Here is a 144,179-nt window from a genome sequence, read left to right on the forward strand (position 1 = left end):
CAACAAATAGTGTAACTTTATAATTCATTCAATGAAATTCATCTATCTTAACATGGTATCACCCACCATTTGTCCACCAACTTGATCCAAATCTCACGCTTTCCCGCTCAAAGCTTCTTTGCTAAGCTTTCATCAAAACCCTAATCTTCTTTCATGGCCACCTCTGCTTCTCCCTCCTCTGAGTCGACGACATAAATTCATCTTTCTCCTCTCTCAAATTCCAGTTCTTCTCTCTCCACACCTTCAATTACGATCCAGAATATTGGATCTATGGTGCCAATCAAGCTGACCACGACCAATTACCTTACCTGGAGTGCACTATTTGCTCCGATCTTCCGTTGCTATAACCTCACCGGAATTCTTGATGGCTCAGCCAGTGTCGGTGTTCCGGTTGAAGATTCTAAACTCATTTATGTTACACTTCATGGTTTACCACCAGAATATGAGTCGTTTGTTGATGCGATTCAATTTTGGCTTGGCTCCACCACTCTTGATGAAATACACGGCCTTCTTCTCAATAAAGAGATTTAGGTGACAAATTGGAAGAAAGTTACTTCATCTGTGCAAATTTAGGCTTCAATTCCACCGTTGGCATTCTTCCTACTCCACCTGTTGGAAATGTGCCCTAAAACCAATCATATGATGATACTTTACGGACATTTCACATGTTAAACTAATCTCGTTTAATATCAAGGGCAAATATTATTGTTTGAGTCGTCTCATATAAATGTTATATGCTTAAACGATAAGTCCAAGGAATATGTGATTGGGAGAATGCAATCTAAAGAAGTTAGATTCATGAGACCATTCTTTCGTAGACACATCCTAAACGTTCCTGATCATAGGATTGCCAATTGGGCATTGACAGTCCGTTAAGATCAGTACGTACTGTGTCTTCTCTCAGGGAGAGTGACTAGTCTCGAGTCATTGGTGTGTGTGACATCAAGACAAGTACGTAGGTGCTCAATAAAGAATGAGTTCACTGAACACGATCAACGAAGAGTTCTCATATTCATGTCACATGAGAACTCATGGTTGGGGTAATGCAAAGTAGTCCTTTGACCTGAGGCATCACAGTTGTCTTGTGGTTAAGTCCTTAATCTTTGATTATGTCAAATTCACCCTATCGGGGTGTCCACGGCATTGTTGGGGTTAAGCCACTTAGTCATGGAGGCAAGTGAATGCGCAACAAGGGATCTCTAACCTTCAAACCGTTTGAGGGAGAATACTCTATGATATGATTAAGAATCTTTGGCCAAAGTATGAATGAGATTTAGGAAAGCGTTCCAAATCACATTCAAGGTAATCATATAAGCACATGAATCACATTGGATAGTAGACATGAATAAATAAACTATCAAACCAAACAATGTGGTCAAGAGTATTGTATTAGAGAAAGACCGTATTGCATTTGTAATCCTAAACTGAATAGGTTCTCCACCTCTTCTGATTAGCTTGGGTAACCATGATATGCTGCTAGGTGTCACTCATGGTTTGTGGAAGCCCTAAACGTGTGTAATCACTAAAGGGAGAATTGAAAGTAAGTTTCAATTCACAATCGATGTGAAATGGTTTTAATCGCCCACTGCCTCGCTAAAAGGAACCTAATGGATCGTACACCGTGTAAGGTGAAGATTGAAGAAACAATGGAGATGAGTAAGAATAATTAAATGGTTTAATTATTTATGGCAAGGATTAATTAATATGTTAATTAATCAAACGAATAAGTTCGTTAAAGACCTCGGGATAGTTTTTTGGACCTTAAGGCCTAATGGGCTTCGAACATCAAGCTCATTGACTTAAGTTGTATGACAACTTAATGTCTAAATATTCACAAAGGCCCAAACAACCCAAATACACCCTAAGGCCGGCCATATTGTTAAGGGTAGTGAACTTGGACTTATTTACAAGTTTGCCACTCAAATGAATAAAGGTATAAATATGACTTTATAGCCAAAATTCATTTGGGGTTTGTTTTGGAGAAAATTGGAGAGAACATGTCTCTCCATTTCTCTCTAAAGAGGCCGGCCCCTTGGAGGGTGCATCTAGCAATCCCACTACTCCAAGGTCACTCATTTCTTCTCCAATCTAACCTTGGTGAAGATACTTAGAGGTTATCAATTTTGGGAACTTGGAGAAACCTTTTCATCCATCCAAATCCATAGATTTTAGATGCAAGGAATGAAGGCCCTCTCTTTGGGTGATTAGCCTTTGCTTATGCAAAGAGGAATCTACAAAGGTATAAATTTCTCAACTCACTTTGATTTGAGTTGAGTCTTGGTTCACCAATCTACTAGGCTTTGAATTTCTTGGTTAATGTTTTGTTTTTGAATACATGCAAGCATGATTCCGCCTTTTAATTGTTAAATGCATGTTATAGATGTTACTCAAATGAACATGTTTTCACAAAATCATCCTTCACCACCGTCAGGCGTTTGTTGTTCAACATACCTCTCAAGGCCATGGTGGTGATCGCAATTTCTCAAACCCTAGAAATTTTCAAGGACAAGGTAATTTCAGATCTAATAACTATTGCTCAAATTCATCTCGTAACAACTATTAGAGGTATAATCGTGGTGGTCGATCTAATTCCAATTTCTCTGGACGAAAGATTCCATGCCAAATTTGTCGTCAATTTGAGCATGATGCAATTGAGTGCCCTCAGCGCATGAATCCACATTATTCCAGTAACTCCAGCAATGTTTCACATTCTGCTATGATTGCAAGCACACAACCTACTCAACCTACCTAGATTGTTGATTCTGGTGCTAGCAATCATATGGCCAACTCCTACAAAATCCAAAGCCTTACTCCGGACCTGAGCAAGTTTACATTGGAGATGGCAAAAGTTTGCCTATTCTTCACTCTGGTTCCTCTACATTACTTACTTCTCATCACAGATTTCAACTTAGTAATGTGTTACGTGTTCGTGATTTGAAACAGAATCTGCTTTTTGCAAATCAGTTTCTTGTTGATAATTGGTGTTCTATGCATCTTTATCCCTTTCACTTTGTTGTGAAGGATATTTCTTCGAGGAAGATGCTTTTTAAAGGTCCTGTAAGAGATGGTTTCTATCACTTTCAACCAAAATCTTCTAGCTCTATGCTCAGTCCTTATAATGCTCTTGTTGCTTCTGTTCATGCTTCCAGGGATCTCTGGCATCAAAGACTTGGCCATCCTTCTCTGAAGATATTAAATAAATTGGCTGCTAAGTATTCTATCTCTTTGTCTAATGGTTCAAACAAGTCTATTTGTCATAGTTGTGCTTTAAGTAAAAGTTCTAGTTTGCCATTTGCTCATGTCTTTTGTCATATAAGTAAGCCATTAGAGCTACTTCACACAGATGTTTGGGGACCAGCATCTGTTACCTCTGTGAATAATTTCAGATACTATGTCATCTTTGTTGATGACTATACAAAATATTGTTGGTTCTATCCCTTGCAATATAAATCCGATGTGTTTCCTACTTTTGTTTAATTCAAATGCCTTGTTGAGATCTGCTCCATACCAAAATTGTTACTCTCAGATCAGACTCTGAAGGTGAATATCTCAATACTCAATTCTCAAACTTTCTTGTTGAGAATGGTATAAGTCATCAACTAAGTTGCCCTCACACTTCTTAACAAAATGGTTGTGTTGAGTGCAAGCACAGACATTTAGTTGAACTGCTTGAACACTGCTAACAGTTTCCAAAGTTCCTCATACATATTGGGATCATGCCTTTTCCACTGCTATTTTTCTTATTAATCGATTACCTATTGCTTCCAAATTATCACCATGGGAACGTTTATTTCACAGATCATCTACCTATACCATTCTAAAATTTTTCCATGGTTACAACCCTATTCCAAATCTAAGCAAGATCCCAAGAGCAAGCTCTATGTGTTTTTAGGCTATAGCCTCAATCACAAAGGTTACAAATGTCTAGATCTTACTACAAATCATTTATATATTTCCAAGCATGTGTTATTTGATGAAAGCAATTTTCCCTTTCATAATATTGCAGTTTCTCAGTGTCCTACTCTCCCAAGTGCATCTTCATCTCCAAATACCATTCGTACTCATATCACTTTCACTCAACCTTATATCAATCATACACCTTCTTTTTCATAGTCCTTACAACCTCATACCCTACCCCATTCATCTTCTCCATCAACTTCATCTATTCCAATCCATGCAGCTACTTCATTATCTTCATATTTCCCCATCCCTCTCAATACCCATCCTATGCAAACCAGGTCCAAATCTGGTATTTACAAACCAAAAGCCTATTCTACAACCAAGCATCCTCTCCATTCTCATCTTTCCCATAAATTTGGCCCCACTACCTGTCTCTAAGCTTCAAAGTATCCACATTGGGTTAAGGCAATGCAGGAGGAGTTTCATGCCCTGCAACAAACTGGTACTTGGTCCTTAGTACCCAAAACTGATCATCAAAACATTGTGGGATGCAAGTGGGTTTTCAGAATTAAAAGAAAACTTGATTGTACCATAGATAGGTACAAGGCTCACCTAGTTGCTAAAGGTTTCGATCAACAAAAAGGGTTGGATTATACTGAAACTTTTAGTCCTGTGGCTATGCTTGTGACCATTCGACTACTACTCACTCTTGTTGCTTAGTTTGATTAGAGTCTCAGTCAACTTGATGTAAGTAATGCATTCTTGCATGGAACTCTCTCTAAATATTTCTTTATGCAACAACCCCTCGGCTTTGAGGATGCAGCTCATTCTACTCATGTGTGTTAGTTACACAAGTCCTTATATGGACTTAAACATGCCCCTCGAGTTTGGTATGAAAAATTGCATGATGCATTGAAACATCTTGGATTTACTGGATTTCAGTCTGACCACTCCTTGTTTGTCTTGGTTTATGTTGATGATATCATGGTCACAGGACCATCCACTGCAGCCTGCACACATGTTATTTCTCAACTCAACTCCATTTTTCCTATCAAAAACCTTGGTTCTCTTCACTATTTCTTGGGTATTGAAGTTAAGAGATCTTCCAAAGGCATCTTTATTTCACAAACCAAGTATATCTTGGATCTTTTGAAAAAGGTTCATATGAATGGATCCAAACCATGTGTCACTCCTCTCAGTACATCTAAGTTGGATCACTCATCTCCATTGCCTGAAAATCCTGCAGAATATCGATCTTTAGTTGTTGCTCTATAGTATTTAACCTGGACTCAGCTAGATTTATCTTTTGCAATCAATCTTGTCTGTTTGTTTATACACAGTTTAAGGCAATCTCATTTTCAAGCTATCAAACGAATTCTCAGATATCTCAAGGGGTCTATTGACATTGATCTTTGGTTTTCCAAATCCTCATCTGTTCCAGGTCTTAAAGCCTTCTCTGATGTTGATTGGGCCAGTTGTACAATTGATCGAAGATCAACTGGGGGTTACTTCATTTTTCTGGGATCTTCTCTCATCATTTGGAGTGCTAAAAAGCAACAAACAGTTGCTCGTTCTTCCACAGAGGTAGAGTATCAGTCTCTAGCAAATACTGCAGCTGAAATCACATGGATATGTTAGTTGATTATTGACATTGGTTTCTCTCTTCTTTCTACTCCTCAACTTTGGTGTGACAATCAAGCTGCAATCTCTCTTGCTAAGAATCCTTTGTTTCATGCTCAAACAAAGCATGTTGAGATTGATTATCATTACATCCGAGAATAAGTGTAGTCAAATGCCATTTCAGTCCATTTTGTCTACACCAAAGATCAGATTACAGATATTTGCACCAAATCACTATCCAAAGACATATTTCATCTCATACGATCCAAACTGTCTCTTCGTACTCCTCAGTTCAGTTTGAGGGGGGATGTAAAGGATAGTATTGTAAAAGACTCAGTTAGTGATAAACTTAGAGTTGGTTAATTTGTTGAGTTTGTTGTAATAGGTGGCAAGTTAGTTAGAAGGTTAGAGTTATGTGAGAGAGTGAAAAGTTGTATATAAACAACAATAGTGTAACTTTATAATTCATTCAATGAAATTCAGCTTTCTTAACACTTCTCCCACACTCTCTCAATTGAATGAATTGAAGAAGATCAATGACAAAAAACAAAAAAAAGGTGTGGAAGTAAAAATGGTTGTGTGAATAGCACTATTATTTATAAAAACACGAGAGAAAATATGTATGTAAATGAATGCAAGATGACACTTTTGGTGTAGTAGTAACACCTTAATGGGTGCAAAATGATATCTTTAGAATGTCAATAGCAACACTATGTATCTTACTAATTTATCCCATGTTCTTTAGTACTTGCAAATTTCACAACCAAACATAAGCTACGTACAAAGTATAACAACATCCCAAGGTTGATATGTACTCGAAATATGAGGTGGTACATTATATGTTATATTATAAGTGGACAACAAGGTTGATATGTTCTACTTTCGGGTATATATTTCTCAATGTTCCTCCACTCAGGCCATCTCCAACCGAAGGGGCTATATTTAGCCCCTGTCCAGATTATAGCCTTGCAAGAAATTATTTTTTTAATGAACAGTGCCAATTCATATTTATAAACCATCTCCAACCGAATGGGACTATTCTTTAGCCCCTTCATTAATTTATTATTTTAATTTTGTTCTTTAATATTATTGGTTAATTGAATAAAACTACCATTTTCAAATAAGGTTTCCGAACATATTTTGAGTGTCACTTGTCCCTAAATGAATAAACCTCCGGACATATTTTGAGTGCCACTTGAAGATGTGGCAATTTGAAAATTATTGAAAAAATTAAAGGAAAGATTATTGGAAGATTTAAGGAAGGGGTGTGTATGAAAGGAGTGTTTGAGGTGGATAGAATGTAAAGAATTGAAATAAAATGAGGTAAGATAGTATGAAATGATGAAAATGATGTGATAAATGGTGAAAATGTCTTGGTTGTTTATAAGAAAAAAAAATTAAAATTTTTAATTTTGGTCTGAAAAAAAAGAAAAAGAAAAAGAAAAAGAAATCCAACTAGGCTCATCTGAAAGGGTTTGCTGGCTAGCTAAAGATGGCCAACCCTCTAGCCATATGACTGGATTTTGGACCGGTGGGTTCGAAGATTATTTTGGCCCAAACCTCCATTAGAGATGAATTTTGTGTCAAGAAGGGCTATACTTTGCCCTATGGCCTTATGGCCGGCCCGGTTGAAGATGGCCTCATATTATTATACGTGTTGTACAGCCTTATGGACGGGTTAACTGAAAATTTTCTCATAAAGTTAAAACTAATAACGAATTTACCAAAATGGACGGGGAATCCACGAGGGCTCATGTCAAGGACAGTGTAAGATAACGTCTTGATATGTTTTACAATTTCAAATTCTTCAGGGACAATTTGCAAGGTGCATGGTAATCCCCAGAGGTTGATGCTTTCCCTAGTTGAGTCGTACGTATAAGATAGTCTGGAGCAGACAAAACTCTGACTTCCCCAAATGAACCAAACACTGCTTTCACAAGATATTTAAGCTGTTCTTCAAACTTTGATACTAATTAAGCCTTGCAATAAGAATGGCATGTTTAGAGTATAGCCATTGTTTCCTTTCATAGAAATTGTTTCGATAAATTACGAGAACGTTCATGTATATATATATGTGGATTATGTCAATTTTTCAAGGAAGTGTATCTGCAATTTTGCACTTAAATTCAATTCTACTTCCCAATGTCTTGTTAATTACGAAAATAGCAACTTAGGGGGACATCCAAAAATTCCCGTCGATTTAGCACTCGGAAAAGTCAACGGTTTTCAGCACTTCAAAAATTCTCAACTTAGGTTTTTCTCGACCTATATCTTTTCTCACATAAGGACTGCGGTGTTCCTTTCTTTCAAAATTAAGTCTGTATAAATCCACCTCTTGTAACTCGCTAACAATTAATAAAATGTAGCATGTCTCTTTTTGGCAATTGTAGTGATCATATTCTATCTTTTAGTCAACGGAATACAAATTAGAGTTTATAATTAGTATTCTCTTCTTCATTGTAATTATTAAAAGGAAGTGGCATATCATGCTTGAAGAAAAGAAATCATTTGCCTTTCAAAAGATTAACAATTCAACCAAAAAAAAATTTATACAGTAAAAGAAAATAAAAATTGTCCTTAAGGGAACAAATAGGAAAAACAATAGAGATAGATGATGCATGAAAAAACCCAGGTAAGTGCTATTAAGTTTCTGGTAAACAAATAACTAAGCCAGATTAAAATATGGACAAGAAAAAGCGGGTGGCATCCCTAATGAATAACAAATCCAAAAGCCACACAGAGGAAAAGAATAAAAGAAAAAATTACAACAAAGCAAGAGCTAGTCGCAATACAAATGCCGTAGCGAAGTATGTAGCCTGGATCCCTAGCTGCAATGATCACTTGCACTGTAAACTTTTTAGAGTCTTTGATGACAGATCAAATGCAATGGTGCAGTCCATGGTGGAAGACTTCTTCTTCTTCATTATAAGCATCAATTCCACCCTTCCATTCAACTTAGCCGCGCTGTTGAGAGTCAATACGCCACTGGTCAGTTCACTCCCAAGATTGGAACCGCCTAATGCACTTGAACTCAAGCTCACTTCGATATTGATCTTTTTGGTGGAAAGCATTCCAGCCTTGCTCTCTTTGGAAAAGAAACTTGCCCGACAGTCGCTCCTTGGTACAAAAACATGACATTGCTAGCATCAAACTTGTAAGGACCCCAATTTGTGTTCTTGACACTGATTTGGGTTGTGAATTTTGTGTCGAATGAAGGTGTTGTTGGGACAGAGTTGAGTTCTTGTACGTTGATGTTCCCTAGCCGGACCTTGAGTGTCTTCACTTTCATCACAGTAATGACGATGATCTGAAACACAATGAAAATAGCAACATAGATGGCCAATTTGATTCTCTTCTTGCGTTTGAGCTCGTCAGTGGATAGCAACCACTCAGCATCACTTCTTTGTAACCATGGTTTGCTGGTGCTGAAGGTTAAGTTGAGTGCATCCAACTATGGTGGAAAACAAGCCGACGACATTGTCCATTATGGATATAAGTAGAAACCTTAGATTTCAAAAACTTCTGCATAGACATAGGAATAGCCAAAGCATCTATAATAGGCTCAGTTAACCAAACTGCATAACCGAGACCTTTTGTTATAAAAATCACACCTAGTAATAGGTGGTTAAGTTTGCGGGACAATGTCTGTAGAAAGCTTATCTTAGTGTTCGAGCATGTTATTAGGGATAGAGAAGGTCCATTGGCGAGTCCTTGCACTGAGAAGTAGTGCTTCTAATGCAGCGTAGGAAATGGAAGTCTCTCTGGCTTGAATAGAGGCAACGGTATTTTCATACAGAGGGCCAACGTTGTTCATAATTGTGGTAATAAGGTCAGCATCAGATATCGGCGAACTAGAAGGGCAAGTTAGTCAGCCAAAGCGTTGATTTTATCTAGAAAATCAGCGATGCAGTGATCACCACGACAAAGATTGAGAAGCACACCTCAAAGTGGAATAACCCTATTGTGGGAGGAAGGACCATATCGCTCTTGAAGAGCATTCCATGCCTCAGCAGCACTGATACATTTCACTATTAAATGTTGAAAAATAAAAAGGAAAGTATTTTAGGATATGATTTAATCAGTGATTTTATATGATTTAATTAGGGCTTTGATATGATTTGATTTGGTTTAAGTTTCCTTGTCTTGTAGAAAAAGGATTGTTTTGATTTATTTCTTAGTATTGCTTTTTTGTAATCTTATAAATACCTCCTTATGGAGAAGAATAAAATATTGAAGTTGTTATTCGAGAATTGTGAGATTGTAAATAATTCTTAAATTTGTCCTAAACCCTTTATTTTCAACTTGGTATCAGAGTAAAGTTTGATTCTTGGTTGAATTTTGCTGTGAGAGCTTCCTTGTGGGTGCACGAAGCTAATTTTCTTCATGCACCCACATGCCATGAATTTGAGGGTGAAGATTGTCTACGATTGTTAGAAGAAAACAAATTTTCGCTACCATGAACAAGAGAAAATGGAAGAAAAAGGTATGGTTTTGTTGCCTTGGAGAAGAGATTAGGAAAAAAAATAAAAATTTAGTCATGTAGGATCTGTTTCCTATCATGGGTGTTTTTTTGTATTTTATTTTATTTTTTCTAGTAAGTTTAGTTTGTTTTTGAGTTTGAAGAAGAGAAAAAATAAAAACGAAAAAAAAAATGAGAAAAAAGATATTAAAAAAAAAATATTTGGTGGTTGGGGCTTATGGAAAGAGGCGTTAGTTTTTATGGGCTTTTGAAAAGATTAGCATTTGTTCCAACTGGACTTTCGAAAAGAGGCGTTAGTTCCAACATATCAAGAGATTTATTTATCTGGCTTTCAAAAAAAGACGTTAGCTCTAATTGGGCTTTCGAAAAGATTAGCATTAGTTTTAGTTGGCTTTCGAAAAAAGGCGTTAGTTCCGAGGATTATGATTTGTTAGTCGGGCATTCGAAAAGAGGCGTTTGTTCTAGTTGGGCTTACGAAAAGATAGGCACTAGTTCTAGTCATACATTCGAAAAGAGGCATTAGTTATGTCGGATTGTGATTTGTTGAGCTTTCGAAAAGATTGAAATTAGTTTTAGCATGTAAATGAAGATTTCACATCATGAGTTTGAGGGGGGGTGTTGGAAAATAAAAAGAAAAGTATTTTAAGATTTGATTTAATTATTGATTTAATTAGATTTAATTAGGGCTTTGATATGATTTGATTTGGTCTAGGTTTCCTTGTCTTGTAGAAAAATGATTTTGTTAAATTTATTTCCAAGTATTGCTCTTTTGTAATCTTATAAATACCTCCTTATGGAGAAAAATAAAATATTGAAGTTGTTATTCGAGAATCGTGAGATTATAGAGAATACTTAAATTTGTCCTAAACCCTTTATTTTCAATTTGGTATCAGAGCAGAGTTCGATTCTTAGTTTGAACTTTGTTGCAGGCGCTTCTCTATGGGTGCACGAAGCTAATTTTCTTCGTGCACTCACCAGCCATGAACATGAGGGTGAAGAATATCTACTATTGTTAGAAGAAGATAAATTTCTGCTGCCATGAGGAAGAAAAGAAGAACAAAAAAAAAGAACAAGAAGAACAAAAAAAGAATTGTAGAAAAAAAAAAGAAAAAAAAAAGAGAGAGATTTAGTGGTTGGAGACAGTATCAGTGTTGTTCGAAATGGGCCCTAGGTTTGTCTCTCTGATAATTCTATATGGTATTAGAGTCAGGGAACATGCCAGTAATGTACTGCCACGTGATGGATGGGTCTGCTTGGCCCCACGCAATGATGATGGGTTCTTTGCCCCGCATGTAGGGTGAGTCCCATTGGTTGTCGATACGCGGATCTTACACGTGTGACCTACTAATTGGGTCCCACGTGATGAGGCGTGTTGAAATTTCCCACATTGACCTAGCTATGAGAAAATAAGAGTTTAAATATTCTAACCTCACTCTAACTAACACTAATGCCTTTTGTAATAAAACCTCTCACATGACGGATTGTGCAGGTGATAATTACCAAGTTGGGAACAATATCGATGTTGTTGAAAGTAGGTCATCGGCCTGTATCTCTGATCTACCACTAAAGAACCCTTTGGTCTGGTTGAATCCAGGGTTCGAAAAGAATTAATCTCATCTATGAGTTGGCCTTCTGTGTCTAAAGGAAAGCCGGATTACATTAAGAGGTTCCATTATCGATGAATCGTAGAAAGCTACGAATGCATTGCAATGATATAAATTGTTCCTCCATAGGGATAGTTATGTCCATCGAGTTTGAGAGGTAAGAAATGTGACACATGTTGTGCTAGGATAACACCAAACCCGTTGGAACCAGCTCAAGCTAACCCACAGGAAATATATCAAATGGAATGCAAAAACAAAATATAAAGGACACCAAGATTTTAACGAGGTTCCTCAACAGTCAGTGTAACTGGAGTACGTCCTCGGAGCAGTATGAGCTCACCCAATAATCCACTATCAACCAAATGGGAGTTTACAAAGTGTTGGCAAGCTCACAACCCAAAACCCCAATACAACCAATAGCTCTCACACACCAAAGAAACAAATAGAGAAAGAAATATTGTGAATAATTTCTTCTCTATACAAAGCTCAAAGCTATTACAACAACAACTACCTTCGTGGGTGATTACTAACCAAAGAGAAGAGCACATTCTTCTTCTCTTCAAAGAGGGGCTGCTGTACTTCTATTTTTTCTTCTCTGTTTTTCTGGTGCACTCTACAACTACCTTCAGAAAATGCTCTCTATTTTCTGCACATTTTACAACTCTCATTCCGTTTCTCTCATTTCCAAAAAGGCAACAAGTAGGGGGACAAAAGCTGAATTTTCTACCTTTGAAAAAGCCAAAGAAAAAGGAAACATAATCATTTGTCTCCTCATAATGATGTTCCCACATCATTATGTCCATCATTTTTATTATATGCTTTTGGCCACTTGGCCACTAATTCAACAATCTCCACCTTGGCCAAGTTTCGAAAATGCCATGATAAGCCAAGTAACACAATCAACACAAAAATTCATTCCCAAATACTAGCAAGAGAACAACTCATGCCGAGCCAAATGCTCCAAAACTCCTACTGCTCAACGCCTTCTTTATATAGACATAATGTGAGCCAAGTTCAAGCAGTGAACAAACTTGGCTACACCAACAACCTTAGTCAACGTATCATCAGGGTTATCTTTAGTTAGAATCTTCTGGAGAATGATCTCTCATTCACCAACGACTTCATGCACAAAATGATAACGCACATCTATGTGCTTGGTCCTCACATGATGAACCTGATCTTAGCCAAATAAATGGCACTCTGACTATCACAATGTACCTCCACCTGCTTCTGATCAACCCTTAAATCTTTAATCAGCCCATGTATCCAAATGGCCTCCTTTATAGCTTCAGCAACTACCATATATTCAGCCTCTGTAGTAGACAAGGTAACAGACGACTGCAAAATGGACCTTTAACAAATTGGCCCTTTAGCCATAGTAAACACATAGCCTGTAGCAAACTTCCTTCCATCTAGATCACCTGCATAATCTGAATTAACATAACCAACTGCAAAATGACCAATATCAGAGTCATATTTCTCAAAGCATAAACCAACGTCTCAAGTACCATGGAGATACCTCAATGTCCACTTAGCTGCTTACCAATGCTCTTTACCTGGATTATGCATATATCGACTCACCATGCCAACTGCATGAGCAATATCCGGTCTAAAGCATACCATTGCATACATCAAACTACCAACCAAATTTGCATATGGTATATTTTTCATTTGCAGCTTCTCTTTATCAGTTTTAGGACATTGTAGAGAACTCAATTTAAAATGACTAACTGGTTTGGTTGAATCATGAACTCCAAACTTCCGAATCAACTTCTAAAGGTATTGTCTTTGATTCAAACTGACCAAACCCTTCTCTCTATCTCTAGTGATTTCCATGCCAAGGATCTTCTTCGCTTCACCAAGATCCTTCATCTCAAACTCATTCTTCATTTGCTTCTTCAATTTCTCAATTTCTTCGACATTCTTTGAGGCAATCAACATATCATCAACATATATTAACAAATAAATGAAAGACCCATCTTGCAACTTCTTGAAGTACACATAATGATCATATTGACTTCTAGAATAATTTTGGCCTCTCATAAATTTATCAAACCTCAAATACTATTGCCTTGGAGATTGTTTCAAGCCATAAAGTGATTTCTTCAATTTGCAAAACAAATTTTCCTTCCCTTTCACTGTATACCTATCCGGTTGACACATATAGATCTCTTCATTCAAATCACCATGTAGGAAAGCCGTCTTCACATCGAGTTGCACAAGCTCAAGATCATATTGTGCAACAAAAGCTAACATAATGCGAATTGAAGAGTGCTTCACAACCGGAGAAAAGATTTCGTTGTAATCAATGCTCTCCTTTTGTGCATACCCTTTAGCAACTAATCTTGCTTTGAATCTCACATTGCTTTTCTCATCAGCACCTTCCTTCTTGGCATACACCCATTTGCAACCGATGGCTTTCTTGCCGTTAGGCAATTTAGCTAACTCCCAAGTCTTGTTCTTCAAGAGAGAATTCATCTCATCATCCATGGCATTGCACCACCTCTCATTTTCTTCACTCCCAATAGTTTCCTCAAAATTGAATAGAATCTCATCAGTGATAATAGGAAGAGTAAAAGAACCATAGTCACTATACCGAGCTGGCTTAATAATTTGTCTCTTTCCTCTATTCTTGGCAATAGACTTTTGAGGTGAAACTTCCTCTTCAACTTGAATAGAATCTTCAAGTTCAACTTCTTCAACATCCTCATGGTTTCCAACTTCTTCACTTGTAGTAGCTTCGACATCAGCAGAAATAGGACTTGAAATACGAGAGGCAACTTTCTCAAGCTCCACCTGTTAGACATCTTTCACATTCTTCTCAGAATCTTTGTACATACTTTCTTTATCAAATGTCACATCTCTGCTAATTACAAGTTTCTTCATCTCTGGGCACCACAATCTATAACCTTTAACACCACTACTAAAACCAAGAAAGATAGCCTTTTTGGCTATTGGATCAAGTTTATTTTCAATCACATGAAAATAAGCAGGTGAACCAAAAATACGGATATAGTCATAATCAGAAGAAGGTTTTCCAGTCCATACCTTCATTGGTGTCTTACCCTGAACAACAACTGAGGGTAACCGGTTGATGATGTGACATGCATAATTAATTGCCTCTGCCCAAAACGACTTGCTCAAACATGACTGAGACAACATGCATCCAACATTCTCAAGCAAGCTTTGATTCAATCTTTCTGCAACTCCATTTTGTTGTGGAGTTCCCCGGACACTAAAATGTCTCACAATCCCTTCCTCTTTGCAAACTTTAAAAAAAAGGTCGGATGTGTATTCTCCACCATTATCCGATCGCAAAATTTTAATCTTTCTCCCAGTTTGGTTCTCAACCATTTTCTTCCAACTCAAGAAAATGCTCAATACCTTACTCTTATGCTTCATAGTGTAGACCCAAGACCTTCTTGAATAATCATCAACAAAGGTCACGAACCAATGTCTACCATTCAAAGAGGGAGTCTTTGTAGGACCCCAAACATCTAATTGCACATAATCAAGAATGCTCTTTGTCTGATGCATTGCAGTACCAAACTTCACTCTAGTTTGCTTTCCCAAGACACAATGGTCGCAGAAATCAAGCTTACAAATCGTGGCACCTTTTAGAAGATCTTTTTTCACAAGCCCTTGTAGAGCTTTCTCACTGGCATGACCTAATCTCATATGCCACAATCTAGTAGTATCTGAATCAGATGTGCCTATATTTTTTTGAGACTACAAACACTTCACTTGTCACGATGCTTCCTTGCAATAGATACAAATGACCACATCAAGGAGCTTTCATCACAACAAGTGCACCATAAGTAACTTTCAATGGCTGCCCATCTAAATGAAACCTGAAGCCCTTGGATTCTAAAGTGCCCAAAGAAATAAGATTTTTCTTCAAATTCTGTACATACTAAACACCTGTCAACTCTTTAACCATGCCATCATGCAACTTCAAATGAACTGTACCAATCCCTTTTGTTGTACAAGGATTGTCATCTCCCTTGAAAACAACACCACCATCAAACTCTTTCAAGCTTGAAAACCAATCCTTGTGATGAGTCATATGATGAGTACAACCCGTATCCAACACCCATTTAGTAGCACAATCAAATGATGAGGAAGTGGTTAAAGCAAAATCAAAAAAATTTGTTTCAACCTCAGCAACATTGGCTTCATCTTTCTTCCAATGACCCTTATTATGACAAAAGGCACATTCATCCATTTCCAAGGTTTTTCTACCTTTAGAGTTTCCTCTAGGTCGATAGTATGATTTTTTCTTACTAGAAGAGGACATCTTCTTCGATGATCTACCTTTAACAAATAAAGCTTCAAAGGTACTATCATGATTTTTATCTCTATACCTCATTTCATAATTCATCAAGGCATTTGACACATCTTCAAATTTCATAGTTTCTTTACCATGCATAATAGTGGTAACAAAATGCTCATAAGAGTCCGGCAAGGAATTCAACAATATTAAGGTCTTATCTTCATCTTTAATATCCTCTTCTAAATTTAACAAGTCAGAAATCAACTTATTAAAAGCATCAAGGTGTCTAATCATTTTTGTACCTTCTTTGTATTGGAAGCGGTAGAGCTTTTTCTTCAAGTGTAGCCGGTTCTCTGCACTCTTCGTCATATACTTGTCTTCCAATTTTTGCCACAACACACTTGCTACTGTCTCCCTCATCACAAAATACTTTTGAGTTTTTGCAAGGCATAACCGAATTGAAGAGCAAACCCACAAATTTAATTTCTCCCATTTCGACTTCGACATAGCTTCCAACTTCTCTCCTAGAGCGGCAAGTAGATCTTGTTAAGCCAACACATCTTTGACCTCAAATTGCCACATCCCGAAGTTGTTTGTGCCATCAAACTTTTCCACTTCGAACTTTGCATTTTGCACCGTAGTTCTTGCAAACCTGGAGCTACTTCCAAAAGGATTCTCATCTTGTCCGTTTGACATCTTTGGCAACTAGACTGTACCCAAGAGTAGCCAGTGTTCTGATATCAATTGTTGTGCTAGGATAGCACCAAACCCGTTGGAACCAACTCAAGCTAACCCATAGGAAATATATCAAATGGAATGCAAAAACAAAATATAAAGGACACCAAGATTTTAACGAGGTTCCTCAACAGTCAGTGTAACTGGATTACGTCCTCAGAGCAGTATGAGCTCACCCAATAATCCACAATCAACCAAATGAGAGTTTACAAAGTGTTGGCAAGCTCACAACCCAAAACCCCAATACAACCACTAGCTCTCACACACCAAAGAAACAAATAGAGAAAGAAATATTGTGAATAATTTCTTCTCTATACAAAGCTCAAAGTTATTACAACAACAACTACCTTCGTGGGTGATTACTAACCAAAGAGAAGAGCTCCTTCTTCTTCTCTTCAAAGAGGGGCTGCTGCACTTCTATTTTTTCTTCTCTGTTTTTCTGGTGCACTCTACAACTACCTTCAGAAAATGCTCTCTATTTTCTGCACCTTTTACAACTATCCTTCCGTTTCTCTCATTTCCAAAAATGCAACAAGTGGGGGGACAAAAGCTGACTTTTCTACCTTTGAAAAAGCCAAAGCAAAAGAAAACATAATCATTTGTCTCCTCATAATGATGTTCCCACATCATTATGTCCATCATTTTTATTATATGCTTTTGGCTACTTGGCCACTAATTCAACAACACATTGGAGAGGGAAGATGCAGCGAGATAAGCCATGGTGAGTGAAGAAATTTTCGTTGCACTGGGAGAGGGTGATACCATGAAAGAATTGTGCTCGATGGGTGAGTAGTCATTGTATTTCACTATATATATAGAACGGGTGACGAACAAACTCTTCAAAACTAAAAAATTATGAACATAATTTTGAGAAAGCTACATTTAAAATCGAACAACATTTGACAGTTTCAGCATCCCAAAGGATTGTACTGTTGATAAAGTTGTGGCAAGTGTTGAGGTGAGGATATCACTTAAGTCATTTGCGGCTGCGTTTGCATAGATGTGGTGGGATATATAATATTCAGATTTGGTTTACCATGGGCAGCCTGTAATGCATTATGTTTTGAGGAATCGTCTCGTCATGTTTCTTTTATTGTTCATGATATTAAGTTGCAGCTGATTGAGATTGATTCTTTGAGCATAGCTACCATGCGAAAACTCCATGTCTGATCTTTGTCTCCTTCGTGCCATGGGAGTTAAGGTCGTCCAGCTAAGGCTCCTCATATTTATGAGGTTCTGTGGTTGCCTCCTCCTGTATCTTGGATTAATTTTACCATAGATGGCACGGCTCTTGGTGCCCTTGGTTTGGTGGGAAGTGGGGGTGTTTTTGGAGACCAATTTGGCAACGGTTTACACTGTTTTGCATCTTCAAAAGACTTGCTTATTCTTTAGAATGAGAGTTTCATGCAGTTATTTAAGCCATGGATTAATCTTGGGCAAAAGGTTGAAATTTTTTTTCAATTGAATGTGATTCTGTTTTTAGTGGTCCTTTATCTTTCTTTGCTTCTGGCAAGATTTCCTGGCATCCGTGTGTTCCTTGGATTATTGCCTTGTTTTTTCTCTCCCAAATGCACGTTTATGTCACTCATATTTTTGGACATGGTTATGCAGTTGTTCACAGTTTTGGCTAATTTCGGTGTTGATCATTCTGGGAATTTATATTTGGATTCTTGCCCCCCTTGTCCAACTTTTGCTTACATTTGTAACTTTTCTTCATGACCTAATTTTAGGTTTTGCTTGTTTGGTCCTTGATATTTTGTTTCCTTTGTGTCGAGTGAAAGAGGTTTGGTTTCCTTTTTCTTTTCTTTCACTGATTTTAGCTTATGCTTGTCAGCTTTTCTCTACATGTACTTTATTGTTATGAACTCTTAGATTGTACTGGCTCAATGAGCTCTATTTTTCTGCCAAAAAAACAAGGAGTGTGATATCCACACACTCCATTTTACTTCTCACACACTTTTTTAATTTTCGGTCGTCGGATCGGATGAATTGAAGAAGATCAACGGATAGAAATTATCAAGGGTATGTGAGAAGTAAAATGGGATGCGTGGATAGCACATCCCAAAAACAATTACTTTTGCTTCTGCTTTGTAATTTAATGAAGGGAAGTGGCATGTCATGCTTGAAGAAAAGAACTCCTCTGCCTTTCAAAAGATAACAATTCAGGAAAAAAAAAAAAAAAAAAGTTAAACAGTAAAAGAAAACAAAAAATCTCCTTATAATGGATCAAAAGAAAAAACAAAAGATATATGATGGATGAAAAATCCCAGGTAAGTGCCTTTAAGTTTCTGGTAAACAAATAGCTAAGCCAGATGAAAATATGGACAAGAAAAAGTGGGTGGTATCCTTAATGGCCACACAGAGGAAACGAATAAAAGAATAAAATACAACAAAGCAAGAGCTAGTCGCAATACAAATGCTCTGCGAATTATGTAGCCTGGATCCCTATCGACTATGATCACTTGCACCGTAAACTTTTGAGGGTCTTTGATGACAGATCAAATGCAATTGTACAATCCATGGTGGAGGACTTCTTCTTCTTCATTATAAGCATCAGTTCCACCTTTCCATTCAACTTAGCCGCGCTGTTGAGAGTCAATACGCCACTGGACAGTTCACTCCCAAGATTGGAACCGCCTAATGCACTTGAACTCAAGCTCACTTCGACAGTGATCTTTTTGGTGGAAAGCATGCCAGCCTTGCTCTTTGGAATAGAAACTTGCCCGACAGTCGCTCCTTTGTACAAAAACGTAACACTGCTAGCATCGAACTTGTAAGGACCCCAATTTGTGTTCTTCACATTGATTTGGGTTGTGAATTTTGTGTCGAATGAAGGTGTTGCTGGGATGGAGTTGAGTTCTTGTACGTTGATGTTCCCCAGCCGGACCTTTGGTGTTTTAACTTTCATGACAGTAAGGCTAATCACGGTTATGACGATGATCTGAAACACAATGAAAATAGCAACATAAATGGCCAATTTGATTCTCTTCTTGCGTTTGAGCTCGTCGGTGGATAACAAAGACTCAGCATCACTTCTTTGGTAACCATGGTTTGCTGGTGCTGCAGGATAAGCCTGTTGGGTCTTCTCAGCCATCTTAATTTCTTTTGCTGCAGTTAGAGCTTCGTAAGAAAAAGTTCTTTGTTTTTCTTCGTAAAATATGAACTGATGAGCGGGTGTGTTTGTTGTTTGATTGTGTGAATGTTGGTTGAGTGTGGGGTGGTATATATAGTGTGTGGAAAATTTGGTTAACGAGTTCACTAGAGGAATGAAAACACGCACATAGTTAGGCTGTAGTTCATTGACTCTACTAGAAGGTTGAACATAAAGATGTGAAAATGCTTGTAGGAAACAAAATATAGAATAATAGAAAGCTTTGAGGGCTTTAAAAACTTGGCCTACGACACAAAGTCATAAAAATATGAAAACGCGCATAGCACATACATAAAGACTTTGCGAGCTATGTCACATACATAACGACTTTGTCCATTGTCCTACACCATCAACATCAACATCATAGTTTGGACCGTCCAGAAGATTTCAAGTAAAAAACTCTAACTGTATGCACGTTTAGCAGCATAATTGTATTTTGAGGAAACCTATTGCTCGTTTGATAAATATTTTGTTTTAAGTTTTTTTTTTTTTAGTGATGGCGGATAAATAAATTGGAGAGTAAGGGATAGAGAAATTTTATTTGAACCCATATAACCTCTTTCTACACTCAACTTACTCTCTTCACCCATATTGTTTTTTATTAAAGAATTAATCTCTCTCCAAACTCAAATTTATTACCTAAACTACCATCTCAAACTCAATTCAAAATGTTAAGTTATCTTTACACTCATTTTCTTTATAAAATAACATATGTAATTGAATTTTTATTTTTTTTAAAGAGGCGTCCTTGCCTCACCCCTCTTCCCACTAGCATTTCCATGGCTACTTTTTTCTTTCTGCTACCAAACCCAAACATTTGTCTTTTTTTCTTTCTACTAATGTGCATAAGCAACAAATCGAACAATTCATCCCCTTATATTTATCAACGGGCAAGGAAGTTTATAATCTAAGAACATTGGTAAGAAGTTTTTCCGTAGAATTTTTCAATTGCAGAAAATATAACAAACAATTCGGGATTGATGAAAAAAATTGAAACCCAAATACTCATCTTCTAAACTTTAAAAAAAATTAAAATCAAACGAACAAAATATTCATAAATTGAGTCATACCTTAGTTGGAGGATTCAAAACTTCAAAATCACCACCCATCAACAAAAAAAAAAAAAAAAAGCTTGTTTTTCTCTACAAGACCTATTAGGGTTTAATGAGTTTATTGATAATTTTGAGTTTTATTATTAATTTCATTTTGTACTTAATAGTAATTATGCAATAGGGTAAAATAGATAATTAACAATTTAAATTTAAGTTGGGTGTAGAAAGAGGTTACATGAGTTCAATAAAATTTCCCTAAAGGATATCTAAGAGGTGCAGGAGAGATGGTGGGAGATATGCAAATAAAATGTATAAAGAAATGTATACAAAAAAAAGTAAAAAAAAAACAAAATAAAAATTATTTTGTTGCAGTCCTAATTTAGTTAAGGATGTGATTGTGTAAATCTTTATGGGATTCTATAGTATTTTGCAGATAGTGTCCTAATTAAGATGTATGACTTGAAAGGCAAGGATAAAGGCACAAAGGGTGAGAAAATACACACCTCAAAATTTACCAATTCTCTTCTCTCTCTTATCGTTGCACCTCTCTCCTTTTATAATTCTTTTGTTAAATAGGCCTACAACATGTTATTAGCACGCTTCCTCTGCGGCTAAGTAACTGAAGGTTCGTGGAGGAGGTTCTTCTACAACTAGCACTCAAGGGCTTTCTTTCGTTTCTATCAAATCATGTTTTTCTAAAACACGAAATCGATATTTTATAAGTCCCTGATAGCATGAAAACATTCACCATTATGCATTCACACGCAATTAATATGTTCATATTTTGAATATGCAAATTGTGTTATATTATGCTACATTGCTATGTTAATTTGGTTGCTATTGCAATTTAATTTTTTTAATTTTTAGTGACAGTGCACAAATAGATTGGAGAATGAGGGATATCTAAGAGTGCAGGAGAAACGGTAGGAGAGTTGTAGATAAAATATCTAAAGAAAAGTATACAAACTAAAAATATATATACTTTAAGTCGTTCCACTTCTAAGATTTTGTTCTATTCGGTCTTATTTAAAACAGTGAAGAAGAGTCACATAACAGCGATTAATGAAAGTCGTGTTTCATAAATACAATGAAGAATGAGGGAAATATAAGGATCTCCTACCACCAATATCATTGTCCAACTTAATCACCTATTATTAAGTGTAGATTTTATAATAAAAGGTCTCAGAGAAATTAGAAGTGACTCTTCCACATATATTGTATATTATTTTGTTATCTCCCTAATTAGACTCTATTCTTCAACACACTCCCTTACGAGTGACCATACAAAAAGGTCACTCAAAAAACCAATTCCCCATCGGTAGTGGTGCAAGTTGGAATGGTGTTTTCAATTCCAATAGTAAATATTTTTAATCCAAACCCAAACATTTCAAATCCGAATAATTTACGAAAAATTGGAATGAAAATTGGAATGCCTTTAAATATTTTGAGAATTCCAAGTTTCCGATTCGAATTATCCAAAGTGTTCCAAACATATTCTAATCAAATAACTTCCTAAATTTTCATAAACATGTCAAACATATGAATTTTCGAATTATGTTCCAAAATTTTCAAGTTACTACGACTATGAAATTTTGGAGAATGTCGAAAATTCTGAATAAAGATCGTGATCTGATTTTGGAATTTGGAACAAAAATTGGAAGGGTTGTTTCTAATCCAACCCTCCCTAAATAAACTTGTACCCGTTGGAAACTAGTGAATTCATTTTGCCGGAACCAACACAGCTTTTCAAATGCCTAGTCATTCAATATTCTTAATATGGAGCTAGCTCAACATTTTGAAAGCCCAACTTAATAAAGCAAATTCAGGAATAGTAAATTGTGTCCAAGATGCGTTAGATAATAACATGCTTCAACATTATGATAAACTTTTTACACCCCAGCATGCATGGTCCACCACTAACACTGTCCTCCAAACTTAGCCACCTATTATTTGGTATGATTTTTATAGCAAAAGGTCTCGATTATACAGTTTGGTTATGTGAGCCCATTATGGATGCTTTTGGCTATCCCTATGTCTATGCGAAAGTTATTGAAATCTAAAGTTTCTGATTTGATCCATAATGGACAATGGCGTCAACTTGTTTTGGATGCACTCAACTTGGAATCAATTGCTCTTACTTTGGGTGGATTATAAATTGGTTTGGAATGATGCTAATGATGGTTATTTAACACTTACTCGGACTTATGATTTAAAAAAAAGTAAACAACCACTAGTTGCTTGGGAGAATTGGGTTTGGCGTTCTTCCTACCATCCTCATAATTCAGTTCTTTTATGAATTGTATGCACGGTAAGCTTGACACAAATATTCTTTTGCAAGTTTGACGATTTTCTTTGGCGTCTATATATATGCTATGTCACTCTGCAATTAAGACACCTTATCACCTCCTTTTTAGTTGCAATTATTCTCGCCAAAGTTTGTCTTCTTGTTTGAGTTGGAAACAACTGGAGATAATTTTTATGACATTTTCAGTTTTTTCTCCTATCCTCTAAATCATGGTTTTGGCTCACAGGTTCAGTTTTTGGTGGGAGATGATTGGCACGGGTTGATAGTCCATTTGGGTGAAAGAATTGTGCTCGACTGTGACTCCACGGTCATTAGGGATAGAGAAGGTCCATTGGCGAGTCCTTGCACTGAGAAGTAGCGCTTCTAATGCAGCGTAGGAAATGGAAGTCTCTCTGGCTTGAATAGAGGCAACGGTATTTTCATACAGAGGGCCAACGTTGTTCATAATTGTGGTAATAAGGTCAGCATCAGATATGGGCGAACTAGAAGGGCAAGTTAGTCAGCCAAAGCGTTGATTTTATCTAAAAAATCAGCGACGCAGTGATCACCACAACAAAGATTGAGAAGCACACCTCAAAGTGGAATTGTAGATAATTCTTAAATTTTTCCTAAACCCTTTATTTTCAACTTGGTATCCGAGTAAAGTTCGATTCTTGGTTGAATTTTGCTGTGAGAGCTTCCTTGTGGTTGCATGAAGCTAATTTTCTTCGTGCACCCACATGCCATGAACTTGAGGGTGAAGATTGTCTACGATTGTTGGTAGAAAACAAATTTTCGCTACCATGAAGAAGAGAAAATGGAAGAAAAAGGTATTGTTTTGTTGCCTTGGAGAAGACATTAGGAAAAAAAATAAAAATTTAGTCATGGTAGGATCTGTTTCCTATCATGGGTGTTTTTTTGTATTTTATTTTATTTTTTCTAGTAAGTTTAGTTTGTTTTTGAGTTTGAAGAAGAGAAAAAAGGAGAACAAAAAAAAAGAAGATTAGGTGGTTGGGGCTTATGGAAAGAGGTGTTAGTTTTTTTGGGCTTTTGAAAAGATTAGCGTTTGTTCCAACTGGACTTTCGAAAAGAGGCGTTAGTTCCAACATATCAAGAGATTTATTTATCCGGCTTTCAAAAAAAGACGTTAGCTCTAATTGGGCTTTCGAAAAGATTAGCGTTAGTTTTAGTTGGGCTTTCAAAAAAAGGCGTTAGTTCTGAGGATTATGATTTATTAGTCGGGTTTTCGAAAAGAGGCATTTGTTCTAGTTGGGCTTACGAAATGATAGGCACTAGTTCTAGTCAGACATTTGAAAAGAGGCATTAGTTATGTCGGATTGTGATTTGTTGAGCTTTCGAAAAGATTGGCATTAGTTTTAGCATGTCAATGAAGATTTCACATCATGAGTTTGATTTAATTTGTGATTTTATATGATTTAATTAGGGCTTTGATATGATTTGATTTGGTCTAGGTTTCCTTGTCTTGTAGAAAAAGGATTTTTTTTTTTAATTTATTTCCTAGTATTGCTCTTTTGTAATCTTATAAATACCTCCTTATGGAGAAAAATAAAATATTGAAGTTGTTATTCGAGAATAGTGAGATTGTAGAGAATACTTAAATTTGTCCTAAACCCTTTATTTTCAACTTGGTATCAGAGCAGAGTTCGATTCTTAGTTTGAACTTTGCTACGAGCGCTTTTCTGTGGGTGCACAAAGCTAATTTTCTTCATGCACCCACCGGCCATGAACCTGAGGGTGAAGAATATCTACTATTGTTAGAAGAAGATAAATTTTCGCTGCCATGAGGAAGAAAATAAAGAAAAGAAGAACAAAAAAGAACAAGAAGAACGAAAAAAGAATTGCAGAAAATAAAATAAAATAAAAAACAAAAAAAGAGATTTGGTGGTTGGAGACAGTATCGGTGTTGTTCGAAGTGGGCCCTAGGTTTGTCTCTCTGATAATTCTACATGGTATTAGAGCCAGGGAACGGGCCAGTAATGTACTGCCACATGATGGGTGGGTCTGCTTGGCCCCGCGCAATGATGATGGGTTCCTTGTCCCGCATGTAGGGTGAGTCCCCTTGGTTGTCGATACGTAGGTCTTCAACGTGTAACCTACTAATTGGGTCCCACTTGAGGAGGCATGTTGAAATTTCCCGCATTGACCTATCTATGAGAAAATAAGAATTTAAATATTCTAATCTCACTCTAACTAACACTAAGGCCTTTTGTAATAAAACATCACACTTGACGGATTGTGCAGGTGGTAATTACCAAGTTGGGAATAATATCGGTGTTGTTGAAAGTGGGGTCATTGGCCAGTCTCTCTGATCAACCACTAGAGAACCCTCTGGTCTGGTTGAATCCAGGGTTCGAAAAAAGAATTAATCTCATCTGTGAGTTGGCCTTCTGTGTCTAAAGGAAAGCCGGAGGACATTAAGAGGTTCCATTATCCATGAATGGTAGAAAGCTACGACTGCATTGCAATGATATAAATTGTTCCTCCATAGGGGATAGTTTTGTCCATGGAGTTTGAGAGGTAGGAAATGTGACACATTGGAGAGGGAAGATGCAGCGAGATAAGCCATGGTGAGTGAAGAAATTTTCGTTGCACTGGGAGAGGGTGATACCATGAAAGAATTGTGCTTGATGGATGAGTAGTCATTGTATTTCACTATATATATAGAACGGGTGACGAACAAACTCTTCAAAACTAAAAAAAATATGAACATAATTCTGAGAAAGCTACATTTAAAATCAAACAATATTTGACAGTTTCAGCATCCCAAAGGATTGTACTGCTGATAAAGTTGTGGCTAGTGCTGAGGTGAGGATATCACTCAAGTCATTTGGGGCTGCGGTTGCATAGATGTGGTGGGAGATATAATATTCAGATTTGGTTTACCATGGGCAGCCTGTAATGCATTATGTTTTGAGGAATCGTCTCGTCATGTTTCCTTTATTGTTCATGATATTAAGCTGCAGCTGATTGAGATTGATTCTTTGAGCATAGCTACCATGCGAAAACTCCGTGTCTGATCCTTGTCTTCTTCGTGCCATGGGAGTTAAGGTCGTCCAGCTAAGGCTCCTCATATTTATGAGGTTCTGCAGTTGCCACCTCCTGTATCTTGGATTAATTTTACCATAGATGGCACGGCTCGTGGTGCCCTTGGTTTGGTGGGAATTGGGGGTGTTTTTCGAGACCAATTTGGCAACTGTTTACACTGTTTTGCATCTTCAAAAGACTTGCTTATTCTTTAGAATGGGAGTTTCATGTAGTTATTTAAGCCATGGATTAATCTTGGGCAAAAGGTTGAAATTTTTTGTGAATGAGATTCTTTTTTAGTGGTCCTTTATCTTTCTTTGCTTATGGCAAGATTTCCTGGCATCCGTGCGTCCCTTGGACTAATTGCCTTGCTTTTCTCTCCCAGATGCACGTTTATGTCACTCATATTTTTGGACATGGTTATGCACGTGTTCACAGTTTTGGCTAATTTCGGTGTGGATCAGAATTTATATTTGGATTCTTGCCCCCCTTGTCCAACTTTTGCTTACATTTGTAACTTTTCTTCATGACCTAATTTTAGGTTTTGCTTGTTTGGTCCTTTATATTTTGTTTCCTTTGTGTCGATTGAAAGAGGTTTGGTTTCCTTTTTCTTTTCTTTCACTGATTCTAGCTTGTGGTTGTCAGCTTTTCTCTACATGTACTTTATTGTTATGAACTCTTAGAATGTACTGGCTCAATGAGCAATATTTTTCTGCCAAAAAAACAAGGGGTGTGATATCCACACACCCCATTTTACTTCTCACACGCTTTTTTAATTTTCGGCCGTCGGATCGGATGAATTGAAGAAGATCAACGGATATAAATTATCAAAAGTGTGTGAGAAGTTAAATGGGATGCGTGGATAGTACATCCCAAAAACAATTACTATTGCTTCTGCTTTGTAATTTATTAAAGGGAAGTGGCATGTCATGCTTGAAGAAAAGAACTCCTCTGCCTTTCAAAAGATAACAATTCAGGAAAAAAAAAAGTTATACAGTAAAAGAAAACAAAATATCTCCTTATAATGGATCAAAAGAAAAAACAAAAGATATATGATGGATGAAAAATCCCAGGTAAGTGCCTTTAAGTTTCTGGTAAACAAATAGCTAAGCCAGATGAAAATATGGACAAGAAAAAGTGGGTGGTATCCTTAATGGCCACACAGAGGAAACGAATAAAAGAATAAAATACAACAAAGCAAGAGCTAGTCGCAATACAAATGCTCTGCGAATTATGTAGCCTGGATCCCTATCGACTATGATCACTTGCACCGTAAACTTTTGAGGGTCTTTGATGACAGATCAAATGCAATTGTACAATCCATGGTGGAGGACTTCTTCTTCTTCATTATAAGCATCAGTTCCACCTTTCCATTCAACTTAGCCGCGCTGTTGAGAGTCAATACGCCACTGGACAGTTCACTCCCAAGATTGGAACCGCCTAATGCACTTGAACTCAAGCTCACTTCGACAGTGATCTTTTTGGTGGAAAGCATGCCAGCCTTGCTCTTTGGAATAGAAACTTGCCCGACAGTCGCTCCTTTGTACAAAAACGTAACACTGCTAGCATCGAACTTGTAAGGACCCCAATTTGTGTTCTTCACATTGATTTGGGTTGTGAATTTTGTGTCGAATGAAGGTGTTGCTGGGATGGAGTTGAGTTCTTGTACGTTGATGTTCCCCAGCCGGACCTTTGGTGTTTTAACTTTCATAACAGTAAGGCTAATCACGGTTATGACGATGATCTGAAACACAATGAAAATAGAAACATAAATGGCCAATTTGATTCTCTTCTTTCGTTTGAGCTCGTCGGCGGATAACAAAGACTCAGCATCACTTCTTTGGTAACCATGGTTTGCTGGTGCTGCAGGATAAGCCTGTTGGGTCTTCTCAGCCATCTTAATTTCTTTTGCTGCAGTTAGAGCTTCGTAAGAAAAAGTTCTCTGTTTTTCTTTGTAAACTATGAACTGATGAGCAGGTGTGTTTGTTGTTTGATTGTGTGAATGTTGGTTGAGTGTGGGGTGGTATATATAGTGTGTGGAAAATTTGGTTAATGAGTTAACTAGAGGAATGAAAACACGGACATAGTTAGGCTGTAGTTCATTGACTCTACTAGAAGGTTGAACATAAAGATGTGAAAATGCTTGTAGGAAACGAAATATAGAATAATAGAAAGCTTCAAGGGCTTTAAAAACTACGCCTACCACACAAAGTCAAAAAAATATGAAAACGCGCATAGCACATACATAAAGACTTTGCAAGCTATGTCACATACGTAAAGACTTTGTCCATTGTCCTACACCATCAACATCAACATCTACATCAACATCATATTTTGGACCGTCTAGAAGATTTTAAGTAAAAAACTATAATTGTATGTGTGTTTAGTCGCATAATTGTATTTTGAGGAAACCTATTGCTCGTTTGATAACTATTTTGTTTTAAGTTTTTATTTTTTTTTAGTGATGGTGGATAAATAAATTGGAGAGTAAGGGATAGAGAAATTTTATTTGAACCCATGTAACATCTTTCTACACCCAACTTACTCTCTTCACCCATATTGTTTTTTTATTAAAGAATTAATCTCTCTTCAAACTCAAATTTATTACCTAAACTACCATCTCAAACTCAATTCAAAATGTTAAGTTATCTTTACACTCATTCTCTTTATAAAATAACATATGTAATTGAATTTTTTTTTTTAAGAGGCGTCCTTGCCTCACCCCCTCTTCCCACTAGCATTTTCATGGCTACTTTTTTTTTCTTTCTGCTACCAAACCCAAACATTTGTCATTTTTTCTTTCTACTGATGTGCATAAGCAACTAATCGAACAATTCATCCCCTTATATTTATCAACGGGCAAGGAAGTTTATAATCTAAGAACATTGGTAAGAAGTTTTTCCGTAGAATTTTTCAATTGCAAAAAGTTTAACAAACCGTTCGGGATTGATGAAAAAAATTGAAACCCAAATACTCATCTTCTAAACTTTAAAAAATTAAAATCAAAATCAAACGAACAAAATATTCATAAATTGAGTCATACCTTAGTTGGAGGATTCAAAACTTCAAAATCACCATCCATCAATAAAAAAAAGGAAAACTAATGAAAATGACTTGAAAACTTTGAGTTTTAACGATAAGGACAAAATAAATGGTAAAGTGAATAGTACCAGGATTGACTTTTTAGTGTAAATATGTGGTTTTTCGTTAAAGTAAACAGTACCGAGAGTTTTTCGTTAAAGTTCCCATAAAAAAAAGCTTGTTTTTCTCTACAAGACCTATTAGGGTTTAATGAGTTTATTGATAAATTTGAGTTTTATTATTAATTTCATTTTGTACTTAATAGTAATTATGCAATAGGCTAAAATAGACAATTAACAATTTAAATTTAAGTTGGGTGTAGAAAGAGGTTACATGGGTTCAAATAAAATTTTCCTAAAGTATATCTAAGAGGTGCAAGAGAGATGGTGGGAGATATGCAAATAAATGGTATAAAGAAATGTATACAAAAATAAATAAATAATATTTTGTTGTAGTCCTAATTTAGTTAAGAATGTGATTGTGTAAATCTTTATGGGATTCTATGGTATTTTGCAGATAGTGTCCTAATTAAGATGTATGACTTGAAAGGCAAGGATAAAGGCACAAAGGGTGAGATAATACACACCTCAAAATTTACCAATTCTCTTCTTTGTCTTATCGCTCCATCTCTCTCCTTTTATAATTCTTCTATTAAATAGGCCTAGAACATTTTATTAGTACGCTCCCTCTGCGGCTAAGTAACTGAAGATTCGTGGAGGAGGTTCTTCTACAACTAGCACTCAAGGGCTTTCTTTCATTTCTATCAAATCATGTTTTTCTAAAACACGAAATCGATATTTTATAAGCCCATGATAGCATGAAAACATTCACCATTATGCATTCACAATACTTAATGCCACGAAGGGTAATCTTATGTTGACGGTAAATCTCACGAAGGGTAATCTTATGTTGTTAGTAAATTCAATGAAACCACACTATACTTAATGCCAAAGCCACGCTATGGTTAGTTGATTTTCTGATTTTGTATAAATGTTTAAGGTCGAAACCAATATTGTTAAATGAAGTTGGTGATAAATCCCACAAAGAGTAATCCCGTGCTATGAGTAGGTAAATCTCATAAAACCACACTATAGTTAAGGCTGAAGCCACATTATAGTATGCTGATTTTTTATTTTGTAAATGTTAAGGCCGAAACTATTGTTCAATGAAGTTGTTGCCAATAAATTCCCACGAAGGGTAATCCTCCACTATAGTTGATATACGGGGACGAGAGTGTGTTACAACTACTATATTGAGGCTATTTTGGTATTTCATTTGGATGCACAATTGATTAGGGTTCAAAAGTCAGTACGGTTAAATAAAGTTGACAAGTTTGAGAACAATAATGGAAGATATGAAATGGGATATAGTATTGTTACTTTGATTCATTCTGAGTCTGGAATTACCCTTGATCCAGATCTTACAGATTGAGAAATGGTGTCTAAAAACTAATGTATATTTGCATTGTGGAGTTCATATAACAGTTGGCATTTGAATGTGTTTCACAGTCCATGCTTATGGTTGCGGTTAGCCAAAACTTAAGGCCACAAAAAAAACCCAATCCCCCTTCAACTATGCAACAACGAAGGGATGACAAGGACTTTTAACCACACATTCCAGCACTCTTCATAGGCCTCTGTCCATGAGTGTTCATAGTTGTTAACCACAGTGTCAATCTCCAGCTTGGTTACCAAGTTGAGATTGAGGAGAGTATTAACAAATGTGTGGTGGAGAATAGCACATACATAAAGACTTTGCAAGCTATGTCACATACGTAAAGACTTTGTCCATTGTCCTACACCATCAACATCAACATCAACATCAACATCTACATCAACATCATATTTTGGACCGTCTAGAAGATTTTAAGTAAAAAACTGTAACTGTATGTGTGTTTAGTCGCATAATTGTATTTTGAGGAAACCTATTGCTCGTTTGATAACTATTTTGTTTTAAGTTTTTATTTTTTTTTAGTGATGGTGGATAAATAAAATGGAGAGTAAGGGATAGAGAAATTTTATTTGAACCCATGTAACATCTTTCTACACTCAACTTACTCTCTTCATCCATATTGTTTTTTTATTAAAGAATTAATCTCTCTTCAAACTCAAATTTATTACCTAAACTACCATCTCAAACTCAATTCAAAATGTTAAGTTATCTTTACACTCATTTTCTTTATAAAATAACATATGTAATTGAATTTTTTTTTTTTAAAGAGGCGTCCTTGCCTCATCCCCTCTTCCCACTAGCATTTCCATGGCTACTTTTTTTTCTTTCTGCTAACAAACCCAAACATTTGTCTTTTTTTCTTTCTACTGATGTGCATAAGCAACAAATCGAACAATTCATCCCCTTATATTTATCAATGGGTAAGGAAGTTTATAATCTAAGAACATTGGTAAGAAGTTTTTCCGTAGAATTTTTCAATTGCAGAAAGTTTAACAAATCATTCGGGATTGATGAAAAAAATTGAAACCCACATACTCATCTTCTAAACTTTAAAAAAATTAAAATCAAATGAAAAAAATATTCATAAATTGAGTCATACCTTAGTTGGAGGATTCAAAACTTCAAAATCACCATCCATCAATAAAAATAAAAAAAGCTTGTTTTTCTCTACAAGACCTATTAGGGTTTAATGAGTTTATGGATAATTTTGAGTTTTATTATTAATTTCATTTTGTACTTAATAGTAATTATGCAATAGGGTAAATAGACAATTAACAATTTAAATTTAAGTTGGGTGTAGAAAGAGGTTACATGGGTTCAAATAAAATTTCCTTTTGGTCATACCGCACTTCATATCGGACATCAACAGGAGAAACCCCATTCTCACTTGCCTTTGGTACAGAGGCAATTGTCCCAGTTGAGCTTGAGCAAGCAACGTTCAGAGTCCAGAACTACGTGCAAAGTGAAAATGGCAAACAACTTACCCTCAACTTATATCTAGTTGAGGAACACAAAAACCAGGCTCACTTGAGGAATGTCGCCTACAAGCAGCGCATCTCCAACTACTATGACTCCAGGGTCAAACCTCGTTCTTTCAAAGTGGGGGACTGGGTATTGAAGAAAAGATTACTATGCGACAGAGTCCTGAGTGAATGAATACTTAGTCCAAACTGGGATGGACCGTTTGAAGTTGTTGGCATCAGTCGCCCTGGCTCCTACAAGCTTAGAAGCTCTGATGGCAAGACCCTTGGCCATCCATAGAACGCTGATCACTTGAAGTACTATTACAAGTAAACTCACATTGTACAAGTGTTAAGCTTCAGCCGTTCGGCATCTTATGTAACGAAGACTATTTGGCATGAATTCAATAAAGAGGTGATTTAGACAACTTGATCCTAATCCTCTTACATTCTTAGCAATGAAACACTTGGGTTCAAAGCTTCAACATGAATGCTTCCAACATGAAACAAAGTCTAAGTATATGTCACCAAGACTATACAAATAAAAGAACAATTTCACAGTATATTCGTTCAATCATACATTCCAACACATTCATACATAAGCCAACTGTGCTTTGAAAGGGTTCAACATATTTTGTGTCATTCGACACTTGCTACAATGTGCCTTGACACCTTGCCCTTATTATCACCAACCAAGTGATGAAATGTGAAGAAGGAACTCATCTTCATGCCACCAACCAGGTGATGAAATATAGAACCCGTACTCTTCTTCATGCCACCAACCAGATGATGAAATGTACAACTCGTATTCTAATATCATTTGGCAACTTGCCACTCATGCCACTAACCAGGTGAAGAAGGAACTCATCTTCATGCCACCAACCAGGTGATGAAATGTACAACCCGTACTCTAATATCATTTAGCAACTTGCCACTCATGCCACCAACCAGGTGAGGAAGAAACTCATCTTCATGCCACCAACCAGGTGATGAAATGTACAACCTGTACTCTTCTTCATGCCACCAACCAGGTGATGAAATGTACAACCCGTACTCTAATATCATTTGGAAACTTGCCACTCATGCCACCAACCAGGGGAAGAAGGAACTCACCTTCGTAACACCAACCAAGTGATGAAAGCAACTCACCATTCATTCCACCTACCAGAAAACGAGTGGTACAACTTGTACATGTGAACTCCTAGTATTCACAAATAATCAAAAACTCTCAAGCTCGACAGCTCAACTAGGGGAGCACTTATGCCCAACAAGAGTTATAGTCACCAACAAAGTCTTATTGCAATCCAACAGCAACTTCAGTGCATGGCATACGAAGATCAAGCTATTCAGCTCTCTTGCATCTGCTTCAAACATTTCCCCTCTGTAACAATGCAAACACTACAACTCGTAGAAAGCTTCACACACTCTTGATCAAGACAGTGTGAGGCAAAATTAATTTATGGTGCCAACAAAAGCTTCATCAATGGAGGGCAACCACAATTCTCAAAAGCTTCACACACTCTTAATCAAGACAGTGTGAAGCAAAACCAATTTATGGTGCCAACAAGAGCTTCATCAAATGAGGGCAACCATAATTCTCAAAAGCTTAACACACTCTTGATCAAGACATTGTGAAGCAAAATCAATTTATGGTGCCAATAAGAGCTTCATCAATGGAGGGCAACCACAATTCTCAAAAGCTTCACACACTCTTGATCAAGACAGTGTGAAGCAAAACCAATTTATGGTGCCAACAAAAGCTTCATCAAAGGAGTTTAACCATAATTCTCAAAAGCTTCACACACTCTTGATCAAGATAGTGTGAAGCAAAACCAATTTATGGTGCCAACAAAAGCTTCATCAATGGAAGGCAACTACAATTCTCAAACCTTCGAAGCAAATTCAATTTATATGGTTCATCCAAACCTTCGACTACTACAAGGTGTGGTTGGCATCACAATCTCTTACTTAACAGTGTGGAAGCAAAATTTGTATATGTTGTCTCTCCCACATTTTCAAATTTCTAGTTTCCCAAAAAAAAAAAAAAAAGGAAAATTCAACGAAAGCTTCAACTCCAAAGCTTCACCAAGAAAAGCTTCATCAATGGAGGACAACTACAAATTCTCAAAAGCTTCACACTATCTTGATCAAGATAGTGTGAAGCAAAATCAATTCATAGTACCCAACAAAATCTTCACCCATAAAAGTTTCACCAACAAAAGCTTTAACTCCAAAGCTTCACCAACAAAAGCTTCATCAATGGAGGACAACTACAAATTCTCAAAAGCTTCACACTATCTTGATCAAGATAGTGTGAAGCAAAATCAATTCATGATACCCAACAAAAGTTTCACCAACAAAAGCTTCAACTCCAAAGCTTCACCTACAAAGCTTCAACTCCAAAGTTTCACCAACAAAAACTTCATAAATGGAGGACAACTACAAATTCTCAAAAGCTTCACACTATCTTGATCAAGATAGTGTGAAGCAAAATCAATTCATGGTGCCCAACAAAGCTTGACCTACAAAAACTTCACCCATAAAAGCTTGACCCATAAAAGCTTGACCCATAAAAGCTTGACCCACAAAAACTTCACCTACAAAAGCTTGACCCACAAAAGCTTGACCCACAAAAGCTTCACCTACAAAAGCTTGACCCACAAAAGCTTGACCCACAAAAGCTTAACCCACAAAACTTCACCCACAAAAACTTCACCTACAAAAGCTTCACCTACAAAAGCTTCACATTATCTTGATCAAAATAGTGTGAAGCAAAATCAATTCATGGTGCCCAACAAAGCTTGACCCACAAAAGCTTGACCCATAAAAGCTTGACTCACAAAAGCTTCACCTACAAAAGCTTGACCCACAAAAGCTTCACCTACAAAAGCTTGACCCATAAAAGCTTGATCCACAAAAGCTTCACCCACAAAAGCTTCACTTACAAAACTTCAACACAAAAGCTTCACCTACAAAAGCTTCACACTATCTTGATCAAGATAGTGTGAAGCAAAATCAATTCATGGTGCCCAACAAAGCTTTAACCTCAAAGCTTCACCTACCAAGTTTCAACACCAAAGCTTCACCTACAAAGCTTTAAAATATATATATATTTAATTTTTTTTTTCGGAAATTCGAAAATTCGAAAATTCAAATTTCGAAAATTCGAAAATTCGAAAATTCAAAAATTCGAAAATTCGGAAAATCGAAAAAAAAAAAATTGCCTAGGCCTCCTCTTCTTTGAGCCTAACAACTTTCATAACAAATATATATGAAGAAGGAGTTTTGGGCTACCACTTAGAAAGGAAATGCCTCATTCGTCAACTCCCTCGACCGGAGACTTGGGGGACTCCTACCATATGCTACTGCACCTTGATACTCGGAAGTCTCATGACCACTCAGTGACTTGGATTTTTCAAGTCTCCAAATGAGAAGTTTTCCTCACTTGGGAAATTAAGGGAGCACTACCTCAACCTACATATTTCACTCACAAAGCTTCAACAAAAGGAAAAATTCAAAGAACTTAGTGAAGAAGGCCTTAGTGTATTTAACACAATACGTTGAAATGAAGCAAAGCTTGTTTATTGATATCTCTGATAAGTTACAAATATGTACATATACATGAATCAAAATAAACAAACAAGAGGGAGCCTTCACAAAGGTTGCTCATGAGAAGTCTCAGCAGTCGGCAGAGCCCCAGAAAGAGGAGGTACCAGAGGGTGATTATTCGGAACCTCAGTACTAGGCAGAACCCCAGATGGAGGAGGCACCGAAGGTTGATCATTTGGAGCTTCATTACGCGGTACAGCCCTAGAAGACGAAGGCAATAAGTGCTTTTGGAACAAACCCACAAACCTCTGATGATCAAGTAAAATTTGACCATCAGATTCTTGCAGCTGGTCGAGCTTCATCTTCATGTTTGTAGCATAGTCATGTACGAGCCTGTGCAACTGTTTATTCTCATGCTTGAGCCCTCTGATTTCCTGTTTGAGACTTATCACTTCAGCCGCCAATGATACAACTTGGCGCGTTCGAGCAAATAGGCGTTGGGCCATATTAGACACAGAACCTGCACACTGAACACTAAGAGCCAGAGAATCCTTAACAGCCAACTCATCAGACCATTTGGAAAGTAGTCTGTTATCTTTGGGAGTGAGAAGGTTCCTGGCCACCACCGCAGTGGTCATATCATTCTTCATCACAAAGTCCCCAACGATAAGAGGACCAGTAGGAGATAAGAAGGATAGGTACCATATGTTGTCTTGAGAAGGTATTGCTGCCTCTTCACCAAAGTTCAAGTTAAAACAACGGTTGGATGGGCTAGACATTTTCAGAAATGATGAAGGAGAAATGAGGTGCAATAAATCTCTGAAGTAAGGGAAAAATTCCTACAAGCAATAACTCTCTGAATGTACTTCTTGCACACAATTGGTGCCCTTATAAAAGAAAAGGCAACAAGGCCATTGGTTCAAAAATCGAAGAGGCACCACTTTCCGGATTTCGAAGAGGCACCATTTTCCACAAGTAACATCAACTTCTCGGGTACCACAGATAACTTTGCCAAAGATCTCTGACAAAGTTTGGACACAAAAATTTTGAAGGTCCAGCTACCCTACTATTACCCACAATGGTAAAGGAACAACACCACTGTTTGATAACTAGAAAGTCCCAATGTGTGTCAACCTCCGTGCTCCGTGGCAAGGTAGACTGGCAAAAATGCCCAATCTTTACTCACATTCGAGAAAACACTCCCAACAAGATTGCTTTCTCAAAAATTGAAGAGGCACCGTTCTCCGAATCTCAAGAGCCATACTCCCAACAGGATTGCTTTCTCAAAAATCGAAGAGGCACTGTTCTCTAAACCAACATGATTGCTTGTTCGAAAATCGAAGAGGCACCGCTCTCCAAACTTCGAGAGCCAGATTTCCTTGGATAAAGCTTGTCTGCAATCTTCACACGTAACATCAGCTTTCCAGATACCACAGACCACTTTTTCAAAGCGCTCTGACAAAGTTAAAACATGTGAAGTTTGCAGCTCCCACTACATTGCTATGACCAAGAAAGGTATAGGAATAGCATTATTACTTGCTCAAAAATTGAAGAGGCACCGCCCTCCGAATCTCGAGAGCCAGACTCCTAACAGGATTACTTTCTCAAAAATCGAAGAGGCACCGCTCTCCAAATCTCAAGAGCCAGACTCCCAACATGATTGCTTTCTCAAAAATCGAAGAGGCACCGCTCTCCGAATCTCGAGAGCCAGATCCCCGACAGGATTGCTTGTTCGAAAACCAAAGAGGCATCGCTCTCTGAACTTCGAGAGCCAGATTTCCTTGGATAAAGCTTGTCTGCAATCTTCACACGCAACATCAGCTTTCTAGATACCACATACCATTTTTTCAAAGTGCTCTGACAAAGTTAAAACATGCGAAGCTTGCAGCTCCCACTACATTGCTATGACCAAGAAGGGTAAACGAATAGCATTATTACTTGCTCAAAAATCGAAGAGGCACCGCCCTTCGAATCACGAGAGCCAGACTCCCAACAGGATTACTTTCTAAAAAATCGAAGAGGCACCACTCTCCAAATCTCAAGAGCCAGACTCCCAACAGGATTACTTTCTCAAAAATCGAAGAAGCACCGCTTTCCGAATCTCGAGAGCCAGATCCCCGACATGATTGCTTGTTCGAAAATCGAAGAGGCATCGCTCTCCGAACTTCGAGAGCCAGATTTCCTTGATAAAGCTTGTCTGCAATCTTCACATGCAACATCAGCTTTCCATATACCACATACCACTTTTTCAAAGTGCTCTGAGAAAGTTAAAACACGTGAAACTTGCAGCTCCCATTACATTGCTACGACCAAGAAGGGTAAATGAATAGCATTACTACTTGTTGTTAGGGAGACTCCTATATATGTCGACCTCCATCCTCCACGGACAGGCAGACCTGCAAAAATGTTCAACCATTCCTCATATCTGAGAGGGCATTCCCAACGAAGCCTCTTGAAATACTCAGTTTTCTTCCCCCCCCCCCCAATAATACCTATGCAAACCAGCCACACCAGAGCAAGAGTATCTCATATCATCAGGGTCAAAAGCAAGAGTATCCCATATCATGCTTTTTCCCTGTCTTTTCCTTTGCCCTTGTTCTTACCTGCAAAACAAGAAGAAAGAGAACAATCAGTCAGCACTTGGAATCAAGCTTCCAGTCAGGAACTGACTGCCTGGAACCCCTTGCCTGATTACTTACCTAGCATTGCTCTCGAGTACTCGTCTTCAACATCTTATGCTTCCAGAAAAGATACCACATCTGCCTGAGGAACAGATAGAGCAAGTGAGAAGGATACAATGAAGCATGTGGAGACAAGCGCAACAGAACACATGCCGATTCATCTATTACTTCGTCAACAACAAAAGTATCCCATATCATCAAGGTCGAACGCACTCTTGATTTGATGGACTTGTTTTGACCCTCAAATTCTTGAGGCGGCCTTATACTCTGGAGGAAACCAGAAAACCCTCCAGCTCAGTTTAAGAATAAGCCTGTGGAAAGTTACTTCTTCAAAAGCAAAAGTATCTCATATCATCTCTTCTCCATTTGCTTCTCCTTATCCTTGTTGCTGTTTACGACATAAGGAGAAGGAGAACAATCAACCGGAAGCCGAAGCCAAACCTCCGATCCAGGTTGCTTGCTTGGAAGTTTGATTGCTTACCTTGTCTGTTACCTCTTTCGGCAAATCTCCTAGCTCGGCGACTTGGGCGATTCCTACTATAGGGTTTTGTATCGCACTTGACCAAGCCCGAAACTACAAGTAAGCTTCAAGTGAAATTGATACATTAACTTGTGCATCTTCATCGGTTAAAGATACCACATCTGGATGGAGGAAAAATACTTCCAGAGAACATGCCACAGCTACATATGAGACAGATAAGGCAAGTGAAAATGATACCACACTTCGGTACTTAGAAATTTCGTGATTACTCAATGGCTTGGATCTTGCAAGTCCCCAACCGAGGAGCTTCCCTCACTCGGGAACTTAGGGGAGCACTGTTTGTACCATACTTGACCAATCCCGAAACTAATGAGCACCGGTCAACGTTATACCATCAAGGACCCAGAAGAGTTTCCCTCCAACCAGGAGGCCAATTACATCGCGACACGTGTTGACATTATAAGCCAATCATAGCGCGACATGTGTCAACATCAAAAGCCAAACACAACACGACACGTGTCAATGTCAGAATGAAACTAGAAACCCTCTTCTATAAATAGAGATCATTCTCTTACAATATTTCCTAACGTCATTCTCTCACAATATTTATCCACACTAGTGACTGGAGCAATCTAGCGAAGGTCACAAACTTAACACTTTCTGTTGTACCAAAGTCCTCACTGATTTTGTGCATCAACAAGGTTGAAATTTTTTGTGAATTGAATGAGATTCTTTTTTAGTGGTCCTTTATCTTTCTTTGCTTATGGCAAGATTTCCTAGCATCCGTGTGTTCCTTGGATTAATTGCCTTGCTTTTCTCTCCCAGATGCACGTTTATGTCACTCATATTTTGGACATGGTTATGCACGTGTTCACAGTTTTGGCTAATTTCGGTGTGGATCATTCTGGGAATTTATATTTGGATTCTTGCCCCCCTTGTCCAACTTTTGCTTACATTTGTAACTTTTCTTCATGACCTAATTTTAGGTTTTGCTTGTTTGGTCCTTTATATTTTGTTTCCTTTGTGTCGATTGAAAGAGGTTTGGTTTCCTTTTTCTTTTCTTTCACTGATTCTAGCTTGTGGTTGTCAGCTTTTCTCTACATGTACTTTATTGTTATGAACTCTTAGAATGTACTGGCTCAATGAGCAATATTTTTCTGCCAAAAAAACAAGGGGTGTGATATCCACACACCCCATTTTACTTCTCACACTCTTTTTTAATTTTCGGCTGTCGGATCGGATGAATTGAAGAAGATCAACGGATATAAATTATCAAAAGTGTGTGAGAAGTAAAATGGGATGCGTGGATAGTACATCCCAAAAACAATTACTATTGCTTCTGCTTTGTAATTTATTAAAGGGAAGTGGCATGTCATGCTTGAAGAAAAGAACTCCTCTGCCTTTCAAAAGATAACAATTCAGGAAAAAAAAAAGTTATACAGTAAAAGAAAACAAAAAATCTCCTTATAATGGATCAAAAGAAAAAACAAAAGATATATGATGGATGAAAAATCCCAGGTAAGTGCCTTTAAGTTTCTGGTAAACAAATAGCTAAGCCAGATGAAAATATGGACAAGAAAAAGTGGGTGGTATCCTTAATGGCCACACAGAGGAAACGAATAAAAGAATAAAATACAACAAAGCAAGAGCTAGTCGCAATACAAATGCTCTGCGAATTATGTAGCCTGGATCCCTATCGACTATGATCACTTGCACCGTAAACTTTTGAGGGTCTTTGATGACAGATCAAATGCAATTGTACAATCCATGGTGGAGGACTTCTTCTTCTTCATTATAAGCATCAGTTCCACCTTTCCATTCAACTTAGCCGCGCTGTTGAGAGTCAATACGCCACTGGACAGTTCACTCCCAAGATTGGAACCGCCTAATGCACTTGAACTCAAGCTCACTTCGACAGTGATCTTTTTGGTGGAAAGCATGCCAGCCTTGCTCTTTGGAATAGAAACTTTCCCGACAGTCGCTCCTTTGTACAAAAACGTAACACTGCTAGCATCGAACTTGTAAGGACCCCAATTTGTGTTCTTCACATTGATTTGGGTTGTGAATTTTGTGTCGAATGAAGGTGTTGCTGGGATGGAGTTGAGTTCTTGTATGTTGATGTTCCCCAGCCGGACCTTTGGTGTTTTAACTTTCATGACAGTAAGGCTAATCACGGTTATGACGATGATCTGAAACACAATGAAAATAGCAACATAAATGGCCAATTTGATTCTCTTCTTTCGTTTGAGCTCATCGGCGGATAACAAAGACTCAGCATCACTTCTTTGGTAACCATGGTTTGCTGGTGCTGCAGGATAAGCCTGTTGGGTCTTCTCAGCCATCTTAATTTCTTTTGCTGCAGTTAGAGCTTCGTAAGAAAAAGTTCTCTGTTTTTCTTTGTAAACTATGAACTGATGAGCAGGTGTGTTTGTTGTTTGATTGTGTGAATGTTGGTTGAGTGTGGGGTGGTATATATAGTGTGTGGAAAATTTGGTTAATGAGTTAACTAGAGGAATGAAAACACGGACATAGTTAGGCTGTAGTTCATTGACTCTACTAGAAGGTTGAACATAAAGATGTGAAAATGCTTGTAGGAAACGAAATATAGAATAATAGAAAGCTTCAAGGGCTTTAAAAACTTCGCCTACCACACAAAGTCAAAAAAATATGAAAACGCGCATAGCACATACATAAAGACTTTGCAAGCTATGTCACATACGTAAAGACTTTGTCCATTGTCCTACACCATCAACATCAACATCTACATCAACATCATATTTTGGACCGTCTAGAAGATTTTAAGTAAAAAACTATAACTGTATGTGTGTTTAGTCGCATAATTGTATTTTGAGGAAACCTATTGCTCGTTTGATAACTATTTTGTTTTAAGTTTTTATTTTTTTTAGTGATGGTGGATAAATAAATTGGAGAGTAAGGGATAGAGAAATTTTATTTGAACTCATGTAACATCTTTCTACACCCAACTTACTCTCTTCACCCATATTGTTTTTTTATTAAAGAATTAATCTCTCTTCAAACTCAAATTTATTACCTAAACTACCATCTCAAACTCAATTCAAAATGTTAAGTTATCTTTACACTCATTCTCTTTATAAAATAACATATGTAATTGAATTTTTTTTTTTTTTAAGAGGCGTCCTTGCCTCAGCCCCTCTTCCCACTAGCATTTTCAAGGCTACTTTTTTTTTCTTTCTGCTACCAAACCCAAACATTTGTCATTTTTTCTTTCTACTGATGTGCATAAGCAACAAATCGAACAATTCATCCCCTTATATTTATCAACGGGCAAGGAAGTTTATAATCTAAGAACATTGGAAAGAAGTTTTTCCGTAGAATTTTTCAATTGCAGAAAGTTTAACAAACCATTCGGGATTGATGAAAAAAATTGAAACCCAAATACTCATCTTCTAAACTTTAAAAAATTAAAATCAAACGAACAAAATATTCATAAATTGAGTCATACCTTAGTTGGAGGATTCAAAACTTCACAATCACCATCCATCAATAAAAAAAAGGAAAACTAATGAAAATGACTTGGAAACTTTGAGTTTTAACGATAAGGACAAAATAAATGGTAAGGTGAATAGTACCAGGATTGACTTTTTAGTGTAAATATGTGCTTTTTCGTTAAAGTAAACAGTACCGGGAGTTTTTCGTTAAAGTTCCCATAAAAAAAAGCTTGTTTTTCTCTACAAGACCTATTAGGGTTTAATGAGTTTATTGATAAATTTGAGTTTTATTATTAATTTCATTTTGTACTTAATAGTAATTATGCAATAGGCTAAAATAGACAATTAACAATTTAAATTTAAGTTGGGTGTAGAAAGAGGTTACATGGGTTCAAATAAAATTTTCCTAAAGTATATCTAAGAGGTGCATGAGAGATGGTGGGAGATATGCAAATAAAATGTATAAAGAAATGTATACAAAAAAAAATAAAAAATATTTTGTTGTAGTCCTAATTTAGTTAAGAATGTGATTGTGTAAATCTTTATGGGATTCTATAGTATTTTGCAGATAGTGTCCTAATTAAGATGTATGACTTGAAAGGCAAGGATAAAGGCACAAAGGGTGAGATAATACACAACTCAAAATTTACCAATTCTCTTCTTTGTCTTATCGCTCCATCTCTCTCCTTTTATAATTCTTCTATTAAATAGACCTAGAACATTTTATTAGTACGCTCCCTCTGCGGCTAAGTAACTGAAGGTTCGTGGAGGAGGTTCTTCTACAACTAGCACTCAAGGGCTTTCTTTCATTTCTATCAAATCATGTTTTTCTAAAACACGAAATCGATATTTTATAAGCCCATGATAGCATGAAAACATTCACCATTATGCATTCACAATACTTAATGCCACGAAGGGTAATCTTATGTTGACGGTAAATCTCACGAAGGGTAATCTTATGTTGTTAGTAAATTCAATGAAACCACACTATACTTAATGCCAAAGCCACGCTATGGTTAGTTGATTTTCTGATTTTGTATAAATGTTTAAGGTCGAAACCAATATTGTTAAATGAAGTTGGTGATAAATCCCACAAAGAGTAATCCCGTGCTATGAGTAGGTAAATCTCATAAAACCACACTATAGTTAAGGCTGAAGCCACAGTATAGTATGCTGATTTTTTATTTTGTAAATGTTAAGGCCGAAACTATTGTTCAATGAAGTTGTTGCCAATAAATTCCCACGAAGGGTAATCCTCCACTATAGTTGATATACGGGGACGAGAGTGTGTTACAACTACTATATTGAGGCTATTTTGGTATTTCATTTGGATGCACAATTGATTAGGGTTCAAAAGTCAGTACGGTTAAATAAAGTTGACAAGTTTGAGAACAATAATGGAAGATATGAAATGGGATATAGTATTGTTATTTTGATTCATTCTGAGTCTGGAATTACCCTTGATCCAGATCTTACAGATTGAGAAATGGTGTCTAAAAACTAATGTATATTTGCATTGTGGAGTTCATATAACAGTTGGCATTTGAATGTGTTTCACAGTCCATGCTTCTGGTTGCAGTTAGCCAAAACTTAAGGCCACAAACAAAACCCAATCCCCCTTCAGCTATGCAACAACGAAGGGATGACAAGGACTTTTAACCACACATTCCAGCACTCTTCATAGGCCTCTGTCCATGAGTGTTCATAGTTGTTAACCACAGTGTCAATCTCCAGCTTGGTTACCAAGTTGAGATTGAGGAGAGTATTAACAAATGTGTGGTGGAGAATAGCACATACATAAAGACTTTGCAAGCTATGTAACATACGTAAAGACTTTGTCCATTGTCCTACACCATCAACATCAACATCAACATCAACGTCTACATCAACATCATATTTTGGACCGTCTAGAAGATTTTAAGTAAAAAACTATAACTGTATGTGTGTTTAGTCGCATAATTGTATTTTGAGGAAACCTATTGCTCGTTTGATGACTATTTTGTTTTAAGTTTTTATTTTTTTTTAGTGATGGTGGATAAATAAATTGGAGAGTAAGGGATAGAGAAATTTTATTTGAACCCATGTAACATCTTTCTACACCCAACTTACTCTCTTCACCCATATTGTTTTTTTATTAAAGAATTAATCTCTCTTCAAACTCAAATTTATTACCTAAACTACCATCTCAAACTCAATTCAAAATGTTAAGTTATCTTTACACTCATTTTCTTTATAAAATAACATATGTAATTGAATTTTTATTTTTTTTAAAGAGGCGTCCTTGCCTTATCCCCTCTTCCCACTAGCATTTCCATGGCTACTTTTTTTTCTTTCTGCTAACAAACCCAAACATTTGTCTTTTTTTCTTTCTACTGATGTGCATAAGCAACAAATCGAACAATTCATCCCCTTATATTTATCAATGGGTAAGCAAGTTTATAATCTAAGAACATTGGTAAGAAGTTTTTCCGTAGAATTTTTCAATTGCAGAAAGTTTAACAAATCATTCGGGATTGATGAAAAAAATTGAAACCCAAATACTCATCTTCTAAACTTTAAAAAAATTAAAATCAAATGAACAAAATATTTATAAATTGAGTCATACCTTAGTTGGAGGATTCAAAACTTCAAAATCACCATCCATCAATAAAAATAAAAAAAAGCTTGTTTTTCTCTACAAGACCTATTAGGGTTTAATGAGTTTATGGATAATTTTGAGTTTTATTATTAATTTCATTTTGTACTTAATAGTAATTATGCAATAGGGTAAATAGACAATTAACAATTTAAATTTAAGTTGGGTGTAGAAAGAGGTTACATGGGTTCAAATAAAATTTCCCAGTTGAGCTTGAGCAAGCAACGTTCAGAGTCCAGAACTACGTGCAAAGTGAAAATGGCAAACAACTTACCCTCAACTTATATCTAGTTGAGGAACACAAAAACCAGGCTCACTTGAGGAATGTCGCCTACAAGCAGCGCATCTCCAACTACTATGACTCCAGGGTCAAACCTCGTTCTTTCAAAGTGGGGGACTGGGTATTGAAGAAAAGATTACTCTGCGACAGAGTCCCGAGTGAATGAATACTTAGTCCAAACTGGGATGGACCGTTTGAAGTTGTTGGCATCAGTCGCCCTGGCTCCTACAAGCTTAGAAGCTCCGATGGCAAGACCCTTGGCCATCCATGGAACGCTGATCACTTGAAGTACTATTACAAGTAAACTCACATTGTACAAGTGTTAAGCTTCAGCCATTCGGCATCTTATGTAACGAAGACTATTTGGCATGAATTCAATAAAGAGGTGATTTAGACAACTTGATCCTAATCCTCTTACATTCTTAGCAATGAAGCACTCGGGTTCAAAGCTTCAACATGAATGCTTCCAACATGAAACAAAGTCTAAGTATATGTCACCAAGACTATACAAATAAAAGAACAATTTCACAGTATATTCGTTCAATCATACATTCAAACACATTCATACATAAGCCAACTGTGCTTTGAAAGGGTTCAACATATTTTGTGTCATTCGACACTTGCTACAATGTGCCTTGACACCTTGCCCTTATTATCACCAACCAGGTGATGAAATGTGAAAAAGGAACTCATCTTCATGCCACCAACCAGGTGATGAAATATAGAACCCGTACTCTTCTTCATGCCACCAACCAGATGATGAAATGTACAACTCGTATTCTAATATCATTTGGCAACTTGCCACTCATGCCACTAACCAGGTGAAGAAGGAACTCATCTTCATGCCACCAACCAGGTGATGAAATGTACAACCCGTACTCTAATATCATTTAGCAACTTGTCACTCATGCCACCAAACAGGTGAGGAAGAAACTCATCTTCATGCCACCAACCAAGTGATGAAATGTACAACCTGTACTCTTCTTCATGCCACCAACCAGGTGATGAAATGTACAACCCGTACTCTAATATCATTTGGAAACTTGCCACTCATGCCACCAACCAGGGGAAGAAGGAACTCATCTTCGTAACACCAACCAAGTGATGAAAGCAACTCACCATTCATTCCACCTACCAGAAAACGAGTGGTACAACTTGTACATGTGAACTCCTAGTATTCACAAATAATCAAAAACTCTCAAGCTCGACAGCTCAACTAGGAGATCACTTATGCCCAACAAGAGTTATAGTCACCAACAAAGTCTTATTGCAATCCAACAGCAACTTCAGTGCATGGCATACGAAGATCAAGCTATTCAGCTCTCTTTCATTTGCTTCAAACATTTCCCCTCTGTAACAATGCAAACACTACAACTCGTAGAAAGCTTCACACACTCTTGATCAAGACAGTGTGAGGCAAAATTAATTTATAGTGCCAACAAGAGCTTCATCAATGGAGGGCAACCACAATTCTCAAAAGCTTCACACACTCTTAATCAAGACAGTGTGAAGCAAAACCAATTTATGGTGCCAACAAGAGCTTCATCAAATGAGGGCAACCATAATTCTCAAAAGCTTAACACACTTTTGATCAAGACATTGTGAAGCAAAATCAATTTATGGTGCCAATAAGAGCTTCATCAATGAAGGGCAACCACAATTCTCAAAAGCTTCACACACTCTTGATCAAGACAGTGTGAAGCAAAACCAATTTATGGTGCCAACAAAAGCTTCATCAAAGGAGTTTAACCATAATTCTCAAAAGCTTCACACACTCTTGATCAAGATAGTGTGAAGCAAAACCAATTTATGGTGCCAACAAAAGCTTCATCAATGGAAGACAACTACAATTCTCAAACCTTCGAAGCAAATTCAATTTATATGGTTCATCCAAACCTTCGACTACTACAAGGTGTGGTTGGCATCACAATCTCTTACTTAACAGTGTGGAAGCAAAATTTGTATATGTTGTCTCTCCCACATTTTCAAATTTCTAGTTTCCCAAAAAAAAAAAAAAAAGGAAAATTCAACGAAAGCTTCAACTCCAAAGCTTCACCAAGAAAAGCTTCATCAATGGAGGACAACTACAAATTCTCAAAAGCTTCACACTATCTTGATCAAGATAGTGTGAAGCAAAATCAATTCATGGTACCCAACAAAATCTTCACCCATAAAAGTTTCACCAACAAAAGCTTTAACTCCAAAGCTTCACCAACAAAAGCTTCATCAATGGAGGACAACTACAAATTCTCAAAAGTTTCACACTATCTTGATCAAGATAGTGTGAAGCAAAATCAATTCATGATACCCAACAAAAGTTTCACCAACAAAAGCTTCAACTCCAAAGCTTCACCTACAAAGCTTCAACTCCAAAGTTTCACCAACAAAAACTTCATAAATGGAGGACAACTACAAATTCTCAAAAGCTTCACACTATCTTGATCAAGATAGTGTGAAGCAAAATCAATTCATGGTGCCCAACAAAGCTTGACCTACAAAAACTTCACCCATAAAAGCTTGACCCACAAAAGCTTGACCCACAAAAGCTTGACCCACAAAAGCTTCACCTACAAAAGCTTGACCCACAAAAGCTTGACCCACAAAACTTCACCCATAAAAACTTCACCTACAAAAGCTTCACATTATCTTGATCAAAATAGTGTGAAGCAAAATCAATTCATGGTGCCCAACAAAGCTTGACCCACAAAAGCTTGACCCATAAAAGCTTGACCCATAAAAGCTTCACCTACAAAAGCTTGACCCACAAAAGCTTCACCTACAAAAGCTTGACCCATAAAAGCTTGACCCACAAAAGCTTCACCCACAAAAGCTTCACCTACAAAACTTCAACACAAAAGCTTCACCTACAAAAGCTTCACACTATCTTGATCAAGATAGTGTGAAGCAAAATCAATTCATGGTGCCCAACAAAGCTTTAACCTCAAAGCTTCACCTACCAAGTTTCAACACCAAAGCTTCACCTACAAAGCTTTAAAATATATATATATATTTAATTTTTTTTTTCGGAAATTCGGAAATTCGAAAATTCGAAAATTCAAAAATTCGGAAATTCGAAAAATCGAAAAAAAAAATTGCCTAGGCCTCCTCTTCTTTGGGCCTAACAACTTTCATAACAAATATATATGAAGAAGGAGTTTTGGGCTACCACTTAGAAAGGAAATGCCTCATTCGTCAACTCCCTCGACCGGAGACTTGGGGGACTTCTACCATATGCTACTGCACCTTGATACTCGGAAGTCTCATGACCACTCAGTGACTTGGATTTTTCAAGTCTCCAAATGAGAAGTTTTCCTCACTTGGGAAATTAAGGGAGCACTACCTCAACCTACATATTTCACTCACAAAGCTTCAACAAAAGGAAAAATTCAAAGAACTTAGTGAAGAAGGCCTTGGTGTATTTAACACAATACGTTGAAATGAAGCAAAGCTTGTTTATTGATATCTCCGATAAGTTACAAATATGTACATATACATGAATCAAAATAAACAAACAAGAGGGAGCCTTCACAAAGGTTGCTCATGAGAAGTCTCAGCAGTCGGCAGAGCCCCAGAAAGAGGAGGTACCAGAGGGTGATTATTCGGAGCCTCAGTACTAGGCAGAACCCCAGATGGAGGAGGCACCAAAGGTTGATCATTTGAAGCTTCATTACGCGGTACAACCCTAGAAGACGAAGGCAATAAGTGCTTTTGGAACAAACCCACAAACCTCTGATGATCAAGTAAAATCTGACCATCAGATTCTTGCAGCTGGTCGAGCTTCATCTTCATGTTTGTAGCATAGTCATGTGCGAGCTTGTGCAACTGTTTATTCTCATGCTTGAGCCCTCTGATCTCCTGTTTGAGACTTATCACTTCAGCCGCCAATGATACAACTTGGCGCGTTCGAGCAAATAGGCGTTGGGCCATATTAGACACAGAACCTGCACACTGAACACTAAGAGCCAGAGAATCCTTAACAGCCAACTCATCAGACCATTTGGAAAGTAGTCTGTTATCTTTGGGAGTGAGAAGGTTCCTGGCCACCACCGCAGTGGTCATATCATTCTTCATCACAAAGTCCCCAACGGTAAGAGGACCAGTAGGAGATAAGAAGGATAAGTACCATATGTTGTCTTGAGAAGGTATTGCTGCCTCTTCACCAAAGTTCAAGTTAAAACGACGGTCGGATGGGCCAGACATTCTCAGAAATGATGAAGGAGAAATGAGGTGCAATAAATCTCTGAAGTAAGGGAAAAATTCCTACAAGCAATAACTCTCTGAATGTACTTCTTGCACACAATTGGTGCCCTTATAAAAGAAAGGGCAACAAGGCCATTGGTTCAAAAATCGAAGAGGCACCACTTTCCGGATTTCGAAGAGGCACCACTTTCCACAAGCAACATCAACTTCTCGGGTACCACAGATAACTTTGCCAAAGATCTCTGACAAAGTTTGGACACAAAAATTTTGAAGGTCCAGCTACCCTACTATTACCCGCAATGGTAAAGGAACAAACCACTGTTTGATAACTAGAAAGTCCCAATGTGTGTCAACCTCCGTGCTCCGTGGCAAGGTAGACTGGCAAAAATGCCCAATCTTTACTCACATTCGAGAAAACACTCCCAACAAGATTGCTTTCTCAAAAATCGAAGAGGCACCATTCTCCGAATCTCAAGAGTCATACTCCCAACAGGATTGCTTTCTCAAAAATCGAAGAGGCACTGTTCTCTAAACCAACATGATTGCTTGTTCGAAAATCAAAGAGGCACCGCTCTCCAAACTTCGAGAGCCAGATTTCCTTGGATAAAGCTTGTCTGCAATCTTCACACGTAACATCAGCTTTCCAGATACCACAGACCACTTTTTCAAAGCGCTCTGACAAAGTTAAAACATGTGAAGTTTGCAGCTCCCACTACATTGCTATGACCAAGAAAGGTATAGGAATAGCATTATTACTTGCTCAAAAATTGAAGAGGCACCGCCCTCCGAATCTCGAGAGCCAGACTCCTAACAGGATTACTTTCTCAAAAATCGAAGAGGCACCGCTCTCCAAATCTCAAGAGCCAGACTCCCAACATGATTGCTTTCTCAAAAATCGAAGAGGCACCGCTCTCCGAATCTCGAGAGCCAGATCCCCGACAGGATTGCTTGTTCGAAAACCAAAGAGGCATCGCTCTCTGAACTTCGAGAGCCAGATTTCCTTGGATAAAGCTTGTCTGCAATCTTCACACGCAACATCAGCTTTCTAGATACCACATACCACTTTTTCAAAGTGCTCTGACAAAGTTAAAACATGCGAAGCTTGCAGCTCCCACTACATTGCTATGACCAAAAAGGGTAAAAGAATAGCATTATTACTTGCTCAAAAATCGAAGAGGCACCGCCCTCCGAATCACGAGAGCCAGACTCCCAACAGGATTACTTTCTCAAAAATCGAAGAGGCACCACTCTCCAAATCTCAAGAGCCAGACTCCCAACAGGATTGCTTTCTCAAAAATCGAAGAGGCACCGCTCTCCGAATCTCGAGAGCCCGATCCTCGACATGATTGCTTGTTCGAAAATCGAAGAGACATCGCTCTCCGAACTTCGAGAGCCAGATTTCCTTGATAAAGCTTGTCTGCAATCTTCACATGCAACATCAGCTTTCCATATACCACATACCACTTTTTCAAAGTGCTCTGAGAAAGTTAAAACACGTGAAACTTGCAGCTCCCATTACATTGCTACGACCAAGAAGGGTAAAAGAATAGCATTACTATTTGTTGTTAGGGAGACTCCTATATATGTCGACCTCCATCCTCCACAGACAGGCAGACCTGCAAAAATGTTCAAACCTTCCTCATATCTGAGAGGGCATTCCCAACGAAGCCTCTTGAAATACTCAGCTTTATTCCCCCCCCCCAATAATACCTATGCAAACCAGCCACACCAGAGCAAGAGTATCTCATATCATCAGGGTTAAAAGCAAGAGTATCCCATATCATGCTTTTTCCCTGTCTTTTCCTTTGCCCTTGTTCTTACCTGCAAAACAAGAAGAAAGAGAACAATCAGTCAGCACTTGGAATCAAGCTTCCAGTCAGTAACTGACTGCCTGGAACCCCTTGCCTGATTACTTACCTAGCATTACTCTCGAGTACTCGTCTTCAACATCTTATGCTTCCAGAAAAGATACCACATCTGCCTGAGGAACAGATAGAGCAAGTGAGAAGGATACAATGAAGCATGTGGAGACAAGCGCAACAGAACACATGCCGATTCATCTATTACTTCGTCAACAACAAAAGTATCCCATATCATCAAGGTCGAACGCACTTTTGATTTGATGGACTTGTTTTGACCCTCAAATTCTTGAGGCGGCCTTATACTCTGGAGGAAACCAGAAAACCCTCCAGCTCAATTTAAGAATAAGCCTGTGGAAAGTTACTTCTTCAAAAGCAAAAGTATCTCATATCATCTCTTCTCCATTTGCTTCTCCTTATCCTTGTTGCTGTTTACGACATAAGGAGAAGGAGAACAATCAACCGGAAGCCGAAGCCAAACCTCCGATCCAGGTTGCTTGCTTGGAAGTTTGATTGCTTACCTTGTCTGTTACCTCTTTCGGCAAATCTCCTAGCTCGGCGACTTGGGCGATTCCTACTATAGGGTTTTGTATCGCACTTGACCAAGCCCGAAACTACAAGTAAGCTTCAAGTGAAATTGATACATTACCTTGTGCATCTTCATCGGTTAAAGATACCACATCTGGATGGAGGAAAAATACTTCCAGAGAACATGCCACAGCTACATATGAGACAGATAAGGCAAGTGAAAATGATACCACACTTCGGTACTTAGAAATTTCGTGATTACTCAATGGCTTGGATCTTGCAAGTCCCCAACCGAGGAGCTTCCCTCACTCGGGAACTTAGGGGAACACTGTTTGTACCATACTTGACCAATCCCGAAACTAATGAGCACCGGTCAACGTTATACCATCAAGGACCCAGAAGAGTTTCCCTCCAACCAGGAGGCCAATTACATCGCGACACGTGTCGACATTATAAGCCAATCATAGCGCGACATGTGTCAACATCAAAAGCCAATCACAACACGACACGTGTCAATGTCAGAATGAAACTAGAAACCCTCTTCTATAAATAGAGATCATTCTCTCACAATATTTCCTAACGTCATTCTCTCACAATATTTATCCACACTAGTGACTGGAGCAATCTAGCGAAGGTCACAAACTTAACACTTTCTGTTGTACCAAAGTCCTCACTGATTTTGTGCATCAACAAGGTTGAAATTTTTTGTGAATTGAATGAGATTCTTTTTTAGTGGTCCTTTATCTTTCTTTGCTTATGGCAAGATTTCCTAGCATCCGTGTGTTCCTTGGATTAATTGCCTTGCTTTTCTCTCCTAGATGCACGTTTATATCACTCATATTTTGGACATGGTTATGCACGTGTTCACAGTTTTGGCTAATTTCGGTGTGGATCATTCTGGGAATTTATATTTGGATTCTTGCCCCCCTTGTCCAACTTTTGCTTACATTTGTAACTTTTCTTCATGACCTAATTTTAGGTTTTGCTTGTTTGGTCCTTTATATTTTGTTTCCTTTGCATCGATTGAAAGAGGTTTGGTTTCCTTTTTCTTTTCTTTCACTGATTTTAGCTTGTGCTTGTCAGCTTTTCTCTACATGTACTTTATTGTTATGAACTCCTAGAATGTACTGGCTCAATGAGCTGTATTTTTCAGCCAAAAAAAACAAGGGGTGTGATATCCATACACCCCATTTTACTTCTCACACACTTTTTTAATTTTCGGCCGTCGGATCGGATGAATTGAAGAAGATCAACGGATAGAAATTATCAAGGTATGTGAGAAGTAAAATGGGATGCGTGGATAGCACATCCCAAAAACAATTACTTTTGCTTCTGCTTTGTAATTTAATAAAGGGAAGTGGCATGTCATGCTTGAAGAAAAGAACTCCTCTGCCTTTCAAAAGATAACAATTCAGGAAAAAAAAAAAGTTAAACAGTAAAAGAAAACAAAAATTCTCCTTATAATGGATCAAAAGAAAAAACAAAAGAGATATAATGGATGAAAAATCCCAGGTAAGTGCCTTAAGTTTCTGGTAAACAAATAGCTAAGCCAGATGAAAATATGGACAAGAAAAAGTGGGTGGTATCCTTAATGGCCACACAGAGGAAACGAATAAAAGAATAAAATACAACAAAGCAAGAGCTAGTCGCAATACAAATGCTCTGCGAATTATGTAGCCTGGATCCCTATCGACTATGATCACTTGCACCGTAAACTTTTGAGGGTCTTTGATGACAGATCAAATGCAATTGTACAATCCATGGTGGAGGACTTCTTCTTCTTCATTATAAGCATCAGTTCCACCTTTCCATTCAACTTAGCCGCGCTGTTGAGAGTCAATACGCCACTGGACAGTTCACTCCCAAGATTGGAACCGCCTAATGCACTTGAACTCAAGCTCACTTCGACAGTGATCTTTTTGGTGGAAAGCATGCCAGCCTTGCTCTTTGGAATAGAAACTTGCCCGACAGTCGCTCCTTTGTACAAAAACGTAACACTGCTAGCATCGAACTTGTAAGGACCCCAATTTGTGTTCTTCACATTGATTTGGGTTGTGAATTTTGTGTCGAATGAAGGTGTTGCTGGGATGGAGTTGAGTTCTTGTATGTTGATGTTCCCCAGCCGGACCTTTGGTGTTTTAACTTTCATGACAGTAAGGCTAATCACGGTTATGACGATGATCTGAAACACAATAAAAATAGCAACATAAATGGCCAATTTGATTCTCTTCTTTCGTTTGAGCTCATCGGCGGATAACAAAGACTCAGCATCACTTCTTTGGTAACCATGGTTTGCTGGTGCTGCAGGATAAGCCTGTTGGGTCTTCTCAGCCATCTTAATTTCTTTTGCTGCAGTTAGAGCTTCGTAAGAAAAAGTTCTCTGTTTTTCTTTGTAAACTATGAACTGATGAGCAGGTGTGTTTGTTGTTTGATTGTGTGAATGTTGGTTGTGTGTGGGGTGGTATATATAGTGTGTGGAAAATTTGGTTAATGAGTTAACTAGAGGAATGAAAACACGGACATAGTTAGGCTGTAGTTCATTGACTCTACTAGAAGGTTGAACATAAAGATGTGAAAATGCTTGTAGGAAACGAAATATAGAATAATAGAAAGCTTCAAGGGCTTTAAAAACTTCGCCTACCACACAAAGTCAAAAAAATATGAAAACGCGCATAGCACATACATAAAGACTTTGCAAGCTATGTCACATACGTAAAGACTTTGTCCATTGTCCTACACCATCAACATCAACATCTACATCAACATCATATTTTGGACCGTCTAGAAGATTTTAAGTAAAAAACTATAACAGTATGTGTGTTTGGTCGCATAATTGTATTTTGAGGAAACCTATTGCTCGTTTGATAACTATTTTGTTTTAAGTTTTTATTTTTTTTTAGTGATGGTGGATAAATAAATTGGAGAGTAAGGGATAGAGAAATTTTATTTGAACCCATGTAACATCTTTCTACACCCAACTTACTCTCTTCACCCATATTGTTTTTTTATTAAAGAATTAATCTCTCTTCAAACTCAAATTTATTACCTAAACTACCATCTCAAACTCAATTCAAAATATTAAGTTATCTTCACACTCATTCTCTTTATAAAATAACATATGTAATTGAATTTTTTGTTTTTTAAGAGGCGTCCTTGCCTCACCCCCTCTTCCCACTAGCATTTTCATGGCTACTTTTTTTTCTTTCTGCTACCAAACCCAAACATTTGTCATTTTTTCTTTCTACTGATGTGCATAAGCAACAAATCGAACAATTCATCCCCTTATATTTAACAACGGGCAAGGAAGTTTATAATCTAAGAACATTGGTAAGAAGTTTTTTCGTAGAATTTTTCAATTGCAGAAAGTTTAACAAACCATTCGGGATTGATGAAAAAAATTGAAACCCAAATACTCATCTTCTAAACTTTAAAAAATTAAAATCAAACGAACAAAATATTCATAAATTGAGTCATACCTTAGTTGGAGGATTCAAAACTTCAAAATCACCATCCATCAATAAAAAAAAGGAAAACTAATGAAAATGACTTGAAAACTTTGAGTTTTAACGATAAGGACAAAATAAATGGTAAAGTGAATAGTACCAGGATTGACTTTTTAGTGTAAATATGTGGTTTTTCGTTAAAGTAAACAGTACCGGGAGTTTTTCGTTAAAGTTCCCATAAAAAAAGCTTGTTTTTCTTTACAAGACCTATTAGGGTTTAATGAGTTTATTGATAAATTTGAGTTTTATTATTAATTTCATTTTGTACTTAATAGTAATTATGCAATAGGCTAAAATAGACAATTAACAATTTAAATTTAAGTTGGGTGTAGAAAGAGGTTACATGGGTTCAAATAAAATTTCCCTAAAGTATATCTAAGAGGTGCAAGAGAGATGGTGGGAGATATGCAAATAAAATGTATAAAGAAATGTATACAAAAAAAATTAAAAAATATTTTGTTGTAGTCCTAATTTAGTTAAGAATGTGATTGTGTAAATCTTTATGGGATTCTATAGTATTTTGCAGATAGTGTCCTAATTAAGATGTATGACTTGAAAGGCAAGGATAAAGGCACAAAGGGTGAGATAATACACACCTCAAAATTTACCAATTCTCTTCTTTGTCTTATCGCTCCATCTCTCTCCTTTTATAATTCTTCTGTTAAATAGGCCTACAACATGTTATTAGTACGCTCCCTCTGCAGCTAAGTAACTGAAGGTTCGTGGAGGAGGTTCTTCTACAACTAGCACTCAAGGGCTTTCTTTCATTTCTATCAAATCATGTTTTTTCTAAAACACGAAATCGATATTTTATAAGCCCATGATAGCATGAAAACATTCACCATTATGCATTCACAATACTTAATGCCACGAAGGGTAATCTTATGTTGACGGTAAATCTCACGAAGGGTAATCTTATGTTGTTAGTAAATTCAATGAAACCACACTATACTTAATGCCAAAGCCACGCTATGGTTAGTTGATTTTCTGATTTTGTATAAATGTTTAAGGTCGAAACCAATATTGTTAAATGAAGTTGGTGATAAATCCCACAAAGAGTAATCCCGTGCTATGAGTAGGTAAATCTCATAAAACCACACTATAGTTAAGGCTGAAGCCACAGTATAGTATGCTGATTTTTTATTTTGTAAATGTTAAGGCCGAAACTATTGTTCAATGAAGTTGTTGCCAATAAATTCCCATGAAGGGTAATCCTCCACTATAGTTGATATACGGGGACGAGAGTGTGTTACAACTACTATATTGAGGCTATTTTGGTATTTCATTTGGATGCACAATTGATTAGGGTTCAAAAGTCAGTACGGTTAAATAAAGTTGACAAGTTTGAGAACAATAATGGAAGATATGAAATGGGATATAGTATTGTTATTTTGATTCATTCTGAGTCTGGAATTACCCTTGATCCAAATCTTACAGATTGAGAAATGGTGTCTAAAAACTAATGTATATTTGCATTGTGGAGTTCATATAACAGTTGGCATTTGAATGTGTTTCACAGTCCATGCTTCTAGTTGCGGTTAGCCAAAACTTAAGGCCACAAACAAAACCCAATCCCCCTTCAACTATGCAACAATGAAGGGATGACAAGGACTTTTAACCACACATTCCAGCACTCTTCATAGGCCTATGTCCATGAGTGTTCATAGTTGTTAACCACAGTTTCAATCTCCAGCTTGGTTACCAAGTTGAGATTGAGGAGAGTATTAACAAATGTGTGGTGGAGATTAGCTAATAATTGAACAATGAAGATTGGTCAAGCTGGTGAAAACTACTACAAGAGTTTGTCAGAAGGTTGTGTTGGTATATGGTCCAGCCCATGATCAATGTTCTAGATTATTCTATTAAGCAAGTGAGGTGGCTGGAGCATGCTAGGCAATTCTAGCATGTTATTAAGTTGATGGAAGAAGCTATAGAGTACTAGCTTCCTTGGTTGCAAATGGAAAGATCTAGAAGCTACAATGTTGTAGCTAGTCTAGAATTATCTATGCTAGAGGTTTGAAGAATACACTAGAAACTAGTAGAATGCCAAACCCTCACCTATAAATATGGGTGTGATGTTGTAGTGAAGTAACCAATTAAGAACCAAGCGTGAGTAGCAAAGGATCAAGTCCAAAGCTAGAGTTCCACTCCAAGAGTGAGAGTGAAAGTGTTCCACTACACATTGTGAGTGAAGTTTAGAATGATAGAAAATGTGTGTCATACTTTCTTGTATCCATTAAGCCTTGTCTTTGGCTTAGTAAGACTACTCTTGTTGTACTCATCTTTTTCATATAGTGAAGATTGATCCTTGTTTCCTGGACGTAGGCATAAATTATCAAACCACAAAAATTCTTGGTGTCCATTTTCTACTTTACCTTGTGCATTCTCTATCTTGTAGTACTAACATTCCTAATAAGTGGTATCAGAGCCAGGTTGGCTCGTACTACAAGATGGAAGGAAGTGGCACTATGATCAAACTCACCAACTACGATTAGGTAACATGGAAGCCAAGGATGGAAGACATTCTCTATTGCAAGGATCTGCATGAACCAATTGAAGGAGATGCCGCTAAGCCCGAAAGCATGTCTGATGCCTAGTGGAAAAATATGAATCGCAAGGCTATTGGCACAATTAGACAATGGGTGGACGATAGTGTTTTTCACCATGTGTTTAATGAAACCAATGCCTGCGAGTTTTGGACGAAGCTTGAGTCCTTGTTCGAGAAGAAGACCCCAGCTAAGAAAGTCTTCTTGATCAAAGAGCTCATCAATGTGAAATACAAGGATGGTTTAAGTGTAGCAGAACACTTAAACAATTTCCAAAATATCATCAACCAGTTGGCTACTATGAAAATGACGATTGAGGACGAGCTACAATCGCTCTTGTTACTTGGATCCTTGCCAAACAGTTGGAAGACCTTTGTGGTGAGTATAAGTAACTCTGCTTCTAATGGTATTCTTACTCTTGATAATGTTAAAAATAGCATGCTCAATGAAGAAACAAGGAGAAAGACTTATAGCACAGATAACAGCCAAGTATTTGTCATAGAGAACCGCGGAAGAAGCAAGAGTATAGGGCCTAGAGGTCATGGCAGGAGTCCTAGCCGATCCAAGTCAAGGTTCAGGGGTGCATGACACCATTATGGCAAAGAAGGCCATATGAAGAAAAATTGTCGAGTTTGGAAGAGAGAGCAAAGGGAAGGAAACAATCAGAAGAAAGATGATACTGGCAATACCATCGCTGTCGTATGTGGTGATGTACTAGAAATATTGTCTGTTGGTGAATGTCTGCATATGGGCAACTCTGATAGAGACATTGAATGGATCTTTGACAATGGAGCTTCCTTCCATGCTATATCCAAACGAGAGTTCTTTAGTACATACAAAGAAGGTGACTTTTGCATAGTGAAGATGGGGAATGAAAGCTATTCCCAAATTCTTGGAATTGGTGATATTTGCCTAAGAACTAATCTCGGCCGCCAATTGATGTTGAAAGATGTGAGACATATTCCTGATATACGTCTCAATCTGATATCCATCGATACCCTTGATCGACAAGGATATTATCACCATATTGGCAAAGGAAAATTGAAGCTTACCAAAGGCTTAATGATGGTAGCAAGAGCACGACTTTGTTGGACGTTGTACAGGTCAAATGCCAAGGTTTTGAAAGGTGAGTTGAATGCTATGGAGGACTCATCTCTAGACTTGTGGCATAATAGGCTAGGCCACATAAGCGAGAAAGGCCTACAAGTTTTGGCAAAGAAGTCTCACATTCCCTTTGCCAAAGGTACGTCATTAAACTCTTGTGAGCATTGTTTATTCGGAAAACAAAGAAGAGTTAGTTTTTTGTGTTCCATCTTCAAAGAAAGGAAATTTGTTAGGTCTTGTTTATTCAGATGTGTGTGGTCCCATGGAAGTCGAGTCACTCAGAAGAAATAAATATTTTGTTACTTATATTGATGATGCTTCACGAAAGGTTTGGGTGTATTTGTTGAAATCCAAAGACCAGGTGTTTCAGATATTCCAGGAGTTCCATGCTATGGTGGAGAGGGAAATTGGGAAACCTCTCAAGTACCTTCGTAGTGACAACGGCGGCGAGTACACATCTTACCAGTTTAGAGAATATTGTGTGAAACATGGCATACGTCATGAGAAGACAGTTCCTGGAACTCCATAACATAATGGTGTTGCTGAAAAAATGAACTGAACCATCATGGAGAAAGTAAGGTGTATGCTGAGGACTGCAAAGTTATCTAAGCAGTTCTGGGGTGAAGCTGTAAGGATAGCCTGTTATTTGATCAACCAATCTCCATCAGTACCATTAGGTCTTGATGTTCCGAAGAGAGTATGGACTGGTAATGATATGTCTTACTCTCATCTGAATGTGTTTGGCTGTAAAGCTTTTATGCATGTGCCTAAAGAGTAAAGATCGAAGTTAGACTACAAAGCTACACCGTGCATCTTTCTTGGTTATGGCAGTGAAGATTTTGGTTACAGATTATGGGACCCATACTAGAAAAAGTTTATCCGAAGTAGAGACGTGGTCTTTTATGAAGATCAAACAATTGGGGATTCGGATAAAGAGTCACAACCAGATGGCGCAGTCAGAGGAGTTGGTCCATTAGCTTCAGATGAAGAAAGTCATGATGACATCCCTGAAGCAGCTGCAAATGAAGTGCCTGCAAAACCAGATAATGCTGATCAGGGGGAGCATGATCAAAATGTGCCAGACCATGAGATTGCTGATCAAGATGAGCCTAGTCAAGAAGAGCATATTCAAGAAGAACCCAATCAGGGGGAGCCTCTAACCCCTCAAGAGAATAAAGATCAGGTCAGAGGATCCAACAAAAGTCAAAGACCTCTACCAAGTATTCTTCATCAGAGTATATCATGTTGACTAATTATGAAGAGACTGAAACTTATGAGGAGGCCAGAGCTCATAACGACAGTGATAAATGGATGAAGGCAATGGAGTCAGAGATGGATTCCTTATTAAAGAATGATACCTATGAGCTGGTGGAGCTTCCAAAGGGCAGAAAAGCATTGAAAAACAAGTGGGTGTTCAAATTGAAAAGGGATGACAACATGACAAGGTACAAGGCTTGTTTGGTTATCAAAGGTTTTGGTCAAAAGAAAGGAGTTGACTTTGATGAGATTTTCTCATCGGTGGTGAAGATGACTTCCATTCGAGTTATCCTTGGTATGGCAGCAAGCATGGATCTTGAGCTCGAGCAGTTAGACGTTAAAACTGCATTTCTCCATGGCAATTTAGAAGATGAGATATACATGGAGCAACCCAAAGGCTTTGAAGTCAAACGTAAATAAAATTTGGTGTGCAAGCTCAAGAAAAGCTTATGGTCTTAAGCAGGCTCCGAGACAGTGGAATAAGAAGTTCAACTCATTCATGGTGAGTAATGGGTACAAGAGAATCATGCTGACTCTTGTGTCTATATCAAACAATTTTTTGGAGGTAAATTCATCATTTTATTGCTTTATGTTGATGACATGTTGATTGTCGGTCAAGATGCTTCTATGATTAAAAAGCTCAAAAAAGAGTTATCTAAGTCATTTGACATGAAGGACTTAGGGCCAGCCAAGCAGATTTTGGGCATTGAGATAATTCCTGACAGAAAATCCAAGAAGTTGTGGCTGTCACAAGAAAAGTATGTTGAACGGGTGCTTGAAAGGTTTAACATGAAAGCAGCCAAATCGGTAAGCTCACCTTTAGCCAATCATATCAAGTTAAGCAAAGAGTAGTGTCCAAAAACATATGAAGAAAAGGAGAAAATGGCAGTTGTTCCCTACTCTTCAGCAGTAGGAAGTATCATGTATGCAATGGTATGCACACGGCCAGATATTGCTCATGCAGTAGGTGTGGTGAGTAGGTTTCTCTCTAATCCAAGGAAAGACCATTGGAAAGCTGTTAAGTGGATTCTCAGATATTTGAAGGGGACTTCTAAGATGTGCTTGTGCTTTGGTGGTTCCAAACCAATCTTGGAAGGATTTACAGATGCTAACATGGGAGGTGACCTGGATGTAGAAAATCTACATCTGGGTACTTGTTTACTTACAAGGGGAGCCGTGTCTTGGCAATCTAAGTTGCAAAAGTGCGTTGCTTTGTCCACAACCGAGGCTAAATATATAGCTGCTATAGAAGCATGCAAGGAGTTGTTGTGGCTGAAGCGGTTTCTCCAAGAGTTGGGTTTGAAGCAAAGTGATTATGGCATTTATTGTGATAGTCAGAGTGCTCTGGATTTGAGCAAGAACACTAATTATCATTCACGCACTAAGCACATTGATATTCGTTATCATTGGATTAGATATGCTATCGAGAACAAGGTGCTAAAGCTGAATTCATACTGATAATAATCCTTCAGACATGTTGACAAAGGTAGTCACAAAATCAAAGTTGGAATTTTGCATTAGGCTGTTGGGATGGACTCCAGGTAACTTGGAGTCATGATCGGAATTCCTCCATCATGAATTGGAGGGGGAGATTGTTGGTATATGGTCCAGCCCATGATCAATGTTCTAGATTATTCTAGTAAGCAAGTGAGGTGGCTGGAGCATGCTAGACAATTCTAGCATTTTATTAAGTTGATGGAAGAAGCTAGAGAGTACTAGCTTCCTTGGTTGCAAATGGAAAGATCTAGAAGCTACAATGTTGTGGCTAGTCTAGAATTATCTATGCTAGAGGTTTGAAGAATACACTAGAAAATAGTAGAATGCCAAACCTTCACCTATAAATATAGGTGTGATGTTGTAGTGAAGTAACCAATTAAGAACCAAGCGTGAGTAGCAAAGAATCAAGTCCAAAGCTAGAGTTCCACTCCAAGAATGAGAGTGAGAGTGTTCCACTACACATTGTGAGTGAAGTTTAGAGTGATAAAAAGTGTGTGTCATACTTTCTTGTATCCATCAAGCCTTGTCTTTGGCTTGGTAAGACTACTCTTGTTGTACTCATCTTTTTCATATAGTGAAGATTGATCCTTGTTTCGTGGACGTAGGCATAAATTGCCGAACCACATAAATTCTTGGTATCCATTTTCTACTTTACCTTGTGCATTCTCTATCTTGTAGTACCGACATTCCTAACAGGTTGGAGGGTTAGTTATTTTTTATAGGCTACTATTTGTAATTCTCGCATTTCTATTCAACTCAGAAGATATCAATACAAGGCTTCATTTCCTTCTATTCTTCATCTTCTTCTTCTATGTTCCACTGCAATTTGCTTCTTTCACTGCAATTTGGGCAGTTTCATACCCTTTACAATGTAATTAATAACTGTTGGGTTGAACAAATATTCATATTTATTCTTGCATGTAACGGAAATTTGACAAAAATTTCACTTTTGATTTAAATTTATCAACAATCTTCACCAAGAAAATTTAATCTTACTTTTTCACTACAAAACTATCATTCGAATATTTTATCATAAGGAAGTATTATTGATCCGATTTCACCTTAAAAAATATAGCTAAAACATAAAAACAAATAGTCAAACGAATGAAACCGACAAAAACGGAGCCCTATTCATTTAACAATTAGCTGCATTTTTGAAACCTACATATTTAATTAGATGCATTTTTGAAACCTACACCTAAAATATGGGAACACGAATCACGTGATAAGTACAGAAACGAAGCCCTGGTCATATAATAATCGGCTGCATTACTGAAACTTTAAATTAAACCTAAATTGGGGAACATGATAAGTTCAGGTATAAATAAAAATGAAGCCCTATTCATATAATAATCGGCTTCATTATTGAAACCTTAAATTAAGCTTTAAATGGGGAACACGATCAGGACAGGTATCAACCAAAGCATGTGTTTTTTTAATTTTTAAGTTCAATGAAGAAAAGTAGGCGAGATTAGCACTTCCGTAATGATCGTGTGTAAAGCACTTATCCTTTCCGTAGTGATGAGACTCATTACACCCAAAAACCACCCTCCCGTTCCTCCATCATTTTTGGTAAGAAATATTAACAAAAGGGTGATACGTGCTAAAGAGATCATTTTTTTAAGGAAAAATTAGGATTCAGTCTTTAGTCACTAATGTTCATAGACTAAAACTTTATTGGTTTTCAGCTTTTGATTAAAGTCCTTTGACTTTGTACAACTCAACATTTTACTAGGAAAATACTTCCATGTCATCTTTTAAGAATGTCTATATTAAAATATTTAATATTATGTTTTGAACAAACAATATTATCTACACCAAAGGAGCGAGACAATAAGCTAAGCATCGCAATATGCTAGCAATAATGTGGCTCAAATAATATTTAACATAATGTTTAATGTATAATATAAATAGTTGACATTGAAATTCATTAATGCTAATATGATGTGTCCAAAATCAAGGGACTTTGATCAAAATCCAAAAAATTAATAAGGTTTCAATCAATGTACACTAGTGACTAGGGACCGCATCCAAAATATCATTTTTGAATTATATTTTGTAGATCACAAAGTTCTAGGGTCTGCAATTTAGAACCAGGAAACTGACACCACATTGCAGCATCTGAATCCAAATGTAAAAAAAGAACCAGAAAAACTGACACTGTAGTGTTTGAATCCAAATGTAAAATCAGAAAATAAATACTTGCAGTGTGATCTGTATTGACCTATTCCAAAATATAAGAAATGAGGTGTCAGTTGAAGTGGGTGCCTATAGTGGCAAATTCTGTAATTTTTATAAAAATGTATTTAAGTATCACAATACACTATATATTGAACTATTTATAATTAAAATAAATATTATTAATATTGTAACTTTATTGATTTTATACAAAACCACCCATAATTTAAATAAATAATTATTGTCCTCTTCTTCCTATTGTCAATTAATTGATTTTATGAGAGTAAACTGTCGATTTGCCCCCTAAACTTTCACTTAGCTTTCGATTTCCCCCCTGAACTTTTCGATTGGAAAATTAAGGACTCAAACTATTTTTTTTAGCCAATTTGCCCCTACCGTTAGTTTTTCAAACATTCCATCCGTATTTATGTTAAGTGAGATCATGTGCACAACATGTGAGGGTAGTTAAGTTATTTCACTCTTAAAATGATTAAAAAACTGAAAATAAATTTAAAAAAAAATAAAAAAATTTCCCTCTATTTTTTCCCTCTAATTCCTATTCTCAATTTTATTTTTCACTCATTCTTATGCATGAGAAATGACATACGGTGTTATTGTCTTCAAAAGTATCTAAGTTAGTCTTTTTCTTGAAGCATGTACTACCATTTTTATTTTCTCTAACAAATTAATAATTTGACAAATGCTCATGGTGTTAAATGTGCAAAAATGCAGTTGAAATATCCATCATTTGATTCTAGGTTGAGTTGTGCACTTTCTTCTCTTTTATAGTAATTAATTTATTATTTGAAAACATTGTACTTTGAGGAGGCAAGCAAAGCTTTGTGGAACTGCGTGGGTATGATATGCTTTTTTTTTTTTTTTTTTAGTGATTTGGTTGGATACTATTGCTAGAAAATTGGAGGAATAGTTAGGATTAGTGCAGTTAGCCGATTTTTGGAGTTTTGATGCTGGTGATTGGAGTAGTTTTTTTCTTTGACTTGTTGTAGTTTTTACTAGATGGCGGACATGTAAACTGCTGGAAACTATTTTTATAACTCTTCTAACTCTTCTACTAGTAAAGTCTTAATGTCTCTAAAATGAAGCACAACACGTAACATGCTTATATTAATGCACTACTTTGGAGACAATAACACCATGAGCATTTGTCAAATTATAAATTTGTTAAAGAAAATAAAAAATGGCATTACATGCTTCATGAAAAAGACTAACTTGGATACTTTTGAAGACAATAACACCATATGTCATTTCTCATGCATATGAATGAGTGAAAAATAAAATTGAGGATAGGAATTAGAGGGAAAAAATAGAGGGAAAGGTTTTTTTTTTCTTAAATTTATTTTCAGTTTTTTAATCATTTTTAAGAGTGAAATGACTTAACTACCCTCACATGTTGTGCACATAGTCTCACTTAACAGAAATATGGATGGAATGTTTGAAAAACTAACGGTAGGAGGCAAATTGGCTAAAAAAATTAGTTTGAGTCCTTAATTTTCCAATCGAAAAGTTCAGGTGGGCAATCGAAAACTAGGTGAAAGTTTAGGAGGCAAATCAACAGTTTACTCATTTTCTGATGAATGATAATGATCTAATTGTAGACATCGAAATTTTGGTAAATAAATGTTGACCAATAAATCAAAGTTTCAACGCTCATGTATTACATAAATTTAACACGTAGCGTGTGACTCGACAAAAAATTGAAATGAGTCGGAAAAGTCATCAAACAGGACACGTGTCAACACCTGGCAGAAACGACTTATTTTATCTGGAATATTATATTCAAAATTAGGCCTTGGAAAATTCTATAAATAGAAGCCAATTTCATTCATTTCAGGACACCAATTGATATTACACCAAAACCTTAAAGCTCTGAAGCTCTGAAACTCCGAAGCTCTCAAGCATCCAGGTTCCCGAAGAATCGAGAAAGCCCTATTCGTTCTTCGTTCATCGTTCTTCCAAGATCAAGCCCCGATGGCCCTTGGATCAACAATCATCCACCTTCAAGATTAAGCCCCGAAGGCCCCTTTGAAGAACTTCCACCAATTCAAGATCAAGCCCCGACGGCCCCTTGAAGAACTTCCACCAATTCAAGATCAAGCCTCGACGGCCCTTAAAGAAAGTGTTCATCGTTCATCATCCGTTCATCCTAAGATCAAGCCCCAACAGCCCTTTGGATCAACAACGTCAACAAATTCACACGTCCAACCGTCCTTCAAGATCAAGCCCAAAAGCCCTTGAAGGTCCGTTCATCACTGTTCTTCAAGATCAAGCCCAAAAGCCCCTTGAAGATCCGTTCATCACCGTCATTCAAGATCAAGCCTCAATGGCCCTTGAAGAAACTTTCAACCGTTCATCCAAGATCAAGCCTCGATGGCCCTTGGATCAATCGCACATCCACAAATCAATACCTTACGGAGATCGAATCAGATGATCAAATTCGAGAGAGATTGTAACCCAAAATCATCAAATACAAATATTATTTTGTGCACGTTGTTCTTGTCTCTTTCGTTTCAGGAAAATTTCATGTTCACACTAATAACTTCACCCGATTATAAATACAAACCATTGCACGGTACCAAACACAACTCCCATCCCCTTAACAAAAATGCACAAGATGAGATTCCTACTAGGAGCTGCATGCCTTGTTTGCCTCAATGTCTGAGTTATAGAGGGACGTCCGGGAGATATCGAATTCTCTACACAGGATGCCACTGGAAGTGAACTGCGTGGCCTACTGACGAGGAGTGACCACGGTAAGCGATATATCAGTGCCAAACTCGAAACCGTTCGTTTTGGTTGATATTTCAAACCGTATTGGAAGAACCATCATCCTAGCATTAGACAAGGAGAATGCCAATGTGGTAGCTTATGTTGCGGGCGACAAATCCTACTTTCTCAAAGACGCTACAGTTGCAGCTCTTAACACTTTATTCCCTCCCACAACGAGCCTTTATCTTCCATTTACCTCTAGCTATACTGACCTCGAGAAAGCTGATCGTAAGTCCAGGTGGGAAATCCCTTTAGGACTCACTCCCCTGGACAATGCCATCACCGCGTTGTGGGAGGTGATTCCGAAGCCGCGCAGTCCCTTCTGGTGACCACTCAGATGGTTTTAGAAGCGGCGCTGTCCATACTACTTGAGCAGCGTGTCCGGGATAGCATACAAGACAAAATTGACTTTTTACCGTACGCTGGAGTCCTAGCCAACAGTGGCTGTCCTTCTGAGTGGGCTGCCATGCATGTTTCTATGTCTAATTATGTATGTTTATCTATGTTATTATTAGGTACTTTGTCTTCAACCTACCAGCACATAAGTACTTCTATAGCTTGTTTGTATAACATGCTTTTGTAAAATCAGCCGAAATAAGTGTGAAATTATGTAACAACTATGCTCATTCCAAGAATCAGAGGACAAGGTACTTAAGTTTGCCTTCAGTTTTAAATTTTTTTGAATACAGTAGTCTATGATCTTTTGATTACTTACTCTCATCACGTGAAGGAGAGCAAGACTTTTGGGGTTTCTATTTGCATCTTATTAGTTTAATTGGTTTGAGACGGGAGGGCCATATGGATCCTCTGCTTGATTTATGTAATGGTACGATCTAGTTTTATTAGAGAGCAACTAGTTTGTCAAGAGCATGAATTGATGAAATTTGTAAGAGTTCAAAGAAAAACATAGGAAAGTTGTAGCTATAAATCGTGTTTGCTAAGCAAGAAAATTGACGAGAAAGTGAGAGAAAACCAAAGTCACTAGACTAAGGCTCGCAATACCATTCTAACAAAAAACAACTCGCGATATCATAAAGGAAACCGAGTCTAGAGAGAAACTGATTTTGTAGTACAAGTAATATTCTAGCTAGTACAATTACATTTAAATAGAGAGCAATTTGATGCTCACAAGTAGCATATTTGAACGGTACATTTAAGGCATCATAATACAAGTGGAGGAAATACGTCCCTGCATACTTTATTAACATGTAGAGTACACATATAAAATGAGATATTGTGATCACTTGGATTGATGAGCGTGGGGGTTCAGTTTATACTATTTACATTAAGGGTAGTATGTCAGTTTGTCACGCGCAACTAGACATTATTCAGTTTTACATCAAAGAGAAGAAATTGCAATTTACAAACTCCCTGTTCGGGCTTGACCAAGTAAAGCAGCCACAGTTCCCACAAAAGCTGCATTCATATATGTTGTGGGTTCAGAGTGAGAATAGTCTGATCTTGCATCGTTGAACTGGTCGTTTACATCTGGACCTCCAACGATTGCACCCACATGAGTATTAGGGTTTGGATTGGAAGAGGAGAAATAGTTGTTACCACCTTTGCAATCCACCTTGGCTGGGAGGACGTTGATGGAAGGGATTGATGAACCTCTATGGTGCAATTGCGTTGGGTATTTGCCACCAAAACCCACCATGCATGACATGTTCTTGGGGTTGCTTCCTAGGATGTAGTCCACCTGAATATAAACGATTGAAAAAAGGTTGTCGTATCTGTTAGTTGCATAAGTTGTCTAGTGATAGAACATAAAAATTTGAGAACAATTAGGGTTTCTTGTATCTTAAGTATTGTAATCATTTATTCGTGTAGATAGCTTTTTGTAGATTAAGAATCCTTTCCTTGTAGCCTAAGACTTATGGTGTACGTATAAAGAATAACTCTATAAAAGAAATCATTTGATTTAGTATTTCTACACGTAGGGATCGATGATCTACATCAAACAATACATTAAAATGATACAGTTTACCAACAATTTGGTTTAGCGGTACCAAGGGACGGAACTAGCATTTTTTTTTTCTCAGGTGGGTTGTATCCGTAAGCTACACAACCTAACAAAAAGCCTCCTAATGTTGTTTTCCACATATGCAACTAGAATATACTACATGAACATGTTTGGACCTTAATTTGGTTGTTATTGACACTTCAATAACTTATTGTGCACTTCAAGTTTTCTCTATTTTTAAATAGAAATCCATTTGTGAGAAGTGCCTAATGAATTTTTTAGAGTACCAATAACAATACCCAAACAAAAGTGTTATGAATAAAACTCGATAATACAAAAGACTTTTACTAATAATGAGAATTATACATCTATTTAGGGAGACCTAATAAGTCTTTAATACATATACGAAAACATACCACTGTTATCTTAATTAGAATTACAAGATTACTACGATTATCTTCAAGTTTTAGTTGGTAAAATTACTTAATTAGTTGGTAGCCACATTTCACATGGCGTGAGAGAAAGTGATATCGGCAAAGAACTAAAGTTTATCAACCCTACTCCTAAAAACTCAGGTGTCTGTAATGGGATATATAATTGATTTAATAAATACTACTATTTTCTTATTCCTATAATTCCACGTGGGCTACAGCCAAGGCTGCCCACACATAGGGTCCTTCCCTAGCGCCACCCAATCTCCAATATATTGAAGACATTTTTTTAATATGAGAAATTTTGAGATTGTTAATCACCTGATATTTTCCAAAGGTTCTGATTTGGGAGGTAGAGAAAAAGACCGAGCCGCATTGGACTCCACCAATTTGTGCTGCAGTTAGGGTTTTGGAGTAGATGAATAGCAGCAGGGTTGAGCTTGTTACATATTGCAAATTACTACTATCTCTTGTAAAAAGTAGTCCACCTGCAAACATTAAAAAAATGTTCCTCATATATTAATAATCATAATCAGTCACCAAGAATTCATTTCTTTATTTGATCATTAAGTTATAAACATGTGCACCTGGGGTTCTTCTGATCTGTACCGAACTACTCCCTGGCATCAGTGCGCATACAAACGACTGGACATCGCTATTGTACTTAGCCAAATTCGTATTTCCACTGAAGAATTCCTGTGAAAATTTAGGAATTAACTTACTTCTTTTTAATTATCCGTAAAGAAAACATTAAAATGACGGTAATGATAAATAGTGATAGTGATACCTTGGCTAGTAATGTCTGAGCTCCAACTAATTTGTTATCCCAACTGAACTCAGACACTGCCTGACTCCATGCTTGGTTGCTCGAGACATAATTCAAATAGTTGGTGTCTGCACTCGCCTTGTATAGCCAAGCCGCAGCCCATAACAACTCATCCTTAAATTGGACAATTCACAATAAACCAAATACATAAGCTCATAGTGAGTGCAATAAGAATATATTAAGACCAGATTCATTTGTATACGTAAAACTTATACTTCTATTGAAAAAATATCGTACATATATGTCATTTATGTAGCATTACTATGGTGAATAATTAGGAATATCAAAGTGTTACCTAGTTTTACTTTTGGTTTTTACCTGATAGCCAGAGTAGGAGCAGTAAAATGGGCAATAGCCTTGGTAAGACGCTCTATGCTGATCTGCCAAGTCAAACAGCTGTGTATACAAATTTATTTCAGTAAGATAAAATTTGTTTGAAAAGAGATGAACTCAAAATTAATTTTTCTCCTTACTGATCGTGAATGGCTTAGGAGCAACGCGGAGTAGTTGGAATCAACCACTTTAAAGACAAGTGAAGCAGCGGCAAGGGCAGCAGCAGCCTCAGCTGCTGGCTCGGAGCCAGGAGAAGTAGAAGTGATCTTGTAAAGTGTTCGTGGTGTATCCATGTCCTCAGGGCGCTCCCAGCACTGGTGATCCGCATTTGCATCTCCCACCTATATATGAACTGAAAATTACCGTGACATAAAATCAAACCATTCCCAGCATTTGAAACCCTAGGGGTCAAATTCACCATGGCTGACCATATAATCGTCCAATCCAAACCCTAGGGCCTATTCTCTGTTGTGTAGCTCACACTATATATTCATATAAATCGAACAAAACTTTGAAGGAAGTTTTTTAATGACATTGCATACTGCTGATTTTATTTGACATGGTTAGGGTTAACATACTCTTTACTGGAGTAGGAGCCGATGACGAAGTGGGGGGATGATAGCACTAGCAGTGTGTGGGTGTCCTTAATATGTGTTATATATAGCCATTTTATTTATTTTTAAATAATTAGTGGGTGTACTTAGATAAGGTGTGGTGTTAAAATAGAAAAGCACATGAAAATGTTTATAATTAAGGAGTCTTTTGATTTAGGTTCAGTCAACATAGTAATTTTCTAATGGGGCTTTTAGATCTAGGTGCAAAAGTATAGATTGTTTTTAGGACTGAGTCTAGTTATTTAATTACATATTTTGTATCAATTATTCAATTTTATCTTTTTAGATGAAAATTTTAAATTTATTAACTTTTGTGATAAAGGTATATTATAAAAAGAAAAAAATATATATGTAACACAATTAATCTATGTTATAGGTAGACTATGAACAAAAACCTATGGCATAGGTAGATAGACAATTGAACGTATATTCTACCTATAAGCTAGATATGAAACCTAATTATAGAATACAAAAATATAATGCCTACAAGTAAGATACATTAAGCAGTGATACATGTTAATTATAAATATGAATCTTTCATATATGTTGATAAATACAATTAACGTGTGGTATAAGTTGATTATAAAAAAATTATAAATGGAGTTTGGAATAGAAGAATAAAAATAACAAAGAAAGAAATAATTAAAGAGATAATTAAAATGAAATTAATTTTTATAACAAATCTTATCAATAAGTAATACTTGTTGATAATAAAATAATCCTAAATTTAAGGGATTGGACTTACTTAAGAAACTGGACTATTCCTAATGTTGGCTAAAAAAATTGGACCTATATCAAATTTTCCATTTTTTAATTTAATCCAACATTTATGTGGTTTCAATTTTAATCTAATTTGTGCACTTCTTAGTTGTATGACTTTTCTATATAATTAAATAGGAACCTGGGTATAAAATGTGGTGGCTGAAGAGTGACATTTCAGTATGTAATCTGTGCCCCAACGGATTGCAGTATGGAGATATTCAAGCTGGTTTGCAGAAGATATCTGCTGCTGGTACTCCACAGCAGCCCAACTCAACAAGCTGACACTAAATGCCATTGGCCACCCAAACTTGACGTTGTCACCTGCATCATAGTATCCTCCAGCCAAATTCACCTGCGCGTGCATCATTGAAACCACAACAAAACATAAATATCGTCATATTTAATTTAAAGTTAATGTTCTCTTGTCAAATATATGTTACCTGCAAATTTATAAATAATTGTTTTATTAAAATTTCACATATTGTTAAGTACACCTTACATATTTAATACAACATATTTTTGTTTTTCATTAAAATTTATCTTAATACACCCCCACATACTTTCTCATAATACCCTCAGATATATACACCCCATATTTTTTTATATACACCCCCATTTTACTTTTAGATTTTACGTCTGCGTAATCCGAAACATATTCTTATGAATACTGTATCATGAAAACATATTCTCCCGCTCCAATTTTCAAACATGGCGTAGTTTCAGAGAGTATTAAGGGGAAGAAACAAGGAGGAGGATACATAGTTAAAATATCATTAGCAGTTTTTTCGAATATAGGGATTCGGGAAGGATAAGATCACTCAATGAATAACATGGTTTTACAGGAAGATGTATACATTGCCTAATCCTTGTTCTTCATCTAATGGGGAGGATAAAGAGTGTCTCGATAAGCTTACGAAGAGGAAGAGGTTTTGGCAGGAAGTAATGGAAATAAGGCTCTTGGATGAAGATAATTACGTTAAGAGATTCTTACAAACTAGATGGATGCAAGTTAAAGAAGAGAAATAATCTTGGGATATACACGTTAAAAGTGATTTAAGGTCTATATATTTAGATTGTTATTTTTCTTTTAAAGAAAATTTTAGTATATAAGTTATTCAATAATATATGTTATTTAGGGTATATTCAACAATATGTAGAATCCTACTAAAAACCCTTTATAAAAACGTAATAACTTTTAAAAAATAAAAACTACATAGTGCACGAAAATGTACTTAAAGCCACGTAAATAATTAATATCATACATTTTGAGGTTTTCCATCAGAGAGTGCAGAGTCTCCTCTCCAGTTTACTCGCTGGCTGGTGGGCAACTTTCCCGAGCGTTGCCCTTCGAAGAATAAAATGGCCTTACCGAGGGCATCTCTATAGTCATGATCTACTGCCAACTCTTCAATTTCGTCCTCCATGGCTAGGGCTTGCCCATCCTTGTTAACCAAGACACAACACAAGACCAAAACCCATACCAGTACTACGACGTGCTTCATGATGATCAGTTTGAAATTTTGTAACTTGCTTGTGGCGTTTGCATGCAGTTGCTGAGATTCTGGGAATTTATATTTTTCATGGATTGTGAATGAATATTTATAGGCAAATAAGGGTCACATCATTATCAAAAACAGTTGCAAGTTCTATTATTTTATGCGGATGGTATTATGGGGAATAAGATGAATGGCATGAAGGGTGACGCTAATTGAGGAATGGAGAGTTGGGGACTGAAAATTATAGGGATATGTCATTAGGGCATTGTACCCATTCATGAACGTCATTCTATCTTGTTTTGCACTTCTTACTATCATCGATATTTTACTTGCAAATTCTAATCCCCCAACTTTCTATAACTGTTAAACAAATGAATGTGATTTTTCCACAAGCACAAAAAATAACTAAAACAATATATTAAAATAATGATAAAGTAGAAAAAAATAGTTCTACAACTCTTAAGTTCTATACAAAAACACTTGAAGAGCTCAACCGAATGGAAACTCTCCCATCTCTCCACTTGTCATGCTTTAATAATTTTTCATTGCGGAATCCTGCCCCGTTATTAAGTTAGTTGAGTTATTTTTTTTTTTTTAAGAGAAATGATTTCTGTATCCCTTCCCTTATCCTTTTGCACACTTTTTGTTTTTTATGTCCATTGTTCTAATATGATTTATTCATGCCAGAGCCTAGAATAAACCAAGGTGTGCAGGAAGAGAAAAATAGTCGGAGAAATCTCTTCCTTTTTTCTAAACTACATATTGAGTTTAAAGTATTTTTTTTGTATAGTGTAATGTTATCAAGAATTTACATGTGATAACCCAAAAAATCAAGAATTTACATATGAAAAGCCCTATAAATAATTGGAAGGTCAAGTCAAGGAGAATTATTGACGACAGGAGTATTTAGATATTGAAATAGTTAACTTTTGTAGGCTGCTAGGGCTGCTTATAATAATGCAGGTTAATACGTGTATTACTTTGTTAAGCAGTTACGTGTACCCTTCTCTTTCTACACCCAACGCCCCATACCTAAACTAGTTTGAGTGGCAAAGCGAATTAGGTAGAGGGTTAAATCAATTGGAGGATGAGGCCATCTACAACTAAAGGTATTTGGACAATATTAGCAGTAAAATTGAAAAGAAACAGCCTTCAAGGGTATTTTGCAAAGCATAATGCTAGGGGATCAAAATTTCAAACCAAATTTACAAATCAAATGATATGTCATCAATGAGAAATAAGCACGATAATCAACATTTAATTAATAATCAAATCATCAACATCTACATCAGTTGGTTTACAAACTTTAATTTAAAATTTTGGTTTCCCTAATACTATCCTTTTGCAAATGAGCATATTTAGGACTCAAATCAGCCCCAATAATGGCTAAGAAGTGACCACACTAGGGCATTTCCTTTCCGTGGAGAGTCCGTCACTAAAAGGTAATGAAAATATAAAGAAACTAATACTTAACTCTTTATGGTTGGAGACAAGAAAAATTAAGATGCTATTATTGCTTAAAGAGGGCGAAATTGTGAGATAGAATTTGAGTACGTAGGTAGGCAATATGCTATAGGACAAAATACCATAGATCGATATTCAGAGAACACACGCATGGATCTTTTAATGATACAACTAAGCATGTACAAGTACATGCACACGCTTCTTTCTATATAGTCATATCCAATTATATTTGCAACGATTATGGGAGGACTTTGTATGTATATGGAAAGCTACCGGTTCATCTCATTATGGAATGTATGTTGTAAAATTCATATAGACATTCTCAATCCTAACTACTCATTTCAGATACATTACATGAGTCTTGTTTCTCTTGGTCCAGGATACCTGCGGTTGCGGTCACTCGGTGTTTGATCTTAATTCAACAGTGGACGAAAAAAATATAATAACAAAAGTTAAATGGTCACCGATTATTGAATAGAGATCGAACCGTGAGTGAATATAATTTTTTCATTTTTTTTTTGTTTTATTTTTTATTGTAGAGACCATGTGCACACATATGAGGCTTTAGGCTTTGTGTTTCTTCAAGCCCTTTGGAGGGAATCGAGCTAGGGCACGATGAAAACATCTCTGAAATGGGCTGGGCTAATAAATCCGAAACCTGGGTCACAGTAATCTGTACATGGAAGATCTCCTAAACCTAACCCGAAAACACTTTCCGAGTAATCGCGCTTCTCTTCCCCTTGTACCCAAAAAATTAATATGAATAAAATGATACAACATGGCCTAAACAAATCTAAGTTGCTGGAAAACGGTGTAACAGGTTTTACAAGCTTCGCATTATCGATGCAGGCACGAGTAAGAAACCTTCATTGTCATAGAGCTTTGAATTAACTGTGAGCAGAATGACGACGACGTCAAGGCAGATAACTATTTGTATCCATCAGTCAGCTTAAAAAACTTATTTCTCACTGAGACAACTGGTGCTGAAAATACGCAACCAACGGATGCCAACTTTGAACTTTCATGGACAAGACTTCCTCAATCGTGTCCATTTAAATTCGAGAAGATGCTTACAAGGGGAAACTGGCCAACTCATGGCCATGCCTAGTAAGAAGTACTTTCCGTGCACCAACCCATTCTAATCGATAGGAGAGGTCAAGATTGTGAATCAATAGTTTCATATTGTCCGCCTGACTCAAACCCTTTGCGCTTTCCTACCACCCAACAGAAAAGGGACGGTAAAACAAGCAGTTTTGCAGAAGAAATATTTGGAGAGTTCACATGGTCAAACAGAAATAGATAAATGCCTCAAGAGAGATGGTAACAAATGTAAATGTGAGAGGGAAAATCGAATTTAACACAACGCAGAAATATCATTTACGTTCCACGTAGGAGAGTTACCTGAATATTGGCAGGCCTATCATGTCCCATAATGCTTGCCATTATGCTTGACCTAGAAGAATTAGGTGAGAATCCCTCCCAGGGAGGAACAAAGATCAATTTTGTGCACTGGACAGGAACTAAGTTCCGACTCAGTTTCTCCCACCACGCCGATCCCAATGACCACCATCTGATCATTAATCCATGCTCAGAGAAAGCAACCAGCCCCTGCAATTGGATATGTTATTATAGTAGAAAACACAATTGAACATCCTCGTCCTTGTGTATAGATATGCTAAATGGTTCCACATGACTCCAACCAAACGCAATATGGTTAATTATCAATAGTAAAAAATAAATAATGAAAATTGATTTACTTGACTAAAGTAGGTTAATAATTGCTTTGACCAAATCTTTTAAAATCATACTGCTTAGTATTCAATGATATGAAATAAAGAAAATGATAGGTCATGACCTGAGGAGCCAGTGTAATGTTCGAAGCATAGTCTAACATGTACCAGGCCGATAATAAGGGCATTGATTAATAGCTGAGGAAAAAACATTACTTTTCAATTAACACAATGTACCTCTCCATCCGGGGAAAAGCCCAAAGCTGAAATGGCGGTAACTATCATCATTTCTGAACTGGGTGCAAGCAAATTTGGAAGTCCGGGAGGTCCACTTGCATCCAAAACTTTTATCTTCATAACACTACATTGAAAAAACCATACACAAAATTGAAGTAAGCCAGCACAAAATCGAAAGGCAAAAACATCAAATATGTTCATATATTCTGCTTAAAGAGATAAGTGCACAACCCCAAAAATAGGTTGAAAATTTATATAAATATAGCTATTACAAGGCTCTTGCACGTACTAATAAATTCTTCGATTATTTATAGCCTTCATATGTTACCTAAGAAAAGATTTGGAAAGAGACTCTTAAGAAAAGACTTGGACTACTTGGATTTAACGAAAGACATGACACAAAACCGAGCGCAGTGGCGTTCTAGGATTCATATAGCCCACCCCACTTAGTGGGATAAGGCTTTGTTGTTGTTGTTGTATATGTTACATAATCACATATGACGCACAAACTTGCACTTGCACACAAACACATGTATATGTATGTGTGCATTTGGCCAAGAGACCGGCCCAACCCCAACTGCCAAAGCTAAAGTAACATAGATGAAGGGAATGTCACACAAGTTTCTTTGAGGCTTTTTCTTAACTATATAATTCTATCTTTAAATACCTTTGCATGTCATAAACCCGAATACTAGCATTGTTTCTCTCTCCAATCACATCCCCAACGGCCAATTTGGTCCATGTATCATTTAGAGCTACCATTGGGAATGCACGTACAACTTCCCTTAATGCAGTCATTGAAATTTGAAAGCAAGTTTTGCGCATGACTGAGTTGCTCGGGTCCACAGTTTGTAAAATGAAGTCAATTACCTGCAAATATGTCCCACTGTCATATAAAATTTGACAAATGAAGCATAAAAGCATGAGAATCACAAACTAATTAAAATAGAAAGACAGAGCCACCTTATCCCAATATACAGATCCCTTCCCATTTCTTTCCAGCTATATTATTTCCAATTGCATAAGAAAGAAATCAAGACTCCAAAAGAAGGTTTGTTCATAAGACAACTAAACACAGTTTTCATATGCATGATGAGATATGAAACCATTTATTGACAATGACATTTAAGTTGGTTATTTGACAGAAAAGGAGAATATGAACTTCTTTATTCAACAGGTGTGATTACATTTGTAACCAAAATAAACCTATTAAACTGGAATAAAGATAAACTGGACCATGACTAATCACCTATGACTTAGGTTTAATCATCGAGAAAAGGGAAAAGGATGCGAGCACTTTATAAATACTTTCAATATCCCGCCATCCTCTGGTCATACCCATTGTGCTAAATCTAAGACAATCATAAAGGCCATTTATCTCCGACTCAACATACATGGATGGTGTGATCCATGTATCCTTATGGTGCTCAATTAGATTATTTTCTATTATTTTCCTGTAGTTAAGACTGTTAGAATTGCTGTTGAAATTGAAGATGGACTGTCTTGCCCATTAAAATTGGCAACACAAACCTTATCAAGGTATTGAGCCAAGTATCTTGGAGAATTACGCACAACCCTGATCAAAGTCATAAGAGATACTAGATGAACAGGGGAATCAGATGCAGTAGACCAGATTTGGCTTTCCATAACAGTTAAAAACCCCGGGACATCAGCCACAGCTAAACTTGGTAGAAGAACACCAACCAATATCTCTCGAAGGCCAACCGGTACAGCCAAATTTTGTGAGGCTGAGTTTGCAGATGGACCACTTACACACTCTATCTGGAAATATATATCCCCAATCAGACGAGGTATTTCTGAACTAATGCACTGTTTCCATGTACTCTCCATACCTTCAGCAAGGAGTTCTGCTGCAGTGGAACTATATTTCTCATTCATTGCCATAACCAGCTTCACTAATGGGTGAACAACAAGCATGGCAAGACATGGCTTTACAAGACTAGGGTACCAAATAGCCAAAGCCGCTGCAACAATAATATGAGATGTCATCGCATCTTGGCTTGTCCCCCCAACACAAGAAATCCAATCTTGCATCTCAAATGATTCTAGCCATGCAAGAATATTAAATTCTTCAACCTTAGAAATCCCTTGTGGTTCTGGCAGCTGTTCGGAATACAATTTCTTAGCCAATGTTTCTTCTACATGTGAATTTACATGCCCATTCTCTCCAAGTCCACATAGAGCACTCAGATTTGCGAAGCCACTTTCTTTTTTACTACACAGTGGTACTGGAATCGCTCGTGAAGCAGCACAGTGGAATAGAGAGCGTGCAGCCATACGTACATGTTCACTTTCATCTTGCCAGAAACTCACCAAAAGCTGAAAAACAAGAGTGTGCATAAAAGGTTAACCAAAAACAAGATAGGTACCAGGTTGCTGCTGAATAATAAAACAAGAAGGTTAATCAAATGGGCATCAAAAGTTCGTCGACCATACCTTCTGCATTTAACATGTATTTCTCAGTTGCAAAAGGACAGCAGAAATTCTGTGGATATATGGGGGGGGGGGGGGGGGGGGGGGGGGGGGTGGGGGGCAAAACTGATAGTTCCATAAATTTCTAAAACTTTAATGTCAATTGTTTGAAAGAAACCGACTGCTCTGTACCCTTTGGTAAAACAACCAGGAAAAAAAGAAAATCTAAAACAGAAAAACTCACCCAATATTTATATTAGGAATATACATCACTAAATGCAGCTTGAGTATTTATGGGTGTGTTTGGAGGAGCTTCTACAATGACTGAAAGCGCTTTTGATGAAAGTTCTTTTGAAACCAATCTTTAGTAATAATGCAAGTGAATCCTGAAAAATCACTTAGAAGTGCTTGCTGGAAGAAGCACATAACTGGTGCTTCTTCCAAAATGCACTCCAAGTGCTTTTGGAACCCAAAAAACCTTTCACCAAAAGGCCCTTCAGTCATTATAAAAACACTTCTTAACGAGCCCTATAACTGTTATATCCTTAGGTGGTGAGTCTAGTAAACCATGTGCTTTACCCTGACCACATTTTTTGGACATTATGTGTGGGTAAGATTACTCAACTATGGGAAATCATTACCAAGTAAAGAAAATTTTACGAGTAATTACTGAACTTCGTGATTTACACTGACCTCATTCTCAAAACCGTTATTCTGGAAAACGAAAGGAAGGGGATTGATTTAAAGCAAAAGTTTCAACTAAGTTTAGAAGCATATCCTTTGCCCCAGTAATGGGATAAGGGAAATGAAATATAAGCATTAAGCATTTACATTCAGAACAATCGGCACCATAGCAGAAGATACCAACCTGGAGTAAAGGTGGCTTTGTGTCTGGAACTTTATCTGCAAAATTCCTAGTATAAAATGCTGCTAGAGAACTGCCAAAAAAAATATCAGACAAGAAAGACGCAATTACAGCATGTTTACATGATTTTGGGTGCAGCCAAAGAAGTAAAAAAAGAATAGACCATTACACTTCACATGCAGAAAACATATTTTTGGATCACCTGCTGTCATTTGAACTAGTGTGTGACAAGCTAATCATGCGTTGAGCAAGGGAAACCATTGTGAGTGACCTCATTGCACAAAACTCTGACGACATTCTCCAAAGCTGAAATATTGTTTTCAATAGAAAGTTTAAAAGGTGCCAAATAAGAAAACATGTCTCAACAATCAGTGCAGTTCTTCAAAAGTACCTCAAGATTTGCACTCAAATTAGGAAATGCCAATGTCAAAGACCCTTTGTCTCCTTGAAAACCAGAAGCTACAAAAAAGTTATCTGGTCTCTTCAGCTTCATGTCAGTTATAAGCATGTTATCGAGCTCAGAATCCACATTCCATAAGTGTAAAAATGCCAAGCTAAATCGAAGTAAACGATCTTCAAGCGTTTTAATCCATACGTTCTCTTCTGCAGTGTCATTCGAGGCCCCGTGCACACCAGAACCATTCGCTACAGGAATGTTGTGGGGACTTGGTGTCTCTGATGCCTTCCCCTTCACATGGTTAAGCTCTTTCTTGTTATTCCCACTTGCCATCAAGTCATCCTTGTGATAAGGAAACACTAATGATGCAAGGTCAAAACTCAGAGCAGCAATTCCAGGAAAAGGGCAAGAGCACTTGATCGGATGCTTGCTGCCTTGAAGGGTCGTTGGATGAGATGGAAATAGTTTTTCAGCACTACTAACTCTGGAAGTATTGGACTCAACCACAGTACCAGGCACCAAATTTGAGGAAGTGGCCAATTTGTCTGAATTATTCAGATGAGTGTGAGTAGAGATCCCTTCTTCAATGACTGGAAGAAGCAGTGAGGAAACTGAGGTATTCACATTCAATACACTACCAGATGTGGAATTTATGCTGATGCCTTTACAAAAATGGTCAAACATTGAATGAGATGCTGTCCCTCGGAGGACCCGCTCTCGAGCACCTGTCTTTACGTCCCAAATGTACAAAATATCAACAGCATCAGTTCCTGAATAGTTTCGGCACAAGCATGCAATATAACCTCTTCCACCATCCCATACAACTTTTGCAGGATAGCTGGGATGTCCGGAAAAAATTCTCTCTACTCGCAATGTCTCGAGAGAAGCTAGTGCAACACATGAATCCTCCCCAACTGAGAGAAAACAATCACTCCAAGGACGGTAGGTATGAGCTGGGGGAAGAATTATTTGGCGCACTGGACACACATGTTGGTGCATGACTGTGATGAGATTTCCAGTTTCAAGATCCCATATGCGAACCGTGCAATCCATGCTTCCAGACACCAAAACTTGATTGAAACTCCACCCTTTGGCAAAACCCACCATCCTATGTGCTGCCAAACAGAGTACAGCACCAGTGTGCCCTGAAAAAAGCTGTCTGGATATTTGTGGCTTCACCTCACCATCATGTGAACTCCCACCAAGAGGAACTAGGCCCTCAAACAAATCAAAGCGAACAACCTCTATTTCTCCACTAAAGAAGCCATAAACAACAGCGTAAGGAGCAAATAATGTTTCAGAAATAACCATGGAAGAAGACACAACTCCTCTCTTACTAAGTAAACCAAGATTGCCATTATCTACACTATTTACACTTCCTGAGCTAGAAACAAAAGATTTTGAAGATGGTAGTTTGGTCTCCACGTCACCTGGGTCCTCAGATTCATTACTTGAGGTAAAATTTGTATTCCAGTCAACACCTGCTCCGTGCAACTTGAACCATAAACCCAAATTCCTGTGGTCATCGTGCGCCCGACATGCAGACCAGATTGTAACATGGGGTTTCCACTGTAAAGGTTCTTCAGAACTAAAGCAAAGTGATTCAATACGAAGAACATAATTGGCCAATGGAATGAAACGAATTGATAGTCTCACATCAAGAGGATGAGAGGCAGCAGGGATCTCACAAAGAGGCTCGCAGTTAAACATATCTTTGGAATAGGATACCAAGTAAACAATTGAGTGACCTTTGTTATTCCAAACAGTAAATTTTCTTGAAAATTTTTCGTTGCATTCTTGGGTATTTGGCAAGTTTCCAACGTTTTCAATTTCAAGAAACATTCCTCCCACCATATGTGCTTGAGTGGAATTACTTTCTCCACAAAGGAGGTTGTCCACAAATGAAACATCTCCAATTGTAGTGCCACTGGGCAATAGTCTAAATATGCAACAACTTTTTAACACAAAAGCAATAATATTTCCAGAGGTTGCAATAGACATTACATGTCCCCCCTCGCTTAACCCCTCTGCACAAACAGTCATTTCCAACTGAGAACTTGTATGCAAACCAGCCCCACCCTCCCTATCTTGGTGTAGGTCCTTAGGTATTGAAACCAACTGTAGCCGACCAAATGAATCCGCCATCACTACAGAATCCTTCTCCTGATCCTCGGTTGCTGAAACTACGTCCATAAACTTCAATGACCCAATAGACAAGTTTCCATGAAAAAGCGTTTGGACAATGGTAAGAGTATAGGAGTCAACAATAACCACAGTGCATTTGGGGGGTCTCTTATGCTGAGACTCTCTATCCCCCAAAACATCCCCTGCTTCACTTGATTCAACCGAATCATGGTCCAACAAATGCACAGTATCAACAAAACAGCAACCAACACATACATAACGCGGATTCGATGGCAATGTCCGAACCATGGACGGGCTGCCAACCCAAGGTGGTAACTTCCTTCTACGCCTACAATGCCCACTGCTTCTACTCCACACACACAACATTCCATCAACACATGCACTGATTAACGCGCCATGACTATAGGAGCTCGAGCTCACCTCAACGTCACTTAAAGAGCCTCTCCGCTCACTCCCCGAAACTACAAGTGGATCACAAATGCCGAGGTCGGCTATGGGAGCAGCATGCCCACACAACATAGCTACCGGCACAATTTCCTGTCCCGAATACGAATTTCATTTACTCAAACGCATTCTAAACAGTGTCATAATTATAAAAACTCTATAATTTGCATAATTCAGCTAAAAAATTCTTGTTTAGCAGATTAAACTAAGCAAACGATTAACCAAGGCGAAATGTAATTCAAGGAAATATAACAAACAAGTGGTGGGCGAGTGAAAGTACCGAGTTGGAATCGGTGGAACGGAGGTTCCACCAGATGATGGAGCCGTCGGATCCGCCGGTGTAGAGCGTAGGGGGTTGGTTGAGCGCCGCCGCGGCGGTCACGCGGTGAGATGGAGGCGTGCCTGACCATATGCAAGCAACGGATCGGCACTTCATGACTCAGTATGCCGGAGGGAGTCAGATCACATTCGAAACGCCGTCGTTTGTGGTGGCTCGTGGCTGAGTAGGCCGAGTAGGGAGAAAGTTATCAGAAGAGTGCGATCATCGACGGGCGCTCTGCTTCTCACGGACTCGAAGACTCAAGCGTAGAAAACGACATGTCGTATATCTATCATTTTCAAAAAAAAAAAAATTCGTCTTCTTCTTTTGACAGATTTTCGGAGAAGTTATTTGGGAGATTGGGTGATTACAATGATTTTACTGTTGTAAAATTGTGATAATAAATGTCCACAGTAATGTAATTGTTATTATGTTATGTTTTGCAAAAAGGCCTCGGTAGTTCGTTATTATGTGAAGTTTTCAAAAAGTGTAATCATTTTACTTTTTGGTTTGTCACGGATGTGGCTCTATATAAAGAACACTCTATGTGTGATTACAATACACAGCAAAGAAAAAAAGAGAAGTGAAAGCAATAATATCAGTATCCGTCCCTTCTTCTTTTTCCTGTGGTCTTTGTGTTATAGTTACAAAACTAAACATTGTAATATCTTGCACCTGCTTCTCTCCTGTCTCTAGTAAAAATTATCTCTCTAATGTTTTTCATATTTATAACATTTACAAATCTGAATTGATCAAAATTCCTATAGTGACAACGTGTATCGGTCAAATTTTGACATATTGCTCGCTCTAACATTAACGACATATTAATCAACAACAACAACAACAACAACAACAAAGCCTTTTCCCACTAAGTGGGGTCGGCTATATGAATCCTAGAACGCCATTGCGCTCGGTTTTGTGTCATGTCCTCCGTTAGATCCAAGTACTCTAAGTCTTTTCTTAGAGTCTCTTCCAAAGTTGTCCTAGGTCTTCCTCTACCCCTTCGGCCCTGAACCTCTGTCCCGTAGTCACATCTTCGAACCGGAGCGTCAGTCGGCCTTCTTTGCACATGTTCAAAATCACCGGAGCCGATTTTCTCTCATATTTCCTACAATTTCGGCTACTCCTACTTTACCTCGGATATCCTCATTCCCAATCTTATCCTTTCTCGTGTGCCCACACATCCCACGAAGCATCCTCATCTCCGCTACACCCATTTTGTGTACGTGTTGATGCTTCACCACCCAACATTCTGTGCCATACAACATCGCTAGCCTTATTGCCGTCCTATAAAATTTTCCCTTGAGCTTCAGTGGCCTACGACGGTCACACAACACGCCGGATGCACTCTTTCCATCCAGCTCGTATTCTATGGTTAAGATCTCCATCTAATTCTCCGTTCTTTTGCAAGATAGATCCTAGGTAGCGAAAACGATCGCTTTTTGTGATCTTCGTTAGATTGCTCCGGTCATTAGTGTGGATAAGTATATAAATGGATAGAGATAGGAAAGCAAACACAAGATGTACGTGGTTCACCCAGATTGGCTACGTCCACGGAATAGAAGAGTTCTCATTAATTGTGAAGGGTTTACACAAGTACATAGGTTCAAGCTCTCATTTAGTGAGTACAAGTGAATGATTTAGTACAAATGACATTAGGAAATATTGTGGGAGAATGATCTCGTAATCACGAAACTTCTAAGTATCGGAGTGTGGTGTCGTCTTGACTTGCCTTATCTGTCTCATAGGTAGATGTGGCATCTTCTCTGGAAGTACTCTTCCTCCATCCAGGGGTGGTATCTTTAACTGGTGGAGATGCACAAGGTAATGTATCAATTTCACTTGAAGCTTACTTGTAGTTTCAGGCTTGGTCAAGCGCGATACAAACCATGTAGTAGGAGTCCCCCAAGTCGCCGAGCTAGGGGGTCTGCTGAAAGAGGTGACAGACAAGGTAAGCAATCAGAGCTCCGACTGATTGTTCACCTTCTCCCCATCTTGCAGCAGCATGAAGGATAAAGAGAAGAAAAATGAGAAGAGATGATATGAGATACTTTTGCTTTTGAAGAAGTAACTTTCCACAGGCTTATTCTTGAACTGAGCTGGAGGGTTTTCTGGTTTCCTCCAGAGTATAAGGCCGACTGAAGAATTTGAGGGTCAAAACAAGTCCATCAAATCTAGAGTACGTTCCACCCTGCTGATATGGGATACTTTTGCTTTTGACAGAGTAATGAATGTATCGGCACGTGTGCTGTTACGCTTGTCTCCACATGCTTCCGTGTATCCTTCGCACTTGCCCTATCTGTTCCTCAAGCAGATGCGGAATCTTCCCTGGAAACATAAGATGTTGAAGATGAGTACTCGAGAGCAATGCCAGGTAAGTAATCAGGTAAGGGGTTCCAGGCAGTCAGTTCCTGGCTGGAAGCTTGATTCCAAGTGCTGACTGATTGCTCTCTTTCTCCTTGTCTTGCAGGTAAAAACAAGGCCAAAAGAAAAGACAGGGAAAAAGCATGATATGGGATACTCTTGCTTTTAACCCTGATGATATGAGATATTCTTGCTCTAGTATAGCTTGTTTGCAAAGGTATTATCGGGGGGAAAGAAAGCTGAATATTTCGAAAGGCTTCGTTGGGAGTGCCCTCTCCGATATGATGAAGGGTTGAGCATTTTTGCAGGTCTGCCTGTCCGTTGGGGATGGAGGTCGACATATATAGGAGTCTCCCTAACAACAAGTAGTAATGCTATTCCTTTACCCTGCTTGGTCATAGCACGGTAGTGGGAGCTGCCAGTTTCACATGTTTTAACTCTGTCAGAGCACTTTGAAAAAGTGGTCTGTGGTATCTGGCTCTCGAGATTCGGAGAACGATGCCTCTTCGATTTTTGAGAAAGCAATCATGCTGGGGGTATGACTCTCGAGATTCGGAGAGCAGTGTCTCTTCGATTTTTGAGGAAGTAATCATGTTGGGAGTCTGGCTCTCGAGATTCGGAGGGCGGTGCCTCTTCGATTTTGGAGCAAGCAATCTTGTTGGGAGTGTTGTCTCGAATGTGAGTAAAGGTTGGGCATGTTTGCTAGTCTACCTTGCCACGAAGCACAAAGGTTGACACACAGGGACTTTCCAATTATCCAGCAATGGTACTGTTCCTTTACCCTCTCTTCGATTTTGAGAAAGTAGTCATGTTGGGAGTCTGGCTCTCGAGATTCGGAGGACGGTGCCTCTTCGATTTTGGAGCAAGCAATCTTATTGGGAGTGTTTTCTCGAAAGTGAGTAAAGGTTGGGCATGTTTGCTAGTCTACCTTGCCACGAAGCACAGAGGTTGACACACAGGGACTTTCCAATTATCCAGCAGTGGTACTGTTCCTTTACAGTTGTGGGTAATAATATGGTAGCTAGACCTTCAAAATTTATGTGTCTAAACTTTTGTTAGTGCTGTTTCTTTGCTATTCTTTTACCTTTCTTGGTCAGAGCGATGTAGTGGGAGCTGCAAGCTTCACGTGCTCAACTTTGGCAGAGAACTTTGGCAAAGTTATTTGTGGTACCCATGAGCTATTGTTGCGTGTGGGAAGTGGGTAATTGAACAGTAAGATTCATGTGCTTTCTACTTCACCAGAAGTCTTCGACAGAATGCCCATAATTTCTGCAAAGCTGAGTGTGCGTGTGACAGGTGCTGACAAGGCTAGAAAAGTAGGTGCCTCTTCGATTTCTGAGATCGGCCCTCGTGGTCTCTGAGCAGCCCAGCTCTTGAGAAAGCGAGCGCCTCTTCGATTGATTCGGAGAACGATGCCTCATCGATTTTTGAGAAAGCAATCATGCTGGGGGTCTGGCTCTCGAGATTCGGGGAGCAGTGTCTCTTCGATTTTTGAGAAAGTAATCATGTTGGGAGTCTGGCACTCGAGATTCGGAGGGCGGTGCCTCTTCGATTTTGGAGCAAGCAATCTTGTTGGGAGTGTTTTCTCGAATGTGAGTAAAGGTTGGGCATGTTTGCTAGTCTACCTTGCCACGAAGCACAGAGGTTGACACACAGGGACTTTCCAATTATCCAGCAATGGTACTGTTCCTTTACCCTCTCTTCGATTTTTAAGAAAGTAGTCATGTTGGGAGTCTGGCTCTCGAGATTCGGAGGACGGTGCCTCTTCGATTTTGGAGCAAGCAATCTTATTGGGAGTGTTTTCTCGAATATGAGTAAAGGTTGGGCATGTTTGCTAGTCTACCTTGCCACGAAGCACAGAGGTTGACACACAGGGACTTTCCAATTATCCAGCAGTGGTACTGTTCCTTTACCCTTGTGGGTAATAATATGGTAGCTAGACCTTCAAAATTTATGGGTCTAAACTTTGTTAGTGCTGTTTCTTTGCTATTCTTTTACCCTTCTTGGTCAGAGCGATGTAGTAGGAGCTGCAAGCTTCACGTGCTCAACTTTGGCAGAGAACTTTGGCAAAGTTATCTGTGGTACCCATGAGCTATTGTTGCGTGTGGGAAGTGGGTGATTGAACAGTAAGATTCATGTGTTTTCTACTTCCCCAGAAGTCTTTGACAGAATGCCCATAATTTCCGCAAAACTGAGTGTGCGTGTGACAGGTGCTGACAAGGCTGGAAAAGGCTGGAAAAGTAGGTGCCTCTTCGATTTCTGAGATCGGCCCTCGTGGTCTCTGGGGAGCCCAGCTTTTGAGAAAGCGAGCGCCTCTTCGATTTTTGAGATCGGCCTTCGTGGTCTTTGAGCAGCCCAACTTTTGAGAAAGCAAACGCCTCTTCGATTTCTGAGATCAACCCTCGTGATCTCTAAGCAGCCCAGCTTTTGAGAAAGCAAACGCCTCTTCGATTTTTGAAGCTTCGTCGAGTGCAGATTTTTATAGGGGCTGGCATTAAGTTCCAAAGCACACTTGAATCTCCACCAGTAGAAGCTTCATTCTTGCACTTCTAAGATCTTGATTTGTCCGACCTCTTCTCTCTTCAACACCTTTGAAAATGTCTGGCCCCTCCGACCGTCGTTTTGACTTGAACCTTGTTGAAGAGGCAGCCCCGCCTTCTCCAGACAACATATGGCGCCCATCCTTCGTCTCCCCTACTGGTCCTCTTACCGTTGGGGATTCCGTGATGAAGAATGATATGACCGCTGCGGTGGTGGCCAGGAACCTTCTCACTCCCAAAGATAACAGACTACTTTCCAAACGGTCTGATGAGTTAGCTGTTAAGGATTCGCTGGCTCTCAGTGTTCAATGTGCAGGTTCTGTGTCTAATATGGCCCAACGCCTATTTGCTCGAACCCGCCAAGTTGAATCATTGGCGGCTGAAGTGATGAGTCTCAAACAGGAGATTAGAGGGCTCAAGCATGAGAATAAACAGTTGCACCGGCTCGCACATGACTATGCTACAAACATGAAGAGAAAGCTTGACCAGATGAAGGAAACTGATGGTCAGGTTTTACTTGATCATCAGAGATTTGTGGGTTTGTTCCAAAGGCATTTATTGCCTTCGTCTTCTGGGGCTGTACCGCGTAATGAAGCTCCAAATGATCAACCTCTGATGCCTCCTCCTTCTAGGGTTCTGTCTAGTACTGAGGCTCCAAATGATCCCCCTCCGGTGCCTTCTCTTTCTGGGGCTCTACCGACTGCTGAGACTTCTCCTAAGCAACCTTTGTGAATGCTCCCTCTTGTGTGCTTATTTTGACTCATGTATATGTACATATTTGTAGCTTATCGGGGATATCAATAAATAAGCTTTCCTTCATTTCAACGTATTGTGTTAAATACACCAAAGCCTTCTTCGCTAAGTTCTTTGAATTTTCTTTTGTTAAAGCTTGTATGTTGAAGCTTTCTGAGTGGAGCATGTAGGTTGGGGTAGTGTTCCCTTAATTTCCCGAGTGAGGAAGACTTCTCGGTTGGAGACTTGGAAAATCCAAGTCACTGAGTGGGATCAGCTATATGAATCTTAGAACGCCATTGTGCTCGATCCTGTGTCATGTCCTTCGTTAGATCCAAGTACTCTAAGTCTTTTCTTAGAGTCTCTTCCAAAGTTTTCCTAGGTCTTCCTCTACCCCTTCGGCCCTGAACCTCTGTCCCATAGTCGCATCTTCTAATCGGAACGTCAGTAGGCCTTCTTTGCACATGTCCAAACCACCGTAACCGATTTTCTCTCATCTTTCCTTCAATTTCGGCTACTCCTACTTTACCCCGGATATCCTCATTCCTAATCTTATCCTTTCTCGTGTGCCCACACATCCAACGAAGCATCCTCATCTCCGCTACACCCATTTTGTGTACGTGTTGATGTTTCACCGCCCAACATTCTGTGCCATACAGCATCGCCGGCCTTATTGCCGTCCTATAAAATTTTCCCTTGAGCTTCAGTGGCATACGACGGTCACACAACACACCGGATGCACTCTTCCACTTCATCCATCCAGCTTGTATTCTATGGTTGAGATCTCCATCTAATTCTCCGTTCTTTTGCAAGATAGATCCTAGGTAACGAAAACGGTCGCTCTTTGGTATTTCTTGATCTCCGATCCTCACCCCTAACTCGTTTTGGCCTCCATTTGCACTGAACTTGCACTCCATATATTCTGTCTTTGATCGGCTTAGGCGAAGACCTTTAGATTCCAACACTTCTCTCCAAAGGTTAAGCTTTGCATTTACCCCTTCCTGAGTTTCATCTATCAACACTATATCGTCTGCGAAAAGCATACACCAAGGAATATCATCTTGAATATGTCGTGTTAACTCATCCATTACCAACGCAAAAAGGTAAGGACTTAAGGATGAGCCTTGATGTAATCCTACAGTTATGGTGTAAGATCATCATGTTGTCCCATCTCAATGGTGAATGTGAATGCGCCATCAAGTGTGAATGTAATCTTCTTTAACAAGTAATAGAATAATTTACATTAAATTCATCTTACACGAATGTGGGTTCAAATTCGTGAATTCAAATTTGAACGTAGAAGTGAACCACAAGGTTCAGCTCGAGTACAAATTTTGCTATGCAGCTACAATTATTCGTGTCAGTCGCACGCACTTACCATCAAAAGCCAAAACCAAAAAAGCGTGCACGCGCAACTGAACTTGGCACTCCTCAGTTTTGAATAGGTTCAATCACTATTACAATCATAACTCAGGACTCATAACTCAGAACGTTTAGATATAAATTATCATGGATAATTAGCACCAAAGTAAAATCTGTCAACTACAGCATCATTACAACAACTAATGCAGTCAGAAGCTGCATGTTAAAATTCACAAGCCGACCCCCGAATCGTCCAATTCTTCATTTTTCGGTCGAAACCGCCCAATTCCGGAGCCCTAAATATCACCTAAAACCAGAACATTGTCCTAAATTAGCTTTACCGGTTCACCACTGAACACAAAATTGACCAACTACCTTATATACAGCAGCCTAAAAGAACCACCTGGCAGAATACATACGCCTTCGACTCAAGACAAGATCGAATCTACTGTGGATGGCTATTATTTGTTTGAGGAACCTGAGTGCTCCCGTTTGCAATCAATGTCTGTTGGGCGGCAACAAGATGTGGTGGAGCGGACAGATTTGACGGAGGTCTTGGAGCAGCTGGAGTTGGTTGGGTTGGCTGAATTATGAACTGGTTAAGAGCAGCAGAGTAAGCACGGCCCGACAGGCTTCCACGCATCCGACCTGTTGGTCGCCAGTTCTCCCCAGATGACAAATCTGGTGATCCATCAGCCCCTGAAACTGCTTGCACCGTTCCCACTATGTTTCTGCCCTGCTCCATTGCTGCGGACCTAAAACCTTCAGCATTTGCCGCCAAAATTGGCCTGTTTCTCGGGGATTGATTTTGATCTGGCGTTGATGGAGACTGCCTGGACATCATAGCAGCTAGCTGCTGCTGAGCAATCATGAACCTTTGTTGGTTGTTTAAAGAACTTGATGTTTGACCAGTCCCAACTCGTACACTTCCTTGCTGGATTTGAGCCCGTGAGAGATGTGAAGATGATCCATTGGCGCTTGAAAACGGACCCACAGTCTGGGGAGTCCTTGGATTAAGAGCTTGCTGCAGATGTGCATTTTGGAACTCCATAAGGCCAACAGATGTCCGATTAGCACTCTGCATTTGACTTGGAGCTGGAAGGCCAACAACCTGTTGGGCAGATTGGCCATGACAATCCCAGTTCTGTAAGATTAATGAAATGCAACTCATTAGCTTGACAAAATGGACATCAAGAAAATATCCTTTAGATTGGAATTCCGTAAATTAGCACACGAAAAAAGTCCCTACAATGCTTTGACCAACAACCAATCAATCTGACAAGTGTTCATTAAAAATCAGGAGTTTGAGGTTCAGGGTTCCCAACTTGCATTTATACTGGTCGCCACCAGCACGACAAACTGGACATCAAGAAAAGTGGAAGGACTAACCTGTGTTGTTTGTGAGGGAGGTTGCATTGAGTGAGGAGCGACATTTGACACTTGAGGTGGATTCATTCGGGCCCTAGAAAAATGTTGCTGCCTTTCCATATCACTACATACTGCATTGACACCATTTGCTGTAGGTGTGACAGATTGGCCAACCTGTGAAAGAAGAGAGGCACTAGGGGGAGTATTTAAACTAGTTCTTGATCTTTGCTGCAATCCTGGCGTCTGGGCGGGAAGGGCCTGAACTGCTGTTGGTGTCCTGGGTAATACTATGTTCGCAAATCTCCCATACTCACTGCTAACAGTAGCATTTGAACTTGGCTGTTGTAACTGCAAATTATTGGAAGAAGAATATTGAGTAAGCATTGCAGATGCCACAGGATTAGTGTTCACATGGCTCTCAGTTCCTCGATCAAGCACATGAGAAATAGCATCAGTCAACACAGGCGGCTGTAAATAATTTGCAGGACCAGAGTGCAGGATACCACCATCCATTTGGGTGTCTGACCTTATACTGGAGGTCAACGAGCCATTAGGAAAGTAAATGCCAGACCAAAAGCCATCCTCTAGATGAGCAGGAACAGTTTGATTAACCCCGTTTGTGTTGCAAAGAGGCTTCACGTCTTCGGTCTCACAGGCACTCACAGTGTCCATCTCAGTATCATCCTCGGTAAGATCCAAAACAATAGGAAATGCAGATGAGATACAGGTAGATTCTTCCTGTTCAGACGTTTCTCTTTGAAGGGTCTTATCATGTGCCTGACCTAAGTCCTCACCATTCTCCAGTACAGCTTTCCATGATCCATCCATAGAGATTATCACTTCAGCGACGTTCTTTCCTACCTCTCTCAGGACCTACGGGAGAAAGTCAACTGATTTTACAATATTGGGTAAAAACATAACACAAACAGATATGGAAGAATGAAAAATAAATAACTACTTGCCTTAACCATATTTTGATCCACGCGAAGGTCCAAATAGCAGACATACTGATTACAGTGGGGGCAGCGCCAAGAAGGTCGTCTTAAATTTATATTGACATAATTACTGAAGTCGAAACACTATAGCTCATATAAGTCACAGAAAATTATATTAGAAGACTGTATTGACTACTATTAAAAGAAAATATAACTCCATGTGCAATGACAGAATAACATCAAATTTCATCGACTACCCAAAGCTCAACAGAATTTGAATTTCAAGTTCAAGAAAAAGTAACACTGAATTACAAAGAAAACTATTTATCTATCACCTTGTTTGGTATATTTTGTAAAAGAGAAGATAAAAGAAAAGAAGAAAGGAAGTAGAAAATCATGATATTTTCCTCTGTTAGGTTTAAACAAAAAAAAAAAAAAATACTCAGGATTAAAGGACAACAAATCTAGCTCCTAATTCTCAACTTCCCCTTCAAACCTCAACTACTATAGAACATTTTGGTGGGACATAGAACAAACTTTCACTCAGCCTTTTCTATCTTCCTTACAACCCCCATAGCATAAAAGTCATAGTACTATTTTAAAAATATCAATTTGAACCTGAACTCATAAGAAATATCTCCAACATATAAACCTGAAACCATGTCACCTCAAAACAGCACATCATATAATGCAGGTGGACAAGTTGGAAAAAAAAAAATAAATAAAAAAACCTAAGGTCTCATAAAAATCAATCATGCATGCAAAATGCATACAAATCGAGGAACAATTTTACAAGTCTCAAAAGCTTGTTACCTAACGATTATGCAGGAACTTGTAAACAAATATTTAAAACCAAGGGCATCAACAGGAGAAAAAGATGCATGGAGCACTCACCTGAAGATGTTTGCAAAAATGTCCTTTGACAGGAGTTTTTATACGTGTATAACTGTTTTGCAGATAAAAACAAAAGTAACAATCAGCATCATAACAATGAAGTTTCTCACAGAAGGATTAGTAAACTTCACATTTTTTGTCCATTTAACATAAAGAAATAAACAACCAAAAAATAGACAAGATATGAAACACACTTCAACCCAATAACAAATTTATTCACCAAAAGTAGGATGCATGACCAAAATGCTATTTTAATTGTTGAAATCAAAACTTAAACAAGCATAGAAGCAGCTGGCCTAACTGATGAAAAACCAAAAACATAAGAAAATTAGAATAAATGTTGTTTCACTCTTTCAGCCAAAAACCAAAAAGGTTTCGTCAATCAGAAGTTCAGAATATATGGAGTAGAAAGATCACATTAATAGGCATCAACATTTAACCTCCGATATCTTCATATGAAATTAACTCAGCCTCTCCAGATCAGATTGATAAAACATAAGCAGATATACCACAAAGTTTTTAGCATTGACATTTCTACTTAAGGTAAATTCTGATAACACAGTTCAGGTCAAATATCCAAGGAATACCCATTTCCAAAGTAAAAGATTAAAAATACAAGAAATAAGATAAGAAAAATATAGCAACACTAAATTTACAAGCAACGAATGTCAAGGCATACCTTATGGGACAATTGAGAGAAATCCTTGATGGCCCCTCTATTATATCAGGATCTAATGATTAAACGAAGACAATTACCCCTTTAATCATACTATAGCATTGTAAAAAGCTTAATGCTTTGCAGAAGTCCTGATTTATATATCTATATATATAGTAAATATTGAAAATATGATCAAGTGTCTTTTGACGTTTCCCATGAAGAATACCTGAATCTGAAGGAGAGACAGTGGGCTGAGTATAATCTTTCAGTGCTGGAGTCTCAGGTGATGGCGTGAGGCTCATAAAGGCAACCACTATGATATAGTTACCTAAAAATAGTTACAGAGCTGGATGAATATGGTACAAGAAAACTACAATAACTAGACAGTGAAGACTTGCATCCAAGCTTACCATTGAACTGACCCACAGCTTGCAGAAGATTTGATCCAAACTTAAGCATTCCGGTCACTATTGAAGGCACCTGAGGTCCAGTATCCTGAAAAAGAAAGTGAAAGGCACAGGCTATTACGAAATGAATACTATGTTACAATCCAAATTCTTTCACATTTAATTATTGAGTAAGCGGAACCACACAAACCATTGTAACGTTAATCCTTCTATCTACTCCCTTTCCATTTAGCAGAAAGCTACAGAAGTAATAAAAGAAAAAAAAACAATGTTACACAACAAAATAGGAACACCTCCAACTAAACTAAAAGGATGAGAGAAAAATGAGTCATACTTCACTTGCGGCGGACTTATAATACAGGCAGATGTCTCTAAATTATCTGTTTGTGCTACAAATAATCGCTTGAGGCAAACAGAAAGAGTGAGATCCAGAACAACTTCTCCAAATCATAATTCCATGTATTAAAGGAAAACAGTGTAAAGTAAACATTTAGAACAAGGAGAGAAACCACCACAATTATATAACCAAATAATAAAAGCTATGGTGACATAAATTATATGTATAGTTATTCTGTAATAAGCTAAATAACAACATACTTCTTAGATAGACATGGATAACTAGGATGCACTGAGGATGAGATCAGCCGTCCATATCAAATCTAACAACTGCTAAGACCTAAATTAAGGACTTGTGCTGCTAAATGTTGTTAGATCAGACATGGAATATGAAGATGCATCTCACTCAATACTATGTAAGATGGGGAATAAGCATCTAGAAGGAGACATAAGCCTCCATTAGACCAGATATGACCAATCACTTCGTGTATAATGTGTTTGCTTGTGTACGATGTATGACCACAGATGTTAGAATTGCATACATGTAAAAAAAACTACAAGACTCAAGTACTTACAAACACTCCAACATTGAAACTAAAATGGCATCTAACTTTAGAAGATGCTTACAATTTTTTCTTGCGGAGAATACTGTGTAGTCTTCGAAATATGGAAATCAAGCACATGTGCCCCATATCCAGGCTACAACACAATCAAACATACATCAAAACGAACGCAAAAAAAAGGATATCTACAAAGAAAAAAGTTGAAAAAGGGAATGAAGAGCCACCTGGACTTCGAGAGAGGCAAGTATATGGCCCATCTTCATCATTGGATAATACCTGCACCACAAACACAAGGAGATCTTTCAAAAGTGTAAAATTTGTACCCTCAGCAGAAGACATGGTTGATACTTCATAAAGCATGATTATTAGGATGAGCAAAGAAAGAATATTTTGAATCTTGGAGCTAAAGAAGTATTTAAACATCAACGAGAATCACAACAGAAGATGGCTAGAATGTGGGAAAAGATAGCATTTAAATGCTTATATATATGCATATACATGTCAAAAAAGCCAGGCCACATGTCATCCTATCCTTTCATTAATAAAACTTTCTACCTATTCTTAGTTAAACTCTAATTTCCAAATTCTAATATGGCATGGTGCGGGATCATTAGGTTGAGATGATATCATTTAAAAGGAAACAGCAAATAAAACTTATATCATATTTGTGTATACACAAATATGTTGTAACAAGCACAAAATTAAAGCACGATACAAGTTTCCACCTTTCCATTATTGTGTCTATTACAGAAAGAGAACAGCTAGCTCCAGTTTTAACATCCCCCAAGCTGCAGAAGCTACTCCCTATCTATAATTGCATAAGAAAATCATCAGCAACATTTACATGAAACAAATAATAATAATAATAACAATAATAATAATCAAATTAACAGAAAACCTCATTAGCTAGAGAAAAAAGTTCTTCAGTCTCCTTATCCGAAAACCATCCTGCCCTACAAGCATTCTACCAAGTAAAACAAAGTCAGCTCGAAAATTCATGCTTACATTCAAATTCTCAGAGTTAACCAAATAAGCTTGAAGCAACAAGCGGATAATAAAAACATGATCATGGGCAATCCGGATATGCTACTTGGGTAAATGGGTAGCACCCGTTTTGGCATTTATTCGATAAAATGAATCGCATTAGGGTTTTATACCTTAACAGAAATCATCAGCACCATGATAGCAGCCTCCAAAACTTTATCACTCTTGCGTTGGCATATCTACAAAAAATAGGCGTTTAAAGTATAAATTTTTCACTCAAAAAGAAAAGGGGAAAACTAACCGCAACCAGGAATTCACCAACTCGAAGAAGAAAAGTTCATTACCTGCTTCAACAACCCAGATAAATCTTGAGCAATCGCCGGAACCTCATTGTTTGCAACGGCATAGTCAATGCCTCTGCATTTTGCCAAAGCAATTTCACACAAAGGAAGGAAATTCAAGGAATCGAATTAGGGATTGAATAGAATGGGGAAGGGTTTTTACCTCGAAAGGGAAAGGCAGAGATTGAAGAACTCCATGGCCTCGCCGCGATAGCCAGATTTGACGTGAGCCTCCAAGCGCTCGGCGACGGCGGCGACTCGGTAAGAGTTAACGAGGGAAGCGGAGATGTGCTGCTGCCCAACGCCTCCAACGTTCAGACTGATTAAGTTGCTTACCGCCTGCGGTGTTAGCGTTGTTCCGCTCATTAGCTCACACAGACACACCGACCACACCCACACCTACACGCGGCCCTCTCTCTCCAGGCTTTTCAAATGTTATAAAAACTGCAGGAGAAATCAGAAAAAACTTAAGGTTGTGGAAAAACTAAGTAAAACAAAATCTGCGGGACCCATTACACAGTAAATCTTATAATTTATATCTATGAAATTTTATTTAAACTCATATAATCTCTTTTTACATCGAACATATTTTCTAAACTCATAACTCTATTAATTAATGATACATATTTGTCAATTAAAAGAGGATGAAAACACAACTTAATCTTCTATCATACAAAAAAAGTAATGTGTAATAATGTAATTTCATATATCCAAATTTTACTGTTTTTTATTAAATTCTCGTCTACAAATGATGTTAAAATATCTCTAATATTTAAAATTTAAAAAAAATATATCAAACACAAAAAACCTCACACTCCCCCCCCCCCACGTTCTCTCTCTCCTCATTTTCTAAAAAAATATGTTCATACACACAAAGTATGTAGATAAATGCTAGTTACTTTTTATCAAACTATTAATATCACTTTCAACCCAAATTTACTACTTAAATTACCCTCATAAAACCACTTCAATACATATATTTAACTTTACACCCATTTAAAAAATAAAAACCCAAAATCAATATTCTATAACTCGTTCAAGGCATAAAGAGAGTAAATTATATGTTATACAAAGCTGGAAATGGTGCAGTTTTCGTCATTCGGATATACAGTTAAGTCAAGTTTAAATAATTGTGTCATCTCAGTGCTAATGTTCCATCCCAGCTCCTGCATTTGTCAAGTTCAAGCTTAATTAATTAGAGCTAGGTGTAAATTATATGTTATACAAAACAGACAACGTGTAGTGTAGAAGCTTTAAAATAGTTTGTTGTGCGTCAATGTTCTAGTCAATTTCTGCATGTTACTTGTCCAGAAGATTAACTGCCTTCACAGAAACAAGTTGAAGGGTTTGGATAATACTAATCTATGTTGTAGTTGCCAGCCAAAAAGCCAAGAAAATTACATCTCTAGTGTAGGCTATAATTTTATGGGCAAGTGTAATAGAAAAGGCGTTAATTTTGTTTCTAAATCCTAAAAATTTGAAATCAAATGGAAAAAATTTGCATAAATCGATTCATACATCAATTTGAGGATTCAAAACTTCAAAACCATCATTCACTGGTCAATAAAAGCATATTTTATCTATGAGAGTGTCTTAAAAGTTTAGCTAGAATGAACCTAAGATAAATATTGCGTGATCGTAAGGTTGACCCATGAAATCAGAAGCACTCTTGATTGACATACACTAGTCGAGTTAGGTAGAACTTTGGCGTTGGAAGAGTGTGCCTTGTGGATGCCAACGCGAACTGGTTTAGAGAGAGCAGAATCCAGTAGGATATATACTGTACCCATTCATCTTCCTGTGATGAATCAAGTATTTAGTAGCAACCGTGCAGGAAAAATATCACCAAATTCTCCAGTAGCAAGACCTAGGCAACTTGCAGGAAATTTAAAATACAGTTTCTTTTGGTTGCTCAGATCCACATTTGAAGTAGTACCTATGAGGTCCTACGAAAAAAAATGTTTGTTTATGGAAAGCTTCATTCTTTTGTCGATGTTTTACGGTCCATCTATTATTATTGTTGAGTCGTTGACACAGGTTGCGGTTGCTCTGTCACATGCTGCAATATTAGAAGAGTCAATGAGGGCAAGGGATCTCCTTATGGAGCAGAATATTGCGCTTGATTTAGGCAGGAGAGAAGCGGAGACTGCAATTCGTGCTCGCAATGAATTCTTGGCTGTTATGAACCACGAGATGAGAACTCCCACGCATGCAATTATTGCTCTTTCTTCTTTGCTGAAGTTCTCAAAAGAAGGGAGAGATAATCACTTTTATCTGCGCGTACAGGTTTGTTTCGTCAAATACTTGTTTGAATCTGTTCATCTTTTGGAAGACCATTCTGTTCATTTGAAGTTATTATAGTATATTACGTTCTCCTTTTCTGGCGTAGGTCAAAGATTCAGGATCTGGAATCAATCCTCAGGATATCCGAAAGCTGTTTACCAAATGTGCTTGTACTCAGACTTCAGCTACTCGAAATTCTGGATGCCATGTAACAGCTGTAAGCTTAGTCGATGAGTTATTGCATGTTACTTCACAAGGGCACAAGGTGGTGTTCATGGACGTGAGCATGCCAGGAATAGATGGTTATGAACTTGCTGTCCGTATACATGAAAAGTTCACAAAACGTCATGAGCAGCCGGTATTAGTGGTACTTACCGGATGCATAGACAAGATGACAAAGGAGAACTGCATGAGGGTTGCTATGGATGGTGTTATACTAAAACCATAACTGATTTGTGCAATCGTTACAGAAGAGAAGCAAAGTTAACAATAACTGATTTGTGTAAACTGGTAACGCTAACTTTTCTCTATCTATCGCTCTACCTAGTTTGCAAGTTATGTGTAGTTTCCCTGTTGCTAAATTTGGATCGTATTATATTCAACCGGTTGCCCTTGACCAGATTTCTTATCTGCGAACAAATTAAGCCTCCGATCATTTCACAACTATATCAATGTAAAGTAAAGTGCACAAGATGTATCGTGGTGCACCCCAATGTTTGGGCTACGTCCACACTAATGTTGATATTGTTTCAATCTGAATGGTGAATATACAAGAAAGCTAGAGGCAGTGTGCTCTCTAGCCCATTTTCTATGGCCTAAGCCTTGCCCTCAATCTTGGCCTCCCTCAATGAGGAGAGTGAGGAGTCCTTTTATAGAGGACTCCTCACTTATTACATATTTGTCCCTTCATTTATTACATAATTACATTTGAGTTATTCGAGTATTTATACGAGATCTAAATACGGATGCCCTAAATATGGTACAAACAGTAGTCCCTCAAGTCTTCAGTCAAGAGAGTTTTTTGGCTGTAGACTTGAAATTCAGTCCATGTGTGGGCCGAAGTAACTAGATGTCGTCCAGAACTGATACTCGATATGAGGCGGTGCTCAATGTGAAATGATGTTCAACTAGAAGTAGCACATGTTGCGAGGCTGCTCGGCTTGTGGCTTCTGCTGCCTTTGTTGGCTCGGCTTGTGGCGTTGAAGGTGAGGGAGTCCCTTTTATAGAATAAAGGTTTGCTACTCAATACATAAATAATGGGCGCTCTTTAATGAAAGTGAGGGAATCCCTTTTATAGAATAAGGGTTCGCTCCTCAGTACATAAATAATAGGCTAAGTCCACCAAGTATTTTTCATGAGGCCCAGTTGCGGAAGCCCAATATATGGTACATAGTGTAGTCCTCCAAGTCTTCAGTCAATAGAGTCTGTTAGCTGGAGACTTCAAATTCAATCCATGTATGGGCCGAAGCGGCGGTTCTTCGGAGACGATCTCTGTATACCATGCACTGAAGGTTTGTAGGTGAAGCTTTGAAGCTGGAGCTTTTGTAAATGAAGTTTTTGAAGCTGATTGACATGAATGATGCCCATGAATGTTTATGTTGATTGACATGAGTGATGCTCATGTATAATTTTTTAGGGTACTGGACGTACCTTTGATCACCTAGTTGGTGATAATAACGGTAGGCTGCCGAATAATTTTGGAGTACTGGACGTATTTTTGATCACCTGGTTGGTGATAATAGCGGTAGGCTACCGAATAATTTTGGAGTATTGGACGTACTTCTGATCACCTGATTGGTGATAATAGCGGCAGATTGCCGAATAATGTTGGAGCACTGGACGTACTTTTGATCACCTAGTTGGTGATAATAGTGGCAGGTTGCCGAATAATTTTGGAGTACTGGACGTACTTTTATGTTTTTTGCCTTCTTTACACATCAGTATAAATATATAATAATTGCTCCAGTTTGCAGAAAACAACTTAATAAAATATTCATCAATGATAGTGGGTATGGTGGGTATGGGTGTGCCATGCTTTCCACTTCCTCGGCTTTTCTCCATCTCCGGACATCTTTTCATTTTTCATTATTTTCCTCCCTTTATTCCTTGCTTTTGCCTTCTGCTTTTACTTTGTTTTTCTGCTTTGCTTTTGCTTTCTTCTTTTCTCTTTTCTGCTGCATGGTCCACAAGTCCATCCCCAAGGCTCCATTTTTAGTGAAAAAGAATTCCTGTGAATCATAATTGATACCACCTCTGCCATGCCGTGATGACTATATCCTTTGAGCATTGAGTTCCAGCATTTCAAATCAGGGTCCGAGATTTGGGAAAATATAGAATAAGCAGCTTCAAGGGTACCATTTTTTGAATACGTATCTACAAGACTCCCGCAAACTGACATTTCAACATCGTGCCCAGTTTTTACAGCCCATGAGTGAATCATCTCACCTTGTTTTAGCATGGCAAGATCGGAACAAGCACTCAACACTCCACTGAGAGCAAAGCTGTCAATCTTATGGTCTTCCTGGCACATTTCATAAAAGAACTTAATTGCACTCTCCCCATCAGTCAATCTCGAAAAACCCATGATCATCTCAGTCCATAGAACAACATCCTTCTTTATGATGGAATAAAACACCTTCTGAGCATCATCCGATTCAGCATTTCGAAAATACATAGACACTAGTGCAGTTCCTACAAAAATGCTCTTCTCAAATCCTGCTTTTGTGACCTGTCCGTGAAGTGACTTGCCATAGTTGGAAACTAGATCTGTGCCTGTTGCGGATATGATGACTGCAAAAGTATTCTCATCTGGTTTAAGAAACGATGTTTTTTTCAACTGGACAAATAAATTCAAGGCCTTCTCACCATCACCATGTTCCGAACACCCAGAAATCATTGTGTTCCAAGAGACCAAATCCAGGTTGCACATTCCCTTAAACATGCCAAATGCTACTCGAGTGTCACCAGAATTGCAATACATGTCAAGCAAGGAATTCTGCAAAGCTAAATCAGCTAGCGTTTTTGAAACTATGACTCGGGCATGGATGAGTTTCCCCGGATAAAAATATCTTAATCTGTTGCAAGCAGTCAAGACCATTGAATATGTGAATTGAGTAGGAACAATTCCAGTCCTCAACATGCCATCAAAGAGAGAAAGCCCTTCCGCTGTCTCATCAATCTTCAAATTCCCAAAAATCATTGAATTCCAAGCAACAACATCTTTTTCAACCATCCCGCCAAAAACTTTCCTCGCTGATTCCAAATCCCTACAGTTGGAGTACATCCCAAGTAAAGCAGTTTGAAGACAAACATCACTCAAGAACCCAAACTTCAGAACTTGGGCATGAATCAAAGAGCCAATCAACCAATCCTCAAGAGTATAAGACGCCCGCAGTAAGATCGTGAAAGTCGAACCATTTGGCCTAAGACATTCAACTCCGATTTCGTTAAATAGCTCACAAGCCAAAATCGCACTGTTTGAGTCCCAGGAATAGGCCGCAATGAGCGCATTGAATGAAACCAGATTTCGTTGAGGCATTTTGTCAAACATCTTCCGCGAGTCCCCAAGCGATCCACATCGCCAGTACTTGGATATGACATTGTTGTACAGGTGTGGCGGGCGCGAGCCGTCGATGGTGGTGGTAAGGAGGAGAGCGTGGAGCTGCCGCGCTTGTTTCGGCGAGGTAACGGAGGTGCGTTTTTGTATCAGAGCTGCTATCTCATACGACGGTGGCATATAAATTAGTTCAACACTATTACCCGCCAAAAAAAGGAGCGGCTTGGATCCGAAGCACAACAAATTGCAATATATCACAACCGTCCCTGATGTTTCCCAATATATCACCGAACACCCCAACCAGCTTTCTAAACGCTGCGTTTCGTGTCCTCTCCAGACTCTCTGACGCGATGTGCAGTGATTCGAAGCTCTCGCGGCTGTGCCGTTTGGACGACGATTTTCTCCGTCCGTACACCGTCAGTTCCGTCCACACTGCCGTATTAGGGTTTCGTTTCATTGGTTTCAGAAGCTCATTTCTCTGTTCCTTTTGCAGGAATCCGGCGTCGTTTTGGTAGCCCAAGAAAGCGAAGTTCTGGTCACTCTCTCAGGTTCTTCGACAAGTCAAGCTCTGGACTCTGAAAATGTCAGTTTCTCTATCTCTCTCTTTCTAGAAACTGCAAATTTGACTTCCTCTGATAAAAAGGCTCAAACTTTCCTTGATCAGGTAGTGGCGATAGGATTGGATTGTAAGAGTGATTGTATGTGTCCGACTAAAATCGTAACTCACTTGGTAATTTCCTATATATATACATAGGGAAGTTTGGTACTCCAAAAATCTCATTTTACACTCCTCACAAGTGTATTTTTCTTTCTAGAAAGTTTGGAGTGTAGAACGAGATTTTTGGAGTGCTAATAACGATTTCCTATATATATATATATGTATGTATATGTGCGTGTATATATATTTCATATGAATGAATCATATGTGCTCATTTTTCTGTTTTTAAACTTTGTATACGTTGGAGCTTCAAATTGTGCTGTTTTTCAAACAGATGGTTTTGCTGACAGTGGAGGGTCCATATGTCAAGCATCTGGCATGCAATGTTCTTGTTGCTGTGTCGGAATTCCTTGTTACAACTTCTCTGACTAGGACAAATGTAATTATAGATGGGATTTTACTGGGTTTTGTGTTTCATTTGTTAGTTCTATGTGTTTTTTAGGGGGAGCAACTGGGAAGGTTTTATCCGTTTGTTGTGTGTTTGTATGAATTTGGCAATCACTGTGGCAGTGTCTTGTTCTTCATCATGTTCTGTGGATGGAGCTGATGATCTTCATTCTGGTTCGTCGAGGTTGATTCTTGTGTTAAAGCCTAAGCTGGAAAATGCTGACTGGTCTATCACGGCTGGTGTAGTTTGGGTTTTACGTGATATAAGGAAATATTTGAAGTCAGAAGACGATGATGAACTTGTTGAGGTATTCTTTGATTCTATCAATTCCGTTCTTTCAACTATGCCTTGGAATTTACTAGATGAGATTCATGTTGGTGCAAAGCCTGATGCTCAGAAAGGGTCCAGAGCAGATGCTTTGTTTCAAAGATCCTTGTTTCTAGGAAATTTGATTCAGTTTCTCCGTTCCATGGTTGAGCAAAGTGGTTCTGCGAAAGCTTCAGGTGGATCTACAGACAAACATCACCCAGTTCTTTCTACATTCATCACCCTTGTTCCGCAGCTTTTATGTTGGTGCCTTGGTGAGCAAGCACATTGCAGTAATTTCAACAAGTGCATCTCTCAATACTTTAGACACAAGTTATTGGTATGTGTTTGCCTGAGTCCTTTCTTGAAGATAACTATTGATGTTTAGAAGATTTTAGGGATGTTGGTTGTGTATCTATGCAGAAAACCTAAGCATTACACAAAAGTTTGATGTCACAAAGCATGAAATGGATAACTGTCATGCATCTGCAGTTTGAAAATAGCTTAAGCAGCAGGCTTAGGTTTTCCCGTTTCTAATGTTAAGTTCCTGAAAAATAAAAAGCTTAGTTGAGTTGGATTGAGTAGTACCTAGACTTCTAGATCCTTCAATATTCCCGCCAATACCATCTGTATAAGTCTCAAGTTGTTGTGTACGTATGATGCTGGTGTGGTATAGGCCTTTACTAACGAGATGCTAGTCAATATCTGTTTCTCCTTTTGGAAACAATAATATTTCCTACAACATTTTCCTTTGTATTTATATGAGAATTAACATGTTCTTTTGGTGCGTTACCGTTGTAGTTTTATAATGACGTTTATATAAATCTACAGAACATAATATGTTATTTGCATATTTTCCTGGGAAAACGCTTCTTGACTTAGTTTATTAGATTATTACTTATGCTTGTGTTAAATCCTGACAATATAATTTGATTGCAAGTACATGGTGCAAACCTACAGATGCTTATGATCAGGCTCATTTTCCAAACCTACCCTCAGCAGTCGGTTCTTGTTTCATGGTTGCAACTTGTCCATGATTACTTTGGAGAGCTTCTGCGGTAACCCATTACTCCTCTTGAATATCAGGATGATTGCCTAGAAGGGTCTCCATTTCTATCCAATGTTTCTGATGCAGAAGTAAACAGTCTGTCTTCCCGCCATCTGCAAAGACAGGCTATTTTCCTCTTTCTGAGGTGTTCTTTTGGTTTGATTAGCTCAAAAGAAGGAACTAACAACAAATGTGCTTGTGTTATTTGGAACTTACGCTTGATGTGTGACTCAAAAACAGAGCTGGATTGTTGTGGAAGAAAGAAAGGTCTATTGGAGCTTTATATTTCCGCTTCAAGGGCATCTTCCAACTGATATGTTAGTGGACCATGAAATGTATTTTGAAAAATGTGTGACTTTGCTAAATCATTCCTCCAACTATACATTAAAGAGGTGTGACCTTTTATTTCTTCAGAAGTTGGTGCATAGTTAATTAAATTGTACTATATGTGCATCGAAGTTCTTAATGTATTTGGCTCGTGTCTATTGCTTCGAAGGATTGCATTATTCGTTGATTTGTACTCAAAATTTTCATTTCTTGGCCCTATCTTGAACTGTAGGATGATGTATTATTCAAAGTTCTCCTGCAATTGCTCCCTGTCCTTTTTGTGCCGAAGAATGGTAAGGAATAAATATCCTACTTTTTTCATTTTTCTGAAAAGTATTTTCACGGATTCTTTTTAACAATTTTTGTGTTTAATATAGGTTGGAAAAGGAAAAGGGAGCATTTCAGGATTCAGAGGGCAATACGTTTTTTCATGTCTTGGATATTTTCAATCCTGTGCTCTTATTCCATCTATTTCTGTTAGAGGCAAGATGCTCATTATTTGATATTTATATAGCCACCCATTTCTACCTTGGCATGTTTCTATTTTTTAATTTGAGGTCAGTGGTCTTGGTGGGGAGGGGGGAAAGGAATCCTTGACGATATGACAGTTTGCGTCTTTTCAATTTTGCAGTTGAGGTATGACCATCAGGTGCTCCTTGATTACCTTATTTCGAAAGATACCGGAATCAGCTGTGCAGAATATCTTTTAAGGTCTTTATTCTACTAGTTATATTCTACTTCTCTAAACTTGAGAAAGCTAGGGGCCCATTTGAATCAAACAGTCTGATAACCATTTCATTTTTTGTTTTTAGTTTTCACGTTTTGGTTAGAAATAAAGAGGAAATAAGGAAGAAAGGAGAGATGGATAAGGATAGACGAAGGGTGGTGGGAAGAACGTGGAAAAAATGAATATAGAATGATACACAACATGAAAACCAAACCAAATACTGAGAAGAAATTTAAGTAGGTTTTCTCTTTCTAGTTTTTGGTTTTTATTTTGTTGTTCGATGCGCATTTCTCCGTTCTCCCTTCTACTACACTTTCTCCACATTTTTTATTCATTCATCATTCCATATACTTTGCCTCTAAGTTTAGTGTGAAGAAATGAAAACTACAAACGAAATGGTTATCAAATGGACCTTGAATTGTACTTTGCTACTTTTGCTTGTTTCAAATTCAACCCTTAAGCCTGTTTGCTGTTCTGGTGATTGTTACCTACTTTAAGCCTTATTATGGTTTTATTCTTTGATTTTTTGAATTATTGGTTAATCATGAATTGAAATGGTGAACTACGATATGAGGCATGAACCCTCTACTCCTGAATGACCTCTCTTAACTGATTAGCAGCAAAGGAGAAAGAAAACGAATGTAGTTGACCCTAGAGATTCGCATTTGCTTCATAATTGTATTTTTAAATTTCTTCTCACTGTGCTTAATGCATTCTTTCATAGGTGCTTGCGTAAAGTGTTCAATTCATGAAGCTTATTTGTGGAGTTTTCAGTGGGTCGACATGCTACAAATCGATCATCTAAGAGAAGAAAAGTTGCATCGGATGTCTGGAGTTGCAAGAGCACTCAAAGTGGAGGAAAGTATTTTAAAGAAGCCAAAGGGTGCCTACTTTCATTGAAAAATTCGATTGAAAATCTACACCGAAAGGATCTCTTTCCTTACAATCCTAATGTTCTTCTGAACCGGTGTGTCTTTGAACTAAGTTCCATTATGCTTAGCAGTAAATTATTGAGTGCTTTTACTATACAGGGTTTAATTTTACTTTCTAAACTTATGACATGTATTTTGGCCGTTTCTGCACTGAACTTCTGTCTCTTCGACTGCAGCTTAACGCGATTTCAGGAACTCTGTTTTGAGGAAAAGAAGTAAACTTCTAACTTCTAAAGGACTGAGTGGTTCGAGCTCTTCGCGATTCTTTCCAGCATATATAAAGATGTTTTTCGAAGAAGTGAATGAGTAGAAGAAAAAACCTTGTAATTGAGGTAATTTAGATTTGTTGTACATAGATGCTCATTTCTCAAAATTTCCCCTAACAGGGAGAGAAGCAAAGAAGTTTAATTTGTAGAAACAATTATACACGAAATCCGAGTGACTCGTGCGCTCTGTGTTAGGGGTGGTTTCAAAAAACTGAAAACCGAAAAAAGGGGACCGAACACTGAATCGAAACTGAAAAACCGAAAACCGAAAGAAAACCGAACCAAAGAAAAAATCGAACCGAGCCTTATTGGTTCGGTTTCGGTTTTGAAGGTTTGGAAACCGAACCAAACCGAACCGAATCCCTTTACACTTTATGAATGTATGCCCATTATTTTGAAACTTTGTTGCCAAGTTTGAAACTAAGCCTAGGGCTTTTTCCAGGAGCATACTTGGTTCAATTAAGGAGGATGCTTCATTAGTTATAAAGGAAAGTTTTGGAAGGCTTTGGAACTTGGAAGAGCTTATCTATCTATTTACTTTTTGAATGGATATGATGATCATTTTTCTTTGCAATTGAGGTTGTTGATAGCATAAGATTAGTTTATATGATCTTGTATATGTACAACTACCTTCCCACTTTCCCACTTTCCCCTTTTTTATTATTAGTCTAACAATGCAAGCCTCTTTTCTAAATTCTATATTAAAAAATGATCAAGTTTTAGAAAAGGGAAATTTTATTCAAACTCATTTATTCTCTTTCTACACCTAACGTATCATTTTTTATTTTGAAATTCTAAATGTGTGCAACAATTCTCTTTCAACATCCAAAAAATAAAAATAAAAAAATTCTAGCACTAGAAAACTCTACCCACCCTACTAAGGGTGGGCATGGGCTGGGCTAGCCCCAAATTTGAAGGGACCGGACCAGACTTGTTTTACAATGCAACGGGCCAGGATAGGGCGGGTATAAGGATTTTGAGATGTAGAACAGGACCTAACCCGACCTGTTTAAAACGGGTTGGGTCTATTGGTCCAATCCCAAGCTTGGCGAAGTAACGATTTCGGACGGATGGGCATTGCCGCTGAGTTATAGATCCACCGCAAAAGTAGAGCCGTTGAGCTTGTGGTCAATGGAGAGTTGAATATCGGGGTGCGATATGAACAAAACTGTAAAATAATAAGAATATTATTAAACAAACTGAGAATGCTGAAATAGCTACAAAACCCTAAGAGACTACATTATGACTAACTTATATACTACGAGCTACAAAACACCATATATATAGAGAACTAACATAACCCTAATAAGTAAGAAAGCAAAACCCTAATACTAACGGGCTAAGCCCAAATTCAAACAATAAAATAATCCTAAATTCCAACACCCCCGTCAAACTTATGGCGATACACGACAAGAGTTTGCAACAAGAAGATGCGGATGCAAGCTTCGTTAGGCGGACACGACAAGACAAGCTCCATTAGGCGGACACGATAAGGCAAGCTCCATTAGGCGGATACGACAAGGCAAGCGGGCGAGCAAACGAACAATTCAGGCTTCAATCAACAAAGGCCTAACCAAAGGCCTTCAAACAAATCATAATAGCCCAACAGATTGTGAGCTTCATACCTTTTTTTTTTTGTGTGCGAACAAGTGCAAACAGCGATGAAGCGACTTTTGGTTACAGACGGCAGGTGGTGGTGACAGCGTTCGAAGGCGATGGCATTTTGGTGTAGCTTTGGTGGTTCTGGTAGGTTACATCAGGGAAATCATGGATGCAGAGCAAAAGTGGCAGGTCAGGTACAAGTGCGGGTTGATTAAGCTGCATGGCAGTGATGCGGGGATGGGAGTTGTTGCAGCGGCAATCAGAAACTGGTGTGGGTATGGTTGCGGATCTAGGATCTAGTAGTGGTTCAAAACAAACCAGAGAAGAATCTACGAGGAACCGAGACATACAAACGAAGACCAACAAACTAACATGAATAGAGCAAAAGCAGATTAAACCCAAAAGATCAAACCTGTTTGATACCAAGTTAAATATTAGGGTGCGATACGAACAAAACTATAAAATAATAAGAATATTATTAAACAAACTGAGAATGCCGAAACGGTTACAAAACCCTAAGAGACTACATTGTGACTAACTTATTATTCTACGAGCTACAAATCACCATATATATAGGGAACTAACATAACCCTAATAAGCAAGAAAGCGAAACCTTAATATAAACGGGCTAAGCCCAAATTCAAACAATAAAATAATCCTAAATTTCAACATGGAGAGCACAAAGTTTGCCGACACGTCGAAAAACAACGTGGAGAGAATCACAGTAACAAACCAGAACGATAGCTATTGAATTTTGTGAAGATCCATTTGAATTTAAAGAAAGAAGGAATATTTGGGTCGGGAAAGGAGTTGGTTTTGTGGGAGAAAAACCCAATTTCGAAGATGATTCCTGGATTGGATTCTGGGAATTTGTGGGTTTTGTGGGATTTTTGGGATTTTTGGGAAATGGTTTTGGTTTCTTGGCAGGAAGAAGAAAAGTTTCATAACTGCATTTGCTTTGATGATGAACACGCGACTTGGCAGAAAGAAGAAAAATTTTCATTGAGTTTGGTGATGGCACGCATTTCCTTGGCAGAAAGTCTTGCCACATGTGTTCTAAATTAAATCCAATCAAATCCAACAGTTGAACAGTTTGATCTGGGGCCACATTTCTTATAACTTTTAGGCCCGCCCCGCCCCTCCCTGTTTCTTATACACAAAATTAAGACCCGTTTTGTACCCGTCCCGACCCGCAGGTCCAAGACCCATTTGCCCACCCCTACACCCAACCTCTCCCTACCCAATCACCCCTAGTTTCTACTTTTCCCCTACCCCATTGCCACCTCATCTATCACCCACAATGAAAACCCCAAAGATCTCAGCCATCACTCACTTTAACTTGTTGTTCAAGAACTGGATAGTTAGACAAAATGTACTCAAGAATTTCATCACTCACTTAACTTGTCGCAAGTGAAGAACGTTGAGGGACTTGAAAATAGGAGTGTGTCCACAACAGTGTAGACTTGGATTGTCAAAACTCATTAAGTTCTCCCATGCAAAATGCAAGAACCACTTCAACGTACCCTTATTTGCTTGACATTGATACCTAATACCTTGCGGGTAAATGCATAATCTTTTGGAAGCAAACTGTCAACAAAAAACCCCACCTCAAGTATTTGAACTCTCTTTTCTAATGCAAACTAAATCCAGCTATCAATGCAAACTATTTTTGGTTTTTATTAGGATTAATTGATTAATCGTTTTTCTTATCAAATCGTGTTCAATGATCGATGGCTATAATTTGAAGTTTTGAACTTAAAAATTTTCAACTTCCAATCCTACTTCTACTGCAACGTTAGATTCCAATGGTTGGCTGCTTCACATAATTCAGACTGTTAAAAGGATTGTGTGGAAGATTGGGAAAGGGGTAGTGATGGTTGTCATCTTTGGGGGTTTCATTGTGGGTGGTAAGGAAGGTGGCGGTGTGGGGTTGGGAGGGTAAAAATTGAGGGTGGTCGGGATTTGGAGATATGGGGTGGCTGGAGTTTTCTAGTGCTGGAATTTTATTTTTTATTTTTTGTTCTTTTTCAATTTGGGTGTACAGAGAGAATTGTTGGGCACATTTGGAATTTTAAGAAAAATAATGATAAGTTGGATGTAAAAAGAGGATAAATGGGTCTAAATAAAATTTTCCTTTATATTTTTGCTGACCATGTGATTCCTTTATTAGTATAGCGAGTAAATTGTAGCAGTGGTTCCTTAACTTTAAGTCAATTGAAGTAATGGTCCCTCAACTGAAAATGCATTACCATTGATCCCTAAACTCATCAAAATGTGTAGCTATAGTCCCTCAACTAAAAATTCATTACCATTAGTTCCTTAACTTTAATCCAGCTAGAGAAATGGTCCCTCAACTTTAACCTAGTTAGAGCAATGGTCCATCAACCTTAACTCAATTGTAGCAATAGTCCATCAACCTTAATCCAACTGACAAAATTCTGACGAAGTTGACGAAAATGACCATAGCTACACGCAGTGGCGGATCCAGGATTTCAACTTAGGGTGGTTCCAATATAAATGCCAAAGACAAAGACAAAGACAAAGACAAAGAGATGCATGCCACAAATAGACTGACAAATAAAAAACTATCTTCCTATGAGAGGCAAAAGCAGCACCTGTTCTACATGAGTTTTTTACCGTGGCTTGAAAAATAAGAAACTATCTTTTGAGTCACCAATCACCCCCACACCTCTGCAACTAAAACTCAATTCTAATGAAGTTTCAATCTTACTGTTAACATTTCTAGCTAAGCACCTTGGTTGTATAACTTGTATTCAAGGTTGAGACTTGTTCGATGCTTCAAAACATAAGCCAAAATCACAGTTTTATGCAGTAATGTCAATTACTTGCTAGTAATCGCACTGTTGAAACTTAATTGTCTGCGGTATGAACTAAATTGAAGAAAAAATGACACATGTTTGGGTTACATGATGCAAAAGAACAAATGCAATATATCCTGTATACGGCTACATCATGCTTTAATAGAGATGCAAACAGACTCAACTCAATATTAACAAACAAACTCTTTACACTTAGACTTTGATCCAACACAGTTGATTTCCCAACCTATCTTCCTCTAAATTCGCTAATTCCAAGTGTTTGGATCAAAGCTTGAAACTTTGGGCTCAAGAAAGGAGTTGGCCCAAAAGGAGGCCTGAAAGGGAGATAGCCGAAGCCCATAAGGTAGAAAGGGCATTTTCTGACTAGGTGCAGCTCATGAAGACCACTTGCTTACCTACCCAAAGGTCAAATGGTATAGATTGATCAGCTATACAGCCCATAAAGTACTTTATGATGGCAGTCCATGTAAAATAGCTGATGAGTCATCACCCTCAAACCGCATTCGGGCAAGGCCACTGCTACAGGAGCCAAGCCAAGTTGTCTATCTAAGAAGAAGGAGAAACCAGGAATAAGGACACTCAAACAAACAAACAAATGCAAGCACAAACTCTGCTCAAAGCCAGATTTGCCTTCAAAACAAAGCTGTAGTCAGCCTTCATCCCTTTCGGGACAAGCTTTCATCCCTCTCGGGATAACCCTCTCTTCAACATTTTGTAATAGCTCTGCTACCTTGTTCAACCTTGCTGTAGTATCGATTCATCTTTTGTAATCTCTCTCTCTACCCCTCTAAGCTTTCAGACCTTTGAAAAAACTACAAAGATAAGAACCTGCAAGACGAGCAACCTTACCCGATAAGGTTTAACCTTGCCCGACCTTCTTTGCTTTAGTTTTGTCTTTTCAATATGTTGTATACTTCCAGTTATATGCAAGTTATTTCTAGCAACATGACCATTAAAAAGCTTTCTCAGCACTTGAATCCGATTTGAATATATTATCAGTGTTCAAACCAGCCACGACAGTCCTTGATAAAGGAGAAGTCCGAAGTTACTTGGGGCGCAAGTAATCAATCTACCTTCTAGTTTTCTTTCTATTATACCATGATTATCATAGAACGTTTGAGCGTGGAATGGATTCTAATGGAAAGCCTCAAGGCCTACACCTAAGGCCCCACAAAGGCATTCATTTGGATTCATTCCGTTCGGCGATCTAAAGAGTCTAAGTATAAGAATGAACTCTGATGGGAAGCCTCAAGGCCTACACCTAAGGCCCCACAAAGGCACCTATTTGGGTTCATTCTACTTCTTGGATTCGGGTAATCAGAAGTATAATAGTTAGAAAACTCCTACAACCACGAGAACAAATATGATGCGTTCGAGCACTGGTTTAGTTATTTATGGGAAGCCTCAAGGCCTACACCTAAGGCCCCACAAAGGCACCTGTTATAACTAACACGGTTTCTCGGATACATACATATGTACAACTAAAGCACGACAACCATTTTACATCTGCCATGCTAAAGATGGCAGTGGCACGCCTGAGCACCTAAATGTTAACCTTGATTGTGAGCCTCAAGGCCTACACCTAAGGCCCCACAAAGGCACCTCTCAAAGTTAACGCTGTCCTTCTCTTTCAGCCTTGCCCGAAGAGTCCTGCCCGACAAGTCTTGCCCTACGAGACTTGCCTGACAACGCCCGACAGCGAAGCAGAAGCCCGACAGCAGCCCTCAACCGGCGCCAACCTCCAGGGGAGCTGTGTGCTCGTCGGCCAGGAAACATCCCCGACGGAAATTCCTGACACGAACATAGTTTTGGCACGCCCGATGGGATTGAAAACTTCTTGATCTTGCATGTCCAAAAAGAAAAGCCAGAAAACTTGGCAAAAACAATCCGAATGAAAGTCTTCACAAATGGCAAATCAATCAGAAAACCCTTCCTCCCCATCAGGACAAGTGGTCCTGGATAGCCCAACTGCATCTGAAAGATCGGAAGGAAAGGGAACTAATGAAGAGCTACAGGCTACGATGATCCAAGTTCTGAAGAGCATGGAAAGAATCTCCTTGGAAACCAAGGGAGAAGTAAGTAGGCTCTGTACTCTAACGGGGAATCTGCAGAGAAGACTGGATTTGGAGTTATTTACTCCAAAAGGGGCTCAGGGGAGTGGGATGAGCCAAGTAGTTATGAGAAATGAACCAACCATTCCTTTATTCCCACTGCTAGAAGAAGAAAAAGATAGGGGAAAGAAAAAGGTAGCTTCTGAAGGGAGTCAACCGGTGATAGAGCCAGTTCTGGAGATGGAGCTTCCCAGCTTCCCAGTATTATCATTCAATAATAGGAAGCCAAGCGAGCAAGAGAGAACGAGGTACGGGATGTCAGCTACGATAGGCGATACTAGCGGAAAGGAAGGCTCCAGTACTGCAGATAAACCCCCACCTTATCGGCCACTCCCGTTGGTGAATAAAGGTGGAGGAACTAGTTGGAGGAAGCCCGAACCAAGGAGGGAAGCAAGTGCGGGCAATGACCGGAGTCCAAAAATCGAACCTACTCTCTTTGGTCATAATGATACTCTAGTTACTCAGCAGTTGAGGGAGGAACTAGCTAAGTTGAGAAGGGCGGTGGCTCAAAATGCTCAACCACGAGCTCGCCCAGTATTCAGGATTACTTATCAGAAGCCTTATCCTGAATATGTTGACGAGTTAAATCCATTCCCTCTCAACTTCAAGATGCCCGCATTCCCAATATTCACAGGTGAAGATAGCAGCGTGTCCTCCAGAGACCACATTTTTAAATTCTCCAATCATTGCGTGGCGTATGAGGACAACCCAAACTACAAGTTGAGGTTGTTTGGGAATTCATTAGCAGGGTTAGCATCTCAGTGGTACTCTCTATTGCCCCCTAACTCTATCGCCAACTGGGGGCAAATGGAGATGGCCTTCCATGAACAATTTTACAGAATAGAGCCAGAATTGACTATCAACGACCTTGTTGAAGTCAAGCAATACGATCATGAATCTACCGAGGACTTCATGATGAGGTTCAGAAGAACAAGGATGAGATGCCAATTCCCCGTCAACCAAGCGCAGCTCATATCGATTGCTCATAGGGCTTTGAAATTACCTTTGAGGAAAAGATTTTATGATGCACAGTTTAATGAGCTGCAAGAATTGGTGATTGCTGCCACGAAGTATGAGAGGCTGTTGCAAGAAGAGCAGCAAGTGAAGCATACTTCCAAAGTCCCTCCTTTCTACAAAAATAAGGCTGCAATTCATCGGGTGGAAGTAGGAGAAGCCAGGCCAGAGCATGAGGATGGCCGTGATGAAGAGGACGTAGATGTGTGTGCCGCTGAGATGACCACACCTTTCAAACCATTGACGGTAAAGGGGCTAGTCCAGCCTGTCAAGGATCAGAAGGTCGTTATGAATGATGGTGGTTTTGTCCCCATAAAACCACCCAAGTACCAGAGCTATTCGTTCGATCTATCCAAGACACCTGAGATCTATGAAGAACTGGTACGGGCAAGAGTAATTTTGCCCGACAATACTAAGAAAATGCCCAAGCCGGAAGAACTCAGGGGGAAAAAGTATTGTAAGGTGCACTATACCTTCAACCATTCCATAGTTAATTGTGTCCAGTTTAGGGACTGGATACAAGATCTTATAGTGAAGGGAAAACTGTTGCTTGATTCGCCCCAAGCCAGTATGATGGTGGATACTAACCCTTTCCCTGAGGCTCCTATCAATATGATCAACCTCATTTTACAAGAGCCAGGGTCACCATCGGGCATCGCAAGGAAAGAGAATGGCCCAGGTTGTCCCAGCACCTTTGCATGAATAAAGTGCCATGAAGGGGATCAAGGGACCAAGATCAGGTCATGAGATTGGTGTTAGCCAGGACAAAAGAAGAAAGAGGATTAAAGGGGGGCAAAGAATTGCCCAAAGTCAATACAAGCAGTATCAAAGAGCAGAGTAGGAAGCAAATTACATGTTCATTCCAATAAAAGAAGAGTTACAAATCATCCTATTCTAAAAAATTTACATCTTCACATAGGGTGATTATTCGGGAATGATATGTTTGCATAATGGTAAATATCCTACTGGGTTCGTCCAAAACAGTATGGATATTCACAAGTTGAGATCGGGCATGCTCTAACTCCGAATTTGACTTCTCCACTCCTTCAATTTGATTTTCAAGGGTATCTAGAAGAGTGTTGCTTGTTCTGCTTTGAGGGCAACCAATTGTTCCTCCAGCTCTTGGATTTTAGAAGTGACAACTTTGACCCTTTCTTTTGTCTGTAAGCTTTCTGCCATCCTCCGATCAATTTGAGCAGAGGTGCTTGATTCTTTCTCCATAAGCATTTTGCCCGATTAGCCTGTCTGTCCGCTCTCTGGTATTGTTCCCTAAGGGCTCTCAAGTTCTCAAAGAAGGATAGAAAAGAATCATGTTGAGACTTTGATAGCCGACCGGTTTTGAAAGACTCAGTTATGATCTTCTCCAAATCACAAAAAACCCTGAGGCTGAATGAAGCGGTGAAATCCTTCCTTGCCCATTCCTGAAGGACTCGCTTTTGCTCTGAAGAAATGGGGGTAGCTGAAGATTGTCTTGAGGATTTCAACCGCGTCTCAAGCCGTCCAAGTGCTTCGAACAGTCTGGGCAACTTAGCAGGGCGTGGAGGTGTGAAAGAAGGAGAATCTTGCACTGCAGCTTCCTCTAATGAAGGAATGCCCATTGAGGGGGCAATTTCTGCCTGCCCGACCTGCTCAATTCCAGAAGGGGGAATCGCAGTACCTCCAGAAGAGTGAGGATGGGAGCGCTTTGATTTGCGGACAAGAAGGGGGGAGAAGTTTCTTTTGAAGCTTGCTGTAGAAAGCCAAAAGACCAGGTTAAGACAATTTGAATATGGTTTGAGGCAAAAGAAGATTTGGATAGATGAAATATACCTGACTCAGCCCTGGGGTTTCACCAGGAAGAGGACTAATTCTTGGTTGGCGGGAAGGGTCCTCACCACCAGCATCACCAGCACCACCAGCAGGAGAGTGATGAGCTGTACCTAAACCTGCACCAGTGCCCTAGAGGTACCCAGAGATAGTAGTAACTGTCAGTAAATAGAGCCTAAGAGAAAGAATAAGGAGAGAATACTCCCATACCTGAGTTTGGTCTTGAGGAGGAGAAAGAAGCTTATCAACTGTCGGGCAAGCAAATACCTGCGAGATTGCTACCTCTGAAGCTACAGGGATCTCAGGGACTATGGGTTCATTATCTGGAACCACTATTGAAGGGGGTGGCTCATATACTGGAGAAGGCTGTGGAGAGCATAAGTAAAAGTTAGTTGGGGAGCAATGCGCAGAAGTCCAATATGGAATATGCGACTCACCAAGTTACTATCTTCATCCACGAAGTGCAGCATAACTCTTGTGGATTGATCAAATTGAGAAGAAGGGGTTGCATCCAGAGCAGTAGAAGAGGTCATGGACCTCAGAGGAGGGCCATAACAAGGCAAGGAAGCAGATGCTCCAGCCTAACAATATTCAGACATTAGGTCCAGAAGTTAGAAAATTATCCAAGAATTAGAAGAGAAGAAAAATCACCTCTAAAGGGTCGACCTGAGAAGGAGGTAGGCTTGTCTCTCGGGCAAATTGTGGAGAGGCTTCGGGCGGAGATAACTTTTCCTTTCTTGCGGCCTGAGTCAAATAATCAGATTTAGAGTTATATAAGAGCAAGAAGAGGCCTAAAAGAAAATATATAAATCATACCTCAAGTTCTCCGAGGGCAGTATTTTGCAGTTCTTCGGCCTTTTTGAGCATTGTAGCTCTTAATGGTTCCTTCTTAGAAGCAAGGATTGGTCTTTTAGATGCTTGGGGTCCTGTTTGCCAATAAATGAGACAATCAGATAAGTGGGAAAGGTAACAGTTTGAAGAAAAACAGAAACTCACTTGAGGATTGTTGCTTCTTTCTGCCTGCCTCAAGAACTAATGGGGCTGATGACTTGGGAGGAGCGGTAGTTCTTGCTCTCTTACTTTTTCTAGTAAGAGTTGGTCGGGTGGTTTTGGGCAGAGGTACTGGATCAGGATCTGAAGTCCTAGTCACCGCCGCTTTCTTTCGCTTAGGTGCTTTGATAAGTGCCTTAGGTGTTTCTTCAGCTCCTGAATCCCCAAAGGATTCTGAAACATCTGCACCCTCCCCAGCTTCTCGTCTCCCGGCTTCTGCGGCAGCTCCATGAAGAATTGCAGCATCAGCAGAATCATCCTCGGATTCAATAACTTCCGATTCAACATCCGCCGGAGCTGTAGAATTCAACAAAAATCAGGATAAAACAACTTCAGAAGGGAAGCAAAATCAAATTGAAAGAGAAGTACCTATCAGAAGTAACCGGTTATTCTCTTGAATCATCTCCTTCCAATTTTCAAGTTCGCCCGAGCCAGGATATGATTTAAGTGAAAGTTGGTTGAAAAGGCGATCGTGAGTTTTTTTCAAATCTCCTCCATACTTCTTAGTCCATTTGTCTTCCCACCAAGAAGAGAAGAGCGAGGTGCACTCAAAATTGAGAATGATGGACTTTCGGGCCGCTTGACTCATTACGTCAAGACTGCGTCGGGCAGCCCGGAATGTCACTTCAGAGGGAGTTGGTAACCGAAATGAAGTGCCACAATGGACATAGTCGAAGAACGGGACAGGAATGGCCTGTCTAAATCCTAACTGCCTGCTACAGAAGTTAGGATGGTACACTTCCAGGCCTCGGTCATATCTATTGCCCCGAACTCCCCAGGCCAGGTCTCTCGATTGAATGCAACTAATAAATTTCTCCCTGCAAAAGGGGGTAGCATCCTCGCCAGGGGCATCTTGAAAGACTTGGTCAGAAAACCAAGGATATCTTCTTAGGACCGACGCACCCCATTCTAAATCTGACCGAGTCCTGCAAACTCTGAAGAAATAGAAGCAGGCAAAAGTGGAATGATCTATAGGGGCAGCTTCAGCCAGGATTCGGGCAGGGGCCACACCCTCAGGGAACTCCAGATTAGCAGCCCGAAATTCTGGAAAATACCATTGAAGCCAAGTTTGTATCATCCATATTGGTCCATTCAAGTTGGTCTCAAATGGCTCACCTTGAGTCATTTCAAAAAGAAGATGATAAAGATAGGAAATAATGAATGGACCTGTAGCTACGTCATCAAAGTTGTGGAGAGCTTCTACTAGGGGGATCCATTCAACCTTCACCCCTTTAGATTTGTTGGGGAAGATGTGCTTGTTGAGCCAGTATAAGAGGAAATACATGTGCTCCTGATCTTTATCAACCCGAGGTGAGCCCACCCCAAAATTCTCCTTTACAAAGGGGATGAATCCTTTGAAGGAGGTCCCATAACTCTTGAAAGTGGCAGAGTTATAGTTCAAAGAGAGGAAGGTAGCTGAAGAACTTGAGCTTCCAGTGGCAGAAGACTGAACCCAATCTTGAGTGACGTCCACTATCCTGCCCGATGGCCTTAAACCGAAAACTTGAGCCAAGTCAAGAATTGTGGGAGACATGGGGCCCATACGGAAGTCAAAGGTATTTGTGCCCAAATTCCAGAAAAGGAGGGCGGAAACAAGTAGTTCGGGCTTGGGAATAATAGTGGTCTTCGAGAGCATGATTAACTCATAAATTCCATTATTCATCCATTTCCTCTTAAAAGTAGGCTCTAAATCATCAATCCATTGAGCCCAGGCAGGGTCATTCATCAGAGGAAAGCATCGACGATATGATGACCATTTGGAGGAAGAGATGCCCGACCTAGCCGAATAGGGATTTGGGGAAAACCAGTTATCTCTAGGCATGTTGCTCTCCACCACCGAAGGAACCCGAGAAATCCAGGTGGGACCCAGTGATTGTACCCCATGCACCTCAAAGAAAAGCTCGGAGTGCAGACCTGCCCGAGGGCGATGCAGCCCATTAAGTAGGCGACGAAGAGTGACGATTCCTTCGCCAGATTCGTAAGAGGGTTGGGTTTGGCTAGATTCCGCAGTCATTTGAAGGAGTTCGAGAACAGAATACCAAGGAAGATGACGAGGGCGACAAATTAGAGAAGGATTTCTTGCTGTGAATACAGGGGATCGAGAAGTTCAACTGCAAGGGATTCGTGGGTTTTATAAAAAAGTTTTTTCAATCAATATTGGCGCCTGGAATTCCAGGCTAAATATTGATTGAAGGGGGCACTGTTTGGATCAAAACTTGAAACTTTGGGCTCAAGAAAGGAGTTGGCCCAAAAGGAGGCCGAAAGGGAGATAGCCGAAGCCCAGTCAAAGCCCAGAAGGCAGAAATGGCCTTTTCTGACTAGGTGCAGCTCATGAAGACCACTTGCTTACCTACCCAAAGGCCAAGTGGTATAGATTGATCAGCTATACAGCCCATAAAGTACTTTATGATGGCAGTCCATGTAAAATAGTTAATGAGTCATCACCCTCAAACCGCATTCGGGCAAGGCCACTGCTACAGGAGCCAAGCCAAGTTGTCTATATAAGAAGAAGGAGAAACCAGGAATAAGGACACTCAAACAAACAAACAAATGCAAGCACAAACTCTGCTCAAAGCCAGATTTTCCTTTAAAACAAAGCTGTAGTCAGCCTTCATCCCTTTCGGGACAAGCCTTCATCCCTCTCGGGATAACCCTCTCTTCAACCTTTTGTAATAGCTCTGCTACCTTGTTCAACCTTGCTGTAGTATCGATTCATCTTTTGTAATCTCTCTCTCTACCCCTCTAAGCTTTCAGACCTTTGACAAAACTACAAAGATAAGAACCTGCAAGAAGAGCAACCTTACCCGATAAGGTTTAACCTTGCCCGACCTTCTTTGCTTTAGTTTTGTCTTTTCAATATGTTGTATACTTCCAGTTATATGCAAGTTATTTCTAGCAACATGACCATTAAAAAGCTTTCTCAGCACTTGAATCCGATTTGAATATATTATCAGTGTTCAAACCAGATCCAAGTACTAAGCCCTCGGGCATGTAAATCTGATATGTTAAAAGTCATTGGCCTCAAGGCATAAAAAAGAACTTTATGTGGACTTAACCCATCCACGACAGTCCTTGATAAACGAGAAGTCCGAAGTTACTTGGGGCGCAAGTAATCAATCTACCTTCTAGTTTTCTTTCTATTATACCATGATTATCATAGAACGTTTGAGCGTGGAATGGATTCTAATGGAAAGCCTCAAGGCCTAAACCTAAGGCCCCACAAAGGCATCCATTTGGATTCATTCCGTTCGGCGATCTAAAGAGTCTAAGTATAAGAATGAACTCTGATGGGAAACCTCAAGGCCTACACCTAAGGCCCCACAAAGGCACCTATTTGGGTTCATTCTACTTCTTGGATTCGGGTAATCAGAAGTATAATAGTTAGAAAACTCCTACAACCACGAGAACAAATATGATGCGTTCGAGCACTGGTTTAGTTATTTATGGGAAGCCTCAAGGCCTACACCTAAGGCCCCACAAAGGCACCTGTTATAACTAACACGGTTTCTCGGATACATACATATGTACAACTAAAGCACGATAACCATTTTACATCTGCCATGCTAAAGATGGCAGTGGCACGCCTGAGCACCTAAATGTTAACCTTGATTGTGAGCCTCAAGGCCTACACCTAAGGCCCCACAAAGGCACCTCTCAAAGTTAACGTTGTCTTTCTCTTTCAGCCTTGCCCGAAGAGTCTTGCCCGACAAGTCTTGCCCGACGAGACTTGCCCGACAACGCCCGACAGCAAAGCAGAAGCCCGACAGCAGCCCTCAACCGGCGCCAACCTCCAGGGGAGCTGTGTGCTCGTCGGCCAGGAAACATCCTCGACGGAAATTCCTGACACGAACACCAAGAATGCAAACAGACCCAACTCAATCGAAAAAACACTTGTAAAACATCCAGTTTCATGGAAAATGTAACTTTATTCACTCCAAGAATGCAAATTCTACAAGCACGAATAAGTGAACACAGCTAACACAGAATCAAGACTCAATTTTCACAATTTACAACATCAAAGTTTAAACCTTTTCACAAAAATCATTCGAATTGCCCTCTCAAATTCTCAATCACATAGAATATCATCTACAACTACGTACGAAAAAAGCAACAGATTATTTAATGGACAGAGTCAAAGAGAGTAAAAACCTCTTCGACCAAGAAGAAGATGAGCAACCTCCAGAGTCCAAACCAAAGCTTTACACGGAGAAAAAATGCAGAGCATCAGAAGGGTTACAGATTGATGCCGTGCAGAGTCCGAACCAGCCTCATATGTAGTCGCCCGTTGGTGCAAGTTGCAGAGAGTGCAAAGAGTTGATCGATGCCGTAAGGAACAAAAGCGAGGTGAGCGACGGATGATTAGGTATCCGTAAGGTGAAGGTTCTGTTGTGTGAAGGAACCGATCCTCTACCGTGTGAAGATTTTCACGTGAGGTGAGTGAGTTTTTAATTTTTTTTTAATGACTTGGCTCAAAACGACGTCGTTTTGGTCAAGTCATTTTAAAAAAAAAGGTAAAAGACTGTTTACTACCCTCAAGGTTAGTGGTTTTCAACATTTAGTACATCAATTTTTTTTCGTCTCAGAGTCATATCTAAAGTGTAAATTTTGGGACAATCTCATACATCCGTTAGTCAAACTGTTAAGTCTTCAGTTAACTGTGACGTGGCGCCCATGTGGCCAATGACTGGGCGCCAGGTGGGTCGCCACGTGTGTCCATGTGTTTTTTTTTTTTGTAAGAAGGGTTTCAGTGAAAAAAAAAAAAAAAAATTCCCACCAAATTTTTTTTTCCCACAACCATGCACCTTACACTTTTTTCCCGCCAAAATTTTTTGAAAAAAAAAATCAACAAAGTTGAATACCACCTTGCAAAATACCACAACTTTCTGTTCCAAATTTGCAAATTCAATTCCAAATAAACTTTGAATTCTAAATATGCAAATTCATCATTTAAACTACCAACAAAGTTGAATTCTCAACAACTTTCAATTCACAACAAAGTTCAATATACACCATCCAATTCACACTAATGGGTCAAGGTGTTCTTCCAAAAACACTAAAGATCTGTCCAAAACACTAATGGGTCAACTTTAACAACTAATTGAACTCTGTCCAAAACACTAAAGATCTATCGAAAAGTTGTTTCCAAAAAAACTAAGGGCATATTCAACTATAACAAAATGAACCTTTAAACAACCTAAAGCATTAAAGCAGCATCATGGAACATTCCTCCTCCTTTTCTGACCTCTTGCAGTAGACTTTGAAGTGGTTTGAGAGGCTTGAGTTGGCTGAGATGAAGGTTGTGGAGCTTCCTGAGTGCATGGCTGAGATGACTGAGAGGGTTGTGATGCCTTAGATGTTGAGGCCTAAGTAATGAACCCATATAGCATTAGCACTGACAGATAGTACACTTCACAGATAACAAATTCACTTAAGAAATGAAAAATCAACAAAAAATATCAAAATTCACTTAAGAAATGAACCCATATACCTCATTTTTCTTGCTTTTTCTTCCTTTTCTAGCAGCTAGAGGAGGATGAGTGGTAGGGCATCTGGCCTTGTTGTGTCCCGAGGCCTTGCAAACACTACATTTCACACTTTTTTGCCCTCTCTTGCTTAACTTGAATTCATTTTCATCAGCCTCCCTATGTCTCCTCTTTTTTGGTCTCCCTGGCTGCCTTTTAAAAGTTGGAGGAAGAATGCATTTGTTTTCAGATGGCTCCCAAAATTTCATGCCTTGGACGGGTTGAATCAAGTTTTCGTAAGCTTCAAAGTACTTCTCCTTCTTGTACCAAGAGGAAACAAATTCCTCAGGCTGTCTCCTTGCATAATAGATGGCCGAGCAACCATGTATGTAAGGAAAGCCTGTCAAAATTCAAAATTGAAAAATCGAAAAAGGTAGGTTACTTACGATAAAGTGGTGTTTCACCCACTTCGATCCTCCTTTTATCCCACCCCATCGGCAGCGATGGCTTCACGACAATCTTTCCCAGAAACATGTGCGCAACGTACGACGACGTGCGAGGTCGAGCGACGGCGACGTGGAGCGACGACGAGGTCGAGTGACGGCCCATGGGTAGGGTTTCGGACCGAGATGGAGGGTCGCGATTTTCTGGGGAGTGAAAAGTGGTTTCACTTTTCACTTTTTCACTTTTTCTGGGTGAGATGGGGGTCGCTATTTTTAAATTTTGAGGTGGAGCGATGGCGTGCGAGGTTGAGCGGACGGCGAGGTCGAGTGACGACCTGTGGGTTTCGGACGGAGATGGGAGGTCGCGATTTTCTGGGGGAGTGAAAAGTGGTTTCACTTTTCACTTTTTCACTTTTCTGGGTAAGATGGGGGGTCGTGATTTTTTATTTTTGAATTTTGAATTTTTTTTTTCATTGAAACCCCTCTTACAAAAAAAAAAAACACGTGGACACATGTGGCGACCCACCTGGCCCCCAGTCATTGGCCACATGGGCGCCACGTCACAGTTAACTGGAGACTTAACATTTTGACTAACGGATGTATGAGACTGTCCCAAAATTTACACTTTAGGTATGACTCTGAGACGAAAAAAAATTGATGTACTAAATGTTGAAAACCATTAAACTTTAGGGTAGTAAACAGTCTTTTACCCTAAAAAAAAATTTGGTTTTCTTCTTCCTCCTCCGGTTTTGCACAGAGTGCAGCAGCCATGGCTGCTCTTCTTCTCCATCACTGCCCAGACTTGGATGGTCCTTGAAGATCCTCACAGCTATTTTTCCAAGCTTTGGGTGGTCCCGGGACCACCTTGGTCCCTTAATAGATCCGCCCCTGGCTACACGTTTTGATGAGTTGAGGAACCCCAATTGTGGTTATGGCGGGCGGGTAACCGTTGTTATTTACCCATAACTGTTTAGGCTTTTACCCGCATAACCATTTACCCGTTGGGTATTTACATAAACGGGTATACCCATACCCATAATCGTTTATAAACGATTAACCATACACATAATCGCATACCCATTTAACCATAACCGCGTACCCGTTTACCCATTTTTAACCCGTTTACTCTTTTTTTTCACCCGTTTACCTTTTTTTTTTTAACAACTTGAAAATTAAAAAGAAATTTGTCATAATTTTCTTTTTCTAACAACTAAATACCGTTATAAATACATTTAACATGAATTTTTGTATTAACAGCAATATTATTTATGAATATTTGAAATGTCTTCTAATTATTTGACGGTCAATCTATTACAAGAATCATGCATGGTTGTAGGTTAATTAATATTCTTGTATACATACATACATACATGCATATATATATATATATGCATGTATGTAAGTACGCATCAGTCTGCTAATAAGCTAATTTGATAAATATTTGGATTTTTATTTAGAAACATATGTTCATCAATCCAAGCCATTTAATTGATTTCTAATTTTTGGGTCAAATACTTATTGAAAACTTGAGGCCAATTAAATATATATACATATATATATATATATATACGCATCAACCGACAATAACATGTTTCTAAAAGCTCAAGGTAATCATTATCTTGAATTGGCCAAAGCTCCAAAAGACTCCAAAACAAAATTGTCGAACACTCTAATGCTTTAACATATTCAATCACATATATTAAACATTAGCCCGTTCTATAAACTATATTTTTCTCTCAAGGCATATATATATATATATATATATATATATTATGGCCCTTTATAACCTAGGGGTGGGTTCAAAAAACCGAAAACCGAACCGAACCGAAACCGAAAAAACCGAACCGAATGAAAAAACCGAACCAAATTGAAAAAACCAAACCGAACTGAACTCTTTTGGTTCGGTCCGGTTTTGGTGGTCTAGAAACCGAACCAAACCAAACCGAACCGAATCGAAATAATTAGATTAATATTTTTTTAATTTTATTTATTTAATTATTTGATTTTATTATATTAGAATATGATACTTCGGACTGCTGCTTTGGTAGGACTTGTTTGCTTTCCAATTCAAATTATCTTCTCAACTTCTCAATCTACAACAAAAATTAGAACTTATACCATTACATGCAATATTTCTAGTTTATATCATTAAGTGCAACACATATATAAGAACACATATCTCAACTGCACTGCAGTTGATTAGGGAAAGCAAACAACGTATAAAAGTCTCATGAGTTTATTAAACACTATGAGATCAAAAACAAAATTCAAACTTTCTCACCTATGGCCAAGTATAGTAGCTTCCGTGGCCTAACAATTTTGAAAAGTATATCAATATATTCAAAAATATTGATGAACACCTCTTCAAAATTTGCTGGTGGTAGAAGCTGAACACAAAATGTAGAAATTATATTATGTAACCACATATATGGATAAAAAAAATTCGGACCATAAAGATAAAGAAAATATCAAAAATGGTTACCTAGACAATAATCAAAATAAATAGTATATTATAGAATGTTTATCTTATTGCTAGTGAAGAATACATGTATATATATATATATATATATATATAGAGAGAGAGAGAGAGAGAGAGAGAGAGAGAGAGAGAGAGAGAGAGAGAGAGAGAGAGAGAGAAAGAGAGGAATGAATAAGGTCATCCTCCATCATCATCGTCTAAAAAGAAATATATTTACAGTTAAACTTTAAACCCAAAATATTTAAAAAAAAACCTTTATGTTATAATTCTAGTTGAACTTTAAATATTTATTTTCATTATCTTTAAGTCTAGTCGGAATATTTATGTTATGATTGTGTTGGATATGTTAAAATTTAAGATTTCAAATTTTTTCATTTTTTGAAAAAAAACCAAAACCGAACCGGAAAAAACCAAACCGAAAAAAAACCGAACCGAAAAAAATAGAAAAAATTGAACCGAACCTAACCGAACCGAACCGAAATTTCGGTTCGGTTTCAGTTTTGGCAAAAAACCGAACCGATTTGAACCGAACCCACCCCTATTATAACCAAATATGTTTCGGGATACTAAACTTAGCTAGAAACTAATTTTTTTTTAATAATTTTACATATATTAAAATACGTGGTTAAATGGGTACCCGTTTATAACTGCGGGTAATACCCATAACCGCCCATTTAAATTTCACGGGTAAACGGTTGTACTCATAACCATTGATTTATCTAAATGGTTACCCATAACCGTAACCGTCAAATTTAAATGGAGGGATAACCACGGTTACCCATAACCAATGGGTATTTGCCCATACCCAACCTCCTTCTTCCCTGGACGAAATATATCAAAGGTGCTGCTGGTGTGGAAGCCAAACTTGTGGCCAGGGAAGGCTTCAATGTCTATGTGAGTCTTCCCAACCCCTGAAAGGGTAAATAACTGTGACTTGCTACTAATTATCCTCATTTTTAAAAAGAAAAAACAATATATGAAGGGTGGTTTTATACGCACCTCACAAACTACTGATTTTTCACTCTTAAACTTCAAATGTTGCACCTAGTTAAACTATCAACCTTAGATTTAAATTCGCTGGAAAACTAATATGGCTCTTCCCCTTGTCTCAATTTCGTCCAATGCCTGAGGTTGCCCTTCATCTTCATCTTGAGTCTTGACCCAATGAGCCAGCACCATGAAGAAGAAAGAGGTAGAAGAAGATTCGGCAACAGAAGAATATTGAACATATTTAATGATGGTGCTAATGAAAAAACATGAAAAAGAAAAATGAGAATTGAGTTTCAGGAGATAAAGTGACACAACTTAAAGGGGACAGATTCATGTCATCACTTTTTTTACACAACTTTTAATACAAACTTTTGTAGAGTTGACTCTGCAATGTATTTTAATCTGAACCGTATATTTTTTAGAACATTATTCATAGATCATCCTTACAAAAATTTAGACAAATTCAAAATCATTAAAATATTTATTTACAGTGAAGAAAATAGGCAAGTACGGTTCTACAAATAAACTTAATCCTTAATCCAACCATTGTTTTTGGTACACATGATCTATAAATATATTCTGAAAGATAAACAGTTAAGATCGATAAAATATATTACAATATCAACCTCGCAAAAACTTGTAATATGACGCATCCGCTCCTAATTTAAGTATCATAAAAGAAAATGAGGTTAAAATGGAATGTCAGGAAGCGGAGAAAAAAGCAAGCCTTTTTCTGTTCTATTTTCACTCCGCCTGACTTGACTTAATACCAACACGACACATGCTTCTCTATCATTGGTGCTCCCTTAGAGAAGCCACCGCAAGCAATCGCCAAATTTGTCATGTGAATTGGTGATTGGATAATGCCACGTCATAAAACAGGTATTTTGGATCACCGTCGATGCTAACCCCACCGGAATATTCCCCTCTCACTGCCCGTTTCCAAGCACACCTCACCCTTTCCCGAAAACTATAAATACTTCTCTTTCTTCGCTTTCCCGTCCTTGCCCTAGAAACCCCATTTCGCCGCAACATGCTTTTCCCAGCAAAATCCCCAATTTTCTCACTCTTTCCCTCACTTTCTCGCACCAAATCCGCGATTTCCCGCATATTTTCCTGAGAAAATTCGCCCAAATGGTCATCGCTAGCTCGCCTTTAGCTGTTGCCGCCCCGTTATGGATCGAAAGGCGGTGTTCGCCGGCTACTGCTGTGAATTTATCGGCTGAGTATAATAAATTTATCGGTTGAGTGTTGTGTATTTATTGTGTTTTGGTGATGGAAGCGGTGGACTTGAGTTTTCCGGTGGATGTTGCCGCGGTGCCAAAGTTTCTGGGGGTGGAGTCGCTTGTGAGAGCTGCAGTCAAGGAGATTGAGCCTTGTGATTCGGACCGCGTTTCCGTTCGTGTTAGCGCGTACGCTGAGGCTTGCAGTTCGTCTTTGAGGGATAAAGGTGGTTTCTTGGCCTTTTTTTAGTGTTATTTGTCATTTGAATTGGGGTTTCTGTTTTTCTCCATGCTTAGATTTGTATTTTCATAAATTTTGAGGTTTTCTATGACTCTTAGTTTATGGTACTCGAAAGGAATTGATTTTCCTCATTTATTAAATACTTTTTGATGTAGTTTTACCTTTATCCTAGTTTCTTACCAGGATTTCTTCATTTGGTTGTGTATGTGGATACCTTCTTAATTTTCTAGTGTATGATATACTTGGTTGAAGTGCCTTGTTATGTTTCTGAAAAGATTCATACTTTTATGTACTGGGGAATTCGGTTATGTTCTCAGAGGTAACGAATGCGGTTAGTACTTCAGAGTATGAATCAACTAAGCTCGGTGATCTGATGAGCCAGCGCAAGAATCAGGGTGAAGAATCGTCCAGGCACCTACATGGCAGGGGCAAAAATGGTTTTTTGTTGGATACTGGTGCTGAAAGCGTACAGTTAGAAAAACCAGGAAAGGTGTCAAAATTGGTTAGTTTGTCATCTAAGAGACCACGTGTTGATCGATTGGAAGATCCAACGAGCTTTGCTGCTGAAGTTGATGGGATAAAGGATATGTCATTGAAGCTTGGACCGTTACTTACAAAGTGTGGTTCTTCAGGTAAGATATGCTTGTTCTGGAACTTAGACTTAGTTTTGAACGTAAATGCTTGTTTATTATCATCAGGATTCCAAATTCAACAAATTGACCCGGGAAAGTCTTTTAAAGATGGTAGATGCCATCCGTGGTCTCTTCACATGTGAAATTTTAATTGGTCTGTATTTATTAGTCAGTTAAACATTTGATTGGTAATTTTTTTGTCTATTTTTCTCTGGAGTTGTTTAATGTAGCTAATGTAAAATTTTCTTCGCTGGAAAGTCCACTTCGTTGACACAGTTCTTGATGTTGGGGAAAATTAAGATTTCCCAAACAGCTCTTACTGCTGTTGGCCTCATCAACGTGCATCTAGCTATTGCCAGTCTGTTGCTTAACATCAGAGTATTATGGATTAGTTGCAGTTGATTGGAGTTAAATATTTTTCTTACTGAAGCATATGTAACGGAGAATCTGGAATAAAAACATTGCATGAGGATAAATATTCCAATACTAAAAACAGTGTCCACGTATGGAAACTCAAAATACTTAGTCAACCATATATATGTTAAAACCAAACCCTTTGTCATTTTCCCATGCAAGCTTGCAGGCGTGTGATAATTTAATAACTAATTATATATAATCTCTATGGGCGTATAAGCAATTTTTTTCCTATTTAAAATTATTGTTAAACATTAGTGGTTATAGCACATGGATCATTTTGACGTTTGTTCAATAGCTGAACTGGAACATTTTTTATTTTATGGACCTCTCCGCAATGGACTTTAATAGGTAATCAAAGGAGTTTCCCTCTGATGACGGAGGCGTCTTTCTGCAAATTCTTTTATTCCTTAAAGCTCAGTTTGATCTACTAGTTCTCATTCTTTGAAAATTGAAAAATTTATGCCCCGCTAGTTTCTTTAGGCCTCGGTTGGTCACTAGCAGTGGATAACCCACTATATTCATGGTATGTTGAAGGAACAAATGAGATAAGTGTCTTTACTGTCATATCTCCTTCTAATCCAAAAATCAGTCATCTATTCCTCTAATCCTTTAGACCCAAATGAGGCCTTCATGTGCTAGTTTCTACGTGTCCATCGTATCAGGCAGGATTTTCTTCTTTTATAGCATTAGCAAGTTGAACTGTTAATTTTATTTGGTGGTTGGAAATTGGAAATATTAACCTGCAAGTGCTGTCTCCAAAATGTATGCTTTGAATTTCTAAGGCCATAACACAATACATAACCCCACTGTCTGTCCCTTTAAATTTGTTGGATTTTGCTTTTCATGGATTTTAAGAGTTTGTGGTGAGAACTTTTCTGTGCCTTTCTGTGTTATACATTCCAGATAAGACTCAATTGGTGAAACCAAAGAATAACTTTACAAGCAAGCGAGGTGAAAAGAGAAATATCAAACTTCCTGCAAAGACTAAACAAGATTCCTTCTCTATAAAGCCGGGTTTGGCAAGCTTCAGTTCAGCTGCTGGTGGAAACAACTTTTATGGTATGACATACTAAAGCCAAATTCCTTTGATGTATCATTGACCTCCTTAAAGGAGGATATTCGTTCCGTTATTACCAGACTTTCAATGTGCATACTGTGCAAAAATTAAATTGTAATTTAAATGAATGTCAGGAGTACATGGCCTTAAGTCAGATAATCATGATGTTACAAAGCTGGTAGATGATGTGCCACTAAATGAGCTCCTTGATGGGACATACAAGTGTCCTAGTTTAAGCAGGGGAAAAGGGAAGAAACCAGCGAATGTAAACGATAGTTTTCTGCATGCAGTTAAAAAGGCTTGTTCTACCCTTCAGCAGCCGAGGTCTGTCCAGCCCCAACTTACTGCTGAGGTAGAAAGCAATTCTGACAGGGTAATGTCACCATGGCCGTTAAGCACGACTTCTGTTGTAGCTTCTGGTGTCGATGGTGATAAAGGAGAACCATTCATCACAGATTTGTCTTCATGTAATGAGGTCAGTGTTCAGTGGTAATATAAGATATATTAGCCCTGGAGAAAACTTTCAGTTTTTCATTTGACCTGTTTGATTAAACTATAAGTTTGAGGCTTACATGGCAAATCATGCAAAAGGTATTCTTCAGAGTAATAATCGAGCATAGGCATGCTGCTGGACCTAACTAAAGCTTGGATTCCTTGTGTGAACATTTGCATATTTTAGTTATTAGTCTTAGGCTCCAATAACAAGGATTTTAGTTTTGTTGTCCAACTACTGGTGTCTTATTCATATTTTTAATGATGAAATTACTAATGATTGATGATGTATGTTTCTCTTTTGTCGTATATGTACAGGATTCTCATAGAAAGCCCGTAGCTCCTGTTAATCCCCTTGATTTGCCATTGTGTGAACCTAAGTACGTTATGGAACGCTTGGCCCTTCCTCCACACAAGGATTTGGAATCTTTGCTTTCGGATGCTGCAAAACCTGCTTCATCTTCCAAAAATACTCCCGATCCATGTTCAGGCAAGCAAATATCTCGCCGAGCAAGCTTGCCTTCTTTTCCATGGTCACATACTTCTTATGGACACTGTAGATCCAGTTCTGATGCAGCCAAACAGTCCATAAGCAGGGGCACATGCCAAGGTCGATGGCTAAGAATAGACAAAAATATTCTTAGTTCATTGGGGAATGCCACTGATAATTTGACAGACTTGGAGTCACTAACCTATGATCAGAGTCTAGTTCCTTCCGCAAGACTAAAAGTTTCTAGTTCCCAAAATAAAATTTCCCCATCCATATCTGTTAGTCTTTCTCGATGTCAGCGAGATTCATTATCTAATACGACACCTTCGAATGATTCCTACATTCCACAAGGTAATTCATATATTTCTTGTTTCTTTCGGAATGCCATCATGAGTTTGATTTACATACTAAAACTTGAATATGTTACATTTGTTGCTGGAAATATATACTATTCCTGTCTGTCCCGCTACTTGGGACATTGCCTTTTATAATTTTGATTTTTTGGAAATGCAGAATCTGAAGGCAAGCTGAATCATTCAGGAGACTGTAATGGTACGGTTTCTACCTGTTATGAGCCTCTTTATGCTTTTGTTTGTACGTGTAATGCATGTGTTTGTGTTTGGGGCTTGGGGCTTGGGGAGTGGTGGGTGATGTATAAAGAAGGTATTGAGGAAGATGACAAAGAATGCCGATTCCATATTGGCACTAAAACTTATTTCCAAGAGGCCTACTTTGTTATACCAAGTCACTGGATTAAACTAAATAGCATCTTGTCCTTATTACATGATCTAGCTGTAGCCAAGATTAGCTCTTTGACTGGTAGTTTCCCAATTGATCGGATCATGGGATGCACCAAAGAATGCATGATATCTGCTTTAGATGGAAAAGTAAATAGTTTTGATAGGTTATAGCCTTGTTAGGAAATAGGAAATGAATGTCGCTCATCAGTTGCACAATAATTTATTTTCTTGTTCTTGGCTTAAAAAAGATTTTAGCCGTTACCCTGGATGCACTTGATTTCTATTTTCTACCTCTGCAGCTGTGCTTTTGTGCGTTTCTTAATGAGATTTTTTTGCTTGTCCAGATGAGAATTGTCCAAAAGTATTAAGTGCTGCTCAAACACTCTGTGACATGGCAACTCGTACCTCTAGGAAAAATCCAGATGGAATCATAAGATGGCCAAAGAAGCCTTCACAAAAAGCCATGAAAGCTCGGAAGTTGAAATCAATTGAGAAATCTGAAGAAGCATATGGGACATCAGTTGCGGTATCTGGGTCCGACAATCCCAGGAGAAGCGTGGATCAGATGCTGCCCCCAAAGAAGCCCAAGCTCTCTTTGATTGATGATAATAGGGATTTCACTAATTTTAGTTCTGTAAGGAAAGGAACAATAACTTGGTCTACGCCTAGATCAAGTAGGTCATCGCCTAGCAGGTCTGTTAAGGAGTCAGTTGTGGATATTAAACATTCAACTGCAGATGTCGTGAAGCATTCTTATATGATGCCACCACCAGCTCGGGTTCTGGAAAAGACTTCAAACAAACGAGAGAAGCAAGGGAAGTTGTTGACAACGGAATGGAACAAAGGAAGGGATCGGCTAGATTGATGAATACCATCTCAATCGTGTTAAAGATTTATTCCTACTGACAAGGTTCGTCATTTTATCTGACATCTCTGGGGTCTATTGGAAATAATTGATTTGTACATAGGGTTTAGTTTTAGGAGGAAGGATGAATAGGAATTTTATGTTATAACAAAGGGATAAACTACAGCAGCGATGGAATTTATCACATTGGTAGATAATTCGATGTCTCTCACCTTCTGCTCCAACTCTCTTGTACATGTGCATATCAGCATGTCAAAACTCCGTCCACAAGGTTTTAATTCGTTGATAGATGTTGTGAGAATTAAAAGTCCTTTTGGTCAGAGGACCCCGTGAAACTAGAATCTTTCATGGTAGCATTTTTAGTTCCTTATCTGATGTGCAAAATTTCTCCAACAATGAATCAGTTGCTGTTCTAAAAGAATAGCAAGACTGAAAAACATAATGCCCAACACAAAAATTGTATTTCTCAACCTACATTTGCATTTTGATTTAAAATTTATATTTTATCCTTGACAAAGTTGTTTGCCTATGATCAAGGATGACATGAAAAAGAAAAAAAAGACATTTTTGTTGCAGTCATATTTGGAATAGGAATGTGATTGTGTAAATCCTAGTGTATCTAGGGATATCTTTTATATTCCCCTCAGTAGTCTAATTCCTATTAAGAGTTGAAATCCTAAAAGGGTAAGGATTTTACCTATCCTACTACTATAAATAAAGGCACAATGGGGTGATACAACACACATCTCATAATTAAATCTCTCTTTTTCTCTCGTTGCCGCTAGCCTCCCTTCTCTCTATTCCCTTAGAATAACTTAGTTAAAAAGGCCTACAACACGTTATCAGCATGCTCTTGCCAGAAGCTAAGGAACTGATGGATTGTAGGAGGAGGCTTTCTCCCACCAAATTCAAAGACTTTTATTTGTTTTCCGCTAATCAGGTACGCTTAAAATAAAGGAAGATATTTGAAACGACCATGAAGTATGAAAACATTTCCCATGATGCATAAGCCCCCAATGTTCATATTTTCCTTCTGATATATATATATATATATATATATATATATATATATATATATATATATATATATATATATATATATGTTTCATGCATTACGCAATTATATTGCTATGTGGAATTTGTGAGTCAAAGCATATAAATAAATTAGAAGTATGTTAGGGTTTTTCAAATACTAGAGAAATCGAAAAAAATATTTGGGAAATCGTGCAGCACAACGGCCGCACCATCGCCGTGGCATTGCTGCTGTCCTCCGCGCCGGCCTACAGCCTAGCCGCGTCAAGCACGCCACCAGGATGACGTCGTTCCAACGTCAAGACCATGGCAGCAGCCCTCTGGGCTTTGCTGCGCCTACATAGACACACTAGGCATTCGGCCTAGTTGACTTACATTGGCCCGAATCTTATCTCATATTCACAGAAAGCCTGCAACCTTTCTTGGACCTGTCCATGTATTCTCGGCCCAACCTGCCAGCAGCCTTAGGCTATTAGGCTTTGTCTTGAGCCCTAGGCCCGCCTATAATAAGCCCATGTCGCTTGCTGGGCTTTGACCTCGTCTAGGCCTACTTGCCAGCAGCCCTTATGTTGCTGGGCTTGGCTTGCCCCAACCCGAACCCAGCTTTGGCTAGGGTTTCTGGACTAACCCACGGTTAGCTTTTTGCTGGGCTGCACCTGTACCCAACTTGGCCCAATGCCAGCAGCTATTGCTGCTGGGCTTACGCAGATTGCTCAGCCTAAGGCCTGTAGCCCTCAATAAGTCTGCAACTGTACCTGCAGGGCCCACCCCGTGTCTTTTTTTTTCGACCTAATGCCAATTTTTGGCATCCCCACGTTATAAATCATGCCTAAAATATTTTTAGGGCGCTTTGGTTTACGCTAAAGATGACCCACACCCCTCTGGCTTGCTCTGGCCGACCATTTTGATCACCAGAAAGACATCTACTTGCCTGAAACAAGACACGACTGGCAGCATCTTCGCTTCCAAGACTTTAAGTCTGCGAATGAATAAACTCTGAAGTTTGTAGAATCCGATCACTACTGAAGTTCTGTAAAGTGGAATTAATCGAATCAGATCTCCTGGAGAAGACATATTCAACCTTCCATGCCACCAATATTGCCCTGCAGCAACAATATAAGGCATATAAGTTCACCAAATTTTCGGATTTGATCTCTATTTTACTTCTTGCTGAAAAGCAGAACCAGCTTTTGATGAAAAATCATCAAGCTCGATCGACTGGCTCAAACGCTGCGCCTGACGAGCATGCGACAAATTCTAGCAGCCACAAACAACGCAAAAACCGTCGTGACCATGGCAATGGGCGGCAAACCCGACCATGGGCCCAAGGTCAACAGAGTCAGGGCCCACTAAAGGGAGGAAATGTGACCTAGAAGCACCAACCCCTTGCTCCTGAGGCCCCAAACTACAAGAACAAGGGAAAAGTTACTGTTCAATCGTCTTCCACTAAAATGGACATGTGTTACTGCTGTGGATCAAGGGATCATTGATCACGCGTATGCCGAGCTACCTCCGAGGCCATTGCCAAGTATCATTCTTGTTATGAGTCTAACTTTGCACATGTGGATCATCCCGAAGATGCTTGTGAAATCTCGTTCCTGAATTTCACTGTTATATTATATGTATTGGTATTATTGAGATTTTATATATTTTCGGGAAATTAATTATTTAAAATCCGTAGACCATTCGAGGTCACAAATTATATTGTTGAATAGATATGGAGATCACGAACGCATAGGCGAAAACCGTTTGTGAGTCCGGATTATAACGGTATAATTACAGACGTTTGAAGTTATGTTGCTAAAAAAAAAAAAATAATGAAAGGAGAAGAAAAAGCCACGGTAGTGGCTAAAAGAAAAGAAGAGAAAAAACCACGGAGGTGGCGTGAGAGAAAAAAAAAGGGGGGGAAGAAGGAAAAAAAAAAAAAAAAAAAAAAAAAAAAGAAGGAAGAAAGGGAGAAACGGGTCCGTACGACCCGTGTGTATTGCCGGCCACCCATCTTCATTTTCCGACGGTTTTATGACGAATTTCTTTAAACAACCACTTGGAAACACTCCCTTGACCTTCCCTCTACATGTTTCACCCAAAAAATAAAAGGTTTTGGACTTGAATTAGGGAGAAACCGCACTAAGGGTGCGGCGGGTGTGTATGTTCAAATGTCCCAAATCCAAAATGTTTACACCCAATGACCACCACCAAAAGACTTCCCTTGAGCCCCTGAATAGAGCCCAAGCATTGTTGGAGGCATCGGAGTTCGATTGGAAGCCGAATCAAAGCACACCCTTTTCTAGGGTTTCGACAGGTTTGAGTGAAATTGAGGTGTTTCCTGGCCAAATTGGACTTGGCCACAGGTATAAAGTTTGCTCTACTCTTTGAGGTCTTCATTTTTGTAATATTTGGTAATTTTTAAAAATAGTTGAAATATTCCGGCAAGTCGGGGCGGTCGACCGCCACGTGCGGTGGCGGCCTGGCCAGTGGGCTGATGATGTCCTTTTAAGTTCAAATAGATGCCTTGATTTGATATCCGTATGGCGTAATTTGATTGTTTGGACTTAGTTTCGTTACAATACCTTACTTGGTCAAAATGTGAATCGACGATCCGACCGTTGGATCGTCACCAAACTTTAATGCGTTATAGAACATAACATTTGAGGATAACTGGAATTGATGGATTTGGAATCCGACGTACGGATCTTTTTGAATTAGATTTCTAAGTTTGTAAAATTAATTATTAATCGTCACCTAATTCTAGCGATTGGCGGAGATTCGATCGTTGGATCGTGATGAGATTTTAGTATGTTCTTTGAGCATAATGTGGACTTTAGAAAGCTACGGATCCGAAATCCAATGTGCGGATCTTATGGATCGAGTTATGTAGAATTGTGAACCCTACCTTTGATCGAGAGTTGACTTTTGGTCAACATGTCTCGAAATGTTCTAAATACAAAAATTGGTACTACGAGAGACACAGTGAAGCCGAGTGGGCCTACATTGGTTAGAGAGTGACTTGAAAATATGGGCTATGATGATTACCTTAAATTCTTATATTAATATCAATTGTGATTACGACTTGGTTTTATAAATGTGATTTCTATGGAAATGTGATTTATATATATTTAGTCATAGACCTACATTTATTAAATATGATTTGGTTTGTGTACTGATGAGGGTTGTAATATATGTGTGTTAATTATCTTTTAGTAATGGGAATGATAAGTATGATAAATGTTATGACCATGTGATCTTAGAATCCTATTAGAAGTATTCTGTGGAACTTATATGCTGGTGGAACATATTAGTTGGTGGCCACGAGAAGTGAATGTGGTAGGTGACTACGTTGTAATTATGGAGATGATGAGGTTTAGATATACCTGGTACATTTGGTAGGTGCCATATGCTTGCTTGGATTCCGTTGAGTGATGGTCCGGAATCCCTTCTATTATGTGATTCCGTTGAGTGATGGTCCGGAATCATATGCTTGTTTGGATTCCGTTGAGAGATGGTTCATAATTCCTCCTATTTCGTGATTCCGTTGAGTGATGGTCCGGGATCGTACTCACCTTGGGATTCATTGAATTTGAATTGAGATAGCTTCAGAGATGTAGGCTTCGACCGAACTGTGTCACTCTAACCCTACTTTTCATTGTGTTGTATGAGATTATGATTGTGAGCGGTGGTGATTTGTTCAGATGAACCGTTGGATGTCTGGGTGACTCATTCGAAGTTTACAAATGTTTGGTATTAAATTTTTATGAAAGATTTATATTCAAGAGATGTAAACTGTGATTGACGGTTGGCTTTATCATTATTATCACATACTTGCATTGTTGTAACTCACCCGAGCTTTGCAGCTTATCTAAGTTCTTGATACCGATGCACGATTTCCATGGTGTAGGCAGTGATTGTATAGATGTTAAGTATGAAGAGATTACAAAAGATCGCTTGGTATTTTGGTTGGATTCTGTTGAGTGGTCTAGAATCCCTACTCTTGCTTATTTCCATAAAGGTAGTCCGACCTTAGAGTCGAATGAATATGAATTGTTCACAGTAAACATTGTGCATAAATTAGACTCATCATGTTAGTACTTGGAATCTAGGTGGGGAATTATGAAGGGATCCCTTATTAAAATTTGTGAATTGATATGGGACCTTATTGATTGAATAGCATAGTAATTATAGATATCATGCATCTTTGATTTTCAGAATTGATAAAGTAGAATGATTGCAGAATGATGTGGGATATGATTGTTGTTATTATGATTAGTCTCATTGCTCAAAGTGGCTTGAGAATAATATTGTGCTTTGTTGGTTCTTGGATATGTTACATGTGGTGGATTTAGGTTCCATGTTGAAAACATAGTGATTTATATGACGGATGAAGTGGAAATGTTGATTGTCATATTAGATTGTTATGTAGCCCTGAATCTAGTACTTCCATACTTGTCAAGTTCTAATGATTGATTGAAGAATGTTATATCTTTCGGTTTGAACGTACTCTAGTAAATGTAGATGGGTAGTGAAAGATGAACTACGAATGGCTTGATCCCTATTGAGGGTACGTAGGCAGTCTAACGAGGAGGTTAGATGCAGCCATAAAGTATTCAAAAAATTACTATGAAATTCGAGGCATGGCATGTGCTTGGTACATAACTCGGAGACTGGTATGTTAGATATATGGGTATTTGGTGACGTCACGTGTCGATCCTGGACGTATGTCGGGATCGGGGCGTGACAATGCTACTACATCTATGGAGATATCAGATTTTCAGAAGGTATCAGCTTCTATGGATGAATAAATTTTAGCCATGTTTTTAGGGTGTTTTACCCCTAGTGGCCGAACCTACTAGGAGTGGTCGGATCCCCCCCCCCCCCAATATTTTTCTAGGTTTATGATTTAATTTTGGACAATTTTTCTAAGTATTTGGAATAATTTGTTTGGTTTTGGTTTGTTTTGAATTATGGATTGTTATTTTATGGATATTATTTCTCGAATTGATTAATTGAATGAATGAAATTATATTTATGCATGAGACCAATTTAACTAATTTATTTCTAGGTATATGTCTAGTGGGGAAGTTATTTGTTTGGTTGATAGTGCTACCACGCACACCATATTACGTGAGCGACACTATTTTACTAACTTCGTACCTAAGAAAACACTTCTGACAACTTTCTTAGGCCTATCCAACCTGATTGAAGGATACGGAAAGACCCGTATCATGTTGTCCAATAGTACTGTCTTAACCATTAAAGATGCCCTTTATTCTCAACGTTCCGGAAGAACGTTGCTGAGTTTCAGAGATATTCAAGATAATCAATATCATATTGAAACCACTGAAGATAATGGTTCTGAATTTCTTTGTATCACTTCATACAAATATGCCCAAACGTGTATTCACCAGAATTTAGAACGTCTCCTGAGAAATTTGTACATAACAACCATTCGCGGCATAGAAGCCCACCATATGGCCTGAGTTCCAGAGCGCTTTGCTGCTTTGGAATGAACGTATGGGACATCCCGGACGTGACAAGATGCGCCGTATCCTCAAATCATCACATGGCCATCAGTTACCTCTCTTGGATTCCTTCCATGCAAAGCGTGTTCTTTGGGGAAGTTGAATACTCAACCCTTGATTACCCTTGACAGGAGATCTATTTACTGCACGTTTTGCGGATTGTCACTTTGATGAGACAATCTTCCCGTCGGTAAGGGGAGATAAGTATGCTAATGTTCCTGGATAACACCGCGAATTGTCGTGGTATGCTCCCACTATGTCTCATCTAAATCCCCGCACTGCTCAGTCTGAAATTGAGATGCAACGAATTATAAATCTTCAGGGCATTGCGCAGAGCATGCCAAATGCTTTTACTGATCTAGCAAAGGTGACAAGATCACATATACTAGCTGCAAACTCACTTGTAAGGATAGATGTACCCTGCGTACGTCGTAACACTAACTGGGAAGGTCATACCATCCCCAAAGGTGGGGAGGCCGCAACTTCCACGTGGCATGGTACATTGGCGGCTAGCTAATCATCAGCTCCGATCCTGAAGCGTGGCAGACCCCTTGGTTCAAAAGATTCACAACCCCAGAAGAGGAATCGGCACTAATTAGTGACCCTAGTTTGAATCTGACCATCGCTCACTCATTTGTTCAAACGCATGAGGTTATTTTAAATTACGGTGATGTCTTAAGATGAGACAAACCGGCCTCCCGAGAATCGTGAGATTTCGGTCCACTACGCAATATTAGATGGGGTTTGAAATTGGAATGAGATGATTGTTGACGATGCATTTGCGTACACAATAGCTATTGACATCATGCTTAGTGATGACATTGAACCACGTTTCGTTGATGAATGCTGACATAGAACAGATTGGTCAAACTGGAAACAAGTCATCAAGGTCGAACTCGATTCACTTGCAAAACATAAGGTGTTTAGGCCTGTAGCTCATACTCCACCATATGTGAAACCTGTTGGCTACAAGTGGGTTCTCGTGAGGAAGCGTAGTGAGAAGAATGAAATAGTGTGATACAAAGCATGCCTCATAGTGTAAAACTTCTCTCAGCGCCTTGGGATTGATTATGAGGAGACGTATTCCTCAGTAATGGACGTTATAACGTTCCGCTACCTAATCAGTTTGGTAGTTTTCGAATATGCAGCTTATAGACGTGGTAACCGCGTATCTCTATGGGGATCTAGATACAAAAATATATATGAAAGTTCCAGAAGGATTTCCATTGACTGGTTCAAATAGTTCTAGATTAAGAAACACTCTCTTGATTAGATTGAGGAGTTCACTCTACGGATTGAAACAATCTGGGCGGATGTGGTATAACTGTCTAAGTGAATATTTGACAACAAACCCACAAGAATGTGTGGTTTCACTCCAAGACCGTTAACCACCTTCTTTGCATTATTAGATGTCGAATGGGCTGGCTACCCTGATAGCAGACGATCCATTACGGGCTTCTGCGTCAGAGTTATGTGAACAACGAATTATGCCCATGCGTGTTCATAAAGAAGTCACATTCTGGGATTTTCAATCGTTGCAGTTTATGTCGACAACATGAACCTTATTGGAAGTCCCGCATAGCTTGAGGAAATTGCCCACCTGAAATCAGAATTTGAGATGAAAGATCTTGGAAAAAGTCAATATTATCTCGGCTTGGAGATCGAGCATTGTTCAGATGAAATTCTAGTACATCAATCAAAGTACACCCAAAAGGTGTTGCAACGTTTTAATGAGGATAAAGCGAAGCTTTCGAGTACACCTATGGTTGTTCGGACACTAGATGCTAAACGAGATCCCTTCTGTCCAAAAGAGGACGAGGAAGAGATTTTGGAACCCGAAGTTCCAAACATAAATGCAATTGGAGCTTTATTGTACTTGGCTCAATGCATTAGACCTGACATCTCATTTGCTGTTAATTTATTGGCTAGATACAGCAATCGCCCACATGCAGATACTGGAATGGTGTTAAAGACATTTCCAATACCTCAAGGGTATGATGGATTTGGGCTTGTTCTATACTTGTGAATCTTCGAGAGTTGCCGCCTTTCTCGGTTCTTGGATTGTTTCTTGCCTTGTTGGTTACACAGATGCTAGATATATGTCTGACCCACACAGGGCACGTTCTCAAACGGGCTATATCTTTACCATTGGAGACATCGCTATATCTTGGAGGTTTACCAAGCAAATGCTAGTTGCGATTTTTTCAAACCATGCTGAGATTCTCACCCTGGATGAAGCATCGTTTAATGCTTTTGGTTGAGAGCAGTCATGGAACATATTCGAAGGGATACATCTGCAGTAGTATCGAGCAGTTAAAGAAGGGATAAATCAAGGGAGACAACACCAAGCACATAGCATTGAAGTTCTTTTATTCTCACCAGCAACAACAACATCAAAACATTGATGTCAAGCAAATCCGTTCACAGGATAACCTGACTGATCTCTTCACCAAGTCATTGCCCAAGTCTACATTTTAGAAGCTCGTCGAAGGAATCGGTATGCGTAAATTATCTGAGTTGAATCACTTGTAGTTCTCTTATTTGGAAATTATGTTTAACTCAAGGGGAGTATCCTGAAGCATACTCATTTGATCTTAATGTACTCATTTTCCTATGATTAAGAACATTTTTTCTACTGGGTTTTTGCTACCTAACGAGGTTTTAACGAAGCACCCATCCTGGGATGATCATACTCCGTTGAGTTCACTACTTTCGTCCTGTTTGACATTGGTTTTAGACATTATGCATACTTCTCACTTTTATCCTTAGTCTATGGGTTTTCCCTATGCCTTGGGTTCTACCATAGTGAGGTTTTGTGAGTTTTACTACCAATGCATACTTTCTTTTAAATTTGAGACTTACATGCACCCATTGTGCTGATGACTTCATCAACTGTTCTATTTTATCTGTTGAAGATCTGATGCGATGTTTTGTTGAGTATTTACACACTCAAGGGGGAATGTTGTAGTCATATTTGGAATATGAATGTGATTGTGTAAATCATAGTGTATCTAGGGATATCTTTTATATTCCCTTTAGTAGTCTAATTCCTATTAAGAGTTGTAATCCTAAAAGGGTAAGGATTTTACCTATCATACTACAATAAATAAAGACACAATGGGGTGATACAACACACACCTCATAATTAAATCTCTCTCTTTCTCTCTTGTTGCCACCGGCCTCCCCTCTCTTATTCCCTTAGAATAGCTCAGTTAAATAGGCCTACAACAATTTTATTTTTATTGAACTAGTCTTTGAATTGGAGATTTTAGCTTTGTTTTTGTTAGCTAGTTGTGGGCCCAATCAAACATTCTTCAATGATGAACCATCTAGTTTTTAAGTCTCCATGCATGGATCAATTTTGCAAAATATTAACCAACTTGAAAATGATCTAACTGTGATGAAAGTTTTTGACAAACCTATTGTTCAAAGAAACATTAATGAGAAGTAAATGGGTGAATGGTTTGAATTGAAATGAGTTTTTGCAAGGATGAAATATTTAAAAATTAGATTGTTCTGGTCATCGTAAAAGCTTATGAAGTGAGTTCCACAACTAATTCTTATTTTGTGTATAAAATGAGGACCCCTCTCCTTAAACAACCTAAATCTATATATTCTTGAATAATTCTAGGTAGACCAATTTTTTAGACCACATTTACAAATCATGTGTTGTCTCACTAATAGAATATAAGCACATTATCAACAGTTAAGTAATAATCCAATTATCAACAATCATGTCGTATGATTTAAATTGATGGTTTCTTTAGCAGTACCCTATATTCTTCTATGCTAAAATTCAGTTGATAAGTCACTTAGTACTATGGTCTAGTGGTCTTCCTCTTCACTTGTAAGTAAGAGGTCTTAAGTTCGATTCTCACTAAATGCAAATTTGAACCACCTTATTGCTAGCCCATTAATTATGAGGCTTAACCCACTTCCCCACATCCTTAGTTTAGATTATATCGTTTGTTGAATACTGTTCATTAACAGTGATTTGACCAAACTGCCCTTCATATGTTGTCCATGTCCCTCTTTTTTAGTGTAGCACAGTAAATTTACAAGTTTACCTTTATTGTGCACGTCTCGGTCATAGTACAAAGGAAAGGGGGATGAAAAAGCTCTTCGTTTTCATTTGCTTCCTAGAAATCTCTTGACTTCACTCTTCGTTTACCATCGACCACTTCTTCCCTGCTCCCCTTTCCCTCTTTGCCTCATCTTCCAACCCCTCCTCAACCGCCTTTCCAACTCCACCCACACATTCACCAACTTCCACTTTCCGACCTCACCACTCTTCTCCGTAGTAGCCGTGCCAAATGCCTCTCTTCCTCTCCTTCCTACATACGTAATACCTGATAGCTTTTCTGTTTCACTCAAGTTAGAGATTTCTTCTGCAAAATCATCGACTGGTAGCAATTTGCAAATTCCCTAATCGTTTGACGTAATTTTGTTTCCATTTTTTTAGTTTTTCCTGTAATTTTTTAAAAGAGAAAA

The 144,179-nt window shown here is 38.5% G+C and overlaps 7 protein-coding genes, 1 long non-coding RNA gene and 2 pseudogenes across 10 annotated transcripts; 4 read left to right on the forward strand and 6 right to left on the reverse strand.

Annotated features, from left to right (window-relative positions):
- Positions 1 to 18,806: 18,806 nt before the first annotated feature.
- On the reverse strand, positions 18,807 to 19,820 carry LOC126625981 (uncharacterized). Its single transcript, XM_050295118.1, has one exon. It carries the CDS (start codon positions 19,704 to 19,706, stop codon positions 19,071 to 19,073), a length of 636 nt encoding a protein of 211 aa, XP_050151075.1. The 5' UTR covers positions 19,707 to 19,820; the 3' UTR covers positions 18,807 to 19,070.
- Positions 19,821 to 27,195: 7,375 nt separating this feature from the next.
- LOC126625980 (uncharacterized) lies at positions 27,196 to 54,272 on the reverse strand. Of its 2 annotated transcripts, none has more exons than XM_050295117.1 (2): positions 53,949 to 54,272; positions 27,196 to 27,834 (listed from the first exon to the last, which is right to left on the reverse strand). In XM_050295117.1, exons 1-2 carry the CDS (start codon positions 54,153 to 54,155, stop codon positions 27,406 to 27,408), a joined length of 636 nt encoding a protein of 211 aa, XP_050151074.1. In that variant the 5' UTR covers positions 54,156 to 54,272; the 3' UTR covers positions 27,196 to 27,405. The 2 variants fall into 2 exon arrangements, with proteins under 2 accessions (XP_050151074.1, XP_050151073.1); XM_050295116.1 differs by lacking the exon at positions 53,949 to 54,272 and adding an exon at positions 40,984 to 41,308.
- Positions 54,273 to 57,192: 2,920 nt separating this feature from the next.
- LOC126626965 (uncharacterized) lies at positions 57,193 to 62,356 on the forward strand. Its single transcript, XR_007624831.1, has 2 exons — positions 57,193 to 57,516; positions 62,197 to 62,356. It is a non-coding gene; the product is annotated as an uncharacterized LOC126626965 (long non-coding RNA).
- A 5,368-nt stretch (positions 62,357 to 67,724) lies between these two features.
- Positions 67,725 to 73,198, reverse strand: LOC126625007 (endoglucanase 20-like). Its single transcript, XM_050294083.1, has 8 exons — positions 72,884 to 73,198; positions 71,761 to 71,973; positions 70,386 to 70,586; positions 70,231 to 70,308; positions 69,874 to 70,026; positions 69,674 to 69,782; positions 69,408 to 69,574; positions 67,725 to 68,391 (listed from the first exon to the last, which is right to left on the reverse strand). The coding sequence occupies exons 1-8, from the start codon at positions 73,121 to 73,123 to the stop codon at positions 68,053 to 68,055; spliced, it is 1,500 nt and encodes a 499-aa protein (XP_050150040.1). The 5' UTR covers positions 73,124 to 73,198; the 3' UTR covers positions 67,725 to 68,052.
- Positions 73,199 to 75,205: 2,007 nt separating this feature from the next.
- Positions 75,206 to 83,434, reverse strand: LOC126626470 (uncharacterized). Its single transcript, XM_050295792.1, has 9 exons — positions 83,113 to 83,434; positions 80,238 to 82,925; positions 80,049 to 80,152; positions 79,850 to 79,919; positions 78,079 to 78,888; positions 77,216 to 77,418; positions 76,549 to 76,672; positions 75,983 to 76,189; positions 75,206 to 75,795 (listed from the first exon to the last, which is right to left on the reverse strand). Exons 1-9 carry the CDS (start codon positions 83,266 to 83,268, stop codon positions 75,652 to 75,654), a joined length of 4,506 nt encoding a protein of 1,501 aa, XP_050151749.1. The 5' UTR covers positions 83,269 to 83,434; the 3' UTR covers positions 75,206 to 75,651.
- Positions 83,435 to 90,267: 6,833 nt separating this feature from the next.
- On the reverse strand, positions 90,268 to 97,085 carry LOC126625289 (E4 SUMO-protein ligase PIAL2-like). Its single transcript, XM_050294378.1, has 16 exons — positions 96,799 to 97,085; positions 96,639 to 96,711; positions 96,468 to 96,533; positions 96,209 to 96,274; positions 96,036 to 96,118; positions 95,535 to 95,586; positions 95,375 to 95,446; positions 94,746 to 94,813; positions 94,602 to 94,650; positions 94,415 to 94,499; positions 94,231 to 94,332; positions 94,026 to 94,077; positions 93,347 to 93,398; positions 92,480 to 92,596; positions 91,539 to 92,390; positions 90,268 to 91,293 (listed from the first exon to the last, which is right to left on the reverse strand). Exons 1-16 carry the CDS (start codon positions 96,999 to 97,001, stop codon positions 90,595 to 90,597), a joined length of 2,691 nt encoding a protein of 896 aa, XP_050150335.1. The 5' UTR covers positions 97,002 to 97,085; the 3' UTR covers positions 90,268 to 90,594.
- Positions 97,086 to 97,999: 914 nt separating this feature from the next.
- On the forward strand, positions 98,000 to 99,520 carry LOC126625519 (ethylene receptor-like; annotated as a pseudogene).
- Positions 99,521 to 100,797: 1,277 nt separating this feature from the next.
- Positions 100,798 to 102,669, reverse strand: LOC126625291 (pentatricopeptide repeat-containing protein At3g50420-like). The gene has a single exon (XM_050294381.1). It carries the CDS (start codon positions 102,652 to 102,654, stop codon positions 101,044 to 101,046), a length of 1,611 nt encoding a protein of 536 aa, XP_050150338.1. The 5' UTR covers positions 102,655 to 102,669; the 3' UTR covers positions 100,798 to 101,043.
- Positions 102,670 to 102,743: 74 nt separating this feature from the next.
- On the forward strand, positions 102,744 to 107,353 carry LOC126625520 (uncharacterized; annotated as a pseudogene).
- Positions 107,354 to 127,817: 20,464 nt separating this feature from the next.
- Positions 127,818 to 133,475, forward strand: LOC126625290 (uncharacterized). Of its 2 annotated transcripts, none has more exons than XM_050294380.1 (7): positions 127,818 to 128,433; positions 128,792 to 129,079; positions 130,400 to 130,555; positions 130,688 to 131,028; positions 131,364 to 131,886; positions 132,049 to 132,087; positions 132,620 to 133,475. In XM_050294380.1, exons 1-7 carry the CDS (start codon positions 128,259 to 128,261, stop codon positions 133,138 to 133,140), a joined length of 2,043 nt encoding a protein of 680 aa, XP_050150337.1. In that variant the 5' UTR covers positions 127,818 to 128,258; the 3' UTR covers positions 133,141 to 133,475. The 2 variants fall into 2 exon arrangements, with proteins under 2 accessions (XP_050150337.1, XP_050150336.1); XM_050294379.1 differs by having other exon boundaries at positions 127,823 to 128,433; positions 128,765 to 129,079.
- The last annotated feature ends 10,704 nt before the right edge of the window (positions 133,476 to 144,179 follow it).

This window comes from Malus sylvestris, chromosome 6 (genome assembly GCF_916048215.2).
Source record: "Malus sylvestris chromosome 6, drMalSylv7.2, whole genome shotgun sequence".
Lineage (NCBI taxonomy): Eukaryota > Viridiplantae > Streptophyta > Magnoliopsida > Rosales > Rosaceae > Malus > Malus sylvestris.

Coding starts and splice junctions, on each gene's coding strand:
- LOC126625981 (XM_050295118.1), bottom strand. CDS start 19,706: ATGGCTGAGAAGACCCAACAGGCTTATCCTGCAGCACCAGCAAACCAT.
- LOC126625980 (XM_050295117.1), bottom strand. CDS start 54,155: ATGGCTGAGAAGACCCAACAGGCTTATCCTGCAGCACCAGCAAACCAT. Junction 27,835..53,948: donor TGAAAGTTAAAACACCAAAG/GTCCGGCTGGGG, acceptor AAAACACCAAAG/GTCCGGCTGGGGAACATCAA.
- LOC126625007 (XM_050294083.1), bottom strand. CDS start 73,123: ATGAAGCACGTCGTAGTACTGGTATGGGTTTTGGTCTTGTGTTGTGTC. Junction 70,587..71,760: donor CCACCACATTTTATACCCAG/GTTCCTATTTAA, acceptor GTTCATATATAG/GTGGGAGATGCAAATGCGGA. Junction 69,783..69,873: donor CTCAGACATTACTAGCCAAG/GTATCACTATCA, acceptor AAATTTTCACAG/GAATTCTTCAGTGGAAATAC.
- LOC126626470 (XM_050295792.1), bottom strand. CDS start 83,268: ATGAAGTGCCGATCCGTTGCTTGCATATGGTCAGGCACGCCTCCATCT. Junction 82,926..83,112: donor GTTCCACCGATTCCAACTCG/GTACTTTCACTC, acceptor TATTCGGGACAG/GAAATTGTGCCGGTAGCTAT. Junction 76,190..76,548: donor GCTTTTCCCCGGATGGAGAG/GTACATTGTGTT, acceptor ATCCAATTGCAG/GGGCTGGTTGCTTTCTCTGA.
- LOC126625289 (XM_050294378.1), bottom strand. CDS start 97,001: ATGAGCGGAACAACGCTAACACCGCAGGCGGTAAGCAACTTAATCAGT. Junction 96,534..96,638: donor TATCTGGGTTGTTGAAGCAG/GTAATGAACTTT, acceptor TATTTTTTGTAG/ATATGCCAACGCAAGAGTGA. Junction 92,597..93,346: donor ATTTTTGCAAACATCTTCAG/GTGAGTGCTCCA, acceptor TATGAGCTATAG/TGTTTCGACTTCAGTAATTA.
- LOC126625291 (XM_050294381.1), bottom strand. CDS start 102,654: ATGCCACCGTCGTATGAGATAGCAGCTCTGATACAAAAACGCACCTCC.
- LOC126625290 (XM_050294379.1), top strand. CDS start 128,259: ATGGAAGCGGTGGACTTGAGTTTTCCGGTGGATGTTGCCGCGGTGCCA. Junction 129,080..130,399: donor TACAAAGTGTGGTTCTTCAG/GTAAGATATGCT, acceptor TATACATTCCAG/ATAAGACTCAATTGGTGAAA. Junction 132,088..132,619: donor TCATTCAGGAGACTGTAATG/GTACGGTTTCTA, acceptor TTGCTTGTCCAG/ATGAGAATTGTCCAAAAGTA.